The 144,179-nt window shown below is 32.9% G+C and overlaps 1 long non-coding RNA gene across 1 annotated transcript; it reads left to right on the forward strand.

Moving 5' to 3' along the window:
• The first annotated feature begins 7,462 nt into the window (after positions 1 to 7,462).
• LOC130441545 (uncharacterized) lies at positions 7,463 to 120,817 on the forward strand. The gene is made up of 3 exons (XR_008909625.1): positions 7,463 to 7,828; positions 83,100 to 83,237; positions 119,782 to 120,817. It is a non-coding gene; the product is annotated as an uncharacterized LOC130441545 (long non-coding RNA).
• Positions 120,818 to 144,179: the final 23,362 nt, after the last annotated feature.

The following is a 144,179-nucleotide window of genomic DNA, read 5'->3' on the forward strand; positions in this document are numbered from 1 at the left end:
ACGATAACTTGGTTATCGAAACGCATGTCAAATAGTGTGATTATGAGTGTTGATGTAGTGGTAGTATAAACAGTGTTTTCAGTGTGAGTATCGCCAACGTTTCCAGAAATTCCATCGCGAGTTGATTAAATGAAATGAAGATTTATACATTCTTCTTCATGATCAATCGAAATTACATCTTCTTTTAATACATCGTTAATAACATCTGCTACTTAAATAAACTGATGGAGATTGAAATCGAACCCCATCTTGTACATATCGTATTCTTCGGAACTATTCAATATTCAAATTTGGATTTATAGATCTGATAGTCGATAGATAATTTAAAATGACTGATCCAACTTGGTTATCATCAGTATTTTTATTTGTAGCCTATTAACTAGTTTCTGAGGAATTTTTGATTTCACAAGTAAACTTTTAGATGTCATCTTTGACAATTACTGTCACATATCGTACAATGTACCTTATTTATGGATAAATTTACAGTCTAAACAATTTCAATGCATTTATTAATATAGTTTGCTTACAAAGCACCTATTTTATAGAAGTATTTTGCACATTTTATTTATATTTTTTTCCAGCAGAATTCCAGATTAAACATAACTTGCTTCAACATTTCAAGTTTCTGAAAGCTTCGGTTACAAAATTCTCTTGTTTCTGAAAATAAAGCGTCACCTATTTATTCCAAAATAACGTTAACAGAAATTTGTGCAGTATTGATTTTAAGTTCCACATTTTGCCTAAATAGCCTCAAAAAACTGTCTTTATCATCAATTTTTGTCTAACTACTTGCAAGATCGTGTTTCCTGGCCGTTATTGGTCGTCACGAGCTTTAAGGGGCATCGGATTCGCTTTTTATACCATTTAATAATGTTTAATTTATTTTACATTGCTAAAAACAAGTCCCAGAATGTTCTAACAAGCAAAGTATTGAAAGGAATGAGCTCGAAATTTGTCAACTGTCGTAAGAGAGATGATAATATTGTAATAAGCTATATTTTGTTCAACCCTCGTGATATAAAGTTATTTTTTCATATAAAATATATTATAACAGTATATTAATGTAAAAATTGAAACTATTTCCGGGCTATAAGCAACAAAAAACAAAATATCGACTGATAAACTGCATACAGGAAACATTTCATTATTCCTCGACCCCTCATACCTTCAGATAATCTCCAATTTTAATTGAACGCTCAAACACCCTAGAAAAAGGGACCTAACTATCCTTTGATTAATCCTTTTATTATTCCCATTTCTCGTTATGGCCCCATGTAGGGCTGATATAGTCCTGTGACAAAGACTGGGCCCAAGGGCATTATTTCACAGTGCAGGTTTTAGATGGTGCGGTGATCGGAGAATATCAACTCAGCCCTTATTTTAAACTGCGTAGGTGATCTAGGCACTGTTACTTTAAGTTATCTTGACAGGGGAGAGTAAAAAATATTAAGGAAGTTAAGTGGTTTTATTGTTAGGGGATGTTAAATAAGACTGATTCAAGTTTAAATATTTGTTGCTGCATACAAAAAAAATAAGCCGTTAACCTTCACAGGATGTTAACAGAAAGGAAAATTTCTTCAAATTCCAATGTTTTATCTACGTATTTAATCATTTATATACGAGTAAATTCATATTTTAGACATATTTCGCGAAGTTTTCTATGACAGGACAGTGAGAGCAAAGATGGGTGACGAAATTATCAATAACGCAGATGATACTGCCATTATCGCGAAAAACATGGAAGATTTGCAAATACTGTTGGACAGAGTGTTGGTCAAAGCTAAGTTATTAACCCATTAATGCTCAAAACTAAATGGTCTTGAATAGATAAATAAGAGGTAATCGTCAATGGAGTTATTCCCAAGCAAGTTGCTTCTTATCACTTAAGAAGTAATTTCTACCAAGCAGTTCAGGATTTGAATTTGGATAATGACATAAAATTATTTTTATCAAACAAAATTAATGATCTACAATCTGAAATAAATAAATAATGGACACCAACTGTTCTTAATAGAATGGAGAATTTTTTTACGGATGTGAGACAGGGACGTGGCGCAGTCGTAGAATCCTCCAGATCCCGTGGAACTCCCCGGGAACTCCTGAACATCATAAAAATGTCAGTTATTTCGGGTATATAATGAGATCAATACCAAAAATCCCATCCCTTGCCTGATCATTTAAGAAAAGGTTGAGGGCAGAAGATGGATAGGTTGTGAAAAACTATGGTGGCTACGTAAAATTAGAAATTGGACCATACTATCAGTAGTATTCCGAGTAGCGACAAATAAAGACCAAAATGTTATGGGGATAGCCCACGCTTGAAGACAGTCACGGCACCAAAAGAAGAAGAAGAAGACAATATAAACAAGGAAAAATCTCAGTTGACCTTCTGACTAGGTTGTAATAAAATCTAACTTCAAAAAAAGATTAAATTCGCTTCATATCATGATGATTTAATATGTAAGAAATCATTAACATTAACTTCATAAAAAATCTTCCAAACAATCATCTTTTCTGTAGGAGTTAAGTATAAAATAAAGATTCAACTGTTGCTGTTGTTTTGCCGTAAAAATTATCGACTTTAAAATAGTAAAATTTCACATGAAAATTGGAAAAAACGCAACCGAAGAAACATGTTTATCTTGTCCACGTGTTTGGGAGTGTTTCCAAAATAACCGAGAATATGTTAAAAATGATCCTTTTTTGCATAGAATATTGATAAATAGCATACCTTTAAAACCATTACACCGTTCCAACAAATCAAGAAATATTACCATTAACTAAATGGAATGGTTTTCGAATTGCAACATTACTAATCAAAATTTATTAAATCAGTCATGTAAAAGGGTCGTTCTGGACCATAAAAAAACGAATCGCGGAAAAGAAATCCCGAATTTAAAGTTCATCTCAAGGGGATTTCATTTGGAGTAGTAGCGCTTCTAGAACTGAAATTGATACCGCTATTTTAACTTAATAGCCAAATACAAGATTGTCGTGATTAGCTTTTTCTATCTCGTTTCTTCTCTTCTATAATACAGATACGCCCTAAGCGATCTGGCATATGAAGTACTTTATTTTTTTATTTTTATGGTTTCTACTACCGAAAAATAGGGTCGCTAGAATTGATTCGATTGAATCAATGAAGCAATTTTCAATAAACGAAGTAATTGATAAATAATGCGCTGTAATATCTGTAATATCTTCAATGCAGATCTCTCCAATCCCCAAGCAGTATTAACAAAATTTTCTCTACAACCCAAAACTAAAAATGCTTGTTTTTTGAAAAATATCCAAACAACGATGTCTAGCAAATGAACGGGATATTTTCTCTGGTAGTTTCGACTATTAATTCCTGGATTACGTAAAACTGTACAGAAATTAATTATTAATTACTATAATTAATTTGTGTTTAGCGTGTGTTTTGGAGTGTAGTTTCTTCTTTATGCCTGTAGTTTGAGCAGAACATCACAGTACAATTATTGAATTAAGAAATAAATCTTGAACTGGTACCAATCAAATCGTCACACCACTTTAATAAACATTTCGTTTCAAAATAACACTTTACCATTGTCTTAAAACGGCAATAATCATAACTTTGCACAAAGAAGAAGATAAAGTCATGGAATTATCACCGAATGGTACCCACGTTATCTAAGATTGTTCTAAAGAAAGCTTCTACGATGATGCTAAATTCTCCATCCTAAATAATGTTTACTCCAGCCTAAACAACCATAACTCCACTGCAACTTTCTATGATTTTTCTGAAGCTTGCAGTTGTTTAAATCATAATAGTTGAATAAACAAATTGCAGAATACTTCACATACTTTACGAACGATCAGTTTGTGAAGGTAGTTTTTCTTGGAGCAGGACCAGAACCAGCAATCTAATCTCCCTTAAATCATGCTTGGTTCTAATCTGCTGCGTCTCGAAGCTTCTAAAATTGAAGTTTTGTTATATAAAAATAAGTTGCAGTCTTTTGTACTGAATAATAACATAATTGGCGTCGTCGAATCCGGGTTTGTTGCATCTCCGATATGCTATTTCGCTCTGGGGTACGTGGGGAAAAGTTGAAGAAAAAAACCAGTGGGTAAAACTCGCGAAAACACTAGTATCAAGATTATAACAGCGTTACTAATAGATTTTATTCATTTCTAGTTATAATTGAATATAAATTGAGACAAAAAATATTAATTGCATGGGTCTAATTAATTGGAGCTTCAAAAACTTTATGACATTCAACTGAGAGTGAATCCTCAGTGGGTCCATTGTTTTCAGTCTGCTCGAATTAAGTCAAATATAACTAATTCATGAGCTCTGATATATTATGAATCAAAATGGCATGTAACAAAAGCAGTATAAAATGATAATAAATATTTTTTAAAGCAGTCGAGCTCAGTCTAGAGAGTTGACAATTATAATTGCTAATCCACTGTCTATTAACGTAGGAGTTCTTTGTACCAGTCATAATTGCGAGTTTGACATTGTTAACAGTGAAAAATTGTTTTTTGTTCATTACATTTAATAATCTTTGGTAATCTTAAATTTCTCGTTATTAAAAAAATCGAAATCAATAAAAGGTTGAAAATGTATATCCTCTAACTTCTAGATGCTATGTTTGTAGAAGGATTTGTCTTTTGTGTCAGAATAGGCTTCAGTTTCAGCAATCGCTTCTTCATTTAAGCTGCATTTTTTACCTGCGAGAATTTTTTTTTGAGATACGCGTTTAGCCAGTAGTCATTAGAGGCCAGATGTGGACTATACGATGGATGAAGAAGCAAGTATAATCCGTCCAATTCAACCATCTTATGAATCGGTGTCTTGGTGAAACAGTGGTTTTTTCCGAGGCCGTTTTACCTTGATTTTTGCATTCAAACAATCCAACAACTCTATGTAGTATTCGCTATTGATGGTTCCTCCTTTCTGGAGATGGTCGATGAATGATATTCCATGTACATACCCAAAATACTGAAGCCATAACCTTTCCAGCTGACTGTTGTATCTTTGGACGCTTCGGACGTGGTTCACCGGCTGCAGTCCACTCAGATGATGATCGTTTTGATCATGGAATGAAGTAATGGATCCATGTTCTATCCATTATCACATAACGACGATATATTCTTCTAAAAGTTGGTACTTCATAAACGTCATATGTATTTGACAATCTGCGTGTCTTATTGAGTGATGTTATATATCAATAGAAATATGAGAGGAAGATTTTGTCAAGAAATATCCAATACACCAAGGGGTTGTATAAAGTCTGGAATCTTTAATTACTAGGAGAAAATGCTACCACACCTTCTTTCACTATAATTGGAGTATATACTGTTCATTAACATTCATGGACAATTGTATTCAAATCGTTTATTCTAATAGTCATGCACGTTTCGTGATTGAACCAGTCAGGTGAAGCTGGATTCTGAACATACTTTTCCACTAACGCTGCGATAATCAAGTAAATCAATCAAGTAAAATCAAAAATTTTGCCAAAAAACTATTTATTTTCCGACGTTATTCGCTTTTTTCCAGCGTTTGTATGATAAGAATCGTCAAGCTTTTCAAAACTGTCTTGGAACAGAAAATAATACTAGCGGGTTTGATCTGGTGAATAATTAGCAACTCGAACTTTAATTCATTAATTTTTGCCATTGCAATCACGGATGTGTGACCTAGTTCATTGTCTTAATAAAACAACACTTTCTTCTCAGGCAAAAGCGGCATTTTTGCATGATTTCTTCAGTCAAACGTTGGAATTAGTTCGCATAATAATCGCCGTTGATAGTTTTTAGTCTTCCAAGATAATCAAGGGAATAAGGGCATGTCAAAAAATCGTCGTCCCGACTTGCAGATGGAACGATCTTTGCTTTCTTTAGAGCTGGTTCTTCCTTTTCAGTCCATTGTTTTGACTATTCTTTTGTTCGGGGTGTGAACTGATGGACATCTTCACGACGGTGTTTTGTTCCATTGTGATCCAACGCGGCACCCATCTTGGGCACAGCTTTCTCATGTCCAAATTTTCAGTTAAGGAGATCATCCCATGTTATGGGCTCAAAAAATCGATTTTTTCTCATAAATTGCTTTCTCAACATGTTTAAAATACGGTAGTAAAGTGATTTTTGGAAATTCGAAGTCGTTTTAAAAATACAGCAGTTAGAAGAGAGAGCTGTTCGGAGCGATGAGTTAACAATTGGGGACGGGGCCTATAGTGTACCCTCGATTTTATACCTGGCCCCCCTTTTATACATATATACATTTAGATAAGTTTCTACAGGCTTAAACAGAAATTTCTGTAGTTATTTAATATTTTACCAAAAGAATACACTATGGACCAGGCATCGCCGATTGAGTGTTATAGTTTTGAATGGACTTGAAACTTTAAACGCGTTTTTCTCAAAACTGTGTTATTTAAACTTTTCTCCATCGTATCTCAAAAACGGCTTGACCGAATGACTTGAAATTTATAGAGCACACTCAACACATTCAAACGCATGGAATGAACTATTATCAATCGAAAGTTTCCAAAATTTCGATTTTTTTATAGCAAAATACGCAACTTTTACTTCTACCAGTATTCACTCGATAATAGTCCATTCCGTGCATTTAGGCTCACAGATTAGAACGTCGTTTTTTTTTTGTTTCAGATAAGCTAATCAGCCGGAATCGTGGAGCTCATTTTTTCGAGGCAATATTTTTATATTTATACTGTCGAAATATATGTAAATGAATGATAATAAACTTGAAGTTCTATCTATTTAATGGTCGTAGAAAAAAAATCCTGAAAAATCCTTAAAAAACAGGCCGTTACATGGGATGAAGCCCTTAATATGCGATGTACCGCACTTTTTGGAATGTCTTTGTGGATTTTTTTCGACTAGTTTATTGTTAAATTTGCTGTAATTCGGATGACGTTACATTAAACTGAATACTTGCACTTAAAAGTCTGCAACCGACGTTGTAAGGACTAAAATTTTGATCATGGATCGTACGTCGTTCGATTGCTATTTGTGGTGTCTTTTTTCAATACATAAAAGGATGACATCAATTTAGATGATGTAAAATCAAGTATTGGCAAAAAAAGATCATTTTTCAATCAATTAATTTTTGTTTGTATCTGTTATCTCTTTGACAAACACCTTTCTTCTAATTATTCTAATTATTCCGTCTCGTATCACCCTATACAGGACTTGTTACTTAGTAACCCACATTCTGTAATGTATAAATATTTAATTAGTATTAGTCCTCCACCCTGTAAGTGCTGTGCTATGTATATGTACCCCAAGCGCGTATCTCATTCATACTTTTGCATAGAAAGTAGTCATTTCGTATGTACGAAGGAGTTGGCATTACACCGTCGTCTCGTTGGTCAGACAAGAATAGAAGTATTGAGTTAGCATGCAAACGTTGTCCCATGTTCCAGAGAATTTGAGCGGGGAAAAGGGAGTCTTTTGTAGTTACCATATATCCAGTATTCTCAAGTCTGCCGAAGGGAAGACTTGCAGTGTCTCTAAAATCCCTCAAAAAAACAAAAAAAATATATATATATATACATATAGTGTCGAATATAATTAACAGCAATTCGGTTTCGATTTAAGACAGGCGCGTTGATTCGATCTAAACGTGAACACGAAGTCTGTTTCAGTGAATTTAACCAGGAATCTATGTTAATATTAGTGAGTTCGAATTGTTTTCATTCGAAACGCCTTCAAAAGTTGTTTTTATTGGAATTTAGATCAACTCGGAAATGTCACATGATAAAAGTGGATGCAAATAGAGGGGGAAATCACGTGTTTGACACATTCTAACCTCAATGTAGCAACTAGTTTTTATATGGTATGTTGTTGGTTTATTTTCTTTCAATTAGGATTATAGTTGAAGTAATAACAATAATTTCTTTGTTTTATACTACTCATTACTTTTATTTTATTGAAACAAATTCAATATTAATTGGAAATGAAAATATTGATGGGCTCGTAATTCGAAATTACGTTTTTACTGTTGTGTTATCACGTTTATATCTATGAACTGTTGAAGTGTTGGCATTTTAATGGTGTTAAGTGTCAACAAATTCCTTCCAAACATTCTGTAACTCTATTATATAGAAAAAAGTTTCACGCACGCTAATTTAATATAAGTGAAAAGATGTTTTTTTTATAAAACTGACGTTTTCAATTCAACCTAACCTGATTGTAAATTGAATTTTATAACAAATCGTGCGTATAAATAGTTTTATACTACCGTTAAAAATAATCATTTTATAAAAAATAAAAATCATTAATTGGAAAACATTTAACAGGGTTGATACAACGATGTCTTCTTGCAGGCCAATAGAATGTTGAGTGCTCCAAGGCTCAGTAGAAAGCCCTATTTTGTTTTATATGTTTATAAACAACATACTAGTTTCTTTTGGAGCAACCCTGATCTCACGGTACTTAATAGGACCATATCTAGTGACCTAATTACCCTTAAATCATGGTAGGATTTTAAGTTTCTCTGACTCAACGAATCTGTACAATTCTTAAGGGTTGTTATGGACAATTCCTTGAAATGGGAGTTACCAATTGCCGCCTTATCTAAAAAATTGTTTTGCGCTTACATCAGTTTCCGAATAACTGAACTTATCCACCTCCTCAATAATTTATTAGCTTTATAATCTACTATCAAACTACAAAAGATAGATACTAGATTAGATACTAGACTAATCAGCAGGGACTTCTTTAAAAGATTAAAAAATTAATCATCTTTGAAACCGTTTGTCTAATTTGTAAACATACATTTGTACCTACTGCACGTTCAGAATTAGTTAAGGGCTCAATATTTCACAATGCAAAAAAATGCACAATCACTTGCCAATTGAAATCAAATCGACATAATCTTTACCCGCATTCCGCAATAATTTGAGGTCATATTTGCTGGAAAGTGCCTTCTACTCTCTAAACGACTTCTAATAATAATATTTAATTTAATTAAAAATACGGATTGAAAACAGGAAGAATGCAGTCAGCAATTGTATTCTAATTTCCAATGGAGGCGACCGTTGAGGACTTCTGTGTCGTTTAATCATCGTCATATCTGTTCCTGAATTACTAAGACACTGATGATCTTCGAAAACAGTAACCAGTGAAGAGCTTCAGATCGGATCATTTCACCAAACATGTTTATACCAACTAGTTAGTGCATTTATTGTTAACTTCGTCGCTGAGAAGTGCTAGGTGGACGTATAGGGAGCCAGGTGCGACAACAATTTTGGAATGATTCAGGCAGTTGGGTCAAAAAGCTTCGCGCACTTCATCTGCGACACCAGCGAGACAATTGTAGACGCCAAATTACGTCAGTTGACGAATTTTCCCCCGGTACACAACCAGCTGATATATTTCTTTACTTCAAGTACTATGTCGACTATTACTTGACAATATTTCAACCTGGAGGAAATAAGTTAACTGAAGTTATTGGCACGTTGAATAAGACACTTAAATTACGGTTTTAATGAATATTCTAATTGATTTCAATTTATAAACGGAGAGATAAAACTAAAAAAAAATCATCATCCTCACATATCAAGTTTTTTGATGTATAATGCACCGCCTTCCAGATAGCTGACGTTTTTTTCTATGCTGCTTGAATCATTCCACAAATTATCAGTCGAGATAGAGACCGATCTCGATCTGCTACTGGCTCCTGGACTAGTGATGCATCATGATTGGTGATGTAATTTGAGGGATGAAAAATCTACGCTGAACGTTGGTTTTCCTATCCGAAATATGTATTAACAATTCTACTTTTTCATCAAACAAATTTGGCTTGTTTTGAACACCGCGCGCTTTAGATGACGTCAATTGACACATCCGGTATTTGATTACTTCAAGTTTGACAGTTACTTTATAGGTTATAACATCGATAAAAGTCACGGAAAAAGTTCTATAGGTAATGTATTGTCATATATGTAACACTCATATATGGATATTTCCTAGGTGTTCCGACTAAGTGAAACAAATACTGCATCGTTATTTCTCTCCTCCGAACGCTTCGGTCAGTTCTGCGCATCTTTTGCGTGCATGAAGCATGCGCAGTATAGATAAAGTGTCTCGAACGAGGGAAAAACGTATAACCCATACTATAGTGTTCAGAGAGATGAGAAACAAGAATGAAATGTTTGTATTGTTGCAAATTTTGAAAAGAATATATTAATGTTTTCACTCCTTTGTCCTAAACCAATATAAAATATCGATTAGATACAAAATATGCAGTCAACTTGTCAGAAGAATAACCAGAATCTAAAAACGCTGAGGAACACAAAAATAAACAGGATTTTTGTCCATCATGGACGACCAATGATGAGGTGTTTATTCAATATCAATTTCGCTAGCTTATTGGGGACATAATGATTAGGTACCAGCGAAATGGCCGAGGATAGGGAATAATGCAGCCGCCAAGAAGTTTCGTGTGTGATATTTTGGATAAGGGTAGAACAATAACTGGAGATTACAACTCGAAATTACTGACCACAGTAAGGGAAAAAATTAAAGAAAAAAGACGTCGAAAGCTATTCAAAGGTGTTTTGTCTTTGCAAGACAACAACCCTGTACACAAATCTCATGTTGACGTGATTTAGGGTTTGAATTACTAGATTGCCCCCCTTATCACCAGATTTGGGTACGTCCGACTATCATCTCATTTCTCAACTGAAAAAAAGTTCAAAAGGTCGTAAATTTTCTTCCAACGACGAGGTAATAAAAGAGGTGGAGGTTTGCAGAGCAAGAAGAAACATTTTTTTTGAAAGTTCTAGAGAAGTTGCAGGTTCGCTGTAATAAATGTATCCAATTAAGAGGAGAATATGTTGAGTAATAAAATATTTTGACATTGAAATTTTGTTTGGTTCTATAATCCATATAGTCCATAATTCCAATGGACTGAAATTTTTCCAAGTTTTTAATTTTTAAAAGCAATATTTCTAATTCAACTTTTAAATAAAATTTCTTATGAAACATTTCAATTAGTATTGAAATAACTTGCTATTTAGTCTTCTTAATTATCATATTCAGACGCTTCCAAAGTCGAAACAGACACGCTCGATCGCCTCAATTGGTTGATATATTAAAACCATTTTATATACTATGAAAAAAATTAAATATAAACGAGAAATGTTCGTAACATGGAAGTAAATGAGAACTACTATTTATTATAATAATTATCGATCATTATACTTGGATTCGTGTAGTTACTCAGTGATGATAAAGTTAATCACAATCATTAATCTCGAAGAGACATTTTCTCGTTAGGAAAACATTGGAAATAACCACGGCGAATATTAACTATTAGGAATCAGTTATTCGCATTATTTTAAATTGTACATATCACCGTGTGAAACGTACCTCAAGTATCCTAACAACATAATAATTACAATCAAATTAATGATTAACATATTAATATAAAATAGAATGTGGTATGGTATGAAACAAAACTTCGAAAATTGATTTGCAAATTTTACTACACATTCGAATGTTTCTAAAAGATTTTTAATCTTCCTAGTATGCTCTAAAGGCAATATTATAGATGAATAAATCGATAAGTTTTCCTTTCCGAACGAAATTCCTCTTATGATTATATAGATCAACAAAATAATTGTTGAAAGGATCAAAAATCAAAAATCTTGTGATTATTATTACCGAAGCTTGAAAAGCCATAATCAGATAGTACAAAAAACTTGATAAATCGATTATTAACATACTTTTGTCAGTTTCATCTGTAATTAATTTGTAATTAACTTTTCAACGACTACCGACTACAATAACGAATTAACAGTAGATGAAAAAGCTTTCCAAGTATTCCATTAATTACCTGATCCCTCTAAACACTTTCTCCGTAGAATTGCGCAAATTTGCACCAAATTAATAGACAAGTTCTGGGCAGGTAACTTTTCTCACACTATTTGCCTGCCTTCTTTAATGAAAATCTTACACACTTGAAGATGATCTTAATATATTGATTCTACTATTGCCGGTCCAACACCAAGAGTTGCCTCAAGCTTTTGTACTTCCTTCGATCATACATCTCACCCTTTCAATGTTTCTATAAAGTTAGGGATGATGGTACTTAGAAATGCAGTGCTACTATTTCTAATATCTCTAGTTTCGTGACATCTTATAACTTATAGAGTGGCTCTAGTATGCTATTTGATTCTCCATTTTTGTAACCAGAAATCGGCTGAGGCAAAATTTCGTGTTAGCTTCCAATGGAATAGAATATGTTGAAACTATAATGTGAAGATACAAGACCAGTGGAATGTCCTGGTGAGACAATATTAGGAAATATATGATACCGTTCTCAATGCTTTACAGGAAAGGATGGATCATTGGTAGTAGTAGTAATTGGATTAGTGGATTCTATCAAAGTTTATTAAAACCTTTAAAACATCTGGTTACTAATGAAGGTTTTATGACATTAGAAACGATGCGGTACATCTAGACATGATTTTATAGAGCTACAATTTGGTTTCCATTGTTACTTTGGTGAAAATGCGTTCTCTTTACATTTTTAAAGCACAGCAGATTGGTGAACCTTGTCTAATTGTTACTCTTCCCTGCAGTAATTTTAATAACTTTGTATTAGTTACTACCGATGTTTGTATTTACGGCTATGATGTTGACTATTTTCTTACTTTCAAATGAATCTGTCCGTGTAGCTAATAAAATTTTTCGGTAATATTAAATCTGTACGCCGATTTCTTATATCACCCGGTATACAAAAACCTGCATCAAGTCATGTTTAAATAAAAGTAATGAAAAATTTGTAGAAACGGCAGTCCGAAGACCGCCCCAAGGTGTCCAACTATAGACTAGTTAACCCGTAGTGGTGGTGGTAAATCTGTTTAGAATTCAGTGGACGTCTTCACCTTGTATTGATCCCCCCCTACTCCCATGATGATTCTCACTGCTGGTGGCTCACTAACAGATAAAAATATCTGTATATCGACAAAATTTGAACGCGTCCCTATTCCTTGTATGTTTCCAGAAAAGTAACCTCTTAAATCTGCGATAATAAATCAATATATTCATTATTTAGTTATTTTTGATATATTTATGATGTGTAATGGTTCTTAAATTCGGTCAAAGTACTAATTTTTTAGTATTGTTATTGTAATCTATTTATAAAAACAATAAGCAAATCTGAGGTACAAATGACATGTTTGGTTCGTTAGCAACGAACAATAAATTATTAGAAGTGTAAATGTAAAATCCACCGGAATTGTGAAAATCGAAAAATTGGAATATCGAGCCATCATCAAGTACCTGTATTTAAAAAGGTTAAAAGGTAAGCAGATTTACGAAGATATGCTTAATACCCTTGGTGATCAATGTCCTTCGTATGCGACCGTGAATATTGGACTACAAGCTTCAAAAGAGGTAAATGTTCCGTTGAAGATGATGACCGATCGGGAAGGCCAGTTTCTGTGTCAGTCTCCGAAAATATCGATGCAGTTCATGACATGATTTTATCAGACCGTCGAATTGGGCTAAAACGGATATCTGAAGCACTCAATATTTCATACGAACGCATTCATCATATAGTTCACGTCAATTTGGACATGAGAAAAATTGCTGCAAAATAAATCCCCAAATGTTTGAATATTGAACCAAAAGCGTGCAAGGGTAGAAGCGTCGCGTTCGATCTGTGCTCGATTTGAAAATGATCTAAGCTTCTTAAACCGAATTGTTACTATGGATGAGACTTGGGTACATTTCTACGATCCAGAAACAAAGCAACAATCGATGGAATGGCGACACTCTGGTTCTCCAAGATCTAAGAAGTTTCGTGACCAAAAATCAGCTGGAAAAGTTCTTGCTTCAGTTTGTTGGGATTGTCATGGAGTAATTATGATTGATTTTTTGGATAAGGCTAGAACAATAACTGGAGATTACTATTCGACATTACTGACCACTCTACGGGAAAAAATTAAAGAGAAAAGCCGCGGAAAGCTATCCAAAGGTGTTTTGTTTCTGCAGGACAACGCCCCTGCACACAAATCTCATGTTGCCTTGCAAAAAACTCGTGATTTAGGGTTTGAATTACTAGAACACCCTCCTTATCCACCAGATTTGACTTTACCCAACTATCACCTCTTTATATCGTATATATATCGTATATATATCGTATATTTACAAGACCTTTTATGATATATGAGTCAGGCAATGCTTTCGAAAAATCGGCAGTTATTTCTGCGAGAAATCTCGTAGGTCCTTATTTGTTTGATGGTCCAGTTATCTGGATGCTCGAAGACTTAGGTGCGGAAATGATGAGGATTCGTTGAGTGGTCCCATGATCATGTTACCTGGCACCCTGTACTTTCTTCCTATCCCTTTATCAAGGATCGCCTTTATGCAAAAGGACCACGCACACTTTCCGACCTCCAAACTGCAATTTAACAAGAATTTGACCTCTTCGCTTGAGATACCTTGCCGGACCAGCTTCTCCGTTGATAAACGTTAAATAAATGCATTGGTCAAGATGGGTATCAATTTGAACATATCTTCGAATCCCTTTCGTAATTTCCTTTAAGACAATTTGTAATATCAGTAGTCAGTTGAGTTCCGGTTAAGCAACCAATAAAAAGCTACAATTTTTTGGTAGGACTGAAGATAGTTTCACAGTGTCTTCCACTTCACGAAGCTTGTATGTGGACGTTGACCATTAGTCTACCATTCATCGAGTACATTATGTTTCAGGGTTGATTTGATATCGGAACTGGTAACAGCTTCCTTCACTACCAGGACTACTAAGATTATAAAAGACGGAAAAAAGGTTGTTAGTTGGTTCAAAAGTGAATAATAAAATCTGGAATATAAGTTGTTACCAAAGAATCCAAGCAGAGAGTTACGCAAAGGACGTTTTTCGTCTAATATGGTTTTTTTGTTGATAGGTATTTTAGTATACAGGGCAAATCGAAATATTGGAACAATACAAATAATATAATTACTTTTTTTTTCTTATTTTATATCGTCACAACATTTGTTCCTCCTTCATCTGAATTAATAGACGCCAGATGTTGTCGAAGATTACAAATTTGGCGCCCAACGTGGTGCCACGATCGTCGAGTTTAATTAGAGATTAATTACAAAAAAAAATAGTGTATTTTCTGTTGCATAAATGACGATATTTGAATAGTCATATTGTTCTACATATTAAAAGCTTCTAGTTATGGAAAGAGAAAATGTAATGAACCCGCAACAACATACAGAAATTTTAGAAGACGTCCATATTTTATACAGCATCAATTTAAAAAAAAAAAACTATGAGTGTTATTATCATTTTGAAAGTAATATCCACTATGCTGGATATTTGTTATTCGTATTCCTCTAATGTTTCTATCACTATCATCCCATACCTGTACTTTTGATAATGGCGTTTACAATCATTTGATAATCATTATCTTACGATACCGAATAGGAATGAGGAACATCTAAAATCAGATTATTGGGTGCGGCAATCCACAATGAAAGATAACTCGGGATGAGGCTCGGCTAAGACATTTTCAGACAGTAAATGATAGACCCCTTCAGAGGGTCTTAGAGAGTTTCAAATGCCTTTTAATCTCTCGGGTTTACGTTCACAATTACTGGGAATATTGTACCCTTTACTTGGAGAACTGAGTTGTCTTTATTAGGAAAACGGACTTTCCTCTAGTAATGTCAGCCACATCGCAAGGGTAATAACGAACTCTAACAGAGTTCAAATTGGCCTAATCTATAATTTGCGTGATAGAGTGTGATATAAATACAGAGAAAGTTTCATGGACCTTACGATGAAGGCAGTACGTCGTTAATTAAATAGATTCATTAGTCTGTTATTTTTTTAAGCAGAAATAAATCGCGTAAAAAAATTCTTATCTCCTCTTAGATTCCCTTAAATAATTTGTAAACTAATCTCTGTAACTTTGCAATGTTTGGATCAGTTGTCATCTCCAAAAGTTCTAAGAGAGTTCCAATGATTGGATTTAGGGAAAAATCAGCGACTTCCTAGCGAGGTAACCGCTTTATGGTCTCTACAAGTTTGAGAAAACGATTGAGGTGACTGTGATTGTTCTACGCCTTCATTTTGGTGCTTACGTTAATCAAAAACTCGCAGAAAACATGAACAACGATTTGTATGAATTTGTACTGAAACATGAATGGCTATTGGTGGAAATTTATGCCATGATGTCAGAAATCCCTAGAAAAAACTGGAACTTCTGGAAAATTTGTAAATAAAAAATTAATTAGGTCGTTAAAAACAGAATTAAAGCTGAACGTAGTGGCAATAAAAGGTATTGAATCGGTTGTGTGAGAATTTGACGGTCATCGGTGGGTTAAGTCTTGATATCGACGTTTCAACGACATGAAAGGTTAGCGTCTTCAGAAGCTGGCGCTAGCAATTGGACCGATCGCAGCTTCTGCAGAATCCGACCTCTCGTACAGAATTTCTTTTAAATAATTTGTACCATTTCATTGAAATTTCACACTCTAATTATACGGAAAACTTGAGATTCTATATTACATTAATAAACATGAGTAATTAGAGTGTAAAATTTTAATAATTGTACATAATGGTTGGAAAAAATTTCGGATGCGAGTTTTTTTCGTTTTTATTGCGTTTTCTGAGAAAATTTACAGCGGTGATGATAATATGTTTTCACACCATCAGAAAGTAGATATCTCAACAAACAAAAAACTTACAACTTTTCAAAAAAAGTTGATATTTTGACGGGAAATTAAAAATTATCGATATCAAAATAAAGTGGGAAAATAGATATTTAGAATCAAATTAATTATAGTTTGTTTGCGATATAAAAAGGTAAGTCTCGGACAAATTTCGTGAGGAAAAACTGTAAAAGATGAAACACTAAAAACCTGGTTATTCCAATTACTCACATAAATTTTGAGGTTATGTCAAAAAGTGTTAAGCAAAAAGTTGTTCGTCTTCATTTTTAACCCTCCGAAGCTGAATCTATGGGGGAAGAAATTATGTCACTCAACATAGGTTCCCATAAGAAAGTGATTACGCCACGCATCCCACAGTCGATTTCCCTGAAGCAGCCTTTTCAGAAACTGCAAGATCGTTGGTGTTTTCATGAGCAATAATATAAAAGGCAGTCTTAAACTCGCTTTCAGTTCAGTAACATTTATTTTTATTGTAATTGTTTCCATATTTTCTGTTAAATATAATAATTAATATTAAGTTATTTCATACTTTTGCAGTTCCCTCGTTTTTGGCTTCTAGAAAATCAAAAAATTATCGGAATTCGATGATTTTTTTTAAATCGTTTAAAAGATGTGGGAATAAAAAAATGAAAATTTATATTGACAGGGTTAGGTTAGGTTGAGTTAGGTTAGGTTAAGTTAGGTTAGGTTAAGTTGGGTTAGGTTAAGTTAGGTTAGGTTAAGTTAGGTTAAGGGGGGGTGTATTAAAAATTCCCAATTGTCTTCAACAGTCAATCTTAGTAAGATCATTTTTTTAAGGGTGAAAATTTTGAATTTTTCAGAGTTAACTTTTAATATTGTACATTTGATTACAATAAGTGATTTTAAGGATGTTTTTGTTCAATGATTACCTAATAAAAAAAGTACAAACGATTATATGTAAGGAAAGGTCAATTTTAAGAGAAATTGTTTTATTTTTAATAGTAAAAACATGATAAATCAACAGTTTTGTATAAATTTTTTTCAATTTGTTCGTTTTTTTGTGTAGATTATGGAAAAAAAATATAACAACTTCATTTGATTATTTGCAAAAAATATATAACAATTATACGTGAATTAGTGAATTTTCATGAACATTTAAAGCCCTTAAATCAATAGAAATTTTATCTTTTTTTTATTCTCATGATTTTTATTCATAAATCCGCCGTAAAAACGAAGATTAAAAAAAATTCATCGAAATCGGATGATTTTTCGGTTTTCTAGAGCCAAAAACCGTATAAATGTATATAAAGTATAAAATTACCAAATATTTTTAAAAAGGTACTTGGAGCTATCAAATTTATTATACGTGTTCGAAGAATTTCAGCCCCTGAAAACAGGGGTTCATATTGATCACTGTTAAAGTTACTAGCTAGGATATCCTTCAGTTCTTAGATTAGATATTTCTTTGCCATGATATAATTCATAAAACCACCCCAACGTGCATTAAAAATTTTTCAAGTGCGAATTCTTTTTGCAAGTATAGTACTCATCATCGAGAATATTCGTCTTGAGCGGTGGAAGGGTTAAACTACTATTTATATTCCCTTTGAAATCGATGTGTAGTTATTTTACAATTCCTAATTACATTTTTTTAGACATTTTGTTAATCAAACTAATTAATTTCAGTATAGCAGTCACCCGATTCGATTGAAACAATACGGTAAATAACGAATCGAAAAAGTTAAAGTACGAACATTATTATCGTATTTTGAAATTAAAGGACACGTTGTAGCATATAAAAGGCAGTTTAAAGCAAATTCCAGAATCGAATAACATTACAATCAATTGTCTTTTAAAATTTACGACCAAACCGAAAGAAAGCTCGCTAAGAATGTTATATAATCTACCTTCATCATGTTTAGACTGCGAAAAAAGTAAAAAGAATGCGAACGAGTCACAACGACAAAAAATAATTAAAAGACTTCCATTCATTAAAAACATGAACACGATTTTGAAAACGTATCCGGAGATCGTAATGGTCTTTATCTTCGATATTTTATTCATTCATTTTCTCGCAATCGAGTTTTTTTAAGTGCTCTTCTTAATACTGACATGACGACTGCTATTGTAGATGTTTAATTTTTATTCCAACGTTTACGGTATGGAAAAAATTTTCGGATTATAGAAATTTCACTTCACTTCGACCATCTACCACTGTGAACTATACAAAGACGTAATACATTATAATAAATTCCAATGTTTTAATAAAGAATTATCGGAATCATGTTGATTTCATTGAAGCCAATTTTATTTGTTTTCACTTTTGATAAAGTCGACTTATGGAACATCGTCGCTTTCGACACATCGCTGTTATTTCTTACCTGAAATTTTGTCTTTTTTGTCTTCGGATACCGTATAAAGTAAATCCCACTTCAGTGATGCTAGTACCTTCCTTTATCAAAAGACGGCACTACTAATCGCGCTTTGTGCGCGTGCGTACCTGTCATATGTGTCACAAATAAAGACGATTTCATTTAAATCGCTGTTATAATAATTTCCTAATGTATTCTCATTCAAACGGTCCATAAATTCCGACTCCTAATGGTAAGCAAAAGAATATCAGTGAACAGTACACTAAAATGAAAAGATACAGAACAAAAATAAGGCCAGCAGTAACCTAGAAGTAGCTGGCCTGACCTAGAGATGATCATTTGGACATTAGAAACCTGTGCGTCGTAAAGATATTTTCATCGAGTGTTTGGGACAAATTAAAGCCGAATTTTTGCACCGTTTCATAACTATGGATGAAACATGGGCCCATCACTTTATATCTGATACAAAAGGACAATCAAAACAATGGACTGAAAAGAGAAAACCAGCTCCGAAGATGGCAAAAGCCGTTCCATCTGCGGGCAAGGTCAGGGCGTCGGTTTTTTAGGGATAATTTTGATTGACTATCTTGGAAAAGGTAAAACTATCATTGACGAATATTATGCGAACTTTTTACAACGTTTGAGCGAGTAAATAAAGAAGTGTTGTGTCGACTAAAATGAAAAATCAGGCCAGCAGTAACCTAGAAGTACCTGGCCTGACCTAGAGATGATCATTTGGACATTAGAAACCTGTGCGTCGTAAAGATATTTCCATCGAGTGTTTGGGACAAATTAAAGCCGAATTTTTGCACCGTTTCATAACTATGGATGAAACATGGGCCCATCACTTTATATCTGATACAAAAGGACAATCAAAACAATGGACTGAAAAGAGAAAACCAGCTCCGAAGATGGCAAAAGCCGTTCCATCTGCGGGCAAGGTCAGGGCGTCGGTTTTTTAGGGATAATTTTGATTGACTATCTTGGAAAAGGTAAAACTATCATTGACGAATATTATGCGAACTTTTTACAACGTTTGAGCGAGTAAATAAAGAAGTGTTGTGTCGACTAAAATGAAAAATCAGGCCAGCAGTAACCTAGAAGTACCTGGCCTGACCTAGAGATGATCATTTGGACATTAGAAACCTGTGCGTCGTAAAGATATTTCTATCGAGTGTTTGGAACAAAAATAAAGCCGAATTTTTGCACCGTTTCATAGCTATGAATGAAACATGGGCCCATCACTTTATATCTGATACAAAAGGACAATCAAAACAATGGACTGAAAAGAGAAAACCAGCTCCGAAGATGGCAAAAGCCGTTCCATCTGCGGGCAAGGTCAGGGCGTCGGTTTTTTAGGGATAATTTTGATTGACTATCTTGGAAAAGGTAAAACTATCATTGACGAATATTATGCGAACTTTTTACAACGTTTGAGCGAGTAAATCAAGAAAAAACGACCACATTCAGCTAAGAAGAAAGTGTTGTTCCATCTAGACCATGCACCAGCTCACAAATCCGTTATTGTAATGAAATTAATGAATTAGAGTTTAAATTGCTGCCTCATTCACCAGCTTTATCCCTCATGGATCATATTCTGTTCATAGATTTGAAAAAATGTCTCGGTGGTTGAAGATTTTCCAACAATGGAGAGGCTATGTCGACATGGCTGTTTTGATGAGCTTGACGATTCTTATAATAAAAAGGGTATCGAACTTATTGACATCGCTGGAAAATTGTATGGAACTGAGAAGAGATAACGTAAAAAAATGAATATAGTTTTGTGTTTTCTTTGTTGGACCAGGTAGCTCTGGGAGAATCCTCGTTAAATCCTCGTGAACGGCGAAATTTTAATTAAAAATACTATGACCAGATTTATAAAATCGCAACTAATGAAAATAATAGTAGAGTTAGAGAAATAACAGAATGGAAGCCTATAGGAAATCGGTCCAAAGGAAGGCCAAAAAGCCAACGGAAGAAGTGCTTAATCGAAAGCTCATTTATTAAAAGATTTGAATCAAAATGTATGTAGATTTCACAATACAGCCTTATTTAAAAAATTAATTATCATCATCGTAATTAAGCTGTCTGGTCCACTTCAATGTATAAGCCTTCAGATTCAGAAGAGATTTCGAAAATGCAATGCGAGAATTATTTGAATTATAGTCCAAATACCTCAAAATATTAATATAAAGGCTTTCTTTTTGTATGATTATTTAATAAACATGTGAAAAGAAAGTGGGAACTGACATTATTTTTGAGATAACTTCTATAATTTTCCTACAACCTCTTTCTTCTAATTTTATTATTTCAACGTTTTTACTAGGAATTGTATATGAATAATATCAATATTTTTCAAATTTCTATATTCAAATTAAGGTACATATCGCATTACATCCCTTCTATTTCATATAAAATGAAAGAGGTGTGCTTTATCTGCTTATAATGCCCACATCTGACTATCAACTAATAGATTAAAATTTGTCAAAACGTATAATTGGAGGATGACGGTTTGTTTTATCTTGATCGCGTCCTTTTTTTTCCACACCGTGAAGTTATCGACAAGGGGGTGAGAATACGTCATCGACGGGCCGCAGGCGAAGCCTTTGCATCCCCACAATGGGGAATTATAAATTGGTAGGGGATTTTTGACTTCAGCCACTACATTGTGGCTGACAGCTGCCACGACGATGATAAAACCTTAACGAAGTTGAATTTTTTAAATTGAACGAGACATAAATAAACTTTATTACTACGTTTCTCGGTTTTTCTTTCGAAAATTAAGGGTGGAAAACATATCGAGAAAACAAATATGTGATTCCTGATATATTATTTCTACGTGAACAATGTAGTGAGGAACGTTGGTAAATTATATACGAGGTATGTGAGTTTCCAATCAATAGTGGAAGTAACGGAAACGAATAACTACTTACATATTTGAACTTTGACAACAGTTAATACAAGACATATCTATTTTAAGATAGAAGATCAAGTTAGTTTTGAGATCACAATACTCCAAATATCGGAGAAATACGATATTGATCCGTGAAGTACCTGGTTCAACAAAGAAATCGTCAATTTCCTCAACATAACCATCAACTGCTGACATCACCTTTGACCATTGATCAATTTTCTCAAATCTGTGAACAGGAAATGCGAGAGGGCTAGATCTGGCGAATAGGGTGCATGAGGTAGCAAATCAAACTTGAATTCATTAATTTTGGTCATTGCAATAACTGATGTGTAAGCTAGTGCATTGTATTGGTGAAACAACACCTTCTTCTTACCCAAATGTGGCCATTTTTGCTTGATTTCGTGGCTCAAACATTGCAATAAATTCGCATAATACTCAACGTTGGTAGTTTTTATTTTATCAAGTTATTCAATGGAAATTATCCCAGGTATATCCAAAAAAATCCGACGCCATGATCTTGTCTGCAGATTGAACGGTCTTTGCCATCTTTAGAACCGGTTCTCCCTTTTCAGGATTGTTTTTTTGTTTCAGATGTGAAGTGATAAGCCCACGGTTATGTAACGACGCAATAATTCGGCTTTATTTCTATGACACTCGATAAACATCTTCAAGATGCTGTTTTTCTTACATTGGGAGCAAACGCGGCACCCATATTGTGCACACTTTTCTCATGTCCAAGTTTTCAGTTGATAAGCTCGTTAGAATGTCCACTATGTCTACTAACTCTCACCCTTTCAGTGGACGACCATCCAGTATTGCTTTGTGGATTTTCTTCAACATTTGTGAAGTCGTCACCTCATTTGATCGACCACTGATATGCTGGTCTTCGGAGGTCGTTCGGCCTCGTTTAAACGCTGCTACCCAATATTTTACTGTCGTTAACGAAGTAGCAGTCTCACCCAGAGTAGAGTCTAGTTCAACTTTTATATAGTATGGGTAAAGGCCTTTCAAATGAAAGTATTGTATCCATATTTACAAATTCACAAAAAAACAACGTGGCGTCTTCAAACTTTAACAAATGCTGTGTAGATTGTGTACATTTTAATACAGTGATATTTTTCACGCAACTACCACCATCTCTAGGTCATGCTAGGTACTTCTGGGACCATTCCCGTGCAATAAAATTAATTTAAATTGACTTCTTGTAATATGTGTTAATCAACAACAGCGACACAAAAAGTAAAACTAGTTCTCCACTGTAAAAATTCGACACAAGGCCACAACATTTCCTGAAACAACGGCACTTAATGGACAAACAAAGTCTTATTTCCTTGCTATTTCTTTTTATTTTTGTAAATAACACTTATTACGCACAGTAATAACCATTTCTGTTAAGTGTTGTACGATGACAAAGTGTTGTTAATTACAGAATTCCATTGTCACGTTTTACCTTGTTTGCAACATTCACCTTGTAAACTACCCACACAAGCTTATCCTTAATGTGTACCTTACTTTCTGCGCAATTGTTTCAACAATAGGCGAAATGTTGTTGGATTAAATCAATAAAGGGGCCAACACTTTTTTCGAAAATCTTAATTATTACAAGTGAAATTCCAAAAGTCTTTTATCATTATTACTTCAATAGACCAATCAAATTTACACTTTATTCTATTGTGATAATCTAAGTCTAGTAATTTTGAAGTTTAATTCATTTAGTGAATATCGTTTACGGTCAGTATTGAGGTTATGTTCATATATAAGGAAATTTTTTTCGATATGTCTTAATAACTAAACAAACTGTAAACTTATGATATTCTTTTTATATAGATTCAGAATTTTCCGCAGCTTTTCCAGTGAATTATTGTTGACTACGAAAAAAAACATCTTTTAAATTACAATAGCTCAAATTTTGACGATAGAATTTCAAGATTTCGATATCGAGGAGCGTCACAACATTATAACATTTACTCACAAAGAATATGTATCACCAAGCTTACAACATTCATATATCATCCTTATAAGATGAAGAAATCAAAGAATTAAAATTGAAGATAGAGAGACCGAGATGAAGAAACTTGTTATAGAGAGCCCGAGCCTGTATAGCACTCTATATCTCTTTCTAACGTATTCTGATTGGATCGCTATGACGTCGTAGTTTCGGTTTCAATAGCGAGTAAAGAGAAATGAAGAGTGGTATACATCCATGCTCTTACTCTCTTTTCTAATAGTACATACAGCTCTATCTATATTAAATTCTAATTCTATGGAAGATATTCCGAGAAATAATAAAAAGCGATTAAGCACAGTTACAGCAATAATTGTTACTGGTTTTCGATATCTCAACATGATAATACACTTTAATAATGCTAAATGGAAATGGAAAGTTTCAATTAAAGTGTACGTATGTGTCAAAACCCTATTTACAATTCAATGAAATATAACTTCTTCTCTGTCTTCTTCATCGTGATTTTTCCTTAAGCCTCTTAAAGACGTTGAATTGGGACTTATAGTGCTTTTCCACAGAATTTTCCATGTGTTTCTTTCCCTGTTAAGTATTATCTTTAACCTCCAGGGGTTTTGCTTCATATCATCTTGTACTGGTTTATATTCGTTGTATGTCAATACCAATTCCACTGTTTTTTCTCCATTTTATTGACCATTGATGTTTGCTCCTTGGTTTACTTTTTTTATTTACTTAACTTCTCTTTATTTCACTTTTATTCCATTGTTTCAATCTCTTTTGTTGAACTCTGAAACATATCAGTTTGTGGTTTTGGCTATTTGTTTGATTTCATTCTGTCTATGAAATGTTCCGGAATATTTCATGTTTTACATTCTACATCCATTTCTTTCCGTCATTATAAATCTATTGTATCATTTTGTGTTTTATTTTTTAGCATCTGCGAGCTGTTCGCGTTTATCATTTGTATATTACAATCTATAGATTGGAAAAAAATAGTTATTTGATTTTGTTAAATCCATCAGTCGCTTAAGTTTTGAGATATGGCAACACTGATATGAATATGTCAAATCTGTCACTGTCATTATAAAGTTTGAGAATACAGATAGTTGAAACATTCATCTTGATCGAAAATGGAACTAAATCAATCCGAAACTAAACAACATTTGACTTTATGGATCTTTCAAATCGAACCAAATCCAACAAAAGTTGTTCGCGCACGAAGCAAATAGTCGCTTGTTTTTTTCGGAAAAACTGGACATGTCGCCATCGTTCTATTAGAGCAAAGTATAACGGATTTTGATTGCCAGAAGTGCTCGAAAAAATCAAGGAAACTAAACGCAGAGGACGAATCATTTTCCTAACCTAACCTAACCTAACCTAACAAAACATCGAATTGATGGGTCATTAATCCTCGTTTGGCACTCAATGGCTTCGGCAGATCAAAAATAAATTGCGAGGTTACCGTTTTTCTACACCTAAAGAACCGGTTGACACGCTCAATTCACATGTTTTGGAGGTACCTCAATCGGAATGGAAAAAATGCCTTGACAATTCGAACGCATGCAAAAATATATCGATCTCAATGTAGAATGTTTTGAAAAATAATAAAGCTATATCCTAGTCCATGAAGACCCATCCTGATTAATACCTGGCCTTGTTTTTCCAATTTTCCACTTTCCTTTTCTCTATTTCTCGCTCTAGCTCATACCAAGAGTTTTTTGAAGCGTCTAATTCATCTTAATTTTTCTACTTTTCCTTTATAGATTCAGGAAATGTAGACACTGTATTCATTCAGCTCTTACAACGTTCATTAAGTATATCTAATTCTTTGTGATGGTTACTTAACTCTAAATTACTTTCAAGTCTCCAAATATTTCCATCCTTCATTGGCCCACATATATTTTACTTTCAAAAGTGAAAATTTTTTCCGATTTTGAGTAGTAGTCTCAATATGAAATGATAAGACTCTTGATTGTCTTATATTTTCTTATCTACAACTCTATTACGTTTCAACTGTCTATGAAAATGTATTTAGTTCTGTTCCTTGTTAATTGAAAGTTCGGCTTTCGACTAGGCTAACATAGCGATGTTTTATGTAGAATTCTCTGTGAAAAATTTTGATTATTTCACGTTTCCAGGTTAAAATCTGAACTGACACAGAATTTTCATTTGCTCGTTGCATGTGAACCGTTGGAATTCTCATCTAACCCATATGTTTAAACGTTGAAGGAAAAGTTCATTCACTTTCCCCCTATTGAATAATTCATATATCGATCTACCTCAGTCTGACCTTTCTGCTTTCCTCATATTAAGTAGCTTTTCAGTTTTCGGCCTACGAACCAAGGTCAAAATAACATTTTCCGAATACGACGCTTTCGAAAAGACAACTACGGAAACTATATTTATAACGTAGGTGGTGTTTCTTCATTTGTCATCCATTAGAGTGGTATGGAAGGGGCGGGGGAGAATATCAGGACGAATAACGATCCGAGAGACAACCCGGACTTCCCGGAATGGGCGAGAAAATTCCGAAGCGCGCGCTCTCTTTCAGGTAACGGGCCAGGTGGCGAGCGCGTGCGCGTACTCGGGAAAACCGTATCGGCCTTGGTATGAAACGGGTGCATCGCCCGATCTGCCTTGCAAATTAACCAGCCTCTGCTTATTTATGAGATTTATGAACTTCTAACTCCTGCACTACTCCACTAGCGTATAGATCGAATCTTGTTTTAATAAACACTTTCGATTTTGATTATATTTCATTCGGAGAACTTTTCAAATTAACAAATGGTAATAATGTTGAACTAATTTGAATTGAAAAAAAAAATAATTAAAGAAGATAACGTTCAATGTTAAATAAATACGAGAAAAATCCTTAAATATCCAACAATAGCTCGTAATCACTACGCTACTAATTAGATATACGCATGCTTGGGTCGATCTCTAACTAGTCCTGACCGTTTCATATTCAATTAGATTAGGTAAATATATTTTCCAAAAATAACAGGGCATATCTCTTGTAGTTTTTTAAATAACTTCATAAATCATTTATAAACAACCAATAGACAAGAATATTGAAGATCAACGACCGTCTGATATGATAAACAAATCAAATTTCGTCTTAATGTATATCGCTGAGTATTATAAACTTGTTCAAGTTTTAATAAAAATTTCAAATTTAAATTCGGGCATTTCTCCGAATTTTTTATTACCCACAAATACTTAAATTGTTTGTTCAAATTCAAAAGTTACAGAATATATTTTTGTAACTATTTTTGGTTTTGGTATTTGGTAGTCTAATCGGTATTTTCGATTCAAGAGATCTATTTTGATAGGTAGAAATTGTGGTGATAAATCTATAGCATCCATCTTGAAAGAAGTTGCGTTCGTGGCGGCATTGTGTGAGGTTAGAGCTAAAAGCTTTTGAGCAGAGCGCGTAATTTGGATAACAATTATTGATAGATAAGAATATAAAGCTGTCGCAAGACAAGTGAAACGTTAATCTATTTCTAGATAATTCTGGAGATGGGATAGAAAAGTACAAAATTTTTGGTTTATATGGGAAGCTGATTCTTCCACTTAGACCTAGAAGAACAAATTAGACACGTCATGAAACAACAATTTTCTCTCTGATAAAGAAATATTCAAAAATAACAAAACAGTTTGTCGATTATTCTGAACCATTATAGGATCAACAAACAAGATTAAACATTTAAACCAAAATTTTCATACACAATGTATAAGACGGTGAGATGAAATATTTGGTATATTGTTTATGAACTCAGAGAATGGATCAAACAATGGATATTAGCAAAAAAATGTAGATGTTATTGACGAAATCAACAAATGGAATATCATCGTTACAAAATTTTGGTACTGAGGAGCCATTTTTGATAATCGATTTATGGAATTCCATTCGTGATTTACCAATTGATAAATGATTGGATCCATTCTTCCAGTAGGTGCTCAATTCATTATACCAGCTGTGAGGTATGAGTAAATATAATCCAAACTAAACGAATAGGTAGTTCATTGATAGATTGGCCACCCAGTTTTCCAGATCTAGCCATCTTTCTCTGAATTATAATCAGAGATGCGTCCGTTTAAAGTGGAATGTGATTGTGTGAAACATAATTCCAATTGTCATCTTTCGAGACGAGGTATTCTTTCCAGAAATTCCGATTATCGTTTTATGAGATGTCATTCATGATTTGGCAATTGAAAGAAGATTAATTTCCATTGGATGCTTAATTTAATATACCAGAGCTGTGAGGTGATACATGAATACACTAATGGATAGGTCCTGGTAGTCCATTGCTAGATTGGCCTTTCAAATCTCCAGATTTAACAATTTTGGACTACATTCAATAAGAAATAATTTAAAAAAAGATAGAAAGTACAATTAGTATACAAATTTCGTTTTAACATAACATTTGTTGATACGGGGTATCTGTTTCTGTTTATAAACAAATCGATTAAACCATCTAAATAAGTTTTTAGTATATTTGATCTCTTTAAATAAATAGCGTGTATTTTGCGAAGGTTTTTCGTTCAAGATTTTGGCTTCGATCGCAATATTTCAGTTACTAACATATCCCCATTATATAAATATTCGTTGAAAGAAAATTAATGTCGTCTATTTGTGCCGCCATTTCGTAAAAACACTCGACGCAACAAAATTTACTTCATTAAACAATAAACTGATCCATAATGGCCTTATAAAAATATAAAGCACTCAAGAAATCATTCACAATCGCGCTGGGCTTTGTAGGCGGAGTCGAACCAATCGGAACCCTTTTTTCAAATGAAAATCGACCGGTACCTCTATATGTAGAAACAATATTTTTCGACATTTGAAGCAGCAAAAAAAAATAGGAGAGCACAAAACGCACCATAGAACGTGTAACAAGATTCCACTTAAGTGGGTTTGTGCCTTGAAGGCATCATTTCCATCACAAAGCCCTCGAATTCGGATAGTCCCAGGGCGAATCGAAAATTCTTAAAGCTAAATTGAACGAGAACTATTTGATTTTAGTGGAAAAGCACCCTCATTGATTTTGCACCTACCCTAATGAAACTGAGTCATCTACTAATTTGCATGAACATGCTAGTTGGAAATGTATGTGTGTTGATTGAAGCCATTTGAAATGAAAGTTTGACAGTTTCTAGACTCGATTCATATTTTTTAACGCCGTTTCGTGTTTGGTATACACTTTTTTATGACGAAATAAAACGCATCTCAATTTATTTGGAACCTAAGCTTACTTTTCTCAAAATAGCGTCATTAGTTACCCCAAATTTATGGCACTCGCTTTCCAGCAGCTTCATTCGCAAACTAAAATCAGCATAATCAAAATATATTGACAATTGTCTCAATTGATTCAATTTATGTCTATTCTATCATTGAAAATGCTAGAAAATTTCTTGCATTTTTATTGATAACATTAACTGTGTTATACTGACGTTTTTCGTGTAAACTTTTCATTATTGAACATAATTTCAATTACAATATACAGGGTGTTCCAAAATTATAAGTATAAGTATACTTCAACATGCGCACCAGTGGTGACCCTAAGCACTTCCAGTCTGTAATCCATTTCAAGGACATGTCGCCTGTGATTGTACTAAAAGCTTGTGTAATGCATCAATGTCATTAACCAGTGTCCGGTAAACAATGTCCTTTAGATAACCCCCAAGAAGAAGTCGAGGGGTGTTATATCCAGAGATCTTGTTGGCCATGGAATTGGGCCATCCCGTCCAATCCATCGGTTGGGAAAAGTTTCGTTGAGGTGTTCCCGAACTGCAGTCAATCAGTGTGGTGTTGCAACATCCTCTTGGAAGTAAATAATCGTCTGTAATTCTTAGTTATACCCAAGTACACGCAGCCAGTAACTGTGGTTTCTATGAAGAAGAAAAGACCAATGATTTTGTTGTGCATAAGCCCACACCACACATCAACTTTTGGGCTGTTTCGTTGAAACTCGACTACTGCATGTGGGGTTCCAGAATCCCAAATCCGTACGTTGTGGCGGTTCACAGGTTGCGATTCTGTATTTTCGAGCTCCAGTTTGGTTCTATGTTTCTAATATTCTGCAAAACTGCATCCTCTTCTATTTTTCTTCGGTCAGCCTTCCTTCTTGTACCTCTTTACGTTGTTGATGGGTATTTATACAAATCCCTGATTTCTTTGTTAATTTTTCAAACTACAAAAGGGAGCTGTTAGATATTTACTAGGACTAAACATCAGGAATCACTGCAGGGACTTAAAAGATTAAAAATTCTGACATCTTCTTCCTTATTTATCTTTGGATCCGTTTGTCTAATTTGTAAACACGCTTCTCCAATTTCACAAAGGTCACTTAGGAACACCACAAAGTTTAATAAGAAGAGTGGCTAGAGCAAGAAGACATAAGAGAAGAAGGAAAGAAAGACCGAGGCTACAGCAAGGAAGGAGAAAGAGAGGGGGAAACAGTACAGGAAACTAATGAAATAGCAAAGGATCAGAAACAGTAAAAAAAATAGAAAAAAGGAGAATGAAATCCCAGAGCCCTAGACGCTAAATAAATGGTTTTCCTGGGTATTGATACTTTGAATCATATTATGTATGTTACTTATTAGAGGTTAGAATTCATTCTAAATTACGTTATTCAAACACAAGTGTCATTTTTTTTCCACAAAATATATCGTTTACTCTAAAATTTGTTGAGATTTTGAGAAAAATTTTTTAAAGTGATAGATTGGCCAAGATTGGCTATTCACTTAGGAACGCGGAGCACGACCTTTACCTACCTACTCCACGTTCAAGTTAAGGGTTCAATATTATACAATGCAAAAAATGCACAATCACTTGCCAATTGAAATCAAATCGATATCATCCGCATTAGTTTAATTTTTGCTATGGACTTATATACGATTTGTACACTGATTATTACTTATACAGGGTGTCCCACGACGAGTTCAAACTATCTGTATATGGCAAAATACTTATAGTAAAATCATGAAAATTTCTTCGTTTGGGTTTTCGGATCTTTTTAATTAAAATATTTTCCAAAATGACCGACTTCCAGTTCTACGGAATACATTTTTGAAATCTATGTGAAATTTTAGTACAGTTTTATCAAAAAACATTTTTCGATAAATGCGTACTTTTTGAGTTATTAATTTTTTTGTAAAAATTTGACCGCTGCAGTCCTTTATAAATTATTTTTTTACGAGGATACCCTTAAAGATATGGAAATAATTTCTGTTCGGTTGGTTTTCGCAAGGTCAGATGTATTTGAATATATGTTGAAAAACTTTCCATTTTATACAGGGTGTGTATGAAAAGTGTTCAAATTTCAACTTCATAAATATCAAATTTCTCAATTTTTTCAAATAGAACCATCCGGTTTTTTCTATTTTAATGCATTCAGGGGTGGAAAATAAGGCAAATTCATGTATACCTATACCTTATTATTATCCATTTATTAAATGTTTTCTGTAAATTTTTAGAGATGCAGGTGTAGCCTAAATTTTATTGCGGTTTTCTTTTGTATATCGAAATTGTATTTGTATCTTGATTTAGTTTATTTTTATGTTTGTTATTAGTTTTTACAAGCTTTTGTTTACAAATTGTAACAATTTTATGTCAATAAAGCATTTTTTCTCTGTCTCACTTCTACAATGTTATCAACTTACTTGATCATCCCAAGGATTCACTTCCTGTTGCTGTTCTCTAATTTGTTTCAGTCCGTTCTCCATTTTTATGTGACAGTGTTGGTTCCAGGTATTCGAAATCAAATTATTTATCCTTATTTAGCATTAATTTAGAATACCATCTAAAGTCTCCTCAACAAACAATTTTTTTGAATAATTTTAAACTTTGATTTGTACGTTGTCGAAATCACACCGTATGACGTTTTGTTATCAAGTTCCTCGAGACACGTCCACATTTTTCTTGGCGTCATTGAAAAACATTTATGTGTGAATAACAATAAAATTTATTCAAATTAGTAAACCCGATACATAAATATTTCAGAAATCAGATCAGATTGAATAATGTTTCTTTAATTATATTTTCGAGACTGCTTGGACTTCCGTTTTATATTCAGAAAGATCGGGTGATTTTTCAATGAAACCCCTTCGCTGCGGCGGTGGAACCACCCTCAACATGAATTAATTCAAGAATTAATTCAAATGGAAAACCTAGTCTTTTGTTTTTAAATCGTTTTTTTATTCAATTCCGAAGTAAACAAGTTATAGTTTATGGAACATAACACAGACGAAAAAGACGTTCACGGTTTTGGTGTACATCGTTTTAGCTTGTCCACTTTGTATCTTCATGTACATTTCCGGTTCAATATGTGGAAGTAGGAAAGTACAGAACTAGCGATTCAAACGTATAAAGGAATTATGGTTAACTTATGGCAAGAAATAACAAAGGGTATTAGTCCTGGTCAAGTGTTTGTAGAGATTCCTTCAACGTTCAGTTTTCAACTGTTGTTTGGTTGTTGTATGGTGTTTCATACAGAAGTTTTGACAAAAAATTGTAGACACAAGAAAAGAATTAGGTACATCACTTAAAGAAATAATAAAATTTATGAGAAAAGAAAAAATGTTTAATTATACAAAATATTTGCATACGCAGACGAAATACCTTTAAATATGAAAGTCAAAAAAGCGAAAAATGATAAATCGATAGCAATATTCATAATTTTCACGTACTTTTCCTATTACTCTACATTTTCATTCATGTAAACCGTCCAGGAATAATACCAGAACTATAATTCTAAATCGGGAATAACTTCGTTGGACATATTGACAAAAGAATAAGTACAGATAACGATGATATTAAAACTGCGAAATATGATGGTGTTGATTATTCAATTGATTGCATGTATTACCAAGTTAGAGTTTATTTTTTTACTGAATTTTAAGAAGAAACTAACATCTTTTCAAAGTACATATAGAATCATTACGTATACCTATATTCATGAAGTAGTCCAGTTAACTGACAGCGAAGTTATGTTCTGGTTTGAGAAGTGATGAATATTCCTGAAAGTTTTTTATTGAAGCACTTGATTTTAGTAAAACACTCGGCTTTGAGGGGCAAAAGTTCAGCGCAAAATAAAATTTTCACCTAAAATAACACGAGGAGATGTTCATTCCATACTACCCTCTGTAATATACACTGACAGAGGTTATTAGATCACAATTTAAAAAAAAACAACATGGAATTACCGCTGACAACTTGGATGAAGAGCAACTAAGACCGCATCAAAATGACACCTCAGAAATTGATGTATGTTCAAAAATAAAGCATTATCAGACCAAATTGTGTCCAAATTTAGTTTCTCAATTCATATATGAGAATGTATTTCTCAGTTTGTGTCTATTGGAACGTCAAAACGATCTTTGAGTGTCATGAAACGCATCGAAAAACATTTAAGAAATTCTATGTTCCAGCAACGTTTATCAAATTTAGCTGTAGTAGCCGCTGAAAATGATGCGGTTAAAAACATCGATTGGAATTCGTGGAAATTTATGTCAGGAGGAAATCAAGACATCTAACGTTGTTTTAAAGCAATGACACTTTTTATCTCATTTTCTAGTAAAGACCTGTAGGTACAAGATTCAAATTATAAAATGAAAAAATCTCTCAAAATGCCATTTTTAGGTTTAAATTTTACTTTGACCCACCCACTTCTAACGTCCAATAACCGCCACTAATAAAGACTTAATGTTTGCACTGAAGACATTTGATAACTGTCAAATTTCAAGAAAAAATTGACGCTAAGACGTCTAAAACTGTACGAATTTTTTGTCTCAGAACCTTTGGATGATACAGCAGTTTCTCATTGCCATTGTTTCTCAAAATTCCTCACAAGGCTTTGTCTTATGTTCTTTAACTAGATCAGTTACTTTATACCTCTGTTTCCTGTATATTTTATATTTTCAATCCTTTTTGTTATTGCTGAGTTATCTATTTTTATCTTTACTATCTCCATTTGCATTTCTTTTTGCTCAAATTAGGCTCAAATCAGGCTCTTCAGTTTCAGCAATTGCTTCTTCATTTGAGATGAATTTCTGAAGTGATGGATCAAAGTTTCATCCATTGTCACATATCGACGAACAAAATCTGATTTATTACGTGTAAACCTGGCAAAATACTGGTCTGAATCATCACGTTGTTGTTTTTAATCGACTGTGTGTAAAGGCGGCACCCACTTTAAAAAAAAAGCTTTATCATGGTCAAATTTTTATACATAATTGTAAACACACTGCTTTCTGATGTTTACGGCCTCAGTTATCTCACGCAATTTCAATTTACGATTAGATATAACAAATTTGTGGAATTTTTTGATGTTTTCTGGAGTAATCACCACAATGGGACGTCCAGAACTTCCATCATCATCGGTGTCTATACAACCGCGTTTAAATTCAGCAAACAAATAAAAAAATGTTCTTTTCGATGGGGCAAAGTCAGGATAACACTTTTAAAGCCATTTCTGAGCTTGTACAGTATTTTTTTTTCATCAAGAAACGATGATAAATTAATACACGAAATTGTTTTAAATCCATTGCTTTGAAAATAACAAAAGTAGCTTCACTTAAATAGCTATCACATTTTTCTGACTAATCCAAATGTTAAGAAATTTTACACGTGGTCTTTTGACAGTTAGTACTTCATAAACGCCATATGGATTTGACAATGGTAGCGCCATCTGTGTGTCAGTCACACGACTTATTAAATGATGTGTTATTTGTTCCACATAATGAAAATGTTTAATAAAGGATAATAAACAGAAACTTCAATTTGTACTTTCGAAAATAAGTTCATGACGTTAATTTTCATTTGATTTACGTATAAAAAATGCATTTTCTCATAGTATCATGAATAAATGCCGAAGTTAAATAAATGAAAATTGAATGAGGCTATTTAATATCGGTGATGATTTTGTAGAAAAAGTATTATGTTCGTCTAACGGGAGAATAGGACTCGAAACGGACGAAAGGAGGTCTGTTGCTATAGTGAATCCACGAACAGTGTCACCGGAGTCGAGAACGGGACGTGCTCGGACTTTTAATTAGATGCGCCGTTGAATCGATATCCACCACCTCCAAATTCTACCACCCCACGACGACGACAGCCGCACGGCGAATTCAAGATACACACATACTCACTATCGACCCGTTCCTTGACATTACTCGAATTATAAAATTAGAAATGTGGAAATACAAAACATAAATTTATCTAAAATAATACGAAATATTTTGAAAAATAATTTTATATTCACGAAACAAGCTCGTGTCGATTAATGCAAACAAATTCGGTTGTTGTATTTCGAAAAACGTCTGCAAGATCATGGATCTGTGCATATGAACCAAAACTGAACAACTATCGATGTATGGGTATTTCATTCGCAGAAGACAAATTACACAACCACGATAATTCAAGCTTTCACACATCTGTTCAAACAAAAACGTTTTTGAATAGTCACAACATCGAAATACATCCACAGTACAATCTTTGTTTAGCATCAAATGATGTCTTCTTATTGCTGCAGATCAAAGATAAATTGCGGTTGATGCATTCAAATCACATGTTTTGGAGGTATCTCAAAACTATATTAAACTTAAAGCAGAATGTTTTCAAAAACAATAAAGCCACATCCAATTATAAATTTTTGTTTTTATTTATATTATCTTTTAAGTAAAGAGAATCAATCTTTCCCTTTATGGAATAGAATGCTGACTACACCATGAGTATTGAGACAGATATTTCATATTGATATACCCAACATATCAAAGTTGTCTATTATTTTATAAAAAGATTGATGGGTGGGAATATTTTTTTGTAATACGGCTGATACAGACGATATTTCGATCCATTCGATTTGTTACTTCGTTTCATTCATATAAAGAACTTACATCCGATTTATTAATGGAAATTTCTGGATTCTCACTTCGTTTAATCGCGCATTTTTCCCGTGGGCCTTGTTAAAATTAGTCGATAAGAATGATTCAAGCAATAGGTGCTTATGATACCAAAACGTATACGAGTAGAAACAAAAAAGTAAAGTTGTTCATGCTTAGAAAATTTAATATGTCGGTTCGGAAAGGATTTTCCTGCCGTTTTATGACGGATATTTCATTTTAATTGTGCCAGGGAAGTTCCCATAAACTATCCCACGGGTTAAAGTGCATAGGTGCTTTATCGAAACTGCGTGGAGGCCATTTTATGTCGATCAATCAATTTTTCCCAGGAAAAATTTCACGAACTCGTGGTAAAAATATATTGGACGTTTGTGAAGCTGCTGGAACCAGGTTCTTTGGTTATAACCATTGAAATTTATCAGTACAGGCATGAAGAAGTCGCCTCATAACACTCTGTATTCGCTGTAACTGTACAAACCCTTTCATATTCAAAAAAGTAAACGCCTTCAATTACTCGTAGTTACATCGCAGTCCATGAGGCAGTTCAGGTGAATGTAGGGGTTTCTTTGGATTATATTACTTGTTGACGTGTCTATTAAAATAAAAATGGGCTTCGACCGAAAATAAAATGATGTTAAGAGCTAGAAAACGTACAATAAATAATAATAAAGATCTAAGTTTAAAGCAACAACATGCTAGAAAAGTCAGACTTGTCGCGATCAGACTGAGTACCACTCTCTAAGTTTTCGACTACTGCAGTGGCCAAATTATCCTTTTTATAAATTAATGCACGGAAAACGCACGGTCCGTTTACGAAAAACGCCCGAAAGCGACTAAATTATCAAGAACTAGGCTACCTTCAGCGCCCCTAAAAATAACTGCGTTCACGCAATAAACAATACAAATGTGAACTTTCTTTTGAGACACCTTGTACAATAAAGTATACAGAGATGTACATAGTAAGTTCTGAAGCAGTGGCATCAAATTTTCCATGCCCACATTTTATTATACGAGGGCTGCTACTTTATTTTGAGATATGGCAAGACTGTTATGGATATGTAAAATTTTCTATGACTTTCGACGTGGGTTAAACCAATGTCAGTGTGTCGAACAACTCGCTTCGACTTTTGGTCATGAAGCATCAACTGTACCCATGGTGTTTGCATAATATTCCGATTTCAATCGTGGTCGCACAGGGCTACAGGATGAATTTCGTAAATGTCGTCCAAAATCGATTGTTGTGTTAGAAAACATTGATCCTGTGGGTAAACAACATTATCATGTGACATACCGGGAAATTGAGGCATTAGAGAATCACTTCCAATACGAGCCAAATCCAACAAAAAAGCACCAAGCACTTCGAAGCAAATGGTCGCCTGTTTTTGCGAAATAACTCGACATGTCGTTTCATTATAGTAACGTAGAACGATCAACTTTGAATGGTACACCAGCATTTTTTGGCCAGAAGTGTTTAAAAACAATCATGAAAACTAATCGCAGAAGACTATTGGAATGCGAGCTCTAACACATCAGTTCAAACAAAACCAGTCAAGACATCAAATTTATTCGGTTCATCCATCGTACAGTCCTTGTTTGGCACCCAATGATTTCTTCTTATTCTCGTAGATCAGAAATAAATTGCGAAGTCAACAGAGGAAGCGGTCGATGCGTTCAAATCATATGTTTTGGAAGTACCTCAATCGAAATGGAAAAAAAGCTTCGATAATTGGTTCAAATGCATGCAAAACTTGATTAGCAACCGTCGTATTTAATCTTTTCTAAGATATTGCAGCCATTTTTATAATTATAATTAGAATATTTTATCCTAAATTATTAATTATTGTTTATTCAGGTAATAGTAGAAAATTACGGTTGAAAGTCTGGTAAATATGAAATTATATCCCTGCAAATAGATTTTTATGCAGATTAGCAGATTAGTCGAAGGAAGTGGGTTATTTGCGTCCTTATTGGAATAAGACTTTGTTTCATATTTCTTTCGTCTTATTTTGAAATTTTAAGCAAAAAATGTGAAAAAAAGTACGATTAAGCAATCATGTGAATTGTTTTCAACGTCTCATCCCGAGAAACCAAAAAAAATTCATATTCTTATCACCATATCCTTAGAAATATATCCTCATATCCTTATATCCTCAAAGAAATAAGGAAAGTGTAAACTTTTCATGTTATAAAATTTTTTAGACGTTTGGTATTCGATAATTAATAAAAGTTGATGTCTTAATTCCAACGAGCGATTTCTTTCTTAACATCTGGTCGACTGTATCGACTAAACCGTATTCAAATCCAATCAGCGAAGTGTCGCAAAAAGCGAAGGGAACAAAAGGGTGTAAAATGGGCCAGTACACTTATTGCTGGCTACCCGCGGTTCAAATTAGCTCTATATAGGCCCTATCGTAGGGCCAGCCGCCCTGACCCCTATGGCGAGCCTTGGGGCATACGACACCTCGTCTATTAACTGTTATTTATTGTAACGTTTCAATCCCCCTTCTGCATAGGGTGACAATCGTTCGAGATATATTTTTTCGTAATGACGTTATATATGTTATTGTTGCATTTCCTATTTTTATGGGAAATATGAGAGATTTCTACTGGTAATGAGATATTTTCGCATGCTGGCCGGATATCGGGAAGTGCGGGTCGTTGTTCGCGGCTTTTGTTGGGGATGAAATTATGAGAAATTAGGAAAGGGCGTCATAAAGAATATTTTTATTGTGATCGTAATGACCCGTGTGCTTGCCTCATATCATTCAATATATTTATTTTTCGTAAAACGTACAATCGGTAAACATTAAAGTTCACACCCTCTAGTTTCAGTCGTAATCTATCCAAAAAAATGAAGATAATATATTAACACGTGACATATACATCTCTCTTTGGTATATGAAAAGTTAAAACGCTGATTTTTATTCATTATAAGAAGCAATTTACGTTTATGTGTACCTAAAATTGAATCTTGATGATAAATCTTGACCACCGGTATTTTTTTGCCCAAATCGAAAAGTCAAATTTCTTCGGAACAAAATAAATTACTTATTTTAGTCCTTGTTTCAAATTGTTTTTAGGAAGGGACACTAAAATCTGGCACAGGGATGGAGAGAGATTCAATATAAATATTATTCATAGATCCCAATCGAAAATACTCCGTCAATTAGTAGATGCTCGATGGTATGTACCAAATCACACCATTCACGTGGACTTGGGACTGCCCACTGGACAAGAAGTTAACCAAGAATCCATCAAACATCATAAAACCGTACTACGAAACTAGTAATCTGAAGAAAAGTGCAATGTTTTTATTTACAAAGAATATAACTATTTTAAATAAACTTTTAGTAGACATTAATAGAAACGGAACTCTACTAAACATTCAAAGAAAGAACTTGTGGAAAACAACATGATTTAGAACGATAGAACGAAAAAAAATCTGCATTTCTACAAGAAGATGTAGTTATTTGTTGGAGGAACATTTTGTAGAGAATTAACAAAAGATAAACTGGTTACAAATAGTTTATCAGACATTTTTAGAAGGTTGTTCTACTGGCTTCAAATTTCCAAATCCAATCTTCAAAAATTTTGTTAATAGACGCTTGTTAGAATTCGAGATAACCACGAAAAAATAAGCTGTGTTTTCAAAAAATATTTTAACCAAATTTTAAATTAATTACCGACTAACTGTCACAAAAATATTATTAAAAAGTAAAGGATCCGCGAGATGGAAACCCAAACCTACTACTAGAGGAATTATTAACACCAAAAAAGCAAAAATACTGAAAATAAGTTGGCCAATAGACCTAGTATGAGGTATAATGTAAAGAATGTAAATAAATATTATGAATGTTAATAAAAACTTGTTATAATTGGCAGGATCCCATGATCTAAATTTTTCACTAGGCGTGAAACTGTTGACAAAGAATTCTTGCCTTCAGAGTTGTTCAGGGTAGATTCTCTGGTTTTTTCTTGTTTTTGTATTTATGTAAAAACCGGCAATAAATATTATTATCAATCAATCAATATTATCTTTGAAACAAGCTATCAAAAAACTAGGCTCAGTTCACATAATAAGTTATGTGCTTTAATAAATTTAATTCTAGCCGTACAAGCACAGAAGGTGTTTTGGACATAGAAAGAAGATATTGGAAGCCATAAACATTTCACACAGTTCACTAAGAAATGATAAATTGAGCATGAGGAAGCTTCTTGCAAGATGGATACTCAATCAACCACAAACTTAATCGTATAACTTCGCAGGGGGTATGGTGTTGTTCAATAGACGAATTTCACCATTTCGTAACCAAATTATCAAAATCGCCAAACCATACAAGTAGATTTTGTCGGACAATGAAGTAAAGTAGCGACAACTTTTTTAGTTAGCAAATGTTATGCCTTAGATCGATTTAATGGAAAAATTCTTACATTACGCCACTCTAGCCTAACCTATTGTCCTGATCCAGCTCCTATTGACCATATCTTGGTTTTTAATCTGAAAGAATATCAATTGGGGAATCAGAATTTGGCAATATAGATATAATTATCTCTTAAACAAACCCTATTTTGATGAACTTTTATATTTAAAAGCCATAAATAATTGCAGAAATATTTGGAGAGGTGTATACGAGGTGTGGCTATTAAGTAACGAGACTAGCGTTGTTACTAAAAGAGATTTAGCCTGAGGTCGACTCTTCCGAATGCGATGTCTACTGTGTCTATAGACAAACCAGTGAAGCCGTTGACTTTGCTTTTTGTTTTGCCGTAAAAATGATGGACATTAATAAAAAGCAAGGGATTGTTTGGAAAACTGCAACTGAAACTTATAATTTATTGAAACAAGTAAAAGTAATAAATGTTTATCACGTCCATGGGTTTTTTAGTGGTTTAAGGATTATCAAAAAGATATTGGAGATTCGATTCGTGTTTATATGCCAAAAAACGGATTAAAACATCGAAAAAGTTCTAATCTTGTTCGATCTGGTCGTCGACTAAGTATACCTGTGATTGCTGAATCTATAGTAATTGACAAAGAATGTGTACGGCAAGTACAACATCCCACTACTAAACCACCCACCTTATTCGCCGGATTTTGTACCGTGCGACTTCCATCTCTTTCCTAAGGTAGAATCTAAATTAAAAAGCACAAGAGTCCAGTCAAACTGTAAAAGAAAAAGTGGTACGAGTCCCTAAGGACCGACAGAAAATTCTACAGTGTTTAAAGCAATGAATGATTCGCTTGGAGCGATGTAAAGACAGAGCGAGGGTACATATTGAGGGTGATAATAACTAAATACACATAATATCGAAATGAAATATTTCATATTACCAGTCCAGTTATTTAATAGCTACACCTGGCAGATTTTAAACAACAAAATCATGTGAAAATAAAATTCTTTTGTATCAAAAAAGTTTTATTCGATTTCCAAAACTAACGGAATTATTGCTTTGCTTTGTTACTCTGGTTACTCTTTTTTTTAACAAAAATATTGATTTAGTCACATATTTAACCAACCATGTACAGTTCAATCACAAAAATATCTAGTGAATATCAAACTCTGGTGAAATATAGGGATGTATGTTAGTTAGCAAATTCTAATAAATGGAAGTGGAGTCTAGCTCTTCATCCCCACAGACAAAAGTAAAAAAACCAGTCGCACCCTAGTAATCCGCTTATAGCAAGTCCTTTTGTGAGACACCATCACGCGGTTTAATATCAAATACGATTTATCTGATCCAATCATTTAGTCCGAACACATTATGTCCATCTGCTCCTACCAGCTTTACGGTAAATGACGTTGGAAAAAATGAAAAACTTCACTTATATAATATTTACAAAGCTTCAAATTTCGTAAGCAAAACATTGATTTCTTATTCTCATATTGATAAAATCGTTCAAAATTGTTTATAGAATCTATAAAATATCCGTATATTCCTAAAATGTCGTTAGCAAAATACATTTTTGTTTCAAATGTATCTGTAGTTTTTCCAATATCAATTGCAGAATATCAATTGCAGAAGATAGTTATGCATGGAACAATCAATATTTCATTAAAACCGAATTAAGACATAAAAAATTCACTCAGCGTATAAAATTCGGTAAAAATATAATAAACCGTCAGTCCACGTGGACTCATCATCTCCACTGTTTACCAATGATCAATCAATCAATCGTCAACGATAGTTGGATGGCGACAAGATTTTTTACGTCAGATAAAAAAATATCAAAATTCTAATAGACAAACAATTCATCTAGATGAAGCATTGTTTGACAGTCACGATGTAGTAAATTTCGGTTTGGTTGACAATAGTAAAAATTTCAGTTTGAATAAGCCATGTTCTAAAAGAAAAAACTTATAATAGTACACTCTGGAAGCAAAGATGGTTTCGTACCTAATACTTTATTAATATCTGCTAAAAAAACTGTGCGGATGATTATTATGAAGATACGACATCAGAATTATTTGTAAAGTTGTTTAATAAACAGTAATCGTTCTGGACAAGGCATCCTACAACTCGCGCAACTTCTTACGATATTAACTAGTAGTACAAAACTCAAATTTTAGCATTTATGTCTGAAAAAAATATTCCTTTTCATGTCAGCGATCGGAAAGAAGGCCCAACAAACAAAGAATTGTTTACTGTTATTAAAGGTAAAGTTATAGAAAATTTATGACATTGACAAGCTTTGCGAAGAACTCTCCTCAGACAACCTCCTTACTATAATATGGGCAAAAATGTAATCAGTCTCCAGAATAGAGTAAAGAGGTTGTAGAGCTCGTAGAACTAGAAAGTTCTAGTTGCAGACCGCCAAGAGCTTTGGAAAAACATGTTACCTAAGAAGATTTAATCAAAAGATGACTCTAGTTTAGACGATTCGGACTACCATGATTATTTATAAAGATTTCTTGCGTTTTTTTTTGCAATTAATTCATTTTCCTTCATGGTTTTTGCTTTGAAATATCTTTTTCCAGAAAAAAAAACGAATGGAGTACAAAAAAGCTCAGTTCACGTCTGGTAGCCTGCTTAAACCAAACGCCCTTACGGGTAGGTACATTTCAATCGTCTTTTCACGTTTTATAATTTAATATTCAGTTGTAGCAAGTTAACGAGGTATAATAATGATTTTCCAAGCTCCAAGTATGACTACAATTGAGTGCGTCTGTGTAAATAACAACGTGTAATGCCGTCCAAGTTATAATGATTCTATTGCCTATGGTATTTTATATGGGTTTTTATGATATGGAATTGATATTGGAAGAATTATACTAACGTCAATTTTATTCATTTTCATTATGAGTTGTTCAAACAAGAGCGTCTTCATAAAATAAATGAGACGAAAAGAAAGCAAAAGGGGCGGATTAAATACGTGCATTTAAGCAATGCAATGATACGATCTGAATTTTATTTTGAAAATCTGGTATGATATATTGCCGACAGGAGTCACACCGTATTAAATGGCTTGGCAAATAAAAAAAGATATAAAAATATTACGAGTGGACTGAAACGGGTTTAGGGCCTAAAAAGGGACTTAATGAGTGAACGGTGCACGTGCTTCACGATACAATTAAGAAGAATTTATTGACTTGCCAGGACTATTTATTTGCAGGAACGTATTAGCATCATTTTTTCATTGGTTAATTCAATCTTAAACGATCGGAACAAATTTAATGGGAAAACTAGATGTGATAAGAAAATGTCACCGAAAGGTTCTATAGTAGATCTATTTCAATTTATGAACAGGTCATAAACAGTATTTATATAAGTTTTTCTTCAAACTGAAGGAAAAAAAAGAAATAAGAAATTTTTGGAATAGAATCAAGGGTGATAATATAGTTAATTTGATCGTTTACAAATGATATAACTGATTTAAATGAGAGAATAAGACAATTAAAGACGATTGCAATTGATGGTTGAGACATTATAAATGTTTAATTGCAAAAAGTAATGAAAATTGCGTTTGTAGACGCTGGCGCTGGCGCTGGCAATATCTTTCTGGTACTTTCTATCTCCATTGGACAACCGCAAAACATTTGACATCTTCTGTGCTTCCAAGACCACAACTAAGTTCAGTAGAGCAAATACCTACCATTGCAACTGATAGTTAAAGACGAAAAGCGCTTTTTGGACCTGAATAATGATGGAAAATGATGAAGAGTCAACAAATCTTTGGAGTTATATAATTACGTTTGTAAATAATGTGAATAGAGTATTTTCGTGCTCAATTAATCTTCTGTTACTGGCATAAAGTTTTCTCAACTTCTCGTTCGTTCTTTCTCCGTTGGCCATCACCATAACGAGTGTAAAAACCTATATGTGTCATCCAAAGCGTTCAGAATGTTTCATGTTTGTAGGGCAACAACTAAATCCAGTAAAATACTATATCTGACATTGTAAATGATAGTTGAAGACGAAGAGCGCTGCTTAGAGCTCAAAAATCGTTTTTGTTTTAATATCCACTTCGAGATTTCACCGCCACAATTATTACTGTAGATTAAAATGCAAAGTTCTGAAATTGAAAACCAGTGACGCCCTTCGATAGTGGACATCAAAGTCATTGTGGTTTTCTTTGATTGTTATTTTTGTTCAAATAGGAATAGCTCTAGAACGAATTTAACAAGAAGTAGTGGGTTTACCAAACGATATGCCAAAAAAGTGACAAACGACTTTTCTTTTTATCATGACACTAGTACAACTATTATTTTCTTCTAGCTAACCAGATTTAGCTTCCTTGAAACTGATTCTTCCTGTAAATAGAATTTGTGCTAAATGGGAAACGTTATGACAACTCACGTGACTTTGGGAAGGCCAGCAGTAGATGGAAGTCGCTTCGGAAGAGGACTTCCAGTGGTGGATACAACGTTGGAATTAATACATCGCTTCCTTTATCTATCCTTATAAAATTATTTTTTTCTTTATGCTAACTCGTTTCTAGGTTAGTTTATCCCCATTTTCCTCTAATTTCAGTGGTGTTTTATAAATATTTATATATTCATATTGATTTTCACGATTATTTTCCCGAATTTTCCGATTTTTTTGAAGCAAAAAATTCATTCGCATTTAAAAACCGACTAAAAAAGAAAATGTTTCATCTGAACTATTGTCCTGAATACGACACTGATAAAATCAGTGTAAAAAACGAATCAACTCCTACAATCTCTATCACAGGATGTCCTCGCGTCATTCTTGGACTTCAACTGGTTATTTATATAGTTTAACGCCGTCGTCGTTAGGCCATTATGACGCCTTAATGGCCGGATTTGTCCCTGCTGCATGCGCTGCGCAACGTCACTGTTTGCAAACATTTGATAAATAGAGCAAAGTTTTTTTTTGTTCCGAACATTGATAAAAATACTATGAAAGAAAACTTGCCATCGTCCCTATTCGAATCGACGACAGAATTAATGATTTGAGATAAATCTTTTTAGTAAAGGCATCATTGAAAAGAAATATTATGTCTTTTTTGTCATATTTTTTTGGTTATTAAAACGTTATGTATGTTTATAAATCCATCAATTTGTATCAAAGAAAATCTAGATTTTCACAAAAATGAATATACAGTGTACGTCTCAACTGCTACTTGATTTTTGTACCCTGTATATTTATTTAATGAGCCAGCTACGTTTATTGCGATGTTTATGCATATTTAGTAGAGTATGGACCGCATTCGATCGAATGAAGCTTGGAAAAATTATGGAGATACTTGAAGAAACAGGAATTAAGACTAAGAACTTTAGAATAATTGAAACCCTCTAATGGAATCGATACGCAACTTTAGAATCGAAAGAGAACACAAAAAAAATCAAAAATAATGAGAGTAGTTCTTCAAGGTTGTATATTATCACCATTCATCTTCAATTTGTACTTCATGAGACGAAAAAATGCATACTACTAAATGGATATGCATATGACAACATATACGGCTTGAATATCAGTGTCAAGAAGACAAAACTCATGATTATAAGTAATAATAACATCAAAAGACGCCATCTCTTTATCAGTGGAGTTCCAATAGTAGAAAAAGTCAAAAAACATAAATACATTGGCTGAAGAACTGAAGAATTCAAATCTTTGCCATGATGATCCCCAATATTCGTCATGGAGAAAAAGAAGAATATACGTTAATTTCTGAACTCCCCTTCCTTTATAAATACTTCTCTGTCTTGGAACATGTTATTATTGGGATCATTTTCACGGAAAATGATAATGGAGAGTTTGCTAGATAACCATAGAAGTTGCCGAGAGTTCTGGACGCCCAATTAACCTCTCCCCCTCATAAATTTTCAAAAATTGTATGATATAATATTCAGATAGTTAGAATGAAAGATATTACGAAAGCCCTAGGCATCTAATAGTGATCAAAAACTGCAAAAACATTTGATAGAGTCTGATGACTACTTGAAAATATATAAAGATTTTCTCTCTAACTGTTATGCTTCTTGTCCAGTATCGAAGGACCAAATAGCCAGTAGAAGCAGTGTTACTATGTATAAATAAAGAAAAACTATTGGAGAAAATGGAAGAGAAAATCTAGAGATCAAAATATAGGACCAGAAAATTTAACAGACCAAATGTTACAAGCTGGAGAAAATTTCTCAATGAGAGTAAGAAATTGAAGAAACTTCTCACCTTAATAATAAAGATATAATGACTGGCGGTTCCGTGGTGTGACCAAAAAATCAAGTTGTGAATTTTATCTTACTTATTTTCCAGAACCAAAAGTTAAAGAGTGAGCAGCATATGAGTGAGATCGTACCACTGAAAGACAGAGAAAAAGCTTCCGTTTCCTATTCTCTCTAGATTCATTACAACCCACCAAAGAACCGTTTTTAGTACCGTGATGATTCTGCGCGTTATACGAATTATTCTGTTTTGTATTCCAACCTATCTTTTTTGAACCGTTTTAGAGACGGTTTTTTCAATACTTGGTTGATAGCAAGTAGCTGGTGGTTGCGCGAAAATATCATTTAAACGTTCCCAAGACCTGTCCAGATTCGTTTATAAAAATCTTGCCGTTCTTACCAGTTGAAACTTTGACCTCGTGGCGATTCAATCAGAATAGATGAGACGAGAAATATACGGAGAGGTATTTTGGTGTTTTTTCTTTGATTATTAGCAGTTAGGGCTCTTTTAAACCAGCTACCATACCTCGCTCATTATCTATCTTCAGAAATAATTCTATAGGTTAAACGCAATCTATTGATCAAGTCTCACTCACATGTTCTAACATATTAACACGAAATGGAAATCCCAGTAACCAATTGAAAGTTTTTATTGCTTCCATTTCAAACAAAATAAACTACGTCGTGTTATTGACAAGATTTATTAAAATGAAAAACTTTTAATGGATTTTTTTCCAGAATACGTGACAGTAATAACGATTATCGACAAAAATTTTTCGTTGGTACAATTCAATTATTTCCGCATTATTCTTCTTCAATTTTCGAATACTGTAAACCAACATCTGTTTGTTAATAACAATAGAAAAACTTCATTTACAACATAAGTTGTTACAAACACTTCTATAGCTAAAAGCGTTTCGTAATATTCCGTTGAAAAACATGCATACTAAATCAGTTTTGTGGTTTCCGCTGGGTATTATGACTTCAAAACAACCCCCAAAAGAGATATGACTCCTGTTTGAAGTAACCAAAATCGATATGAGTATTTTGAATCTCTCTTTTTAATTACAACTTACTTTTGGTTCAAATCCAAACACAAAAATGTTGATTTGGATTCACTTTACTTTAGATAAACACCGAAACATAATTTATGTTCTATAAGACATTACTTGTGGCAAGGTAAAACGAAGCGATAATTTTGATAAATTTGGAGATCTTCAAGATAGTTTTGCGTATCGTACTGGATACATTGGTACCAGAGAAGAAAAATATCGATTTTCCAAAACGCTGATTTCGACTTTCTACTTTGTGATTCTTAGACTATATAAGCTACGAGAACTGGATACAGTATCATTTTTTTCCTGTTTTTCCTGTTTTAATATCATCATAATCAAATTAACAAATTTTCTCCTTGCTCTGCGATGGTCAATTAAGCCACACATCAGTCACACTAGGTAACAAATAACTTTACGTTGAAAGTTTAGAATTTCAAATAAGCATTGAGAACAGCTATGGTTACCAAAAAAGCTCGGGCTGCCTTCGAGATGTAGAAAGTCACTTTTTAGACGTGTTGGAGCAAATATTAGAACAGAAATCATCTGCTTTTATTTGCTTTACTCCGGAGAAACAGCAATGGAGAAGTATACATGCTATCCACGGTGCTTAACATTTTGTTGCATGGATCTGAATTAGTGCAGAAGTTGATTCTCTAGGTCGGAATATTGTCGAAAGAGGCATAAGAAAGTAGGAATATGGATTACAAGATTCAGAAACTCGCGGAAAATATCTCGTAAATCTACCAACGAAGACGTGTTCCACAAGATACTGGAGACTTTTACTACGATGGGACCTGAACCAAAGATAAAGTACCTGGAAATTAGTGGTGCAGCTAAGGAACTGTTAATCTAATTTCATTGAATTTGAAATCGTTTCTTTTTAAATTGAACAATTTTTCACTTTGAATTCCTAGTTTGAATATCTACAAAATTCTTCGGGTATTAAGCTTATTGAATTTTTAATTGTAATCATTATTTTATTTGAATATGAATTCCAAAAACTTGTTAACAACAAATTATTACAAAAATTCCAGACATTTTTATTTTGCTAATAGTCAATCACTGCCTCATTAGTTCTTCAATTTTCTTCTACATTCCAATAAAAGCAGCTTAACTTAATATTTTTTTCTGAGTCAAATGAGAAATCAGTAAATATTAGCAATAATCTTAATTTATTAAAGTAAAATTCATGTCATTTGAGGTCATTTGGTCAATGGGATCAACATGATCTCATTCTGGTTAATTTAATCAATTTTTTCTCAGTAACGACCAAAATTTCTTTCGTTTCAGCATATCTAAAGCTATACAAGAATTGAATGCAAAAACTGACTGACAAAACCCTAGTTTAATAACGATTTTTTTTGTAAAAAAAACGCATTATTTTGAGTGAAATTTTATGTGAGGAAACATCTTCAAACAGGTATAATATCACAGGAAATAGTAGATTGTCAAGCAGATTATCGAGATTATCAAAACTTCACCATATTAAATATTCATACCCTCAAGTACTAAAACATAGATTATTTTGAAAGTGGAAATGTTCAAAGCTGTAACTCAGCGCACTATCGTTCCACAAATCTGAATATGTTATAACTTAAACATCACAAACTAAGCGGGGATCGCTGAATACACATTCCGCGGCCCCTCAGGTCCCCATCAAAAGACTGCTCATTCCGGTCGGACGCCTTGAGGCCCTTTGAAGTGCCGTTTCGGTCTCCAGGCGCTCAGTTTCCCTCAAAGCTAATGTTGACTGAAAGATGACACCTTTTTAATTCCCAATGAAAATTGCTTTTGAATTTTGATAGATGACGAGATAACGTTTGCGACTAGGGACATTGGCGAGATGTGTGTGTATGTGTGTGTGTGTTTGTGTGCGAATAGAGGGTGAGTGTGAAAGCAACCAATGAGGCTTGGTTATTATCTCGAAATGAAGTGACAGTCTCTTTAAACAATTCGAATTAAATCCATTACAAATAGATACATGTTGTGGAAGTATTAAACATTATTAACTGGTTTCTTGCGCTTTCTTCACATAACCAAGAATAATTTCAGTTTTTTATTGAAAATTAAATTGATAAATGTCCAATTTTCAATGTCGAAAATGATAAATATCTTAATAGAGAGCTTTTTGCTCATGTACGAGGGATATATGAAAAGTCTCCCACCTAACAGAGGAACAAGTCATTTTTTTTTCATAGTTTTTCCATTTTTCAACAGAATCGATATGTAAGCTGTCGTCTGATGAAAATGCCGCTCCCCTAAGTGAATATTGAAAATTAGGAACCAAGAAATAGTCTCTGAGAACAAGATCTTGTGATTAAAAAAGTGCAATCCGTAAGTTTAGGTCATCACGATCACCAAAGTGTGATAAGGAGCGTTGCCCTGATGGAAAATCAAATGTGGTCACTATTTCACCATTTTTCCAACGAGCAGCTGATCCATATGAAGTGAATATGAAAGAATTCTACCGGATAATAGATACAACAATCCATAAAACTACTCAAGCGGTTACCCTACTGAGACAAGACTATAATTAGCGAGATGTGGTCAGTGCGGCAAATAAGAGATAGTCTGCTGTTTCCAGAGCTCACCATCGTTACCAAGAGACATGTAAATTCCATCGAATACGCGGTTCCGGAAGAAAATGACCTCATTGGGGTTCAAATCCAACAAAACCTCGGAGAAAAGCGAGGAGTGGCTGGACAGTCAGAAGAAAGCCTAGGGCAGCTAACCTTAAGCCATATACTGAACTCAAGGACACCCAAATCTACGATTTGCCAGGAAACACGTGAATTGAACTTCGTTTTCTTTTAAAAAAAATACAGTGGCTTTTGGATAAGGTTTTTATTGAAAATGCAGGAGATATTAACGGTGGACTGATACAAGAAATTTTTAAAGACGACGTTTCCTACGCTAATTTCATCGGCGGAAACTTCATCCTAATGCAGGACAATCCGATCCATATACTGCAGGTGCCGCTATGAATTGGCCAGCGCCTAGACCATGGAAGAGCAATTGGAACCTGTTATTAGGACCATAGGAGGGAAAATTAAATATTATTGGGTTAATTTCAAATAAATTGTTCTGAGGAATTTAAACTTGCATTTTCTGTACCATTAATCATAACCCTTTTCATTGAGAGGACGGAACCTGCAGATTTCGACTTGAGTCGATTTTTTTCATCATAAGCGTAGTTGTTATCATTATTAAGAATATCTTTATAGATAAAAAAAACTTTTTCTAATTCCGATTGTTTCAAATGCTCGAATGAAAATATTTATTTTTTTTTCAAAAAAGCTGTTAATAAACAGGAAAATTTAGCGAAGTTCGATCGCTTCAAATACCGAATTAAAAAGTTATTGAAAAACGCCACTCTCCTAAAACAAACAACAATGATACATGAATTAGCAATGGTAACGATTCGTTTCCCATGATTCAATTATTCAAGTCACACCGCATGATATGAAGTCCAGAACGCATCGAAAAGTCGATTGTCGTTAAAAGTTAAGAAGTCAAAAAAAGTGGTCTGCGATCCGCGTTGGATGTGGTCCTCGTAAAACAATCTTCGAACCGCTATCTTAAGTCAGACATCTGCATCTGTTAAGGCCCACAAATCGAGAGAGACGATTCCGAAAAAAAAGAGACCCGAGTTACAGATGCAGATACCTATGTTTGTACCGTTAAATAGTTTTCTCTTTTCTTCAATTTCTTCTTTTTTGTTTTTTATTAGTGGTTCGACGATAGTCGAGGTTTGTTCCATTGTTTTTACTTCTGCAAGGGCTTTATTGGACGCGGACTATTGTTCTTCTGGCGTACGTACGGACTATAAATGAACCTTGCCATTTTTATTTTTATTTTATAAAAATCATCTTCAAAAATTGTGAAGTTACATAAATTATACAAGTGTAGAAAGAAAACATCTAGCTGGAAATACAAATAATTTGATAAAAACATTGGAGAAATTGTCAACGAAAGTACAAAGAACCACGGATTGGATTTTTAGTAAATATTAGAAAATGAGGAAACGAAGAGTCATGGTATTAATTGGATTAACTATGCCCAAAACCAAAACGATAAGAATAATTTTAATAGATATAAATTTATACACGAAATACACACAACGTTTTCTGTACAACTGTGAACTTTAGACGTGGATTAAACCAACTGCAGTGTGCTTCGACTTTTGGTGATGAAGCACCATCTCGAGCTACCAAATTTCGCTGGTTCTTCAAATTCATACTTCGCTACAAGATAAATTTCACGAAGATCGTTCAGAATCAGCTGTTGCGCCAGAAAACTTCGATAAATTGATATTCCAAGATTGTCATATGACAAATCGTGAGATTGTGATATACTTGAATATTAATTCCACTCGTAAACATTCGATGTTGAAAAAATTCAAACGAGGTACTTAGAAATAGGCGACGAATCGTGAATATATGCGTATGGGCCTAAACCTAAACAACAATCGACTGTATGGGTCTTTTAGAACAACGTAGACCAGTTAATTTGTTTGGAGGTACCCCAAATGGAATGGAAAAATCTTTCGACAATTGGTTCAAACGCATGCAAAAGTATATTCATCTTAATGGAGAATATTCTAAACGATAAAGCCATATCCAATTATAAAGATCTTCTTTGATTTGTCCATCTCAAAACTTAAGTAATAACCTTTGACTGACTGTTGTATGTGAAAAATAGTTCTAAAACAAACTCTTTAACATATTATTGTTGACAATGTTATCAATACTTCTAATATAAATTGAAATGGTTTGTTGGCACGTCGCCTATTTGACTGCGTTTGCTCGTAGTTGCTTGAATTCCAAGTCATTTTCCAGAATATAGATCTTGATTATGATAGTTATATCTGAGGAAGCAAATGCAGATGGGTCTAAAACAGTTAGTGTGTGCGAAATTTTATGACCATTTCCATGAATTGCGTGACAAAAAACATGTAGAAAAGTTTTCTTAAACTATGCTTATATGCTATTTTAAGAAAAAATCAAAAATCATAAAACTTCCTACGTTATGAACAGTTTTTTCAATGTTAAAAAAAGCGACGGTTGTCGAGGAAATTTGTTTATGTCTTCCTTCAGGTTTTCATCCACTAATACCTATATTTTTCTTCTTGGAAATATAAACAAAGTTTGATCGAATAGAAGTTATTGATAGGACCAAAATTTGTTTAAAAAATTATACTAATATCCTCCAGTACGAACGTGAAAGAGAATGAAATATAAAACAAAAATCGTTTCATATTTCAATTAAAGATTTATCGTGAAAAATCTGTGTAGCAATTTCCACATCGACTGACGCTACAATATCTGGATACGGAAAGGGAAAGTATCGTATTAAGCTGTACTTTGGATACTAACGTGGAATGCACGACATAGAAATAGACCTCATGAATATGTATCTGCAATACATCGCTCCAATGATGACTCAGCCCCATCTGAATCCTGCAAATAGGCCAGTTAGAAATTTTTTCACACCAAATAACGAAACATATTTTACGTAATTTGAATAATGTTTTATCAAAAAAATTCGCTCCAAATTAATCACTTTACGGAATAAACAAACCTCGTAAATATGAATCTGCTAATAATGTTTTATTTCAAATGCTGCTTAATTAATTGCAACTAAGTTTATTATCTCTAAACCTACATTGATATTTGCAATGTCGCTCGTTTTCATAAATAAATTATCCACTACAAAGACAGAAATTAAACAGTATGTTCATTATAAGTTCATTTCAGCTTTTTTTTTTCTTACAACTTTCATGCATAACCCACTCATTTATGCTTTTATTTAGTAGTGCCGCAATCCTAGGTCAAATCTTGCTATTTTTTTAGCGACATCGCATTTTGCTTTTATTAATTTTCCCTTTAATAGTACCCTATGTTTTTCAATTTCGAATATTCACGCGCAGCTCTTCTTGAGACATAGAGCTCCGGCTCTTATCAACTTTTTGGTATTCTGTCTCATGGTTTCAGGGAATAATGCAGCTGCAGCTGTACCCGCTCACCCCAAATTAAATTTAAAATAAACGAAATAAAAACGAGAAGAGCCGTTTTTGTTTACAAGCTTCACTTCGTTTTCATTCGGCCAAAATCTTCACAACACAACGAAACCACCACAACCCTAGCCCTGCAGAGGAGCTATTCCTATATCAGGGCCTACTAAAATAAACCACATTCCTTACAAAAATCCTCCTTATCCTACCAAACTTTGACTAACGAATCTCTCTATTTCTCTCATTGTTTCAGCGTGTTTGGTTTCCAATTTTGCTGTCTCACTCGTATCATGAATTCCTAGTTTTTTTCGAATATCTTCTTTTTTTTACCCTTATAGTCCCTTCCTAGATTATTTATAACGTTTTCATTTAGTCCAACTCTTATTTTTTTGTTGATATTTCGGCTTTTGTATACGCATGTTATTCAGTTTCTTATCTTTATGCACTTCTTTTCCATATTATTTCTCTCAAATATCCTTCATCCTTGATGCATTTACCGCTGTTTTTTCCTCTATGAAATCCCTCTCTTCATTCTGTTCAGTATGCGATGTTGGTTATCATCTTTGTCTGCCACAAATTCACCATCATCCGTTTGATAATATTGAAGACTGTATAGTTAAGGCCTGTTTCATCACGATCATAATCTGTATTTCTTTAGAGAGTCCCTATTAAGTTTTCATCCTCCAGTATGTACCTCAATCGAACTTTATCAAAGACTTAAGTGAGATCAACAGATTTTTTTATTGCGTCCGCCGTCAATCTCTTCTATCTGACCTTCTGTTCTTCTACCAACGTTGGAAGTATCATCCTTAAGACAAGTCATGTTACTAAATATTGTCGGGACTTATTTTACCCTTTTATCATGTATTTTCATTCATTATCAACCAATAATTCTAATTAAATGATTCCATATTTCATAAAACCACTAAACGAGTTTGTATATTGACTGGCCTATTCGATATCCATACGTGGACTATTGATATGATAGATTGGGGTGAGATTTCCCTGATTTCTACGTCGATCCTCCAAAACAACGACAACAGATTCGCTTTTACTAAAATGCGTATTTTGCGGGATGCGGTATGATGCGGAGGATTTGGTTTTCTGTATGAAATGGAAGAGTCGTGACTGATTACAGCATGTCGAGATTTTCTTTGTATACAAATGTTTAAATGAAGTTAATATTGTTAGAAGGGTAGATGTGAAAATGTAGTTGATTTGAATAGTTTCTGAGAGAGTTGACTTTTTCAGAATAATATTGTTTTTCTGATTGGAGAATTTGCTTAAAATGAAATATATTTGATATTATAAAAGCCGTCATGAAACTTTCTGTGACAATATGCCAACATTTGATCGTGGTTGTTATGAAGATTATACAACTCGTAACGAAAGGTTATGCAAATCGAGAGTTTAAATGTGAAATTGAAAACAAATTCTGTTATTTTATTTAACTAACTTAACCCAACCTAACCAAACTTAATTTTATGAATTACGACTTTTAAAAACTCATTCCTCTATTCTCTAATCCTGGTTCTAGTTTTTTTTTATAGAATGAAGGGCTTGAAGAATCTGGGTTCCAATTTTTTGATATTCCAAGTTTACAAAATGGATTAGGTAGTAAATTCCAGATAATATCTTAATGAATCCATCATAAGTTGTATTATGTAGTCGGACTACCTTTTCGTTTACCTGGAATACTTCCATCTCGAGTGGGCGCATCAATCAATGGATTATAAATCGTCACGAGTTGTACCGCATCCCTTTGTAGTGTGATTCTTCAATTACACATTTCTATTTATTAATTTCGTTCTTGATTTATGTCAACTGTTGGAACATAACTATTCTTTTCAAGTTCTCTAATCCTCGTTCTACTTTTTTTTTCATAGAATGAAGGACTTGAAGAATGTATAAACAATATTTGATAACGTTTTTTCCAATCATTCTTGTTTCGCAAGGAAATATCAATTCAGCAATAAATCTATCAAAAATAGTTATTTTTCTCCAATTATCGTTTATAACTCGTGTACTAATTACTACAATAAATTTATGATTCTAATTTGTAATCAGGGTCATAACAATGTACACTTAAAAGGTAATTTCAAAGTATTTTAAAATTTATGAGAATAACATTAATCAAACACGTGCAGTTGCAGTACAAAAAAATGTCGAGGCTGGCTATACGGTTTATCCATGAAAAATTGTGTTTTATTAAAATGCCACCAAAATTACGATAGCTAACTGATGAAGAACCATCTTCCATAGCTGTCAAACATTGTTCTCATCACCTCCATTTCTTTGTCAATTTTTTCTGAAGAAATAAGATAGTTATAAATGTTTAGTTTTAAAATTAATAATATAGGCTGATCAATTTCTTTTATACGATACTAAATTTTATTTCAAATATTTCAGGAAATGTGCATTATTAAAAGAGAAGAAGGAAGAAGACATAAAATTTCATTTCGGTCAATTATCATCATTTATGTTGCATTTTTAATATTCTTTCTTGTCAACTGTATTCCCTTCCATCAATTATTCTCTTTGCTATTTCTTCTTCGATTTTCTTACATTGTTTATATCTTTCCTTATTTTTCTGTTACATTTTGTTTATTATTGTCATTTCTCACATTTAATACCTTTTTTTATTCTATCCTTCCTTGACAATTATTGTCATTTCTGTTGCATTTTTCATATTATTTCTTGTCCATTCTTTCTTGTCAATAATTGTCATTTCTATTCATTATTGACATCATTTTCAGTTAATTCTTTTCATTTTAGTCAATAATCATTATATCTGTTGCATTTTTAATATTCTTTCTTGTCAACTGTATTACCTTTCATCAATTATTCTTTTTTTCGTTTCTTCTTCGATCTTCTTACATTGTTAATATCTTTCCTTATTTTTATGTTACATTTTGTTTATTATTGTCATTTCTCATGTTTAATATTCTTTTTTTTATTCTATCCATCCTTGACAATTATTGTCATTTCTGTTGCATTTTTCATATTATTTCTTGTCAATAATTGTCATTTCTATTCATTATTGAACATCATTTTCAGTTAATTCTTTTCATTTTAGTCAATAATCATTATATCTGTTACATTTTGTTTATTATTGTCATTTCTCATGTTTAATATTCTTTTGTTTATTCTATCCCTCCTTGACAATTATTGTCATTTCTGTTGCATTTTTCATATTATTTCTTGTCCATTCTTTCTTGTCAATAATTGTCATTTCTATTCATTATTGACATCATTTTCAGTTAATTCTTTTCATTTTAGTCAATAATCATTATATCTGTTGCATTTTTAATATTCTTTCTTGTCAACTGTATTACCTTTCATCAATTATTCTTTTTTTCGTTTCTTCTTCGATCTTCTTACATTGTTAATATCTTTCCTTATTTTTATGTTACATTTTGTTTATTATTGTCATTTCTCATGTTTAATATTCTTTTTTTTATTCTATCCATCCTTGACAATTATTGTCATTTCTGTTGCATTTTTCATATTATTTCTTGTCAATAATTGTCATTTCTATTCATTATTGAACATCATTTTCAGTTAATTCTTTTCATTTTAGTCAATAATCATTATATCTGTTACATTTTGTTTATTATTGTCATTTCTCATGTTTAATATTCTTTTGTTTATTCTATCCCTCCTTGACAATTATTGTCATTTCTGTTGCATTTTTCATATTATTTCTTGTCCATTCTTTCTTGTCAATAATTGTCATTTCTATTCATTATTGACATCATTTTCAGTTAATTCTTTTCATTTTAGTCAATAATCATTATATCTGTTACATTTTGTTTATTATTGTCATTTCTCATGTTTAATATTCTTTTGTTTATTCTATCCCTCCTTGACAATTATTGTCATTTCTGTTGCATTTTTCATATTATTTCTTGTCCATTCTTTCTTGTCAATAATTGTCATTTCTATTCATTATTGACATCATTTTCAGTTAATTCTTTTCATTTTAGTCAATAATCATTATATCTGTTACATTTTGTTTATTATTGTCATTTCTCATGTTTAATATTCTTTTGTTTATTCTATCCCTCCTTGACAATTATTGTCATTTCTGTTGCATTTTTCATATTATTTCTTGTCCATTCTTTCTTGTCAATAATTGTCATTTCTATTCATTATTGACATCATTTTCAGTTAATTCTTTTCATTTTAGTCAATAATCATTATATCTGTTACATTTTGTTTATTATTGTCATTTCTCATGTTTAATATTCTTTTGTTTATTCTATCCCTCCTTGACAATTATTGTCATTTCTGTTGCATTTTTCATATTATTTCTTGTCCATTCTTTCTTGTCAATAATTGTCATTTCTATTCATTATTGACATCATTTTCAGTTAATTCTTTTCATTTTAGTCAATAATCATTATATCTGTTGCATCTTTAATATTCATTTTTGTTAACTCTATTCCCTTTTGTCAATTATTATAATCGCCTCACATTTTTATTATCCTTTCTTATTTTTCTGTTACACTTTGTCAATTATTGTCATTTCTTATACATATTTAATATTTTTTCTTGTCTTTTTTATTCCTTTCGCAATAAAATTTTGAATACATACTTTTTGTTAAGTATTTTCGCATCTTTGCAGCCTTGCTTATTTCGTTCTTCCTTTTTGTGATTTACTTTCATTTCTGATGCATATTTAATTTTTTTTATTGTTATTCCATTTTGTAAATTGTGGTTTCAATATAATATCAATACGCTTCTTAGTTCGTCATATTTGTCAATTTTTGGTTTTACCATTTCATCTCCAATATTATTACTATTGTGATTTCGATTTAATTTATTCATATTTTTTTCTCTATATCGTTTTTAGTTTATTCTTTTTCATTTATTGTCATATTTTGTGAATTACTGGTATCTCCACGTCTTCTTCAATACCATTTTTGGTCAATTATTTTTATTCCCATTCAATCTTCAATATCCTTTATTGTTTATTCTATTCCCTCTTGTCAATTATTGTCTTATCCACTTAAATATCATTTTTAGTGTATTTTTTTCTTTTAGTCAATTATTGGTATTTCTGTTGCATCTTTAGTATCCTTTTCAGTTAATTCTTCTTACTTCTGATGATAATTGTCATTTCTATTTCTTTTTCGATATCATTTTGAGTTTTTTTTTTCTAAACAGAATGAAGAATAACCTACAGCCTATTGTGAAACAATGGTACCATTGAAACAGACGAGAAGAAAGTAAATAACAGAAAGGTGAAAAAATTAATTATTTCAAACCTTTACTATGTACAAATTTGCGAAACCTTTACAAGTGAAACTATATAAAGAATGTCGTCCAGCATACGAAGAGGAGAAAGCAACAGGATAAGATGGAATTGTAGAGATTCGATAATTACCTCAGGATAAAGGAAGTATATCAAAACAAAATTAGTTACATTGAAGCTAGAAAAGCAAATGATTGTTGGTAATTGGATAACTGTTTGAAATAATACCATTCGTACATTAACTTTCTTAGTACGTAGAGTAAACAGTTACCACAATTAAGGAACTAGAAATAGCTACAAAGTATTGCCATGCTGAGGAGTTAAAGTTAAAATAGACAAATGGGCCAAAGAAGAACGATTTTAATAAGAGTTCTACGTTTATGTACATAAAATGACAATATTTTCAAACTGGTGGAATTATAAAAAAAATTGAAAGTAAAGAAATACTTTTTGGTTGTCAATGAGACTAAAACAAAATAAATGAAATTACCACCATCTAAACAAAGAAAATAAACTGAAGATGAGAAGAGAGATAATAAAACATTCAACGAAGTGATAAGGTTGAAATATTTCGTTTACATCCTGGAAATAATTTACCAGTTTACCAAAATTTTTTTAAAATCAAATTGGTTGCAAAGAAATCTATGGAACAGTCATCAAACCAACAATATAGCAGTAGACCAATGAAAGTTGGATTTTATGCAAGTAGACTACGAAAAAAATTAGAGTATTTGAAAGAAAAGTGAGAGGAAATATAATGAAATTGATAAAGTCGCGAATGACAATGTGCAATGGATGATGGAATATAGAATACCCTTGAAAGGTTGATATGGATGGACCAAATGATGATAGACAGAAAGATGATGGAAGCAAAAGTATGGAGAGGTGTTATCAACACCAGAATATCGTGGAGACCAAGGGTACACCTCGGACTGTAGTTTTGCTATCCGGTAAGTATATTTTCACTTTTTATTAGGATATTTTTCTACATTGTCCTTATTTCTTAGTTTATTATGAAAAGTAATGTGGCGTAAACGAGGTAAGCGCGTAAATGGTTGCTTTTCTCGTAAACTTGATTATAAAATTTATGGGAAATATATCAGTAAGAATCATTTTGCATAGATGTCACCTATGTTGCATGCAACAATGAAACATTTGAAGAAAAGACGTGGAATTAAATCAAAATCGTATGGTAGAAATAGTGCGATTTCAAATTGAAAAACGTCTTGTCGAAATGGAAAAGTATGGATTTGGATTATCTAGAAAAGGAGAATGAAGAATTGGTTGGGTAGTTCGTGAAGAGTAGGAACTCCTTTCAAAGACTGTATCTCTGGTAAATATCGATTCTTAAGGTTTTGTAAACACAATTTGTCTTTGGAAAATCCGTATAATGTTGAAGTATCTAGTAAACAAATTCGCAATCCGTTTACTACGAAGGACTACAAAACAAACCTAAAACTATATTGAACTTGGACGAGATTAGTTTCTGTACTGATCCGTTGAACACAAACATAGATGGTGGTATAAATTTGTCGTGAGGTGGGTGGATGGTATACGTAATAAGAGATCAAGAATAAAACAGTTTAAGAATGTGAAAACGTCCGGTGAAAAATGGTCTGCACTCACCCGACAGCACTTTAATATAACTTAAGTCACAACCCAATAAGGGCTATTGTTCAAATGATACATTCAACAGCGTTGTATTTGTGGTGTAAGAGAGATAATTATCTGTAGTTTTTGCATTTTGAAAAATCGTGTATTTCGTTACCATAGTATAGACAATAATAAATCTTTTGGGTCGCGGTGTATACGAGACCCCAAATCCATAGTATTTTTGAATAGAATATGTTGACATATGATTTATTTCAAGGAGACAAATGATGAAATCATTCTTATATAATTGATACGAACTTTCTAGATGATGAAATAAATGATCCAGTAATTGTGAGATCATTTCATTTCGATGCATGAGGCTCTAATAAAATGAACACGAGGTGATGACGAGGAAGGGTTAACGAGGATTAAACGATTATAGAGCGATACGGACCATTTGTCATGCTGTCTGCATTTCTCCCAATAACTCGGGGAAGTATTTTGAAGTCCTTCCTATCGCAACTCGAATGCGTCACATCTAAATTAAATACGGAAATAGATTGAACGAACTAATATACAGAAGAGCTTCGAAAAATTCTTAATAAAGAAAGTAGAGGCTTTACTGTAATAAACAGATAATTAATAGAATAGCAACTGAATCAATTTTGAAAGAAATGGATGGAACATACGAAAAACTAATGGTCGAATAGAATTTTACTTATTTTCCTTTTATGTAGGAACTTCTTTGAAATGTACAGAATTATTTGGAGTTGTAAACATTATAGAAAAGAGAAAATTATTTCGGACCAGGTGCTAACTCATAACTTATGACCAATTTCTGTTAGATACAATCCAATCTAATATTCGCGAGTTCAATTTGGGAATGATTTAGGAGCAGAATAATTATTATCACATCTACCTAGTAGACATTCTAATTCAACATTAAAAAGTTTACTGGACCTGTAAATGGTGATATTATATACACTGGCAAGCTAAAAATTGAGGTCACCTTTTCATGTTCTTTGAAATTTTACGTTTTCAGACAGTATTTGCAAAGTGTACATAATTGAATGTGTTTTTGTAAGTTGAATGTGATACTCTATACTAAAGAAAAATGCATTTTTTGGAGTTTACTCCTTAAGAATCGATTTGCATATATAAGGGGCCCGGTATGAGAAAAATGTGAGGAGTAAAATCTATCGATGAATGACCTCGTTACGTTTTTGGTGCACACCCTATGATGCGCAACTTTCTAATTTGCCAGTGTCAACATACTTAAATTGCTGTTTTTATTATAAATATCAATAATTAATATTGTTATTGTGAAGTTTTAATTTTTATCATTGTGTTCCGCTAAAGTGAACTGAAAGTATTTTCAAATAACTATGGCAGAAAGATGTGTAGATGATATTGCCGGAACATCTAACAAACACGTGGTTGCAAGGTACGTTATAATTCATGTATTATATGTATGAGCATGTGCAATTTGTATTTATCAAATATTTTAATAATTATCGATGTAGTTCATATAAATATATATTTGAAAACAACACAAAAAATTAGATAAATAACCCATTATGAATTATCGAGCGCATCCACATAAAATAGAAAATTTCCAACCTAACCAAAAATTAATTTTTTTGTCGATGTCTATAAATTCTTCCACGTTATTATGATTTATTTTATAAATAATTTTTAAATATTAACAACTGTAGTCAATAATTCGATAATATTATCAGAAAAATCGACAATATTTTTTCATTATAATAATGTTTTTATATAATTTTCTTTGGAAAAGTTATTTTTTAGCTTATTTAAATAATTTTCATGTACTATTTATTATTGTATGTAAAAGATTTAGTGACATAATTATCTTTTTATAACCATTTTTGTTAATTATTAAGATAATATTATATTTTAAATAAAAAATTAATTATAATAATTTAAAAAAAATTTTATAAAAACCTTTTTTTATCAATTTTCTTAAAGTCGGTTAAAATTTTTATAATTATGCATTTATAAATTTTCTAATTTTTTTTATATTTTTTGACTAGGAAAAAATCTAAACCTCCAAAAACTCCAGCCGAGAGACAGCGAGCTTACAGATTAAAAAAAAATGAATGAAGGAAGCCCAAAATATTCTGGCAATCAACCAATTTTTTTAAGTTGAATAAACTCTTTTTGCGTCTGGTTAGACTATCGAAATTAAGGAGTAAACTCCAGTCGTGTGTCGGAGCTGACACACACAATTTTTTTTCCTTGGATTTAATGATTTATTCTAAAAAAGTAACAAATTAACATTTTGGGCGAAATTTAACATGGAACACTCAAAACGCAACAGTATGTAAATGAATACAGAACGAACAAATTTGAGATGGCGCCGTTTAAAAAGAAATTTTGACGGTAGATGTGTCAAAAATAAGTCATAACCATAAAATTCGTGTCAACACATAAAAGGCTGAATAATTTTGTAGACTCGTATCTATAAACCCAAACTATAACCAAAACTTACTTCTAAACATTGAAATCATTGTAGTCCTACGAAAAGTAAGGCTAGATTTTTTTGCTACAACGATGATTTAATTTTGTAATAATATATGTCGATGCTTATTACTGAATTTTCCCAAAAATCAGTGTCTACCCATTCTCTCATTAATTTCATCCGTATCCGTATCTAATCCCACTGATGACGCAGCTGAAACGTAACCAGTGAAAGAGAACTCTGCTTGGTGATTGGCAGAGTAATGATAGGCTCTGAACAAAAGCATGTCGACAGACAACCGAGAAAGCCTATTCGTTTACTGCAAACTCAAACAATTGATTAACTGTTTCCGGAACAAAAAGGCATTAATCACTAATGTCGCGGTGTGTCTTGAATGGAGCGCTGATGTCGAGTCTTGTGCTGTCTCTCGATTATTTATATCATGATACTCAGAAGTGTTGTTTGGTTTCCAATGAGCTTTTGTTATTGTTCAATTTTAGAATTTTTTTTTTCATTGTTTGTATACATAATGCCATATAAAATATTGAAAGAAAACGTCATTTTCTTCAGAAAAACCTTGAATTTCTATCATTTTTTATTAAATTATGAAACGTAAAAAGTTTTAATTTGAAAATATACCATCTACTATTATCAAATTGGAAAATATGCAATTCCGCTTCATAATTAAAACTGAAATATTAAAAGGTCCAAAATGTAATCCCACCACATTACTTTCTTCCTCTTAGGCAGTGGCTAAGAACAACATTTCAATGTTGAATAATGTCAGTTTGCACTGTCCACTTTGATTATTAAATAATCTTACAAAATATGAAGAGAAAGCAATTAAGCCAAGTTTTAACATTACTATATTTAATCAATTCAAAATCTAATGAAATAATTGTTAAAAATGATGATAATCAAACCAGCAACTCAAAAAAGAAAATCTAACACAAGAAATAAAATCCATAAGCTCCGCTATATGCTATTTTATAGAAATTTTCCCATCTTTGGTTTCCAATTTTTTCATCGAAACACAGTATTTGAAGTACAGTGCATCGTATTTCATGGTTTCAATCCAATGTCCAGTAAGACCTTGGTAAAACCATTTTTTAGACTTGGCTGAATATTTGTAATTATATATTTGAAAATACCATATTATATGCATAATAAAAGCTCCCAGTAGTACTTAGAAACTGTAGAGGACACAACTTCTCTGGATTCAACCCAACGTTCAGCAAGCTCTTTGGATTTGATGCATTTTCAACATCTTTGGAGTCACATTTTTACCCAAACAAGAATTTCGCCATGGATCTGAATAAATAGTAATCTGACGGTACAAGGTCCGTGTTAAATGGTGGATGTGGTAAGATCTCAAAACTAAGTTTTTGAGACGTAGAAATTTTCACATATGACAACCGATATTACTTGTGACACCCCCTATGTACTATGGAAAAGAAAAAATTACAAACAGAGGAAGATACATGGGAATTAAATTGAGACTGAGTATTCGCAATTATATATTTGTAGATACTAGATTATATTCATAAAATGTAGAGAAAACAACTTCTCTGGGTGCAATACAACGTTTGGCAATCTCTTTGAGACCTTAGTAACTTTGGATTTGATGCATTTTCAACATCTCTGGAGTACATTTTTACCCAAACAAGAATTTCGCCATGGATCCAAATAAATAGACAATCTGATGGTACGAGGTCCGTGCTAAATGGTGGATGTGGTAAAAGCTCAATACCGACATTACTCATGCAACACTTTATGTACTATGGAAAAGAAAAAATGGCAGACAAAGAAAAATACATGGGAATTAAATTGAGGCTGAGTATTTGCAATCATATATTTGAAGATACTAGTAAACAACTTCTCTGGATTCAACCCAACGTTCGGCAAGCTCTTTGAGACCTTGGTAAAACCATTTTATTTATTTAATTATATAGAATTAAAATAGAAGATCAGTATTTGTAGTTATATATTTGAAGATACCATATTATATGCATAATAAAAGGTCTCAGTAATATTGAGATGAAATTAAACCAAGAAAAAATGCTTCAGAGCGTAATGATTGAATTGAAAAGCATTTACATCATATCAAATTGACATATTCAAAGATCCAGTATAAGCAAGTTGGTTCTGAAATTACAATTTAATATAGCAATCAAGTAAATTAAAAAAAAAAAAACTATAATTCATCACCGTATAAAGTACATCAAAGTCATGAGGATTTTAAAACCAAGCGATTTGTGCTATTTTGAAAATACTTGTTAAAACTTCGTATACATTAATAATGCTAAAACGAACGAAAGCAATTCAATTATCTTCAAATACGTACGACCAGCTCGTAATGCGATAGTCCAGTGAATAATACGAAATATGCTTGTACAAACCACAGCATTCGAGCTGCGTCGTTTTCGGATTCAAATTTAAAGGTCAAAGAGTAATCACAAAATCAAAAAAGTTGGTTCAAAAATTGATAAACTGAGAGGAATTAAGTGGTTGGTATATGGTATGTGAAATTAAATTATGGTTTGAAATTTTATTAAAGAGAGAATGAAGTTGATAAATTTATCTATTACTCTTGATAAAACGGAAGCTTAGGTGGACATTTTTTCTAGTATATGATAAAACTACCTGTTTAATAAGTAGTATTAAAACATGAGACTTGAGCAGATTAGATCTGTAAATTTGTATGTACAATCAAACTAAAAAATATCTTCTGTACTGGATGTCGTTTCCATCATCAAAATCCTTATAAAGATGATCTAGAAGAAAATATTTTATAATGTTTATAATGCTATGCGGAATAATTTGGAAAATCAATAATTGTTTTGTAAAGAAAATTTTTATCTTTATCGTCTTATTATGACACAAGTTTTTCCTTGAGATTTCCATTTGCTTTTATATCTTGCAAGCGGAGAAATAAAAAATGGACACAAATGTTATCAAAAGGAAAACGAGAAGTGATGAATGACATTATACATAAAAATGTTTCGAATACCATGTCAAATAACATACCAATATCACACGATGATATGCCTATTAGAAAGCAAATGAAAAAAGTTTTCATTCACTCCACAGAATCTTCTTGAAAGACTAGTCTACATATTATAAGAAAGTTGGCAGAGCAAATCTTAGGATAACAGATTCAATATAACTGGCAACTATAAATCAAGCCAAGAACTGTTAGGAGCTAACCTTTCCACCTCATTCTACCAGGTTTTGTACTAACTAACATGAATTTTTTGTCTGATCCATTACTTTAGAAGAAATAAGAAAGTAGCCGCGATATTATCTTCCAAATTTATTTCAAATTTGCGTGTTTTGTCGCTTTAACGGATGGTCTTCCATTATAATCGACCTTTATCGACAGGTCTATGAATGTATGCAAACAAAATGAAAATCGAAATAACAATAAAATAACACAGACTGTGTGTAGCCTGAATTGAGATATTAAATTAATTTCGCAAGCATAACTTTATGTTTAGAATGATCAGTTCCCCCCAGCATTTGTCTATAAAAGCACTTTTAATTGCGGTAACGATATGTTACTCCTCAGTGTCGGCCGTCGTTTATTACACACGACAAATCATTTCAATTGAGAATTATAATATACAGTCTTCCATGGGGCACTTTCTATTTTTAAATTCAAATGAAAATTGTGTGTGTTACCATCTAAAAGTTCTACGGGTGACGCGTATCTCTAGCGCATGAATCAGGATTAATTTGACCATTGCCATGGGTTATGTAGTATGAAAAAAAAACCCTTCAAGAAAAATTACAACAAGTTCAAATCACTGAATCTAGATGGTCATTTCCCATAGACGCGACTATAACCTCGAACCGATCGTGAATTAGATTCAATGTGACATTTTATGAGTGTCCATAGTAGCCAATCCATGTCAAAACAACTTATTAATCATCAACATTTTGAAAGAAATATGAACGGCAAGCCGAATGCGTTATACACGATTTTGTTCACCAATACAACTTCGACAATTTTTTTTGTTGACTCGCCCATGGACTCAAATGAACAAGGTTTAGTTACCAACTCCTCCAGGTGCTATTCGGCGAAAACACGTCGCACGCCGACTGGCCAAATAGTGGAAAAAATTCATTCATTCATATTGGATAAACATAAAAACCTGGGTTTGGTCTCTTTCAAAGAAATACATCAAGTTAAATTAATTTTATAGATAAAAATTTTCGCGATAGATTCCGAAGCAAGTTACAACAAGTTTCTGGATCTTAATACATGGAGAATTTTGTAGATAATCAAACTAGATATTCAAAGTAAAAATTTGTTCTATTTGAAAATATACATGACGATTTCCAATTCAAAGGAATTAGATTGACAGTTCCTTAGCTGCATTACTGATTTCCAGGTGCTTTTTGTTTGATCCAGGTCTCATGTTCGTAATAAAAGGATCCAAAGTTTCAAGTAGCTTATGGAACACGTTTTCGTTGGTAAAATATACCAGACATTTACCGCGAGTTTCTGATCTTTGTGAGAATTAGCTTCTGAACTATTTCAGCATCATGCACCGTGGATGGCACGTCCTACCATGGATAGTTCTCAATAGCCATCTCTGTTGTTTCATTTTTGTTCAACCTCCTAGTATTTTCCTACATAATCTCAGAATGGGTAGCCATAGTTTTCACTTGTACAAGTTTCAAGATCGATTCAATTTCTTTTAATTTCTTTTCATTGAGTAAAGTATGGAAATGTAGATGGTTTGAACGTGTTGAGTCAAGGTGACCATATGGGCAATGAAAAGAAAAATGATATGGTCGAACAAGCTGTTTCAATAACATTCGCTGGACCGTCAACAGAAGAGGTTATATTAGAAAGATTGGAAGGTAATTAAAATTGTTCACAGAGCTTAATAGACATCGAGGTCAATAAAGATGTGGCACCCATTGGTACAAGAGTATAAGAAATTTTTTAGTCTCAAAGCTGAGAAACTTTTTGAAAATTAGGCTGGAGAATGTAAGCTAGGACCACAATATACTTGAAAATGTTGTAGAAATCTATCTATAAATTGAATTTCGAGTGATTTGTATATTATTTTCGAACAAAAGAACTTGGGAAACTATAACAAGAGGAAATCTGCTGAATGTATTAACCTCTAAGTAAGAACAGGAATTCTCTCGGGGTACTATCAACTCAACAAACACCTGAAGACCTAGCTAGACCTAGCAGATAATGCGGCATGCAGGTTTTGTTGCACCTCTAATCTTTCGAAGTGTGAAATATTAAGGAACTCCAGAGTAATACATCTGGGAGCGTATGAAATAGAAGACGAAGATATCTGGTAATTAAAGTTATCCCACCTTTTAAAATGAATGGGATTGATGGATCAGCTGTAAACACTGGGTTCCAGAGTATTACAGCAAGAAAGGGAGACACAAATTCAATCCCAATTATATCAAATTCTATGAAAAATATAACGAATAATAGAGGAATCATACTGATATCATTGTAGTACAAAAGTTAGAGGTATTAGGGGACATTATGAGACTGAGACTCTATTGATTCATATATTAAGGTAAAAGTCTGTTAAAAACACATTTTTTTGTACTAAAAAACTTTTTCAGGTGAATTAAAGCACTCTCGAAACCATATAAATGGCACACAAAATTTCAATATTCATTATTCAATTTAAATGTTCCTCTTTGTACTTACATTCCGCCATATTTCTCTTATTGGCGTTATGGTTATTCGATGGCTTTTTTTTATGTTAGTGAGAAATATTATGTATGGTAAAACGTTAATTAATAATATACAAAAAGGCAGTCGGTTCCAACTTTTTGATAAAGCTTTGGTTAATTATTAAAATTAACAAAAAATGAATTTAGTGAAATTAAAATAAAGAGAAAAACTTTGATATGCGTTCAAATAACATTACACTAGGAATGTAAACTGAAATGCCATTATTGAGTTTAGCATAACGTTCATTTAGTAACGGAATCAGTTCCGGCTGTAAATGAAATTGGTCACACAGTGCCTAACAGAGTCGGACTATAAACAAATATCTAATCTTAACACAATCAATGTTGTCTGTAATTATCGCTTATAATGCTGAAAGGAAAGAACTGAGAACGTCAGAAGATTGTGCAAAATAGAAGACGTCAACGAATGGGTTCTATCAAAAAAGAAATTGAGCACATATCCTTGAAGCAGGATAAGAGGCAAGGATGTCGAAGATAAAACAGGCAACTACGCCTAATACACGAAAAACAAAAAGACTGGGAAGTAGCATTGTCATTTTTAGCATTTTTTACGTCGTTGAAAGTTTATGAGAAAATACTAGATAAAAAATTTAGATAAAAAGTGATGATGATGCACAAAATGGATTCTTCAAAGGTAAAATTGTACAAGATTTCTTATTAACCATCAAACAACTTATAAATGAAGCTGTCCGCTGAGATACAGATACATTATTTGGATTTATCAATATGGAGATAGCTTTTGAGAGAGTAGGTCCAGAGGACAAAAATATGGAAAAGTCTAGAAATGAAAAAAATAAATGCTGACTTACGAAATGCAGCCATGAACTCATATAAACAAAATACCAACCATATTATTAGTGAAAACGTAATTTCAGAGGCTTTTCTGATCACAGAAAAAATAAGACAAAGTGGTGGTTTAAGGCTATTACTGCTCAACATGTTTTTAGATAAATATCTGCTCAAACAACTCAAAGGAAATGTGTGTTTGATACAAAAAACTGCGTGAAATTATCTGGAAGAACATTGCAGAAAACAACAAAGATCCACATAAAAAATTTGACTGAAGCAAACTAAAGCTGCTTGATATGAGAATAAATGTAGAAAATAGTGTAGTAATTTCACTCAGAAATAGAAAATACAGGCAATGAATATGCAAAGATTGTCAAGAAAATTGAAAATGCTTCAAACAACTGCAAAAGCAATTAACAGACAAATATTAACTAACAACAATTCTTACTAATAGATAAAAAAATAATTCTACGAAAGCTGCACAGATGGAATATTTAAGACTTGTGAAAGTTGTGGAATTCATGGAGCAAAAACAGTTGAGTTGAGTTGCAAATTAATAATATATTCAACAACGAATATAAAATGATGGTTATTATTCACTAGAATGAAAAATACCGAGCGAATAATATCCATTATTTGCAAGTAGAACACTATACTTTTTCCACAACTACACAAAGAAAGAATCGCATGCAATCTAATGTTTTAATTCAACTACATAGAGATTTTTATCATTTTCATCATGAACACGATTTTTCATGTATCACCTTCTCTCACATGTTTATGTATTGGTCCTTCTTTTAAGCCCATTGATGTTTATCTTTGGTTAGTCTTAGGGCCTAAGTTATTCCTGCTAGCTGCTTTATATCATGGTCCCATCTTACTTTAGGTCTTCTTCTGGGTCTTGTTAGTTACACTATTTATAACTCAAGAAGATTGCTTTTCAATCACAAGAACAACAGCTCCGTTTGCAATCCGAAATCTTCGATCACATTTCAGAAATCAAAAAGTAGATAGTTTTGGATGGATTATGTAAAAAAGGACTGATTTGAATCGAACAGCGTTTCGATACAATTACTAACTTCGAGTTGGAGGCCCGTGGAGGCTGTTTGCGAATATTGTAGCGCATTGAAGTTTTCCGGAGTCACTTTTGGCAAGATAATTTAATAAAAATAAAGAAATTTTCTTAACCATAACCCAAAGAATTTGATGGTTTTTATGATGATAATTCTTATTGTTGTCCGAGTCCCATCCTGCAAAGGCATCCTTTAAAAATACGCGGTATCGCTTTATTTAGTCACAACCCAACTTTAAAAAATTAAAATTCATTTGGGATTTTAAATGAGGAACTTCTATACCACATTATTAATTTTCTTTATGGGTTTCTTTCTAATTGCGGATATATAAAAAAGCTATTGAACGTTAATAATAATTTATCGGCATTTGCATTTCATTACTTGATATATAAATAGAAGTTTTTAACCACGTTCCTACTTTTATTTCTATAAAATATAATTGAAACAGTGTTGAAACAAATTTATTTAGATTTCTAAGGAAGATTAAATCAATTTTAATTCGATAAATCATACAAAAATAAACGATCGTTACCCAATATTTTAATTTAGTATTTGAAATTGGTTATAGCTTCGGTAAACGTGTTAAATTTGAAATTTTCTACAGGAAACCTATAGAAATATTAAAATATTTTGTTGGAAGGATGGAGAAGTGGGTTAGATTTGAGAATTTCATGATATTAAAAATTTTATTTTCATATACAAACATCTGAAAATGTATCAAGAGAACAAATCTCATTTATTGATAGTCGTTTCTCAATTAAAACTGTTTTATAACATGAAATGAAGCACGTCAGTTAACGTGTTAAGTAGAGAATTTTTAGTTTCCAAAAGAAATCTAAGGACATATTACAATATTTTGTTGGAGAAATGTATGAGTGATGTGAATTTGAGGATTTCACAATATTTTAAATTTTATTTTCATAAACTAGCATCTGAAAATGTGCTAAAACTAATGAAATTTATTTATTGATCACAAAAAGACAACGAATGTTGACAGTTTCATCAATAATTAATTAATATACTACTGAACTTGTGTTACCAATATTTCATTTAAGTATTTGTAATGGTTATAGCTTCAGTTAACGTGTTAAACTTGAAGTTTTAAATTTCCAAAGGAAACCTATAGAAATATCACAATATTTTGTTAAAGGGATGGATAAGTTAGTTAAATTTGAGGATTTCATAAAATTTTTAATTTCAGTTTAATATACAAACATCTGAAAATATTTTTAAAGAAAATTCATTCATTGATTACGAAAACTCAAATAATGCCGTTTTTCCACTTTTAAACTGTATTATAATATGAAAATGGTTGAAGCACGTCAGTTAACATGTTAAATAGAGAATTTTTAGTTTCCAAAAAAAATCTAAGGATATATTACAATATTATGTTGGAGAAATGTATGAGTGATGTGAATTTGAGGATTTCACAATATTTTAAATTTTATTTTCATAAACTAGTACCTGAAAATGTGCTAAAACTAATGTAATTTATTTATTGGTTACAAAAAGGCAAATAATATTGTCGTTTTTTCAATAATAAGTGAATATACTACTGAGTCTTGTCTTATATGTTCATTGAATTTGATTTGTCGTCATTTTAAAATAAAATTTACGAGTTAATATCTATAGAAAAACTTTTTTGTACAACCGCAACTACAATTACACACAACCGCGTTGAAAATATTAATAAAACAAGTGAAATAATTTTTTTTACAATGATTACTCTTGAACATTGATATTAACTGTTAACAATAACAGATTTTGGAAGAACCAAAGACAAAATTTGGACCGGATCGCAATTTAAATGACAGTGTCTTTTTTATTATATTATATATTATAACAAGCATTTGTTAGTACCCAATGTTTGTCTTTCAAAACAACCTTATGATTAATTGTATGATGCCATTCCAAATTTGCCTATTTTGTTATCAAAATAGGGCAATTATACAAAAACCACTGTATGACATTTGTGTTAAAAGTTCATATTTTTCGTTAAAATGTTCAATTCGCTCCACAAACTTTTTCATTCCAAATATAAAACATCCCCTTGTCGCGAATCAAAGAAACCAATCAAAAATTGCTTGAATCGTGCTACGAGTTTCTTCCTAATCCAGCGTATTCTACAGATCTGTCCCCAAGCAACTTTTATCTATTCTAAAATCTCAAACAGATGCTCACTGGATAGACATTTCGCGCTGATGTACAAGTTTTCCCCGAAACTGAACTGAACTTCAACGTAGAATACATTTCATACGATTTTTCCGTCTTATTGATTTTTTTATTATCAAATCTCATTGAACGTAAACATAACTCCAACAAAATTTATTATCATGTCAATCGTTGAACAATTTGTGACATATCAACCCCGACTAACATCCCGATCTACGGAAACAATGCGAGGTTTGTAATAGAACAATGAAGTGCCCATCGCAAACATAACTTTGTGTATTCAGGCCACTCATCAAGTTCATGGTGTGGTCTTGTACATTTATCTGTCTTTCTTTTATCATTGGCGGATAGAATCAGCCTCTAAAGGGTTGAAATTAATTGTTTCCCTCACATAGCAACTTTTTCAATCGTTAGATGAACAAATTAGTAACTTTGAGGTTGAGACATTTTTTATAAAGGGTTTTTTCCTATCTTCTGCAAATAAATATACCGCTGATATGCTCAGTTTGATCCTCAAAGGGTCCTTGCATCAAAAATTGGTATTCCTAACTCGGACTGTCTTTCTCCCTTCCGTTCCTATTCGTATAACACCCCCTATCTTTACAAAACTTTGGGCCTTTTGTTCCCTATGCTTTTGTTTATAGTTTTCCCTTCTTTCTTGCTAAGTTCTCAAAGTTCATCCACTATATCTATTTGTGTTATGCCCTACAGTGCCAATGCTGAGGTTTTTCGGAAGACTGATGCCTCCGCAGAAGCTACAAAAATATTTAGGAACATTTATTCCACCTGCAGTGACCAGAATCCAATGAACCGGTCCATTCTGGTCGTTATCGATGTACACACCTCGGAAAAGTTTGATATCAACACTGGTGATCCCTCGGGATGTTACCTACCCTCTTTCTCCTGTACATCAACGATCTACTCGGCAAAACTATCATCAATACCGATTTTGAAAGCATTTTGGAATTTGGTGGAAGCAATCTGATCGAGTTTAATGCATCAAAGATCCGGACTGCTATTTTTACAAATAAAACTGGCACTGCAGCTCAGAATTTGATCCTGTCTGGTCATAAAACATCATCACAACCGCAAGTTGGCTTGTTGGGTGTTGAAGTTAGAAGTAATATGTCCTGGCATAGTCACGTGGCCGATTTGGCCAAAGTAGCTTTACAAAAAATTGTAGTTCTTTGATAGATCAGAATATTGTCTAGAGTTGACCAGAAATTTGGACAGGTTACAGCATAGAAGACAATGCGTCGACCTGACTCTGTTCTACCGATATACACACGGCAAATTCTCTTCGGAGCTAAAATAATCCCAGAGCAAGACCTACTTCACAGTAGGTGAAGTGATCACCTGGAGATGTCCAAATCTTCAATTTATCGGAATTCATTTCTTTGGAGAAGTGCAAGCCTGCAGCTACCAAGACAGGTCTTTCTCGAGCACTACAGCCTACAGATGTTCAAGATCAAGCATCTCCAGATGGCATGCACAACTCGAATAACTACAGTGTGAAAGGGTTTACCCTCCGGTGCTTGGTTAACATAAAAAAAATTAGATTTTGTCATTATTTAGTTTGGATCTACAATTTTTATGTAAAGATTTTATCGTCTCCGTATTTTAGTACTAGCCATATATGGAATCAAGACGATCTATCTTGTGGCGAACCTACATTACTTCTTCTGTTATTGAATTTGAAAATGAGCGGAATTATCTCCTTCTTATATAGTATGTGACATCCTAATAATCAAATCTACTTCTTTATTCCCTTATACATGGAACGAGATTTTATTGATGGAAAAAAGAATGAGATTTGTTTTGAAGCCCTCTCGTTCTCCCCTTGTTCGTCGGCTCTGTTAGCAGCTTGAAGAACGAGCATGCGTAAATGTAAATTCCAATTAAGCTTGTCCGTTCTTCTGGAATCTAGTATGCGGGGGGCTCGGACAACTGATTGATTCCGACGAGCACTTGTCCACCATTCGACAGAATCGTAAATTACATCATTTTTATTTTTTGTAGTATTTTTAGTCTTATTTTTTCGGCCATACCGATGAGGGGTTTCAATGAAAGTGCATGTGGTTATATAATTTTACAAAAAATAAACTAATTTTTTATACGAGGGGTAATTGATAGAATAGTTCCATTAAATGTTACAGAAGTTTAATAGTTTACGTAAAGGCTCTAAATTCGAATTATTCGTGTAATGGAATCGTAGTTAATTGTTTTATAAGTTGATGCAACTAAATATTGAATAAAGAAATTCGTCTGAAAAGTTCCCGACCTCAAACTGAAGATGTCAGCATTTATCAATATAAGTTGTGATTCTCAATGAAATGTCATCGATTTTAAACGCTTAGTGTCTCTATAACTATCGTCTAAATGCGTCATTATGAAGATTCATCTCAAAATGCGAAAAATTTAGTATAGAGCCGTCAATAAATTGATGTTTTGGATGAAAATACACCTCCGTCAATAAAATAAAATTTATACACTGTAGGTGACACTTCTCAGTTTAAGGAGCAACATTTGATAAGAATCCGGGGTCACTCTCTGTATAGTCCATACAAAGCAATTGCTTTGGTCTCATGTTTGATTTCCTGCAGCAAAGCTCAAGATTCTGTTAATAAAGACAAAATGACTTCATACGCTAATCGGACGCAGCACGTTAACCCAATTTACTATCATCAGATGTATTCCTTGTTAAGCATTCTCAGACTAACATTTTTTAAAAGCATTGACGGCATGATGGGGATGATATTGGGAGCAGAAATGGTTGAAGATGAAAGCGCATCGTCAACCGAGCTCCCTGAAAGAAATGACGTAAATCCACTCACCCTTAATCTGCAGTCCTTCTTTTTGAAACCCCTGCAGTTGCTTCACGACCTTCGACGTGTATGAAGCTTCTGAATTGATTGGAAGGATGTATTGACGACATTGCTTAGTTGATTATATTTATGTCAACTTCATTTCTTGATTAATTTGGTCACTTCGTAATGCGTATTGTACATCCATCGAATCTAGAGGCACTGCTTTATCAATTATGATCGTAAATTTTTGGGTAGCTGAATTAAAACGTGACCATATCAGCGACGTGCTTTTGGGAATGCGACATCATCGAAAAAGTTAACCAAGAGGTACTGGTCGACCGTTGGATTATGGTTATAGAGATAAAAGATGATGTAAAGAGAGAAATTGCAATGAAGCGACTGCTTTTCCATAAGAACAACCCGCTTTTGGTGATTGCCACGACTAAAATTGCACTACGAATTTGTTGAGACGACTTTATCACATACGAAAAAGTATATTTAAGAAAGAAGCATTGTAACTCATATTTGGACTAGATGTATGAAGACTTAAAAGGAGATTATGTTGAAAAATAAAGATGAATATAGGAAAAAACGTCTTGTTCCATTCTAAAGTTAGAAACTTCCGAGCATACCTTCATAAAGACTATGAAAAAGTAAGAAAATAATCCAAAATTCTGTTACATGCTTTCGACGTGATCTTTGCAAGGATTATCGTACAAATTTATGAAATTATTGTACAGACGGCACTCATGCTGCTCACAGCTTTCTCAATTCTTCATGTCTGGAGTCGTCACCTCATTTGATCGAACACTGCATTGCTGGTCTCAAATTTCTCGCTATGAATTGTTGCAAAAGGCCTATAAGGACAATTATCTATCTCGTGCGCGAATTTTTGAGAAGTGTAATCGCTTTAGTGAGGGCCGAGAGACCACTGAAGATGAACCTGCGCCCAGGTTGCCCTGTGACTGTTTCAACTCTGGAAACAGTGACCAAAATCAACCAAATTGAACATCCGGATAGAAAAATTTTACACAAGACAAAAGACTGTGCGAAGTTGATGCCAAAAAATCCGATTCCTGACCAAAAGCTCTTGCGTCATCGGGTCCGCTCGGTTTCCTTAAAAGGTTAGGGAAAGATCCTCTTTGAAAAGGACCCAATTTGAGATGGAAAGGTGTGTGACGAGGGGAAGGGAGAATATTGAAGGGAAGCATTCGATTATAGAAAAAATTTTTGTAACCGCCATCTCTAGGTCATGCCAAGTACTTCTGGAAGCATCCTCATATTATGACTATTAGGAAAACAATCCACTAAATTGTTAATTTCTCGTCCACTGATATTACGATTACATATAAATCATCAAAAAAACAACTTTGAGCTTCAAAGTTTTATCGTGACTCAGTTCATCCTAAGATTTATAATCAAAATGTGTTTTGAATTTAGATTCTGTATGAACTTGTTACTATTTCTTCAGCATTAATAAATATTTGACGAGAAAATCCGTTGCTTCGCCTCAAAGAAAAAAAATAAAATGATAAACAATTACTTAATAGCTAGAAATTCTTTACTGTTCTTTATTATTAATAATTCCTTTTTTTTGTCTTTCAAGTTTTGAGGCTTTTCACACTACTTCGCCCAACTACAGCGCTGAGTTATTAACAATAATTTTTTCAAATATTGTTTCCAAACAAACGTTATATAATAGACGTTTTCACTAAATTTTAATTTGTACAAAGTTTATACTCGACACGTATTTATCGTTTTTCATGTAATAAGTATAACTTGTCAGGTCGTATCCAAATTGTACCAAGACCACAGACAAGTGAATATCAAAATCCCATCTTGATTTCATACCCATCTTTCGTAGTTATCGCCAATGGCTACCGAACCAACCGGACCGGTAACCCAACACCGACCGGCATCTTGATCTAACAAGACCGCCACCACAATACATCTACCGCCTCTAGGGCTCGTATATATATAGAGTGGTCATAATTTGATTAAAATTCGAATCGGTGTATAACGAAAAAAAAAAAAAAAAAATTGTTTCCAAAAAGGAGCTTGGAATAGAAAATAGAATCGGTACTGTATACATTGAATCATACCGGATGAGTTTATTACGAGTTAAAAGGTTGATGCTCTTTAATATTGGTTATATCGTTAATATATTGTCGCCTTCGATGAAATTTATAATTCTACAGGGTGTAACAACTAAAACTGAAGGTTATATCTATTATTAAACACGTTTTTGTACGATAAACTACAAAGTATTTTCCGTTTTTTATCATTTCACTAATTTCAATAAATACTAGTTTGGAACCGTTGGTTTTATTTATATTGAACACACTGTTTACACCACTACACCAACTGTTATAATTACACTGTCTGACGAACGTTTCAGTAACGAAATTATCGTCTTCAGAGACTAAACTTGACTTATCTGTTTTTTATTAAATTTTTCATAATAAAATAAATATTCTATAGTTTACTTTAGGTTTTCCCGTTGGAATTGTTATGCGCGGGAGGAAAATAGTAAAATTTGGTATAAAATAGTTAAAAAAAAGTTAATAGGTTTTAGTTTACCCTTAGTCTCTGAAGACGATAGCTTGTTTATTGAAATACGTATTCGGTATGTGATTTAATTAGTTAGTTGTTCTGAAAATATTTAGTTTGATGTTTAAAAAGTCAAAGAATGTCTTCAAATTGCGTCGAAGTGGATTATTGTTCAGAAGTTTATGTATATACAGTTTTCTTTGCCACATCCCTCATCTCGTACGCCACATTTTTCTATCTAATTCGTTTTCCTGGATAGCTCTGTCTTCCATATTTCGTTCAATTCCTTTCTTCCTTGCTCTTGAGGGTCTTCCTTGTCTCCTTCTATTCTGTTAATTGCCAGCACTCAAATCCATACGTTAAAATAGATGACTTTTGTGTTTAGGTTAATCTTTTCTAACCACAGTGATGAGTTTTGAACTTGTATAACTTTTTTGCCTTTTTGCATTCTATTTCTGATATCGTATTAGCGAAGTACTTGGATTTTCAAACGCTTTCAAAAATGCGATTAGAAATACTTTGAAAATAAGACAATTATGAAAAAATAGATGATATCAATTTAATTGTATTTGTAGTGTGACACCTTGTATAAACTCTCTGAGGTTCGAAGCACACGAAATTTTTAATGGAACAACCTAGGGGATTTCATGCGAATCAACACCATGAAATAAATCAAAGACCAAAAACGGTATACGTGGTTATGCTCGATTTAAGGTAAAAAGGAAAATTTATTTTATACATTCAAAGAAAGAAATAATTTTAAGTTGAATGCTGCGTGTATTATTAGTAGAAATGATTCTACGATTGATTAAAAAAATACGCATTTTCTTGAAAAGAATTATTTATTAGGGTAAATCATTTTTTTTTCTAGTTTAAGTTTCAGTTTCTGATTAAAAACATATTAGTCAGATTCAGTATCAATTTATGAAAAAGCAGTACTTAATCAGAATAATGCACCGTGTCATAATCAAATTACAATTATTAACAAGTATATACGAGGGCTTATCAACAGTATCGTTCGGCATCCAAACCCATTTTCAAAATTTCCATAAAACCACTCTCTGGATGACTCAGAGTTGATGATTTAATCACAAGAGTTGTTTCAACTGACAAGGCCACGAAAGATCTATTTCATCAATTTCAATAATATATAAAATAATGGTAATTATACTTTTAAACATCTACATTCCTAAGGGTGATAATCTCTGCCTACTTGGATATTTTTACGGGAAAAAACTTCATTTATGCACAGAAGAATAAATATAATAAATCGCATTTATTTTGCAAGCTTTCACTGTAAATAGTCATCAAATATGAAGGATTTTTAATTTTCCTCACATTACAACATATTTGCTTTGTTGATAATTTCACGTTCCAGATCAGTGCTGAGGAAACGAATGAATGTGCAGAATTCCGCAATAATTTTGTACAAATATTTTTATGTTGTGTTACGTAGCAAAATTTTTGCAAGAAAATAGAATAAAAAACTAATTTTCAACTTACAGTGAGTTCTAAATGTTTTGGTTCAAGTATAATAACATATATTCCAAAAAAGACTCTAAATGAAATGATTTTGTGAGTCCGATTAGAGTAAATACCCGCTTTACATTAACATTAAGTTCTGGTAAGTTAATCCTCGTAATTGGTCACCAATTTTAGCTTTGTAAGGGCACGTTAATGCCAAAAAAGTACCATTACCGCAATAGGGTGCAGAAGCAGTATTCTGTTCGTTATAAAATAGTTGATATAAGATTTGGATAAACACAGCAACAAGGAATAATCACCTCTGATACCTCCAAAGAACGGATCCTGCTAGAATTTTTTAATCTGCCAATAACTGTCTCTATTAAGATCAATAAAGTGGTAATGGAAAGGTAAAAACCAAAACGGCGTTGAAGAAAATGTTTCTCGGTGAAGGAAGCGTTCCTAAAAAAGTTTTAACTACTCCTATAAGAAAATTTAAACGGCGTTAATCGGTATAGAAATTTTTTGGTCTATTCTAATGCACACATGTGTAATTTATATGGCAAAAAACAACGGATCAAGCTCTTCGATCCACTTTTTTCTTTGTATCTGACTTCAAAATTAGGAGGAAAGAAATTTTGATGATCTCAGTCTTATTCTTCGAAGAGAATGGAAAATTTTGAAGACGTTCAACGAAGGGCTTGAATCTCAAAGACTTGGAAATAATATTTCATTCCAAATAACAAAAACTCTCGATCTCACACTTTATATTTTCCGATTAAGTAAATTAAATTTAACATGAAGTTTTCTAAAAATCAATACAATCCATATTTTTACCTTTGCTAACATTTATTTTATCTGAGTTCGAATTATATCTGCTGGTTTTTCAAAAGAATAATCACTAACCGGAAACTAATTGGGTCATTGTGCGTCGTGTCAAGAAATTTCAGTTATTGTGACACTTCTAAATAATTAAATTAGATTAGTGGTGTGACAGCCAACCAAATACGAGAAAAGTATATTTGAGTTTTGTAAAAATATTTGTGATAAATGCCAAAGGTGGTTGTCGAACTTCATATCTAGTAATTTCAATCTTTCTGACTTCTATCTATCAGAAAGATAAAAAATGACACAACTCTTTGCAATGGGTAAACGTGGAATCAAATCCATGTCAGAATATCAAAGAATTCTCAAATTGTAGCAGATTAAAACAATAAGGAGAGTGGGTTGTTGGGTTCCCTATAATCTGTCGGAAAGGAACAAGTCAACTGATCCTTCAAATGCAACGTATTGCAGTTTTTTTATTGCTGGAATACTGGGGATGAAAAATAGTCTCTATATGATGAGCTAAAATACAAAAAGTCGTGAAACACTACAAATGAATTAACACAAAGTACTGCGAAATCGAAATAGTATACGCGGGATTGAAATCTGTCAAAGCTGATCTTTATTGTGAATATTTTTGTATCGAACCTCGTAGAAATGAATAAGGATGTAAGGTACTGTCATCCACCATTCACACACTCTACAAAATGTCCTTAAAACCATTCCAAGATATGTTATTCAAAAACCAATTAATATTTATGAATTATTAACAAATGATTACATTTTTTGATAAAAATAGAAAATATATTCGTTCGAATTTACTTCAAGTAAGGGACATTAATTTTCTGATCTCCTTTGTACAAATATTTCAACCTCGATTAATCAGATTAACTTTTTGATTTCGATATAATCAAATATCGTTTTTACAATTTGAAAAACTTTGTAGAAAATTACAAAATTATGAATCAAAATTTTTATTATTCCTTCACGACATTAAGAATTTTTGATGACGAAAGAATGCAAGAACGCTCGTTTGTCAAGTACCAGAAACTTGTTGTAACGACAGGAAGTTTTCCGAGGAGCAAAAACTCCAATGCGGAGATATTAAAAATGATCATCAGTGGCAAGAATTCCTCTTCAGTATGAAAGTTTTTATGGAAGTTTTCTGCGAATGACGAACGACCCGCATAACGTATGCTGTCTGCCGCTGATTTATTACTGCCAGTGCTTTAAGACGACCTGAAATAGTCCACTAAGAAAAATAAAGAAGCTCCAAATAGAAAACCGACTCGTCCCCATGCTCGCAAATCATTCTCGAGAATATTTAAACTGGACGTATACTGTCACTCAATTCACAATAAAGTGAAGTGTCATTTATAAACAATTATCCGTTATTGCGGTACTTATACATCTTGAAATTTTAAACGAATCTCTGCAGACACAAATAAAACAATGATTATACGGATTATTTAAAGAAAAAAACATTCGTGCATAGAAATAGACACACTGTAAACTTTTGACTTTAAATTATTCATCAGATCAAAAAAATGCAGTTTGGACAACAATTTGTTACATTTTAATGTACAAATTTATTAAAATATATTTCGAAGTTTTATATTTAACATAGTAAAATTAAAGTAAATAAAGTTTTTTTGTTATTAACATAAATAGGAATACTTAATACTTAATTTGTTGATAATGAGTTTGACCTCCTCTTACCCCAATAACAACTCTCATATAATTAGTCACAGATTTAATCTATTTACTCCACATTCATTAGTTAAGGGCTCAATATTTTACATTGCAAAAATACGCACAATAATTTGCCAATTGAAATCAAATCGATGTCATTTTTTCCCGCATTCCGCAATAATTTACTAGAAAGTACCTTGTGTGTCGGATTTAGATCATGACTGTATGCTGGCCACTCCACAACTCGAAAACCGACTTCTGCAATGTAATCTTGCGCGATTCTGGCGGTATGAAGCCTTGCATTGTCAATTATAAAGGTAAATCTTGAACCTTTTCTTCCCTACATTTCATATATATAAATTGCACCCCAAATAATGCAAGAATCTCACATCTATAAGCACCCCGCTCTTCAAATCAGCAATCTGCAAATCGTTTTCTTGGTCTTCGGTACAGTTTCCTTCTTCGGTTGCTACCATGGAGGCAAATTCTGGTCTCATCTGAGAACAGAACAGATCCCATTGGTCCAGATGATCCTGTGCAAAACGCAGACGTGCTTGCAGAAGAGCTGGAGAAGTTTTAGACCGATTCGAGGTGTTTTGGGAGTCAGGTTATTTTCCTGGCGTTTTACTGTCCACTGACTAATAGCCTCGCCACATCACGGAGCTGATTTAAGCATTGAGGAATGTCTGAAACATATGAAGATCACTTGACATAGAAAATCGTACAAATGAAGTGAAATATAAATCCAAAAACAAATTTGAAGATAAAGTTTTGATCTGGTGTGTCATATCCGAATCAGGCGTTTCACGTTTCACATTTATATACAGGGGGATGTTGGATGATACGGGGTGGGAAGCTAAAAATGAGCGACTTATGATATTTCAAAAATTCTCGAAATTGTTTATCACATACCGTCCATCATAGGATGTAATGCGTTAAGCAAAATTTGAAGAATTACCTGTAATTTTTTCCATCAATTCTGATAATAGATTTTAGAGTAATTATTAATTTTAAGTTTATGATGAATTTTCGAAATTAAACCGTTTGGTTTCCACCATTAATTGTATATTCAAACGTTATATGAGAATAAAGGAAAATTTATTTTCCACCTTTCGAGTATTTTTTCTTATTTCTGTTATTTCTTACAGGAAAATCCTTGAAAATCTGTGAACCATAGTATAATATCGATTAGTTTCTCCGTCGACGGCGTTCCGTAGGATAAAAAGCAGCAACAGGGCAGTGGCGTGAACTTAACATTTCTTCCACTTTTCCATGATACAATTTAGGTGAGTAGGAACGTTGCTATACATTGAAAAGTGATGATTTTCCCTTAACTTTGCTTCAAGTGACAATTTATATATATATAGTCCGGGAGCCGGCAATCTCAAAAGACCCGTGATCGCGGAATTACAAAATTTTTATATAAATCGACAGCTATCAATTCGAGGAACAAAAATGTTTTTCCCTCTCGCGGATTTCGATAAAAAACGGTCTATTCGATAGGAAATTTTGTTACCTATTTAAAGGGTGTGATTGGGGGATAAAATTGTTCCATTATTCCGGAAAACTTCTTCAATTTCCTTATTTTTATGTAAATTTTAAAAATATCGGGCAAACCACTTTTATTGTTTATATATTGTCTGCAAAAATATTATTATTAATATTGTGTAATTATTACAATTAATCTTTTTTTTAATTCAAAATATTTTCGAACATTCAACGGATCCACAAGTCATTAATAATGAAGAAAATACAGATATAATACAAAGATTTACTAATGAAATGTACAATGTACAAAATAGTGATGTAAATGTTGCAAAAATTGAATTATTTTTGTAGTTCTTTGCAAGTACAAGTGACAAAGAAGAATTTTTCAAACGCATGATGAATTTTATTTCTAGTAACATTCATAAACTAGAACCATTGTGGTATAACGCTGAAGAAGCTGAAGAAATTCTGAATCAACATGAAAATAATGAAGAATGTGACAAATCAGATGATGGAAAACATTATAATTGTGATGATGATAGTTTAAATGAATGATAATAATTATGTTCTGCTTTAGTATAAACAATTGTTTATTGTATTATCTCAAATTAATAAATTGATTGCGAATATTTTAATCAACTAAAATAAAAATGAAATCGAAAAAAAATTTGTAATGTAATGATGTAATAAAACTAATTTGCGCGATATTTCTGGCCGTTTTTAGACATAAGTAAATTAGAGAGAAAAAAAGTATTCCGGAATGATGGGGAAATTTCATCCCCCAATCACACCCTTTAAATAGGTAAGCCGGTTATTTTTTTTCATTAATTTACAAAATTTCCTATCGAATAGACAGTTTTTTATCGAAATCCGCGATGAAGGGAAAACATTTTTGCTTTTTTTTCAATAATTATTTTGAGATTGCCGGCTCCCGGACTAATAATAGTTATAGTCACTAGGTACTGTAAGGATGATTTCCTCTTTGATCGTCTACTAATGAATTATTTTTTCTTCACTCGTGTATCTTGGCTAAAATAAAAAAATGTTATGGACGCTTCTGATTTGGCGTCGTATGCAAATCAGAATGGCGGCGGGGCAGAGTAGTGGCGACGCGACGCGTTACTACGCGGTTTGCATGACAAGGACCAAACGACCGACGCCGACGACGCTTGCTGGGCTGCTTTTCCATACGCATATACTCCAAACTTGGAAGTGGAGGTGGGCCGTATTACAACTGACACGTATATTATGCGCTGTGCGCTGTATACGTTTATAAAAAAAAAATTGAGCGACAGGTTAGTAAATAAACGACAAAATGGAGAATCTACGGAAGTTTTCGTAAAATAATCAATTCAGACTAGGTACTTTCTATTTTTTTGCGAAAATTTATGATAGTTAAAAAATAGAACCGCCACAAATTATTGGTCGAAATTTTTGTTTTGAGTCCTTGCATATTTCCATCTCAGCGTCACAAATATACATAATTGGAGGAAATGATAACTTTAACCATGTACTAAGAAAGTCATCTTTTACTTCCATTAAATCTTTGGTCGATGAATTTGAGGACTATTCTTATCAAAAATTAAAATCTCTTTTTCATTTAATTGGGTGAATAAAAAATGTACAGATTCCTAATGATGAAAGAAAAGATGAAGCAGAAACATTTAAAAACAAATCATATACATTTTGAATCCAGTATGAAGCCGAACTAGATGATAACCTGTACCTCAAGTTATTCAACAAATCAATCATTTCTAAAAAGAATTTTTGAACTGGCCGAACCACGTAAAGTTTCAAGCTTCAGATGCAGAACTTTTTACATCAGCTGTTGAACTATTCACAGATTATGCTTATTATTGGTTTAGACCAGGGGTCTCCAAACTACGGCTCGCGGGCCAGATCCGGCCCGCCAGTTCCATTAATCCGGCCCGCGACTGCTTAAGAGAGAAAGAAAAACAAAAAAACACTAATGAGATTTATGGAATCGTGATTTTTCACCGACTATTGTTTAGGTCCTTGGGGTGTACCGAAAAAAATTATCCTGGCCCGAAGGCTTCAAAGTTTGGACGCGTGAAAAGTAGAGTAAACGATTGGAAATATTTAATTGACAAACTGAAAGAAGATTTAATTTGGGAACAAATGAGGAACCGCCTTCAAAAGAAAAATGAACCGGTTGCAGTTAATTTAGTCGCTTATCACATCCGGCTACAGAAATCAAGAGATTTACAGGTCTTTGTAATTGGTATGAACGTTTTATTCCTGATTATTCAAATTTAATGTCGCCTATTACCGATTTGTTAAGGGGTAAAAAGAAGAGTCAACGTGTTCAGTGCGGAATGATGCAGCAGAGGAATCAGCACCAATATTGTCTCATCCGGATTTTACAAAGAAATTCATCGTTCAGTCAGACGCTTGCGTTACTTTTAGTGTTATAGACATTATACGATATAAACTTATGGTAGCCGTCTTTGGCCAGGGATAATTAACCATAGCTGACACTTTTTCCGGATTTGTTTTTAAAGAATTATTACCAACGATATAACCAAGAAGTTTTTTATAGAATTCACATTTTTTTTAATTGATTGTGAGACCAGCGTCCTTTAAAAGATTTCCGACTTCAGTGAGTAGGTTAAAATGATGTTCCAAATCATGGCTACAAATTAAAATATCATCCAATACTTGGAACATTTTAAACTACTCACTGAAGTCGGAAATATTTTAAAGGACGCTGGTCTCACAATCAATTAAAAAAAAATGTGAATTCTATAAAAAACTTTTTAAGAACAGATCCGGAAAGAGTGTCAGCTATGGTTAGTTATCCCAGGCCAAAAACGGCTACCATAAGTTTATATTGTATAATGTTTATAACGGAAGCTGTGGGCAGTGAAAACGTTACAACACTTATTTCGAAAAGTATCCTGCAAATATCTCAAAGATTGTCAATTGAAAATGGAGTTTGCTGCTCCAAAAAAGGTAGACCTTCCTAGAGACCTAACCAAAAGAGCGTCAGAAAGCATTAGCACAAGAATGAAATATAATATGTCTTTTGTGTTTCTAATTTGGATGAGCACAGGATTGATATAGAAATTCAAAGGACTATCTACTTCGTATTGATCTTCTAGACGAAGTTTATCAATATTTTACATCAAGGCTTTTTCTATTTATGAAAAATGAGCTGAAATTACATATAAACCGACACCAAACCTTATAGAAAGTTGACACTTTTTAGTTAGCCCAAATAACTTTCTTTCTATTAAGGGACAGAAAAAAATTTTCATTTTTAGACACTAATTTCACTAATATTAGAAATTTTGGTGTGTATTTTAATCTTTATAACCTCTTTTATGAGTTATAAGTGTAGGTTAGACCACAATTACAATAATATATCATCGTTTTAATCAACAAATAACTAAATACTAAGTTTTAGTAACTTTGGGGTTCGATTCTAGAAATATTATTCAAATATTTGAATAAAAAAATAATGAGAAAAAACCTCAGCACTATAAAACTGTTCCATACCAAGTCTTGGTTATGCCAAAGACCTGCAATAATAGGTCAAGGTTCGGCAGAAGTCTTAGCCTTGTTCTTGCAGGTATAAAAATCTCGTCTTGGTATTGATTTTTCTGCAAAACCAAGACCAAGATTAGTTTTATTCATCAGTAGGCACTTATACTGACAGAATTCCTTTGGTAAAATCTTCTATGGGTTAGTAAATTGTCAATTGTTAAAAAGCTTGCTGACTTCATGATGTCGGAGTCTGTATGTTTAACTAATTTTCTTTGTGAATATATTCCATATTATCCAGACACGCCTGTTTATATTACTCATTTCAATATTATTGTAAACGCCTCCTATTAAATTAATAGATTAATCAAAACCATTATTATTGTATAACCGTTAATAAATATCATTTATTGTTATCAAATTAATATGAAAATCTGGATTTTTTGTTACCAATGATTACAACTTCGGATTGACGTTCACTAACAAATGGTGAAAACAAGTTGACAACAAAAAAACAAATGATTTATAAATGTTAGTTGTATTAACATAATAGCAGACATAGAGACACGCACATTTGTACTTAATTTTGAGTTGTTTATAACTAACATACCTACCTGTTTCCTTTTCGTTCATTGATCTCTGTTTTTGTTGAATTTAACATTTAGTTTCACGGTTATTTTTACCATTAAGACAATAAATTGCCACTTCGTGCGATAACTGATCATTCATATTCCAATGTTCTCATTAATTGATAATTAGAAAAGATTTCTTGACATTTTGAAACAATACTACGAGGTTGACTTCCAAGTTTTTACATTCGAACAATTGGTGGCTATCATAAGTTGTGGCACCACTGTTTTTGACGTTTATAATGGCGAAGCTAACCTAACCTAACCAAATTTCTATAGAAGATGTTTCGGTACTTGATGCAAGTAATTCGAGAGTGGGTAGATAACATGAAAGTCTGCTATACTCAGAATTTCTCCAAAATGATTTCCCACCCATTTTATGTAATATTCCCCTAAACGTTTGCAAAGACATGTGGTTGATGCACGATAAAACTTCTCTCCACTACCTAAATGATATAAAAAATCATTTTAATAACATTTTTTCTGATAGGTGGATTGGTGAGGAAGGTCCATTTGAATGGCCACCACGTTTCCCTGAATTAAATACATTGGATTCGTTTTTTCGGAGATATCTTGAAAGATTGGTATATGCAACACACAAAGAACCAAATGATCAGTGGAATAATCTTTCACTGTGACGCTATAAGGCAGATAAGACAATCGTAATCATCCTATACCTCAGAAAAAAAGGGGCGTTATCTTTACGTCATCTTCTTACTTCCTAATTTTTTCGCATCAAGTGCGGAAACACTCTGTATAGTAGCTTCGTTGTACTGTCCGAATTTCAAGTGCTTGAAATAGCCATGATGCGGCGCTGCTAACTAAAAATGGACGTGGGTAGGACAGAGATCAAAATTTTGATATAAAGCATATAACCTAAAATCGGCAATTCCGTTATACAGTGTCCCTCTGGTGTTATAATCAAATTATTTCGGGTTTTTCATATTTATTGCAATTCATTTGTGGTCTTAAAAAAATCAAAAGGTTAAGCCGTGTGGTACTGCGAGGTAAAACCAGGAAAACTACAGTGACATAAAAGTATATATACTGAGAAAATGGTTAAAACACGACTCGAATGGCATTCATTCATTTCAGAAAGTATGTGACGTATATTCCAGAAAATGAAAGTGAATAAAATTTATTAGAGAGACTCTATTGTGGAAATTTATATTTCAATTAATGTATTATTTTGCAGCAAATACAAATTGATGAATTGGGAAAAAACAAAACAAGATTTGGTGAGAATTCGGGAGGAATGTATTTCGGAAGAATCAAGGCTGTACTATCTCCTGGGAAAATAATGAAACTATTGTCTAATCAGCAGCAGTAGATTTTGTAAAATTATGACTATTGATATACCATAAAGTCGTTTAAAGAAAGTGAGGTTAATTGTAGGCTATGATAAATAAAAAACGTGTAATTCGCTTCGATTAACAATCACGTACCGCTAAATAAGCGACATTTAAATTATAACACACCTTATATCTATAACATTCACCTTGTAACTCAAAACATCAATATAGAGAGACAGTGACTTTGTTGAAGATTTGTTTTTATCAAGTTCCCACTGATTGGAGGCCTCTCACTTTCAATTAACCCAAAACGTAGTAAACAAAGAGTATTTTTCAGCTATTCTTTTTATATATGATATATAATTCTTCTTTTCTTCTTCTTTCTTTTCCACTTTTAACAACCGCAGTCAATGACTTCTTCTTTAATAAGTAAAAATGATGTAGAAGTTATTTGTTAACAATAACAATAATTAATCGATGACTGAACAATATTTATGAAAACCGTTCGTATTAATACGAAACGTTTGTGTTTCGAGGCGGTCGCGATCCTTCACCTTTTTACCGTATCCATCCAGAAATGGTGGCGTATTAGCATAAACGATACATATTTCATGGTGTATTTGCTACTGATAGTAATTACTCACGTAACAATTTATCATATAACTCCGAACATGCTCCTGACGTAATTAGATAACGATGTGTGTCGGAAGTCTATATATCATCTTTGTCTAATTACCGAGTCAATGATTGAATAATATACTGAGTGATGGGAAACATCGGAGATTCATTCTTAGGCTTAATGAGAATTTCGTCAAAACATTATTGCCATTCAGGAATACATTAAAGGAAAGTAGAGTATGTACTTAGTGCTTAACGGCTACCATGAAGTATAAATCGACGAAAATCCACGATCAACGCTCATTCCAGACATCAGAAGCCATCAGCACTGTTTAAATACAATTTAAATGAGTTTCGTTACTTTCAACGAAAGATGGAGCCACTGGTACACACCAGAGACGAAGGAAGACTATCACATTGACTGGAAAGTTGATAAACACCGTTTTCTGATGTGTGCATTATATGATTTATATCAACTACCTGGAGAAAAGCAAATTAGCCACAGGACTGTATCTTGTCGGTGTATTATTGGGCATAATCGAGTTGAATGGAAGAAAAAATAACCCCAACATTACAAAACTCTGCCATCTATCAAATAGGTTGAGAACTTTGGTAACAGTTTCTCTAGATTCGACACCTTGCAATTTCTTTTTGTTTCTGAACTTGAAAAGAAACTCAGCGGATAAAACTTGTATAACGGACCACCTGTTCGAGATGGATGAGACAATCGAAATCGGTCATCACACTATCTAAACGCAAAATTTGGAAGAGTTTCGTTACTTTCAACGGAAGATGGATCGACTGGTACACACCAAAGCCCCAACATATCAAAGCTCTGTCTTCTGTCAAATGGGATTAGAACTGACGCCTTGGTAACAGTTTTTCTAATTTTCTTTCAGTCTAATTATCGCCATTGAAGTCGACTTCAAACCTCGAGGAAACGTATTTTTGGTACATGTTTAAGAACTTGGGACATCACTGGGCAGTTTTCCATCATTTCTAGTACTTTTCTGACTATTTTGATATGAAAAACAAGAAACTAATATAATAGATGGGCTGACAAGTTCGTAGGCAGACAGAATATTGAATATTTGGGTAATCGAAAGCTCTGTTTGAATTTAGTGCTGCGTCAGCGTAAAATCAGTCAAAATAACAACGAATTTATAATTCTGAAGAGTATTTGAAGCTGTTCGATCGTTTTAAGACCGAATTTTGTGTCTATATATGACAAAAAAGTGAACATAGATCTATCATTTCACACCAGATATCAATTAAAGATCAATCGAGTGTACTGTCTGACAAATCAATGAAAATCATGATACAATTGTATGAATTGGGCTTAGAATTGCGTCGACATCCACTGTATTTTGCATATTTGACCCCCACAGAGCTGTTTCTGTTCTCAGACCCCAAGATGAAGCTAGCTTGACAGAAACTTTGAGCCGATGATCATATAATCGACAAAACTGAAGCTCACTATTAGAGCTACAGACAAATCGAAGTATAGAAATATCTAAAAATTGTCTTGGATGGCAACTATATTGAATAATAAAAACAAATTCTATCAACAAAATAGGTTTTCATGCAACAAGTAAGTAAAGTAATACTTTTTTCACGAGAAGGACGGTTTGACCTACGATTAAAAAAAAAGTGAAAAAAACTCCAGAACTTTCTAAAAATTAAAGCACATAAGGATCAAATTACATAAACAACTGCCAGCATTTATTTTATTATAGATTGTGGCGAATAGTAAAATGATGAATCTTGTTAATTCAATCGTGAAATTAATTCGCTTGTGAAAGTATAAAATTGTAAATTGTGATTTTTGTAACAACAAGTTTTTTTAAATTAAAAGGATTTTCAAAAGTATAATCTTTAACTGGCGCAGTCACAGTAGGATTCGTGCGGTCGCGAATTTTACGCATAGTGCGGTAAAAAAAACTCGACAAAGTATCTTGATGCAGTAGTGGAAATAGCTGCGTTTCTACGAGGAACAAGATTTCTGAACATTGAAGATTTTTGAGAAACCAGAGAAGTAAGGAAATGAGGAAAGAGGAATATGAATTTGAATAAAGAAGAGGACAAGACATGAAAAATACTCCGTTATTTTTGAATCTTAAGGACCGAGGAGTTACGTGAAAGACAATTCCAGAACTTTCTAAAAATTAAAGCGCATAACAACTGTCAGCATTTATTTTATCATAAATAAGATTGTGGTGAATAATCAGATGATGAATCTTGTTAATTCAATCGTGAAATTAATTGAGATTAACCGCTTGTAAGATTATAAAATTGTAAATTGTAAGTTTTTTTATATTAAAAGGATTTTCAAAAGTAAAATCTTTAACTCTGGTAAATTTTTAGACTTTTTGTATATGTCTATGTCGTTATTTACCAAGAGGGTGCCTAACAATTTTGAATAAGTCGACTATAGTGGAATTAGTTTCAAAATAAGCCAGTAACACTCTTCCTATGAAGGTATTTATGCCTTTTTTAGTACGCCACTCCATAAAAGAATTATATTCCTTTAAATCTTCCCTGGATATCTCAGGGAGAAGATTCATAGTCGCTGCAGTTGACGATTCATCAACACCTTCTGGTGTGCAGTTTAAATTTTCTTCACTATTACTCTCCATCACTAATAATAGTACTACACTAATTTATTTAGACATAAAACGGATTTAATTGAACGAATATCAAGGAATAAAAGTGTCACAGCTTATTGGAGAAACGAATGGACATGAGAAAAAAAAGAGTACACTATTTTAATAAAACAATTTCATAATGAGATGAACTAATGAACCACTACAGTACTTTTTTTCACACTTTTTGGCCGATTCGTAAATTACATTCTTTGTAAATTCAAATTAATGAAAAAAAAAACGTGAATATTATAACGGATATAGAAAAAAAAAGATATTAGTAATGGAATAATAATACAAAAGATAGGAAAAAGAAATCATGTCCAAGCTATGGTCCTTAAAGTGATGTAATTAAATATTATAACGACCTTGTTCATGAAAATAATATTTGTCACGTAACCTCAGGTTAGATATCAATTCCTCTAACGTCGAATAGGTGTATTGAAATTGATAAATTAATTCAAACAAAAATTAAACTTCCTCCATGGAATTATAATTGAATTTTATTATATATATATTCGTTTTCTCATTATTATGCATAGCAAGAAAATCCATAGTATATAATTTATATATCAATGTGTATGCAATCACGGTAAATTTACGGACAACCAGTAGCAGGTTCTCTATCAAACCACTTATTAACAATGATTAAATATGATTGCCAAGTATATTTATATGAGTCGTTTTCGTATTTTATTTAGTTTACTTTGAAATTACCTGCTATCTTGGCAATGTTGCCTATATTTATCAAATTTTCTCATCATCTAAATACTCATTTTAAGGATCTGTCGGTTTCTTGTAAATCGTATACAGTGCAGCTCTATTATTCATAAAGTACATACAACAAATAATCCATTAGAGACATGATTAGAAGAAAATGTATCAAATAACGATAAACCCACAAAAAAATCCATTTATTTAACGTATTAACGTAAGGCTGTGAAATTTGGATGATAGAAGAATATGGAAAGAGGTTGCTGACGATAAAAATGTGGATATGGTGAAAAATTACGAGAACAGAAGTAGAACGTGGGTATAAGAAAACAAACAATCAAGTTGTGATAGAAATTTGAAGACGAAATCATCTTGAAAAGAGAAAACAATGATTTTAGTGCATCAAAATTGCAACCAACTAACCAGTGACTATAACGAAAAGGCGTAGTGCTCTATATTATAATAAAGATTCCAAAAAGTAAAATTAAGAGAAAGCGTACCAACAAAACATTCGCAGATGATGTAATTGTTCTCAAAAAACTGTTTTTATAAGAAGTTTCATCAATTAACCTTTGAATGTCACTGTGGTAGAAAGGTTATTCAATATGAATCCTAAAAAGTATTTAAATAACTGGTACTCAAATGGGGTGAACAATTTATATTAAATTGGACCGCCACCAACTCTTTAACAAACCACGTTAAACTTGAATGAAAAAAATGGAAAAGCTGGAAACACCTTGTGAATTAAATCAATAAAAACTTCGGCAACAAAGGATTTTATTGCAAAAATAAAAAATTCTCTTCAACCGAGTATCCAAAAGAGCATAACGAATAAAAAGCAGTTATAAATCAAAAACAACTCAGGTTTATATATATTAGAGATAAGACTGAAGCTTATCTATGGAAATCTGGGATAGTTGCAGCCCTCAATTGGAATCCCAGATACTGTTATGTTGTACCAGTTGAATCGTTTGGTTGTAGTTGAGCTCCCAGCCTGACAGCTGTAGAACTGCGGGAAAAAAAAATAAAATGATGAATGAAACGGGAGCACAGACGGAAATTACTGAAGAAGGAACGAGTAGGTAGAATAGATTTGATTAAAAAGGAGCTTACATATAAAAACGTGGATATATATATTTATTTTAAATAAAATTAAACAAGAATATGTTCTAGTTAATTCATAATTTTCCGCGAATAAATACGAATTTACAAAATTTGCATAAAACAAAAGGAGATTAATAAAGATAACTGGAGTTCTATGAGCACTTAGATATGAAAAACAAAGTTTAAAAGATCACAAGAATATAACAACACTATGTCTTCCAGATGAAGATGTTTACAAGTCATAATAGCCGACAAAAAAATAATTACGGAAATATAGTTAGAAATATAGTAGTATGCTCAATAGCGAGTCACGTCCAAAAAATGCCAAAGCTCAGGTGGTCGAAAGGAATATTAGAAATAGAGCCTCAAAGGAAGAGCGAAGTTTTCTGCTATTGTTGTTATATATACGAATGCTTACAAGAGCTGAACAGTGATTAATACATCATATTCTGAAGGAACTCGCTTTGTAGATACAATTATAGTTTATTTCAGAAAGGTATATAGTAATAAAACCTTATTAGGTATGCAAAGGGACCTCAGAGTGACCCGATTTAAGATACTTTCATAGTTTGGCATTGGTTTCATTGTAAAATTCTTTTTCTTTTTATCAAGTGCAGGTAGTACCACCCGGGTTGGGGTCAATTTATGGGTTTAGCCTATTGTTATCACAAACACTGAAAATAGTGTGCTAAAGGCGTACCGATAAGATACTCGTAAAAAGGAAAGCTGAATCTGAAATAGGATTGGAATTAGGCAGAGGCACTAATAGAAGGTTAAGCGGTACCCGTTCAACACAAAACGTAACTGTAAAATATACTACCTAAAGCCGACGCCGAAATTGAGCCGAACTGGATGGAATTTCCCATTTTATTACTCTGTACCTTTCTGAAATAGACAATAAACATCAAGACACGAACATGAGGATGAAATTTCTCATTTTTGTATTTTGTTTAGAGATGTATTCCTAAGACATATTTTACTTTGTGCGACTTGGACCCGATCAAGTGAACCCTCCAACGTGGTAGCATACTTCGGTTCGTCATCTCGGATCTCTTAATCGGATCCAATGGACAAACCACCTAAGATGTGATACATAGAGAAGAGCGGCGAACTTATCAAAGAAAATAACGAAGAAGAAAGAAAAAAAACCTAAGTAGTCATAGTATGTTCTTGATCCAAGTAATCCTCTATAGATCTGACAACAATGTAGATCTTCAGCTAAGTATACCTCGGCGATTAAAATACAAGTCTTGAGCTTGCAAGCATATTTATATTAATTTGAATATGTTGTTAGTACCTGTATATATATATTTGTATTAAGATTAAAATACTTATATTCCACTTTTATTAGACTTTAATTAGTCTCATAAAAGCTGATTTCGATTATTATATTTCAAAATCACATTATTCGCAATTTAAATACTGATTGAACCGTTTTACGTAATTTGACTTGAAAAAAAACCTTTGGAATCACTAAAAATAAAACGTCATCGAAAGCAACATCTTCTGGAAAGCTTATTGAATCGTGGGTTGACAAAGAGATCAACAGTTGGTCTATTTTTTCGTAGTGGCTTCATCTTATTCATAGCTCCATTTATAACCTCATAAGGGTCTAACATTGTGTTCAATTCCAAAAGAATTGTTTGGTTTTCTTCACTATCATACCTTTTTTTCTATGTGTACCTGTGCTTGTGTGTGGGACTCCAGTGATTACACTGATTTTCCAAAGTTTTTTTTGAACTATTGCTCGCATTTCATACCAATTCGACAAAAATACTAGATTTTATCAAAATTCACAGAATTCATCTATGTCTTTGATAAAAAACAAACTCGAAATTATTATGGAGAAGCTGCTAATATCTTGATCTAGATTATAAGCAATGCTGGGAAGAATATGAACAACCATTGAAATCTGGAGATACAGGAGAGTGTGAAAGCCACGAACACGACGTATTACAGTGCCCAGAAGATGCTGAAATCCCGCCAACTCAGCAGATACACAAAAGAAAGGATCTATCGTACAGTACTAAAGCAAGTTGTCACGTATGCTCCTGAAACCTGGGCAATTACTGCTAGAGTCGAACTGAAACTCAACTCGTAGGAAAGTAAAGAACTTCGGTACATCTATGGCCCAATCCAAGACCAAGGAGAATTCTGCATTCGTACTAACGCTGAGATTTACGCCCTGTATGGAGATCTCAGTCTGGTAACAGAGATCAACAGTGGCGGGACTAAAACAGCTTGGTCAAACTTGCATACCAGTAAAAGCCGCAGACTACCAGGCGTCCGCAACTAGCGGAGAAAAGTACAACATGGAAAATGATAAAGGACAGTTGTCCGGGTAACCAAGATTCATCAAGGACCTGGAGCATCTGCTAATGATGAATACTCCACTGAATTTTGCGTAATTCGTTCATGATCAATGCTCAGGGAATCTACATTAAACTTAGATAGTCATAAAGAGAATAGTTCGTAGGGAAAAATACATTTCCTCATAAAAATGTCTTCTATTTTTATCATAGAAGTAATAATTTCATGTGGTAGATTTTCTCGTTCATTAGGAGAGAGCTTCTGAAATCATATGGTTCAAATTGCAATCCATTCAGTTCAGGTTAACATGACTATTTGTTTTTCTTTTTTATAACTAATTCTTACGTTACTTGTTTCATTTTTCAAGTAAAGCCTAATAATGCCGTGGCAATCGATTCTATCATAAAAAGAATTGAAAACCTCAACTGTATACCATCCCTTACATATGCTACTGACTTTCGTTGACCCGCGCAAGTAAATCTTTACTGGTTACCTCTCCGGTAGACCGACTAATTTATTATAACATCCATCTAATTCGCCAGATTTGGCTCTCTATTAACTTTGGCTGCTCTCTCTTCTTAAAAAATTGATATGAAAAAGTTCTTTCAAATCTAGAGGTATTTAGAATAATGAACTCGGAGTACTATTTCATTATTTTGGTCCGTTGAATCAACTGGTTGCTAAAAATCTAAGAAAAAAAAAGTTGATATTAAAAAAGGAATAACTTTTCATCATATTTTGAAAACAGCTCAAAAGCAAAAAGTAAAAACTGTTAATTTGGCTTCAGAGATGCAAGTAAGGACAAATATATTTAAGAATAAAATGTCTTTCAAAATAAAACATCGTGTTTTGCTTATCGACAAAACTTACCAAAACAACCAAGTACATACAAGAAGCTGATAAAAGTGTGGTAACCAGGAAACAGTGAAGCTGGGCCCAGTCTTGCCAATGAACATGGTAATCAGTTCTTTTTTATAAAGACAAATATCAAAGTGTGGAACTTTTTAAATGTTTAAACTTTGAGTTGACAATATTCGTGAATGAAAAATTGGTTAACAAGTGGAAAGTTTACTTGATAATAATTATTTTTCTCTAATGAAGTATTTCGATAAAGTGATCGACTACTGACAAAACTGCCGCCGAGACTACAACGTTTGAATGTTTACAAACAGAACGCAGTCAGCTGTGAGTGCCGAGTTTTGAATTAATGCTGCATATATTTGAATATATTTACGCGTTACACAGCAGAGTATATACGTTGCCTATCATCTCGCCAGTTGAACCTTCCCACTGTGTACTACGACGGCTTGGAATTTCGGTATTTCATTGTGGAAAATCGATACCGGAAAATGCGAAAAATATCTGTCTCGCGGGAGAATCACCAGCGGCAATCGCGTACTGATAATATACGTCATCATTATGTATCCTTGTTTCACGTAATCGTTTTTCCTGTACGTTCCCATAAAAAATTGATAATTGAAAGCAATTAAAATCCCAATTAACTTTGATGAAACGTTCATTATTGATAACTGCCAATCAAATACCAAAAAAAAACGTGACGTCTTCAAACTTTAAACATATACTGTATAGTTTGTGTACTATTTAATACAGTGGTATTACTCAAGCAACTACCGCCATCTCTAGATCGGGCCAGGTACTTCTGGGATCATACTTTATCAATAAATCAGATTCAAATGTAAAAAATTGTTTGAAACACTACAATTCTACTGGAAAACTGTAGTACGTACAAGCGTTTTTACGTGAATTAAAAATATAAACATGAAACGTCATCTTGGGGTAATAGAATATTTATAATACGAGCCAATACCAAACTTCTTGTTTGGGTTAAGAAGAAGTCCATAGAGCAGGGTTCAAGTTTGTTTGTCACTAGTTTAACTAGCCTGTTTTGTTTCCTTCCGCTCCGGTGTGTCCTGGTGTTCATTGCAGAGTAACTTTCTTGACTAGCTCCTTCAACTTGTTCAGGTATTTCCAAACTAGTTTTGATTTTATGGTATTGAAATATGTTTGTTGGGGTTTGCTTCTGGATCCGTACACTCCTATTCCAGTTCTATCTGCTACTTTAAAGTCTTAAAGATGGATACTACATAAGCTATATATTATGTTAACTTATCTGGATTATTTACCTGCATAAGGATCAATATTAGGACCGCTTCTATTTCTTGTTTACCTTTCCATATAACACCCGTATGTAGAAGTGAGGATCTGATAATGGTGGGCATTGAGGATCTATCAACTTTAGGACTGAATTAATGGTTTGTTTCTAATAAATTATGTTTACAGGCAAGAAAACTTGGTTTACTATACCAAAGAAAACTTCAGGAAGAAACAACGTTGGAGAAATCACACAAAATGCTTCACTTCAGTTTTCTAAATTCTCCTAAGTGGTTTTTACAATAGCATAATGGTGCTTGAACGTTTTTAGGAAGAGTCTAGAAGTCGTATAGTAAAAAAACTGACGATTCAAAAGCGATTTTTTGCACGAGTTGTTTTCATAATGAAGAAAGAAGTCTTTGGACTATTTTCCAGGTGTCGTTGCTTACCTACTCGGAATTTCTAGTTGTTCCCAATGGCACGGAATCTGATCTCACCCTGTGTCTTCGTAATCGCATAAAAAAACGACCGTTATCTTTGATTGACTAACCTATTTTATTTATGACGAAGTGAAACAATGATTTCTTATTAAGATCTCAGTCTTGAAGACGCAATCAATTCAATCAAAGTCCCATCTAAATAGAGATGGTTTTTCTTGTTGTTATTTTCAATGAATTTGGGTTCTTTGTTGAGAAATGATGAAGAAATGATAATTGTTTTGATTAACGAAACTCTTGCTGAACAATCGTCGGATTGTTCCTCAATACTTAAAAATTCTTAAAATTACAAATTGGAACACGTTTGCTTGTCACAATTTTTGTGACATAGTATCACTGTCACTTGAACATGGTTACCAACTTTGACTCTATATACAACAAAATAGTGTGAGATAGAGATAGGTCGGGTTAGCTGTCAATTTGATCAAAATTTTGTTTTTATTTATACAGTCAAAAGTCTTGGAAAAAAATTTAAGTACTCCATTAATAGTCTTGAATAATCAGTAGTATGTCTGAAATTTTTTGACACCTTTATCTGTTCATAAGTAGTTTTTAACTAGCTCAAATCCTGACACCGCTTATTCTGATAATCACTGCATTATTATCAAATACATATCTTAAAATTTAGCGAGCTCCTTCGCTACTTTCTCTCAACTAGAAACAAAAGTTAATGTGCTGTTCAAAATTCATGGTGATCTTCTATTTCTTCTACATCTCTCTATCCAATTCACTATCTCCAACATCTTTCGTCAGTATGCAACGATCTCTTCAATTATTTTAGAGCCCTCTAGTTTCTAAAATTGAAAGTCCCGTTTATTAATAACAACGTTTGGTAGGTGAAGGCTAAGATTAACGATCTCGTAAAGACTTACTGTTTATCCTCATATCCACTAGAAGTAGCCGCGAAGTTTAGACGCAAATATATAAAAATTTCTTTTTTTTAATATTGTTTGTAGTTGTAGTTGGGAAATTTTGCGATATTTATTTTTATTGATGACTTATCAATCTATTTTCCAAATATTGTGATGTTTGCCCCATGTAATCATCTCGATTTGGTTTTACGAGTTACAAGAATGGAATCGGTCCCTTTTCCCCAACATCCACGACATCATTTTTTAACAAGTCATCACACAATGAAGTTATTCGAGAACGGAGAGCAACTATTGTAATTGACCACTTGTTCAGATGTATCTACAGTGGATGTCTCGTTAGTTGTAGAGACCCTTTCGTCTTTATGTAAATTTCGGAGTCAAAATTGAATTATAAATTTGAATAATAATAACCTATGACGCAATGCTAGATTTAGGGGTTTTACGGTTTTACTTGATATCGAGTCGGAGTTATTGATGCATATATGAAATATATGAACAAACTCAAAAACTTCACATATTTAAAACTTCTTTTAGGTTACATAACTTGATATAATTTTGATATAATAGTATTATACGTTCAAAATATGTCTACAATCGATGTAATTTGGATAACGAGTTTCTCAAGAATACTGATATTCTGGAAGGATATTACCGTGACATTGTCTGGATGTACACGTTTTCTGGATTTTACGTCACGCTGCTTATTATGCCCCCGGTGGCTGTTACTGTTTGTTTAGATGTAATTCCTATTCTGAAACCGTGCGTTTCTGTCATCATATGCATTTTACATGAGCTGTGCCTAACCTAACCTAAGTTCAATTCCAACCCTATTTTGTGCGTTTGATCGAAGGAATGTCGGTAACGAATCGAAATTTTTATCTATTGATATCGCTAAATATTAGAAATTAGAAACATTTTTCTTTTGAAATATAGATCGATTTAAAAATTTTTGTATCAGTTTCAGGAAGATTTTTATAAGGAGAAAGGTTTGTTGGAGTGCGCCCTGATATAGGAATTGCTCCTCTGCAGGGCTGGATTTATGGTGGTTGTGTGAAGTTGTACTTTCTAATTTTCCTGGAGGGGAAAAAGCGAGATCTAGGATTTTTTGCTAGAAGATATCCCAAAGGATACCGGTTTACCAGGTTGAAGGAGAGCCGCAGAAAACCTTTTATCTGATGGATAAGGGAGAGCCGACGAGGAGTCTGCAGGCAAGGTTGGTTTTAGTATCACCAAACAAAGTTATTCCTGGAAGTGAACTTCAGAACGAGGTACTTAGCTTTTGTTTAAATGCAAAATAAGGATTTTGGGGGATGATTGGGGCAGTTTCCTGGGAGATTTTGGGGTTTCCGTCCTCAGGGATGCGAAGTGAGAACCGTTGCCATTTTTACAGATAGGGGTAATTGATTTAGGACATTCATCGGGTTTGTGGTCCCACCACAAGAGGGACAGATGGGTTTGACCTTGCAAGAATTTGCGGGGTAGCTATTTGAGGAGTAGTGAATGCGATAATTGGGAAACATTGCAAAATAAAAAAGGCATTTTTGGGAATTACGCGGAATCACGCGGAATTTTATATTTTAGTCACATTAAACCGAGTAAACATTTTAGAAAATCGCCTTATCCAATCTTTATTTTTTGTTGTAACTAGTATAAACGACATCGAAATCGACATGTTTAGATTTAACATGAAAAATGTCAGCCGCATTCTCACAAATATATGGAAATGTACACTAAAAAAAAACTGATGTGAAATAAAAAACAGTCTGAGCGTAAACCCTTTTACATTCGCCGACTGGAGATGCTTGATCTTGAACATCTGAAGGGAAAGATGTGCCTTGGTAGTTGATTCTACAGGCTTGCATTTCTCCAAAGAAATTATTTCTAATAAATTAACGTTCTGGGCATCCGCAGTCAAACTCCTGAGCCACGTCTGCCCGTCGAGTGGATCTTGCAAGAACTCCTCTTGGGGGGATTATTTTAGACAGCTCGGAAGAGAATTTGCCATAGTAGTATAGATAAAGCAGAGTAAAACTCTGGATCGTCAATAAGAGCGTGTGCGGGATATTAATGAGAGATCCGAAATGGATCCAAGATCAGTGAGTAATGATAAAATTTGTTTGAATCGATTTTTTTCTTATTTAGAGATCGATCTGCCGACTTTTATAAAGGAAAACGAGAACGTGAGTGATTCGATTATATCGATACGAATGTACGGAGCGAAATCGATTTTCATTTTTTCTTGGGTACTATCAATCTGTCAATATTCCAAGAATCGATTGCTTCTTTTCGATACGATGATAATAGATGATCGATTCTAATTTGCGGGAATATTAGTACGTCGATTATATCGCTAAAAATGTACGTCGAATTAATAATCGATTGTCATTTTTTGTTATAAATCGATACAAATGTTTGGGAAACTAATAATAGATTTTTAGATTTTTATTTTTTCGCGGGTACTGTCAATCTATCATTATTCCAAGAATCGATTGTTTCTTTTCGATATGATGATAATAGATGATCGATTCTAGTTTGCGGGAATATTAGTACGTCGATTATATCGCTAAAAATGTACGTCGAATTAATAATCGATTGTCATTTTTTGTTATAAATCGATACAAATGTTTGGGAAACTAATAATAGATTTTTAGATTTTTATTTTTTCGCGGGTACTGTCAATCTATCATTATTCCAAGAATCGATTGTTTCTTTTCGATATGATGATAATAGATGATCGATTCTAGTTTGCGGGAATATTAGTACGTCGATTATATCGCTAAAAATGTACGTCGAATTAATAATCGATTGTCATTTTTTGTTATAAATCGATACAAATGTTTGGGAAACTAATAATAGATTTTTAGATTTTTATTTTTTCGCGGGTACTGTCAATCTGTCATTATTCCAAGAATCGATTGTTTCTTTTCGATATGATGATAATAGATAATCGATTCTAGTTTGCGGGAATATTAGTACGTCGATTATATCGATAAAAATGTACGTCGAATTAATAATCGATTGTCATTTTTGATTATAAATCGATACAAATATTTGGGAAACTAATAATAGATTTTCATTTTTTCGCGGGTACTGTCAATATTCCAGGAATCGATTGCTTCTTTTCGATACGATGATAATAGATGATCGATTCTAGTTTGCGGGAATATTACCGATTGTCATTTTTTGTTATAAATCGATACAAATGTTCGAGAAACTAATAATAGATTTTCATCTTCAGAAATTAGTCGATAATATTGATATAAATTTGCGGGGAATTAATAAAGTTGATAAAATAATTTCGACTAGGGATTAAACAATTTGTATTGATAGAATCTGATAAAAAACTTGATTGAATAATGTATGAATCAACCAATAAATAATTGAGCTATATCATGTTGTTATTAACAAATTTCAAATAACCAACAAATGAAACGGATAGATACTCTAGAAATGAATATTCTTCTTTAAAAACCAAGCATCATCATATTCACAAACATGTCTACCTATTTTTCTAAATCGCTCACTCTTTTTATACGTAATTCGTCTCTGATAGCTCTGTATATTCATAACAAATCAAAATTTGAACTATTTTAAGCAATAATATGTAGATTTTTCAATTTTATCATCATGATCCACCATTTATGGTGAACGCTGACCAATTTTCCCAGTGTAGATTTACCATTCCAGCCATATCGACGCTTCCGATTGAAGCCCCGTTCCCATGACGACCGCACCGCCACGGCGCTTGCGTCTCGTCGTCGACACATGTACTTCTCGTTAACGTCGATTTTTGATATACGCCATCTTATACAAAATGCGATAGAGACGCGAAATACGCGACGAAATCTCGGATGTAATTGGTCGGCTTTGAAGGACCGTTTTCTCGTCGTTTCTCCAATTTTCGATTTCATCAACTCTAACCCGCCGCTTCGATCCGATAGAACGGCAGTTAAATTGTTTATTGAGTTTACAGGAAATTAAAGGGTAATTCAAACTATAAAATGGTATTGATCGCAAGTCGGGTTGAAACTATTGAAACTATCATAATTTTCAGAACAGATTTTCATATTTATTTTTGCTACTGGTTTGCTACTATTTCATTCAATAGTTGGTCAAAATTCTAGATCAGGGATCGGCAACCTTTTGAGTAAGAATGCAGATTTCGTTACTATCTGTGTTGAGATGGAAGCTAGAGTAGTTTTGTTGGTTTTGAATAGCTCAAATTCAGTAATTCTGTAAACTCACCCATTATATCTTCTGAAAAAGAGTTGATATTTCTTCAAATTAAATCTTCTAGCAAAACATAGTCTGGGTTTCCCTTAGCTTCCAATTTTACTTTCAGTTCGTTTAATTCCGCTGTGTTCAGTTCTTAAGATAGATAGAATCGATGTCCGATCCTCGTTAATAGATTCAGAATCCTAATCGGCCAATTAACAAACCATTCAAGGGCACAGGATTGCTGGGTCCTTTTTCAAGTTGAGCTAAGAGAAAATTACATCTATCTGAATTATCTGTTACCACGTTGCACTTTGGAGATATTGTTGGTCTGTGGTGTTTGTCTATATGGAATGGAGTTAATCATTTATAACAGTTCCACGTTTGGCAAAGATAAATCAATAGTTAGGAGCATTACGAATAGCAAAAACTTTCAAACTATCAATGTATATGCTCAAATTAGAGTTTGTTAGAGTTTTTAAGTTTTATAATCACAACCAATTGGCCCAAACCGATTTAGTTCCTCCCAAGGTACCTTCGAGTACTTTAGGGGTAGTCTTGACGAAGTTTGGGGGGTTTTGGGGTTTCGTTTCAGCTGAGACTTTTAATGAACTTGCTTCAAACTATCATTGTGTCAATTTCTGATGGCTGAGCGGGGTTTTTTCTAATTTTAATTAGGATTAATTTGGATGATTTCAAAACCTAAATAGGTACAAAAAATATTTAATCAAAAGTTGTTTGAAATCAACAAATTTGTTTCAATATGATTATATCGACAAGACGTCATTATTTAGCTAATGAATGAAAATTTTTTTGAAAAACTCACTCTCTCATCATTATCATCAACTGATGAATTGAAGTGTTTTTTTTTTGAAAAACTCTTTCGTCTTTTTGACGTGAATACAGATGAATTTTTGCTCCGTGAAGTTTTTTATTGGTATGTAATTACTCTACTTTTGATTTTGAAGGATTGACAACCACACTTAACAGAAAAGAATCTTGTATGATGGTAAATAACGTACAATATTTTCACTTTCCAATAACTTGGATGCGGTTGATTCCACTATGTCAAATCGGCATCAGTGCATTTTGTATTCTGTCTATTATCTAGTTTTACTTATTTCTTCATTTTTTCCTCAATAAATGTTTTCAAATCATCTTTCAATTGCCGAAACGTTCGATTTTTGACACGAATTCTTGAATAACCTTTCTTCGAAATCCAGTCAGTTCTACACTTTGTTTTGTGATCTACCCCCTCATTTATTTGCTTGGAAATTATTAGCTCCAGTAGAAATCAATTAATTTGAAGTCATTTGATTATAGACAACCAATCAGTACAACATTTTACTGACTACAAATTCAATGAGAAAAGGCCAGAATTCTGTGGACAGAACGGACTTAAACGGAGAACAAAACTCTGAGTTTGGAACAGAGAAAATTCTCACTGGATGTATGAGGCTCACACTCTTAAAACAATGAACGTTTAGGCTGGTTCCATTAACAATAAAATTATTTGTTCGAGTGCACATTGTTGATGAGATTTTTTGACATTGACATTACAAAAACTATTTCTTCTTGCTAATCATCCAGATGAGATAGATCTATCCACTTACTACCAACAAAACGGAGCTCCTCCACATTGGAAGACGTGGAATGTTCGAATGGCCGGCTAGATTCCCCGATTTGACTCATCTCGATTACTTTTACAATATTGCTGATTTAAAAGTTGGGATAACGGAAAAAAATTAACAAAATAACCCATGAGGTCATACAAAATGTTGTATAAGAATTCCAAAATCGCCTCGGCTATTGTCAAGTGACATTTCTACGTTATGTGATGTAATTACCAAAATTTTACAGCTTAAAAATGAATTTTCTCATTTATAATTACACAAAATCAAAAAAAAACTTTACATTTCTATTCAGAGGATTAAAATCTCTTTTCAACAAAGTGCCGCTCGACCCCCTTTTTTATTTAAAATTTTCGCGGGGGTGCATATGATTCAGAGGAGGTGCTGGTGATGGTATGACCTCTATATTCTTAATTATGAGATTATACGTTAATGAATTCACTTTTTACTAGAGACTAACAAAATTATAATCCATATAATGTTGAATAAATCCTCCGTACATTTGTATAAAATACAAACTTCGAAGTAAAAGATAGGGGAAACTCGTATAATAAACCTAAATCCATTTACCCGGAAGTGTACCTAAAGTGAAGACCCTGTCCCTTTCTGACCCTAAAACCTAGGCGTTAATGCTCTTGATAATATCGTTCGGTGGTTGGAAACAGAAAATTTTCTGCGGTGCGTGCCGAAAGAGAAAGACCCTTTTCTCGCGTTACGGTAATTATAGGTATGTGCATGTCAGTATATTATTCAATTTTCATAAGTCTGCTAGTTTGATGATATAATCATAGCTGGAACGTTACATTCTTTTCGACCGTAACGCCAATTCCACAACAATAAACATATATAATTGCAAGGTGTTTACTTAGACTAATGTTGACATTATTTTTTAATTTAAATATTGTACAAATGAATGGAAATGGTAATTAGGTAATTGGAAGAAAGCGTTTAACTGTTTTATATGATCCCATATTGAAAAAAACAACCACTAAAATTCTATTTCATCTCAATATTGTTCTTTCTAGAGCAGTGGTCGCCAGCCTCTCAATGTGTTGAGCTACTTTGTTAATTCAAACGAAGGTGTTTGAAAAATAAACACAAACCTCCATCCAGAAGATTCACACAAATAGGTTACTTCCACTTTCCACTGAATATTTGTCTTTACTTACAAAAGGCCAGATACATTTGGTACTTGAGACTAACGATTTTAAGGCTAAATCATTTTGAAACTCAATTACTTCAATCCACTTTCACAGTCTGCGAAGAATGTCTTCAACATGTTTATGCATATTCAATAAACTACCTAATCCGTTCGTGCTCACCAACTTTAGTTTACTAACTGAACATCTCTTCTTTGGTAGTATAGTTTCTGCCATTTAGGCATTTAGGAAAAAATCGATTCACGTTTCTCAACAATGGGAACTTTAACAATCTGCGAACTCTTGATCAAATATCTTTCGAATATCTATCACTTTCTTCGTGGAGGTTGTCGATCCGTTATGCTGTGAAAACTCCAACATAATATAGTGATATTTGGTATAATTGTGGTTACAATTTTAACTATCCATGGGTTTTCTTATACTTTTCTTATATATGTGGCTACAACTTTAACTATCCATTGGTTTTATTATAGTTTTCTCATATATGTGGCTATAATTTTAACTATCCATGGGTTTTCTCATAGTTTTCTCATATATGTGGCTACAATTTTAACTATCCTTGGGTTTTCGTACACTTTTCTTATATATTTGGCTACAACTTTAACTATCCATGGGTTTTATTATAGTTTTCTTATATATGTGGCTACAACTTTAACTATCCATGGGTTTTATTATAGTTTTCATATATATGTGGCTACAACTTTAACTATCCATGGGTTTTCTTATAGTTTTCTCATATATGTGGCTACAACTTTAACTATCAATGGGTTTTCTTCTAGTTTTCTCATATATGTGGCTACAACTTTAACTATCCATGGGTTTTATTATCCATGGGTTTTATTATAGTTTTCATATATATGTGGCTACAACTTTAACTATCCATGGGTTTTCTTATAGTTTTCTCATATATGTGGCTACAACTTTAACTATCAATGGGTTTTCTTCTAGTTTTCTCATATATGTGGCTACAACTTTATCCATGGGTTTTCTTATATTTTTTTATATATGTGGCTACAACTTTAACTACCCATGGGTTTTCTTATAGTTTTCTTATATATGTGGCCACAATTTTAACTATCCATGGGTTTTCTTATAGTTTTCTCATATATGTGGCTACAATTTTAACTATCCATGGGTTTTCTTATACTTTTCTTATATATGTGGCTACAACTTTAACTATCCATGGGTTTTATTATAGTTTTCTCATATATGTGGCTATAATTTTAACTATCCATGGGTTTTCTCATAGTTTTCTCATATATGTGGCTACAATTTTAACTATCCTTGGGTTTTCGTACACTTTTCTTATATATTTGGCTACAACTTTAACTATCCATGGGTTTTATTATAGTTTTCTTATATATGTGGCTACAACTTTAACTATCCATGGGTTTTATTATAGTTTTCATATATATGTGGCTACAACTTTAACTATCCATGGGTTTTCTTATAGTTTTCTCATATATGTGGCTACAACTTTAACTATCAATGGGTTTTCTTCTAGTTTTCTCATATATGTGGCTACAACTTTAACTATCCATGGGTTTTATTATCCATGGGTTTTATTATAGTTTTCATATATATGTGGCTACAACTTTAACTATCCATGGGTTTTCTTATAGTTTTCTCATATATGTGGCTACAACTTTAACTATCAATGGGTTTTCTTCTAGTTTTCTCATATATGTGGCTACAACTTTATCCATGGGTTTTCTTATATTTTTTTATATATGTGGCTACAACTTTAACTACCCATGGGTTTTCTTATAGTTTTCTTATATATGTGGCCACAATTTTAACTATCCATGGGTTTTCTTATAGTTTTCTCATATATGTGGCTACAATTTTAACTATCCATGGGTTTTCTTATACTTTTCTTATATATGTGGCTACAACTTTAACTATCCATGGGTTTTATTATAGTTTTCTCATATATGTGGCTATAATTTTAACTATCCATGGGTTTTCTTATCGTTTTCTCATATATGTGGCTACAATTTTAACTATCCTTGGGCTTTCGTATACTTTTCTTATATATTTGGCTACAACTTTAACTATCCATGGGTTTTATTATAGTTTTCTTATATATGTGGCTACAATTTTAACTATCCATGGGTTTTATTATAGTTTTCATATATATGTGGCTACAACTTTAACTATCCATGGGTTTTCTTATAGTTTTCTCATATATGTGGCTACAACTTTAACTATCAATGGGTTTTCTTCTAGTTTTCTCATATATGTGGCTACAACTTTAACTATCCATGGGTTTTCTTCTAGTTTTCTCATATATGTGGCTACAACTTTATCCATGGGTTTTCTTATATTTTTTTATATATGTGGCTACAACTTTAACTATCCTTGGGTTTTCGTATACTTTTCTTATATATTTGGCTACAACTTTAACTATCCATGGGTTTTATTATCCATGGGTTTTATTATAGTTTTCATATATATGTGGCTACAACTTTAACTATCCATGGGTTTTCTTATAGTTTTCTCATATATGTGGCTACAACTTTAACTATCAATGGGTTTTCTTCTAGTTTTCTCATATATGTGGCTACAACTTTATCCATGGGTTTTCTTATATTTTTTTATATATGTGGCTACAACTTTAACTACCCATGGGTTTTCTTATAGTTTTCTTATATATGTGGCCACAATTTTAACTATCCATGGGTTTTCTTATAGTTTTCTCATATATGTGGCTACAATTTTAACTATCCATGAGTTTTCTTATACTTTTCTTATATATGTGGCTACAACTTTAACTATCCATGGGTTTTATTATAGTTTTCATATATATATGGCTACAACTTTAACTATCCATGGGTTTTCTTATAGTTTTCTCATATATGTGGCTACAACTTCAACTATCCATGGGTTTTCTTATATTTTTTTATATATGTGGCTACAACTTTAACTACCCATGGGTTTTCTTATAGTTTTCTTATATATGTGGCTACACCTACAACTATCCATGGGTTTTCTCATATTTTTTGTATATTTGAGTCTATAATTCGATAATTGTGGTGATGTGTAATTGATGTGTGTAACTTTGGGTTTACAAGTTTACAAGATAGAAACTTGGTTATTTCGGGTTTAATTAATTTCGGTTTTGTTCTACTTGAAGTGGGATCGGCTCTTGGTAGAGACGTAATAGCCGATAAATAAATATGATTTTATCAAAAATAATTGGAAGATAAAGTCACATCGCTTCGAATATTATCAAAACGCTCGGTAATCATATAGTTTCTAGGCAAGGTGTTGAGTAGATCTATGCCTTTGGTGATGCTAGGAAATCAGAGTTGTATAATCGAATTTATCGATTATCTTGTGCAAGTACAAGCTCAAATAGCCGATCAATTACCTACTAGATGCTTTAATTCTATTGGTGAAAGTATCGCCGAACATTAGGGATCATTTAATAATTTATTCGAGAAAAGCTCTTTATTCCAGGTAGGTTCCACTTTAATTATTATCGAAGCTTAACATAACCTCTAATTTAACATTTCCTCAATCTCCTTCATATATCAGAAATCTGGCATCGCTGTTCAAATAATTATTATAACGTGTAAACATTATAATGACAAACATTAATCAAGATTTAGGTCAGTAGTGGGGATTTTCGATTAACTTTCTTTCGATTTTTCGAAAATCGATTCCAATTCGAGTATTTTTTCTTCCAAATGTTCGAAAGAAAATAGAAAATAGGGTCTAAAACACAAAATTTGTGATCTTTAGATTTTCTTTTTATGAAGCTTCCTGTTTGTCTTATTCAACTTATAAATTAACAATGTACGTGTATTTTCTTGGATTAGGGTAAATTCTCTAGCCCCACCCACCACAAAAGTGATAATTATGGAAAACATGTCAACGAAAACAAATTCCTGGACGAATGAAACTTACAACGTTATAATTTTTCCCGTAATCAAGATGTTGTAAAATTGAATAAAAAAAATTTGTAAGTGTCCTGGTCTATCAATAATTCACTCCACAGGGTGTTTTGAATAATAGCGTTCTTTCTACAGTTTCAGAACGGCCTATTATATGAAAATACTGCGAACCATCAAGGGAATTACCCTTAGGGACCGAATAACGAGTGATGACATAAGAGAAGAATTGAGCGTACAGGATATGGTGAGATGGGTCAAAAAGATTCACGTAGAAAGAATGCCAGAAGACAGAACACACGCAGACATGTAGGCAGACCATCAAAGAGGTAGTACGAAATCTGGAGTTCAGCTTCTCACGAAGATCCAAGAAGAGGGCCAAACGTACAGGATTGAACTGGACCTGGTCCTATTGAAAGAGGAAGATGAAGAAGAAGAAGCGTATTATCCAACGAACTCCATGATTGTGGCTAGCACTTTGTTTTTTTTTGTTGGTCCTGACGTTGTTCGTCAGTTTTGCCTATTATTTTCGGTTTCTGCGTTTTGCAGTCTACTATTTCTAGGATTCTGGTATCTTCTTCAATTTTCTTTCTCCGGGTATTTCTTGATCTGTCTCTACCTCTTTGTCATAGAGATATCCATTGTGTTGTCGTCCTTACCATTTCTGTAGGCTTGCTCAATTTAGTCTTTGTGTTTGTATATACCTCATTATATTTTATCCTCTCAGTTCTTCTTCTTTTTTCTTCAATTATCTTCAGATCTTCTTCCTTCTTTTTACTTATGACTGTTGTTTTGCTATTGAGTATTATTCTTTCTTTGGATGTGTATCCTATTTCAATTCCTAGATAGAGTTTTTGTTTTATCTTGATATTTTTTTCTTGGTTTATTTCTAGACCGACTTTTTCTGCTTCTGTTTCCAGTTTGTTTATTTCCTTTATCAGTTCTTCTCTTGTTACATCGTCTGCGTTTGCTCTAGTTTTGATTCATTATAATATTTTTTAATTTTATTTTTCTAATTACGTATTTATAAATGATATTAAACAGGAATCGCCTTGTTTGAATCCTCTGCTAATTTTTATTTCTTCTGTTAGTGTTCTAACTGGACTTTCTTATTAAGTAATATAATTTCTACTTTTTGTGTTTCTAAATCGTCTATCATTTTCTGTTTATTAATTGAGTCAAACGCTCATTTAAAATCTATAAAAACTATGTGTAACTCTCTATTGAGTTCTCATGTTTCATGGTCTGTTTGGTCTATTGGATGTAGATCTGGTCTGAGCCCATTTTGGTACTCTCCCAGTATAATTTCTGCGTATGATTTGAGTTAAGTTGGAATATCTGGAATCGTTAGTTTTACCTTCAGTCTCTGAAGATGATAACGTTATCGAAACGCGCGTTAGACAGTTAATTGTGAGTTTCGGTGCAGTTCTAATGTGTTCAGTAAGATCTGTGTTTTCGAATTAATCAGTATTTCATTCCTCTGGAATCTTGTTTTGTTTCCAGATTGTCTCGATGAGTTGATGAATTTGTTTTTTGGTTTGTTCTTCAACGTATTTTATGATTTCTATTCCATCTTCTCCAGTAGTGACTTTTCCATTACAAAGTTTTTTTTTCCTTCTTCTACTATCTCAGTTTTCGTTGGACATTATTAATTGAAATTAATAGAAAGAAAAGTTGTAATTTTAGCTCATTCGATCCTCAAAATCATTTCAGTTAATTTCCGAAATCTCAATCACACCTTAACTTTTAGTAAGAAAATTAATACTAGTTTGTAGATTTCGATAGCAGACTTTGATCCAGACATTTGCATATATGATATACTTAGTTGTCGAGTAGCTGAGTGAGACCGTTTCGGGGTAACTTAATACCTCGCGTTAGGGTTAACGACGGTGTTTGCGACTTCACGCTACCAACATTCCCTTGCTACAAGAATGGGGTTGACGTGAGCGTGGGGATGCGATGTGTTTGTGATGCAAGAATCGTCGTTCCGAGGATTCCCGTTATTTGAGATTCTCTTGTCTAAAATCTTAATTTTTCCCGTTTGTTTATTAGTTTTTGTGTATTTGTAGCATTAGCTCTTGAAATATGTAACTCCAATTAGAGTTGTAAATATTCTTGATATTTTATTTTTGGAAACTATTATTATAAAAAGAAGAAAGTTTGAGATCTATTCCAGTTCATTTGTCAATACGAAAGTGATAGAAAAGCATCGGAACGTCGTATTTCATCTTCGATCTTGCTCTACGGCGAATCTCTTTATGAGACTTTTATGTCGGCATCCAGATATTCTTGTTGTTGAAGTACGAGAGTAATGGACCATGATATTTTTACGAAAATTGAAACGTAAATAAACTTTTACGACTGTTGGAAAAACTTTTCGCTGCCGAGGAAAAATCTCTTTCTGTAATATACGAGCTTGTCGAAAGGTATATAAAAATGTGACGCGACGATGATATATGAGAAAATCTTTTTGTTATATACAAAAAAAAAACACTCTGTCTATAAATTTGATAGTATACTATTGAAAGACGTACTTTGAATAGAAACACACAATAATGAAAAATCGTTATCTGCATTTCATTGTTTAGGTTTCTAAATCTTCTTGATTTAAGGTAAATAATTTTAAAAAAAAACTAATTTCAAAACAGAAGAAATATAAAATCAAAAAGATTTAGAAACATAAACGTATCAAAAGTCAAAAGGTCTAAGAAATGAGATATTGAAGAAATTTATATCATTGTTTATATAATGAATTGTGAAATTCGTTTCATTTTACCAAAATTATAAATTTAGTTTACAAGAATGTCATTTTCGACCTTTTGTGTCTATTCTTCAAAAATCACTGAAATGGAAAGACAGAAAGCTGAAATTCTGCATCAAATAATTGACTCCCCAAAAAATCCATCCTAAAGGTTGACCACGCGGGGATGGAAATTACCCCTAAGTGGTATAAATTCATATTTTTTTTCTGTAATCTGGAAAATGGAGGTTTTTGGGTAGTGACTACTTTAAAGTGGATTTTTGAAAATCAAAGACATCATTTCTTATGTAGATTTTGCCGTTCTTCCATTTGACATGGTTATTTTTTTACAATAATCTGCCCCTCTAGTCATAAAAATTGATTCTCAAGTTTTGGAGTAGGTTTCCCCCCATGCGGTCAGTCCTCAAGAAGGATTTTTGTTTCGTTTCAGGACAATCGAATCTGCTTGTACGCCAAATTTTTTTCCGCGCATTTTTAGGAAAGTAATCTCTTTGGTCTTCTAATAAAAGAATAAAATTTCAACTGGATATCAAAGTGGAAATGTTTAGAAATATAATTTATCTTTTCATACAGCTCAGGAACAATCACGATCATCTGAGGAATGAATATTCTATTGCGTTCCATTAATCAGACTTAGCTACCTCCAAAGAATGATTCAAGACCCACGAGAGTGTATAGGAAGCAAAAATAGGCACCAACACAAAAAGAGAAAGACCTAAAACAACATAATTGGTACTACAATTGAGAAAAGAGTTACTACAGGGAGAAAAACCAAAATTACAGCACTTAATAGAAGAGAATGGACTAGGACATGGCACTAAGATAGATTATAATAGTAGTTATCAATTAACTTATATTTCTCAGAGAATCTGTTTTTTCAAAATTTAAAATATACGAATAAATAATTTTAAGGATATTTTGATCAGTTTTTCATTGATCCACTGATTATTTTGAACTATATATATATATATATATATATATATATATATATATATATATATATATATATATATATATATATATTGTTGCTAAAGTCGTTTTTTAAAATTTTTTCCAGTAGTCAAATTGGCATATTACATAGAATGACCTTCATAGAAAACATGTTCGGCAAAAGAGCATCAGTCGGGTATTTTTTGCCCTCACTTTCATGAGAGGTGATAGGAATGACTTCTTAGATTGATCAATATATTTTTTATCATCTATTTTCAAATTAATCATCGATTTTTTCCAATTTTGACCGGATATTGACACCAAACTTCTAATTCAGCATATTATTTATAACCAAAGTCTCATAAATCATTCATTAAACCCAATAATAATGAGAAAAATAAGTTTTTAAGTACAAATTTTGTTCAATTTTCATATTTACCATCAAATTTTTTATATAGAAATCAATTTAGGTAATTTCTAATATGAAAAATTACGTTTCCTTAATGAAATTTTGATTTATTTTGAACAGGCTTCTAACTTTGACAGGATGTTGACTTAAGCTTATATAAATTCAGTTTAGTTTAGTTGGTTACTGTTTTCGTCAAATTTTTCATATATTCAAAATTTGAAAGATCTTATATCTTATATCTAAAAACAGTCCGTTTTCGAAAGTTTTTTTCAGTAGTCAAAACTTTGGCATATTACATAAAATCACCTTCATAGAAAACATGTTCGGCAAAGAGCAACAGTCAGGGTATTTTTTGCCCTCACCTTCATGAGAGGTGATCAGAATGACTTCTTAGATTGATCAATGTATATTTCATCGCAATTAAAACATAGTATAACAAAAAATTCAAACAACTATGGTACTCAATTTATAAAAAAGTCCTATTTAGCTCCAAATTATTCATCGATTTTTTCCAATTTTGACCGAATATTTTGAATTAAGCATATTATTTCTAACCAAAGTCTCATAAATTATTCATTAAACCCAATAATAATGTGAAAAATAAGTTTTTAAGTACTAATTATGTTCAATTTTCATATTTACCATCAAATTTTTTATATAGAAATCAATTTAGGTCATTTCTAATATGAAAAATTACGTTTCCTTAATGAAATTTCGATTTATTTTGAACAGGTTTTTTAACTTTGACAGAGTATTGACTAAAATTCGGTTTAGTTTCGTTGCTTGCTGTTTTCTTCAAATTTTTCATATATTCAAAATTTTAAAGATACAAATAGATAATTTTTTGGGCATTTTAATCAGTTTTTCCATTGATCGACTGATTATCATATCTTATATTAATCCTAAAAACAGTCGTTTTTTAAAGTTTTTTCCAGTAGTCAAAACTTTGGCATCTTACATAAAATGACCTTCATAAAAAACATGTTCGGCAAATGAGAATCTGTCAGGGTATTATTTGCTCTCACATTCATAATAAATGATCGGAATGACTTCTTAGATTGATCAATATATTTTTTATCATAATTTTATCATCTATTTTCAAATTAATCATCGGTTTTTCCCAATTTTGACCGGATATTGACACTAAACTTCAAATTCAGCATATTATTTCTAAACAATGTCATAAATCAATCATTAAACTCAATAATAATATCAAAAATATGTTTTTATGTACAAATTTTGTTCAATTTTTATATCTACCATCAAATTTTTTATATAGAAATCAATTTAGGTCATTTCTAATATGAAAAATTACGTTTTCTTAATCAAATTTCATATCATATATCTTATATTAATCCTAAAAACAGTCGTTTTTTAAAGTTTTTTCCAGTAGTCAAAACTTTGGCATCTTACATAAAATGACCTTCATAAAAAACATGTTCGGCAAATGAGCATCTGTCAGGGTATTATTTGCTCTCACATTCATAATAAATGATCGGAATGACTTCTTAGATTGATCAATATATTTTTTATCATCTATTTTCAAATTAATCATCGGTTTTTCCCAATTTTGACCGGATATTGACACTAAACTTCAAATTCAGCATATTATTTCTAAAGAATGTCATAAATCAATCATTAAACTCAATAATAATATCAAAAATATGTTTTTATGTACAAATTTTGTTCAATTTTTATATCTACCATCAAATTTTTTATATAGAAATCAATTTAGGTCATTTCTAATATGAAAAATTACGTTTTCTTAATCAAATTTCATATCATATATCTTATATTAATCCTAAAAACAGTCGTTTTTTAAAGTTTTTTCCAGTAGTCAAAACTTTGGCATATTACATAGAATGACCTTCATAGAAAACATGTTCGGCAAATGAGCATCTGTCAGGGTATTATTTGCTCTCACATTCATAATAAATGATCGGAATGACTTCTTAGATTGATCAATATATTTTTTATCATAATTACAACATAGCATAACAAAAATTTCAAAAAACTATGAAAAAGTCCCCTTAATTGTTATAAATTCATCTTTGGAGCATTTGCTGTTTCGTGGACCATTTATTTTCAAATTATTCCGCGAGTTTTCCAAGTTTGACCGGATATTAACACCAATTAAGTTTCAAATTCACCATATTCTTTATTAACAAAGTCTTATAAATCATTCATTACACTCAATAATAATAACAAAAAATAAGCATTTATAATTTTCAATTTTCGTAATAACAATCAAATATTTTATATATAAATCAATTTAGGTCATTTCTAATAAGAAAAATCACGTTTCCTTAATGAAATTTTGATTTATTTTAAACAGGTTTTTCAACTTTGGCCGGGTGTTGACTCAAGTTTATATCAATTCAGTTCGTAAACTACACCCTTATAAATTATTAAATCGAATGATTATATCAACAATAAATATTTACGAAAACGATGCTATGTTAATTTCAAACCATTTCAACGGCAACATTTCCATTGACGTAAAATTTCTCATAAAACACGCCAATAAGTCATTACCACAAGTTCGACAAAACGTTTTCATTAGAAAAAACCTTTCCCCGCATAAAACACAGATACCACAGCTTTTTATACATATATCTGTGGCTGAATGTGATATGTAATGTTTCGCTGTGTAAGAGATTCTCTCGGTTCGGTTTGTATCCAGCGTAGAATGTACTGCATAAAATACAGAGCACGCCACGAGTTGATTTGCATAGCTCAGCTGGGGAAACAATCGATTGGAATGGGCCGACTCTTCCATGCCTTCCAGTATTCAGATTCCGAAAAAGACGAATATTTTTTCATCTACTTATACTTATATAAATAAATATTGTTACGAAATATTCATATTTTCAAAATATCTGGTTGTTTGTTTGCAAATAAACTATTTTTAATAAGCACTTGCCCAATTTATATTTGACTTTCCATGTACAGTCAATTCTGACATTTGACATTGACATTGACATAAAATTGTACACCAATTTTGACATCTATTCTGATATCAATATCAACGCAAGATTTGAATTGAATGGAAAACACAATTTCTAGTCTTTTGATTGTAATTTTTCATAGAAAATGTGGCTGAATGTCGTTGAATGCAACAATGAATCTCCTCTAATGCATAATGCCATAAAAAGGAATCTAATGGCCGAAACCAAAGAGACCTGGAAATGTTTCATGCAATAATTGAAACCACATATCAGGCACATTAATATCATCAAATTTCGGCAAAAAGAATAAAATAACTGTGGCACATTTTCGAAACAGTTAGATCCAATTATGTCTCCAACTCAATGGATGCATTTGTTTTTCGACAATCACATATGGGTTCTCAGAATCCCAAAAGCGGTAATTTTGACGATTAAAAAAACCCATCAGGCTTCAGATGTTGTCTTAATTCAATTTTCCAAGTATTAAGACGCAGATCTAAAGTCTGTATATGCTGTAGAAAGCTTCTTGAAGTTCGCAATAAGCCACGGTCTCGACTCTATATGATAATGATAATAATTTGAAATTTGAAATTATTGGATGACGAAAAACGCTTTTCCTTATTCACTGCTCCTAAAAACTTTATTTTTCTTTCATTGGTTTTACTTGATAATATGATAATAATCTAACCACCGTCATTCCAAGGTTGTCTGCAACTTCATGATTTTTCCAACCACTTCTAATGAATAGAATATGCAAAAAAAAACAGTTCTTTCATCACAAAACTGAATTGGAAATTGATTTTTCCGAATTGAGGCAATTCTATAAATCTTTTTTTAACCACTTGGTTACGGCCAATTTTTCTAAAAGTCTTGAGTGATCCAATACTGTTTTACAGTTCTGAAGAAGAAGATTTATCATTTTTTCGAACCATTTAAAGACATTATCATTCATTTTATCATGGTGGTCTCCCGTACAACTGGATTCAAAAGTCCACAAACCTTTATCATCAACATACGCTTCTTTCTATTAAAATAGATTTTTCGGGTGCTTTCTCATTTCTTTCGAAGTTCATCTAGAACCGTGAACAGTCGAAAACTCTTTTTTAAATAAGAACTTCGAAGTTGTTGTGTCTAAATCGTAGTTTTCCCAATACTAACTAATTTAACGGTGTCGTCGACACTTTTACATAAATGTTTGTCCGTAAATGATTTGAAACCATTAAATAAGAATGTTTCTTCATCAACTGCTGAAAGACCGAATTGCAATTGAACTAAACTATCAAGAATAAACAACTTCAATCCCTTTATTATATAGAAACACCTTAAATCGTATTTTATATACAATTTGTCAGGAAGACATTCTTAGAATTGAAATAAAGCAAAATTTAAAAGCAAAAACGTAGTTAAACGGTTATGAAATCTTTTTTGGCCTATGAAACTTTTATACTATGAAACTTTTGGCCTATACAAACATTTTTCTATTGGTCTGTACAGTTTATGGTTATAAAAGAACGAAAACTTGTATTAACTCAAGTACATTTATGAAAATTCCAAAATATGAGTTTTATGTAATTAAATCAAAAAGTCCTCACTAAGTTTGCGATATTTCGAATATAGAAATATCTATAACAATTTTCAAAATGAACGATTTTAATAAGTAGTTATAGGTACTGTAATTATCAATTATTAAATATACATAAATACATTTATAATAATAGTAATAGTTTTTAATTAGTTAAAGCTGATAGGTTTTTAACTGTATATGATTAAAATGTGAAAAAAGCAGTACCTAAGTAAACTATATATTTATTTAAAACTATTCTTTTAATTCTTCATGTATATTTACTCAAAAATTAGGTGAAAAACTACTAAAATTTTTTTAGATTAAAAAAGTATGCGTAATCACTACCTATAAAAACAAATAAACATCTGTTAGTAAAATCATATTATTCTATAAATGTAAATTATGTTTATAATGCAAATATTAAGACAAAATAAACAAATTTTCTATATAAATTTTCAATTCATTTCACATACCGACCTTTCCGCGCCATCTGTCAACAATACTAAACATACTATTCAACCATTTTGTTTGCAGTCTTCGAAACCGCCGCTAGGGAGCTCCGAACGCAGCGCATGACCATTGGTTTACGCATGAATGCCGCCCCTGCTGTTAGAACCGCCCCAATCCCTTCTAGACTATCCCCACTTGTCGACGAGCTTCTCCTCCGACGGCGTTCGGTGGGGGACCGTAAAGTTATGAAGGGGAGACAATAAACACATCGTTATGGTAAAACTGTATTGAGAGTTGTTTTATTTCACATAAAATTGTTAACTGTATCTCAATATTGATTTATGTTTGTATTTATAATTTTAAATGTCCATACCACAAGGTCGAACATGGAGAGTTTTTTTATTAGGGTAGAAATTAATTTTCTCTACACATGTCATTGATATAGGATGAATTTTATTACATACACATTATTTTGACGCAAACCGTTTTCGATACTTCGCTCAGATTTAAGAATTAGTGGCTTTCTTCAAACCTAAAATAAATTGGGAAAAAAATTTATCAAGAAGACAATATTTGTAAATTAATTACAAGATAGAATAGAAAAAATTTCTTAGAGTGAATTGAAAGCCGAAAAAACAAATCAAAAAATCTTTTTATTATATTTTGAAATACCGAAAACTGAATGAAATGTTAATATAGGGTGATAAAACAAAAGAATTCATCGAGAAATTGAGTGGAAAAGGATTTTTAAGCAATACGTTATGGAAAAATATTTTAACTGTGGTCGTAAATAACAGATACAAAGGTGAAAAAAGTAGATAATAAAAAGCTTGATTTTCATCACTAGATTGCTATTTATACCATTTTCAGATTGCTTCCAATTGTCCCTTCTTTTGGATCCTGAATTAACATTCTTCTTTATATCGTTAAGATATTACCAGGAATTCTACGTAAATACCAGGTAACAATCATCAATGGTACTTCTTCCAGCTCTTCATCTTTATGCAACAGTTCCAGTTTCCTGGAAGCACCATCGGAATCGTACTTTGGGAAACATTCAGTCGATTTGGAATTGGAATTGGAAACTTTTGGTTTTGAATAACATCAAAGGAAAAAAAAAGATAAATTTAGGCTTGACCCAATAGCAAGACGTTAAGAAATTAATCTTTTATTCACTATTGGTCGAAAATATAGTTTTTCGGTTCATTTTCAACTGTCGTATCATCCGTAAGTTGGTTATTGAAGACAAAGATTGATTTTTATTATGTATTTCAAAGTCGTGTCAAAGATATGTTAAATTATGTGTGATTGGCATTTTTGCTTTCTTCTAGACTAAGTTAGAATCAGCCAGAGTATAAATCTACCTTTGAAGATGTCAATCACACAAGTCTGTAAAACTTTCCGAGGATAACATTCAAATCTTTATCTGGACGTATCTTTCTCAAAATGATTTCTTGAGAGGTACAGATCAAGTTTATTATTAGCATCATCTGGTGACATTCAATTGCAGATACTCCTAATGACACTGACCAAGGCGAACAATACATGATAATAGTTAATTTCTTGAAAATTCAGTAGCAGAATTGGTAGAGAATTTCCGAAAGTCTGGAATAGTTGCAGGTCCTCAAATACTGCAATTTATGGAAAATTAGATTTTAGTTTCGGAATGCAAAGCTTGGATAATTATGAAAATTATAGTGAGGAATCACCTGGATTCAAAAATGATGCTGGAAAAGTCTTTAAAAAGGGATTTTCCCCTTAAAAATTATTAGAGAAAAGCTAGTAGACGGCGTTTTAATGAAATGTGATATTTTTAAAACAAAAATAACATATCCGTTATTGTATTTAATGTATTTCTAAAAGGTATTAAATGAAAAGAAAGGTTGGAAAAAAAAATTTCATAATTTGAGACCATTAATACATTTAACATTAATCCTATACCAACGGTAACAAAACTTTTGTTGACTAGTATACTTCACAAATTTTTTATTGAATCATGTGTGTAGGGAAATATATTTACCAATTTATCATTCTAGTTTTGTTTTTTCTCCACTTAGTAATCGTTCTCTCCCATCTCTATTCTCCTAACTTTAACTAAGTACCTAGACAAGTAAGTTTTTGTGTCAACCGACAACATCGCGAAGAACCCATTCTTATATGTGATTATGGAAAAAACGAAACAAATGGGTCGAATATCTCGCTCGTTCTATTCGACTCGTGTAAACGCAGCTTAAAGCCGAGATGGTTGATTAGCTGTTCGATAGACGTCGGTGTGTTGTAGACTTGAGAAGAATTAAAGACCTAAAATCAACTAACAACCAATAAGAAAACTAAAAAGTCGAAAAATCTTAATTATATGTGTCCATAATGGGAATGTTTCAATTTTTTCGATACACCATCGAAAATGGATCTTATTTTAATCCAAATTTTATGTTCTTTGTGAGTTTCTTCTTCTAGAACTTTATTTATTTCTTCTAATACAACATCATAGGCCAAATGATGTGTGTAGATATCTGATTATGGAAAAATCAAAACAAATGAGTCGAATAATTCGCTCGTTCTATTCGCCTCGTGTAAACGCAGCTTAAAGCTGAGGTGGTTGATTAGCTGTTCGATAGACGTCGGTGTGTTGTAGACTTGAAAAGAATCAAAGACCTAAAACCAACTAACAACCAATAAGAAAACCAGAAAGTCGAAAAGTCTTCATTTGAACTAATTATATGAGTCCATAATGGGAAATGGTTCAATTTTTTCGATACACCATCAAAAATGAATCTTATTTCAACCTAAATTTATGTTCTTTGTTAATTTCTTCTTCTAGAATACAACACCATAGGCCAAATGATGTGTGTAGATATCTGATTATGGAAAAATCAAATGGATCGAGTAGCTCGCTCGTTCTATTCGACTCGTGTAAACGCAGCTCAAAGCCGAGGTGGTCGATTAGCTTTTAGAGGGGTCATATAATATAAAAATTAGACGAAAAGTGCGCGAGAGTTAGTTAAGGAGTTGCTTAGAAGACGTGAAAAGTAACTAAGATATTCTGTGAATCCGAAAGACGTACCGTTCCCAGAGAAGACGTATTATTTTATATAAACCCTTAAAAGTTAGTTAAGAAGTTGTTTAGAAGATGTAAGCACCGACTGTGAATCCGAAAGACGGACGGTTTCGAAAGAAAGACGTAAAGACGACGGATCGCTTAAACCTCAGACCTAGACGTATGGAGAAGTCATCATTTTATTTTATTAACTTCAAATATCGATACAAACTTTATATCGTCACCGTTTTTGTTGATATAAGCTTTTTAATCTAACCTACTGGTTGTTTCATTTCCTAGACAATACAAACTAAATTCAACCCTTCATATATTGCCAACAAAAGTAAGAAATTTGAGTCAATCAGTCGATTGAAAGTTATACCAAATTCGATTAGAAAATTCTTGCTAAAAAAACGCGCCAACAAAGAAAAATGCGGTAATAAAAATCATGTCATATCTTAAACACGTACACAATAAAAAAACTTCTACGCCACATAAACTCATTGACGTTATAATATAATGTAATTCCTATATGTAAGTAATTTTTTCTTTGAAAACAAACGTGGCATAAGTTTTTATATCTTTATAAAGCATACCTACTATACCCATTATAAAAGCCGATTGTGTTGTACGAGACAAACATTACAAATAATGTTAGTGCTGGACGTTGAAATTTAACGATCTAATTATATTTCTATCTACTATGTTTTCGTTGAATATTGTTAGATGTTAATTTGAAATCAGTTTACTCTTTTAATTAATATTTGTATTGATTGAAATACTAGCTTTTACCCGCGGCTTCGCTCGCATCGAATCCATTAAATAAGTATCAGAAATCATTATAATAGAAAAGAACGAACCTGGAGCTATGTTAGAACCTGAGATATAGATCTTTGAATGTAGAAAAATTGCCAAAAACCTACAAAAATCCATAACTCCACATTGAATATCCGAGCCTAGCTCCTCTCCAACTCAACCGATTTAAGTGTTCAAAAACTCAAAAGAAATAAGGTGTTTCAGCGAGTGTTCTTGAACCAAAACAAACTCTGTAACTATATTAGAACCTGGGATATAGATCTTTGAATGTAGAAAAATTGCCAAAAACCTACAAAAATCCATAACTCCACATTGAATATCCGAGCCTAGCACCTTTTCAACTCAACCGATTTAAATGTTCGGAAACTCAAAAGAAAGAAGGTTTTTCAGCGAGTGTTCTTAAACCAAAACGAACTCTGTACCTATATTAGAACCTGAGATATACATCTTTGAATGTAGAAAAATTGCCAAAAACCTACAAAAATCCATAACTCCACATCGAATGTCCGAGTCTAGCTCCTCTCCAACTCAACCAATGTAAGTGTTCAAAAACTCAAAAGAAAGAAGGTGTTTCAGCGAGTGTTCTTAAAAACCAAAACAAACTCTGTAGCTATATTAGAACCTGGGATATAGATCTTTGAATATAGAAAAATTACCAAAAACCTAAAAAAATCCATAACTCCACATTGAATATCCGAGCCTAGCACCTTTTCATCTCAACCGATTTAAATGTTCGGAAACTCAAAAGAAAGAAGGTTTTTCAGTGAATATTCTTGAACCAAAACGAACTTTGTAACTATATTAGAACCTGGGATATAGATCTTTGAATGTAGAAAAATTGCCAAAAACCTACAAAAATCCATAACTCCACATTGAATATCCGAGCCTAGCTCCTCTCCAACTCAACCGATTTAAGTGTTCAAAAACTCAAAAGAAATAAGGTGTTTCAGCGAGTGTTCTTGAACCAAAACAAACTCTGTAACTATATTAGAACCTGGGATATAGATCTTTGAATGTAGAAAAATTGCCAAAAACCTACAAAAATCCATAACTCCACATTGAATATCCGAGCCTAGCACCTTTTCAACTCAACCGATTTAAATGTTCGGAAACTCAAAAGAAAGAAGGTTTTTCAGCGAGTGTTCTTAAACCAAACCAAACTCTGTAGCTATATTAGAACCTGAGATATACATCTTTGAATGTAGAAAAATTGCCAAAAACCTACAAAAATCCATAACTCCACATCGAATGTCCGCGCTTAGCTCCTCTCCAACTCAACCGATGTAAGTGTTCAAAAACTCAAAAGAAAGAAGGTTTTTCAGTGAATATTCTTGAACCAAAACGAACTCTGTAGCTATATTAGAACCTGAGATATAGGTCTTTGAAATCGCATTTGAATATAACTTGAGAATGGTGAAAATTAGATAAAATCCGATGGTTGATGGCTCATCTCATCTCATCTCATCTGATCCGCATCTTTCGTTGAAAAAAAAATTAAGCAAATCGGTTGGGTAGAACGCCTGAACGGACTGGAATGGAAATCATAAATTTTTTTAATATATAGGATACGTAATCCTGCGACTTATCCTGCTAAAACTGTTTATACTATTGCGTATTGAATCCTATAAAGGTTAAGTGGATTTTAAAGCAAAAAATATGGTATAAAGTTATTTGAAAATATTAGGTTATGTTATTATAAAGGAAGATGTGTATGTGGTTTTATATAATGTCCAATCCACCATAATATCCACCATAGTATAGTTTATGGCTGTATAACTATAGAAGTAGCCAGAATCAGCAGCTGTAGTCCACTACTAAAGGCACGCAGAAACAGCGTTAAAAACAATGAGGAGAAATCATCAAAATTTTCAACAATCATTACAGTTTTAATAGACCTAACTAAATAGGAAAAATAACACTGGTTTCAGGTTTTTATAGCATAAGGGTGTAACAGGACGTCGAGGGAATGAAATTGCTTCATGTGTATTGAAAGCAATCACTAATATCATACTGACACATAAGGAAAGAAATGTGACAATCTTTTTTGGATTTATTTAGTCTTTTAATGAGATCGGTCATAAGTAGGTACCTAGTGTCAGGTCATTCATTTATGAGCTGTGGCAAAGAGATGCAAGTGAAAATGATAAACCGTGACGACTCTTTTGATTTTAAACATGCTTTTGAAAGTTGAATCAATACATCCAAGCTTCAAATTTCAAAAGCACAAAGTACTAATATTAACTGATAAAAACGTTAACAAAATCTGTTGCCAATGATTCCTTCCTTGAAAGAAGATAATAGACACGTTCATGAAGCTCTATTTAATCCTTTATAACTTACTTAACCTTACTAATATTATAAATGTGGAAGCGTGAATGTTTGTTACATTTTCACGCAAAACTACTTGACGAATTACCATGAAACGTATTCTGGGAGGTACTAAAAGTACCATCGCCATGTAGCATACAGTAATGAAGTTCAAATCCCCAATTCAATTGACTATAGTTTCTCAGCTTTTTGGAATTTTTGAGGTTAAGTATCATTGTTATTTTAAACAGTCATTGAAAGCGTAAAAAATGCCTCGGAAGCGTAAATCTACATTATCACGGGCCCGTGCAGCAAAATCAAGAATCTTCGATTCATGCAGAGCTGAAAAGACAACAAAGTAATTTGAGAGCTGCTGAAACACCTCTTCAGACCCAACAATCACAGACTAGGAGTAGAAATAGATACCACGTGCCGTCGAAATTTCATGTGTAAGGAGTGGTCCGTATTTAAAGATACAGGATTTCAGTATGACCCTAAAATCCGGAATATCGCAATCATCCTCTAATTGTTATTGGCTCAATGAATGAAAAATAGAAAGATGAAACTCCTGAAATGTTATCATATTGATATATTTCTATTATAACGATTTCTGATACTTATTTAATGGATTCGATGCGAGCGAAGCCGCGGGTAAAAGATAGTTATTTGCAGTTTTATAATGACACTTGGTACATTCAATTATTTTGTAATTTCCCCAAAATAGTAAGTCTAGTAAAAAATATTTACCTACATTGTTCGATTTTGAGAAAGTTCATTCTTATACATTATTTTAAAACCAAAACATTTCAACTCTTTATTTGTTCTATATCTAAAACTTTTGATTCTTTGTGTAGATCTTATGGGTACTGTGGTTTCGAAGTGCATTATTTTCAGTAATTCAGCATTATTTTGTGAACAATATTGAGTGAGTATCGTCCCTATTGAAGCAAAAAGTCCTTGAGGTGTGGTAGAAGAATATACAAAAAAAACGTATCAGATTTTTCGTTATTAATCATTCGTACTTTTTGATATATTACAAAATTTCCCTGTAACCTGGCGAAACAATTCTCCAACCAAATAGATAGGGAATAACGCATGAAAAACAAAAAATTTTTCAAAGTCTCTTGAAAAAACGGAGCGTTCTCGCTTGCAACGTCTCTTTTCGATTTCTTTTAGCCAAAAATCTTAAATCGTTGCTTTTTCTTTTCCCGAAAAGTTAGCAAACACAACCCCACGCAACCACCACAACTCCGGCAATGCAGAGGAAAAAATCCTATATCAGGACCTACTCTAACAAACCCTCCTTCTTATAAAAATCCTTTTTGTCCTACCCAAACTTTAACCAACGAATCTTTCTCTTACAAATTCTTCGAATCCATATTCCTATCATATCATAGTTCCGCAAAATATTATGAGATGTAGCTCACTCTGTACATATATTTTTTTAACCTCGACACCCGTATGCAAGTACAATACAGGAAGTCAGGTAGAAAGAAAGTCCTCATAATCGACGCAAAGATAGAAACGATACTGTTTCCATACTAATTTAGTATGACTCAGGAGCAGTCGACAAATACGTACAAAAATTCAAAGTTTCAACCTCGAAATGTTTGCAAATATATGGCTGCACGCCATCTGAGATGCCGTGTATCCAGTCACTAACAAAACAGAATCAATTAATCAATTTGTTTAACCCACAAATAATATTTCTTCTAATTTCTCCCACGTAATTATGAATCAACCCTGTAGATACAAGATAAGCACTCAGTGCTGCACAGTACCAAAAAAATAAGAATTGGATGATGTGGCCTTATAGTAATTAGATAAAAAACGCGCCCCACGCGCTCTTTCAATGACCTACATTATAATTCAGCGGTCTGAAACAATGCGTATTCAACTAGAGACGTTTGCATTCAGTCAGACACAAAATTAGATATACTAGGTTAAGTTTTGAGTAAAAAGATTTGTTTTTGCTATTTTTCCAACTGTCTAGCGCTTTAGAATATAATTTGTAAATATAAAACTCAATAAATACCAAAATATCAGTCTGCCGTTGATGACTTTCAACTTGAACGAATTTTATCTTTTTCCGTCGGCCATTCGAAGCAATAGAAAAGAACCAATCACATCCGTTTGCGTTTGTCACGTGATTTTGACGTATGACGTTAAAGCTTGAAGTTGGGATTTTTGCTTTCTTTCTTATTTTTCATAATATCGTCCAGAAATACCGGATTATAAAATAAATATCACGAAAACAAAAAGTAGTACACAGATAAAAGGAATAACTAAATTTTTAGGTTAACGACAGCAACGTTGAGTTTATGAATAGGATGTAGAATTTGCAACGAACTGAAAACGTCATCCACGAACGGCAACGTTAAACGGAAATCGGCCTTTAGTATCTTTATTTGGTTTGTTTTTCCTTGAAAACACTAAAAAGTTTGGAACTGTGGGGTTATAAATCGCCAGCAATTCGCCACGGAACTGACAAACTGTCAAGCGCTACAAAAATTCACGTTCCATGGCATCGAAGTGAAGTTGCAGTTTTGTCTATGGCACTAACCCTACGAGACATCCTCTGCTGTGTAACGAAGTTGCAGGGTTCAACTAATTGATTCATAATTCAGCCCCTTGACTATATCAATTTTCGACAAAATGGTACCTTCAAATGTGGGTTTGTGCACTAACATATAAGTATATATGTTTCGTTATCTGAACAGTTTATCATTGGCTTGTAAACATCGTTTTACAATAACAATTAAAATTATCAATGGAGTGCTGTTATTGGTTGGAATTATCATGAAAAAAAAACATGGATACGATATTTCTCGTTAAATTATAATCAATTCTTCGATGACGTCGCAAAGTCAACTATAAAAACTAGAAAATTCAGTATTGGCCATCAAAAACGTGTGTTTTTTTTCTATGGAACATGCCAAATAGATTATTGTTAACATGGAATTGTACTTTCTTACTTACTAATTCAATTTGTGTAATTGATTTCACTTTTCAGGATTGTGGAAAAGGTCAAATATCATGTATAGGGTTAACAATATTGGTGATTAATCAAAAAACACAATTAATGAGAAGACTGTTTGACTACAATGTTGATTGAGAGATTTCAAAATAAAAAAAAATATATTTTTTCACCTCTCCTTTTAGCTCTACATACATTTAAATTCTTTTGATCTTACCAGATCTAGTGAGCTCAAAATCATCCAAAATACATTTCACCAACACTTTCTAGTCTATTTGACCAAGTTATCGTCTTCAAAAAGCAGTTCACCCTGAATATCTATCTCTAGATGGTATTTGCCAATTTTTTGCCACTTCCTCGAATACTTTTCTAAAGATTTCAGCACTTCAAAATGAACAATTCCGCACTGAACATACAAAAACCCTTTTTTGCGATACAAACCCGGATTTGTAGTACTTCGTCGTAAGTTATTTGAAAGGAGACACTGCCTTTTGCGTTTTGGATTACCAAATAGAACCGGTTTCTGTTTTCCAGTGATCAAACGATTAAAAAACGATTCTTCATAGTACCGGTGAAACAATAAGTTTGATGTGATGGATCAAACACATCCTCTGCTTATTTTTCTAAACTTTCTTGAATAATCCACCGAAATTGGTTGAGATTATTGGAGTTTCTCGATTTTTTGCATGGTTAGTAGCCAGAGAAATCAAAATCGTAACGTTACTACCCCTGTGAAACTCAAAAAGCTCACAATCCCGTATATTATTCTCATCCAGTATTTGGTTATTTCACCCCAAACTGTAAAAAAGTTATTTAGAAAGGAATAAATAAATAAATAACCTCAAAATGCCTTTCAGAATCTAATATAAACATGCACAGAAACAACTTTCCGCCCCCTTTGATGGTTTTTTTTAACCGAAGAGGGGGGAAATGCGCATCCGCATCATTAGTGGTAACCTGAGACCGAGCTGTCGTACTCTTATACGTCTCACTAAAATCCTCTCTCTTTAAGCTAAGCCTCTACGAGGTCTCTATACTGTACCCATGTTAGCATTCCACAGAATTTTACATTTGATCTATTTTCTTTGGCTGATGCTTCTCGTAGTTTACTCATCGATCAGATTGTCCCTTTTTGTCTGTAGCGACCAAGACAAATTAAGCTTTCTACTTCCGCCCATTTGAATATGTAGGATCAAAAGTACCAGTGTCCTGCCAATGGTTGGATCTAGTGACTATGGCTTGTATTCTTTTGTATATTCTTGTGCTAAAGTGCCAGCAGATCAACTGGTATGGTTCCCGCAATGGTCAATACTACTGGTTCTAATACATAGCGTACTGCATACTCTAAGTGCAGCTCTACGGTGCACCCTGGCTATTCTTTTTACGGCGAATCTCTTCCCATACCTCCTACAGAAGTACAGGATCTTTTTGGTAGCAAACTGACCTCGATATTTCTCATTAGTCGATTCAGTGTGCTCTCCAAAACTCATTTTTAAATCTGGAGTAAATACTGAATATTCTTTCGTTTCGATAAGCTTGAATATTCTCAAATTTTGGCTTATTCTTCTTGCTCTACCACTAGCGATATTCCTTGGTAATCATGCCATCTTCTAAAATCCACATGGAGCTAGTTAGCTTATCCTGGATCTGCTCTATGTTCCTTCCAGCTATGTCATCGACGTAGCCTATGGAGCAACTTTATTCTGAGAATATCCTCATGGGATATATTCCAAATCTTCGATCGTATATTGCTTTTTATTCTCAGATCATCCCCCAAGGAGCTGCATCGGTAGTATTTAACCCCTTCGGAAACCATGATGCTTTTCAGATAAGTAGCTTTCACTGCTGCTTGAAGGTTTGATCTTATAAGTTCCCGATAATCGTTAACTAAATTAATAATAACAACAAAACAAATGTTAAAACAAATCTTTTCGTCATTTATACATTGTAGTATAAAATAAGCATCCACTTGTTTAAAAATGTTAGTTTTCGCTTGAATGTTGTTAAAATTATTAATCACCGTGACGGGATATTGTTTCACATCCATCTTGTTTGGCCATGAGAAGATACCGTATTTTTTATCATTGCGTTTTTCAGACAAATGACCACTTGCTGCGATATCATTACTACGGATGAAGAATCAAATTTAATCACTACTCATTATAAAAGATTTATTAGTTATACGTTCAATCCTTGCATTTTGTTCATTTGTTGTTATCATGAGTAACGCAGACTTAACCTCAAAATCCCCGGCTGGAGACTCTTCCTCAGGAAGTAGTTTTCGGTCTCAATTAAGTAAATAACTAACTCAAATGGGGTGCACTATTGTTATTAAATTAACCGACACTAGCTTTCTACTGAAACTTAATTTACAAATCGAGAAAAAATCGCTTAAACATTAACATTCAAATAAAACAATTCACAACAAAAATTTCTTTATAAAAAAATCCTTTCAATTTTTCTAGACAACTGAATGAATACAAGATATTTAGAAAGTGAAAACAATGTCGTGGAAACGAAGCTCAAAACTTTCTGAGCAGTAAAAGACGAATCAAGATGCAGCAAAGTGCATTGGATTCGAGAGAGCTTCAGAAAACTTCGGGAACGAAAATTATTAATAAGAAAATTGCATATCAGTAACGATCTACTAGATACCTGGTGTCCAGAGATACCGACACCTACGTCGTCTTCTGGAGCCCCGTAGAAATTCGTTATCAAAGTGACCGATATATAAATTCTATGAATTTTCCAGGCTGCTGAACACAAATATCAAGACAGAAAATGTGTACGAGGCACCTGGCGTCCAAGGATGCTGACACCTATTGAAGTCTCGTGGAAATTCGTTTATAAGTAAGAAATATCCCGACGACGATGACTGCGAGGTACCTGGTGCCTGAGGTGAATGGTTTATAAGTCGTCTTCTGGAGCCCTGCTGAAATTCGTTGAGAAATTGGCCAAATATATAAATTCTTCAGATTTTCGATGTCGCTAAGCATGAATATCATAATAGTAAAAATCTACGAGGTACGTGGTGTCCAAAGATGCTGACATCGATATCATATGCTGGAGTCTCGTGGAAATTCGTTAATAAGTAAGAAATATCCCGACGACGAAGTACCTGGTGCCTGAGGTGGATGGTTTATAAGTCGTCTTCTAGAGCCCTGCTGAAATTCGTCGAGAAATTGGCCAAATATATAAACCTGGAGATTTTTGAGATCGTTGAGCACGAATATCATAAAAGAAAATGTCCACGAAGTACCTAGTGTCCAAAGATGTTGACATCGATATCATATGCTGGAGTCTCGTGGAAATTCGTTAATAAGTAAGAAATATCCCGACGACGAAGTACCTGGTGCCTGAGGTGGATGGTTTATAAGTCGTCTTCTAGAGCCCTGCTGAAATTCGTCGAGAAATTGGCCAAATATATAAATCCTGGAGATTTTCGAGGCCGCTAAACACGAATATCAAGACATAAAATGTCTACGAGGTACCTGGTGCCTGAGGTGAATGGTTTATAAGTCGTCTTCTGGAGCCCTGCTGAAATTCGTTGAGAAATTGGCCAAATATATAAATTCTTCAGATTTTCGATGTCGCTAAGCATGAATATCATAATAGTAAAAATCTACGAGGTACCTGGTGTCCAAAGATGCTGACATCGATATCATATGCTGGAGTCTCGTGGAAATTCGTTAATAAGTAAGAAATATCCCGACGACGAAGTACCTGGTGCCTAAGGTGGATGGTTTATAAGTCGTCTTCTAGAGCCCTGCTGAAATTCGTCGAGAAATTGGCCAAATATATAAATTCTTCAGATTTTCGATGTCGCTAAGCATGAATATCATAATAGTAAAAATCTACGAGGTACCTGGTGTCCAAAGATGCTGACATCGATATCATATGCTGGAGTCTCGTGGAAATTCGTTAATAAGTAAGAAATATCCCGACGACGAAGTACCTGGTGCCTAAGGTGGATGGTTTATAAGTCGTCTTCTAGAGCCCTGCTGAAATTCGTCGAGAAATTGGCCAAATATATAAATTCTTCAGATTTTCGATGTCGCTAAGCATGAATATCATAATAGTAAAAATCTACGAGGTACCTGGTGTCCAAAGATGCTGACATCGATATCATATGCTGGAGTCTCGTGGAAATTCGTTAATAAGTAAGAAATATCCCGACGACGAAGTACCTGGTGCCTGAGGTGGATGGTTTATAAGTCGTCTTCTAGAGCCCTGCTGAAATTCGTCGAGAAATTGGCCAAATATATAAACCTGGAGATTTTTGAGATCGTTGAGCACGAATATCATAAAAGAAAATGTCCACGAAGTACCTAGTGTCCAAAGATGTTGACATCGATATCATATGCTGGAGTCTCGTGGAAATTCGTTAATAAGTAAGAAATATCCCGACGACGAAGTACCTGGTGCCTGAAGTGGATGGTTTATAAGTCGTCTCCTAGAGCCCTGCTGAAATTCGTCGAGAAATTGGCCAAATATATAAATCCTGGAGATTTTCGATGTCGCTAAACACGAATATCAAGACAGAAAATGTCTACGAGGTGCCTGGTGTCCAAGGATGCTAACATCTACGTCACAGGCTGGAGTCCTGTGGAAATTCGTTGAGAAATTGGCCAATTATTTACATCCTGGGGATTTTAGAGGTCGCTGAACATCAATATCATGACAGAAAAGTTCTAGTGGTACTTCTTCAACAATTTTAAGGGGGATGGCCGCCTCTGTCCAACGAACTATGATACAGATACTCTTGTTTAAACAACTATCTACCTACCAACGTTATGATAATCTTGTGGATGTTTTATTGATGTTCAGATAACAAAAAAAATGAAACTAGTGTTACAAATTCAATCAAATTAGTTTTATTAAGTCGATAATGAAAAAAAAAACCTTAAACAGTCGCAGTCTGATACATAACAATAGAAAATATATAAACGTAGTACGCAATAGACAAAAAAAGACAGTCAAGCATTATTACATGACTGATTAATCCATACAAGGTTTGACACATTAGCATTTAAACGTTATATCGTTGACTTTCTTAGAAACCCAACGAAACGGCTGCATTTTTTTTTCAGAAGTAGTAATTCATTAGATTAAATAATTAGCGTCCCGTATTGTTTCTTACACTGTAAAAAACTATAGAAAATAAGTTACTACACCAATAGTACTATTCAATATATTTCAGCAGGTGTATCAAATTATGTTTACCCTTAAACGTAGTCATATTTTAGTATGATTTATGTTTAACCTCAAAATAGATTCCAGTTTCTGCGATTACCTTTTCATCGGTACAAAATTGATGCCCAGCGAGCATTCACTTGAGATCTGAAAACTGGAAAAAGTTACTGATGCCAGATCTGGAGAAAACGGTTTTCATTGATTTTAACATTCCTTTAAATGAGGCGATTTATTGACGATTTGGTCTCACAAATGCTTCAATAGCGCTACGTAATAGTCGATCCTCATGGTTTCTCTTTTTCTAAGATAGTCGTTGATTTTTATACCAGGTGCATTCAAAAATACTGATGTCATAACCTTGTCAGACGACTTTTGAGTCCTTCGACGTTTTAGAGTCTGTTTATCAGATGCAGTCAACTCTGGTGACTGTCGATTGTACGATTGAAAAATTCGAAATAAGGCTCAGAATCATTCGTTTATGTTTTTTGAATACCCTTATAATTATTCGAGATATCTTTATGACTGCAACTTAACTAGTATTTTCTTATTTTCACTGGCAATACAGAGCAATTTGGACATAAAAAGTAAATTTATCTCTGACTGTATTACATAAAGAAAGCTACAAAGAGATAAGTTCTCTTTAAGGCGGATTCACACCAACGGGCACGTCAGATCAGATCACGGTCAGAGACAGTCAAGTCAAAGTCGCAGCGACTGTCCATAGCGTTTACCGTTTTGCATATTTCTCACATTCAATCTGAAGCTTAAGTTTTCCAAACTTTCATGATGAATTCAAGTCTTTTTTCTTCTATCTCCTCCATGGTTCAGGTGTGCTGATTTGCATATTGTAAACTAATATAAAACTTATAAGGAAAAGCTAAGGTCTTACGGATCAAATCTCCCTCATTTGCTAAGATTTTAAAACATGCAGTTACATGTAGTATTCCTATCCCTTAAAAATTTCTTAACACTACTTTTGGAGTCAATAAAAGCAGTTAAGGAAATTAAAAAATTGTGCAAAAACTTTAGACGTTAGTCCTTCACGTGTTTTACAGCTTTCTTCAAAGTTTTACCTCCCCAAAGTAGCAGTTAATGTAATTGTATGGTTTGATGCTAAAGCCCATACACATTTGTAACAATTAAGATGTAAAACAACTTTTTTTTGATTTAAAATTGACCATGTAAATTATACATAATGAATAATTTATAAACAAATTAAACTTAATAATTGTGACAAATTTTGAATGTAAAAAAAGTGATTTTGCAGCATGAATTGTCATCGAAAGGAATTATTATTTTTTTGTTATAAACCAATATTTTAATAGTGTACTTGTGTAGTGTAGAATGGAGTCCAAAGGGCAGCATGCGGCGACAGCGGCGGGAAAACAACACGACTTGTCCTACCGGAACTGTAATTCCGGTTGAGCTGCGACCGCGGCGGCATCTGTTGTTCAAATGAATATTTATAACTTTCAAGATTTACATATTATCGGTGTTCCACCATCGCTTACCGGTCTCACAATTTATTTCGCAGGTTGTGGTGGTGTGTCGTTTCTATAACTGACAAGGTATGCGTGAAAGGGGGTCGAATACGAAAAAATAAAACTTATTTTAGGACGATACGGGCATTTATTACTATAATATAAATCTTTATTCAACTGGAAATGTCGTTACGATCAAAACGAACAGAATCGTAGAGATAAATCAATTATTTAAACAATTATTTCAAGAGATTCACCTAAAAATATCGGATAATGTCATAAAAACTCATATTAACTTTAGTTGTTTAGTCACTTATAGAATCGCGCGTCCGTGTCTTAAGATATTCAAGTCTGATGTTGCAAATTTTTAGATTTGTAAGTAAATAAAAATTCCAGGAATCAAACAAAACTCGATAGTGAAACTTGAGGATTAACTATCCCTAGACTACCTAATTACAACGCCTGGTACTAATTTTATAACTAAACTATGATTTCGGAATCTATCTTCACAAAAACTCGTACTGAATTAAACTACCCCTACCTGAATACACGCGTATACGTGGGAGGTTAAAATATAAGCCAGAATTTTGTTTTGAACAAAAACAGTTCACCAAAAACCTCTTTAAACGGACCAAATGAATAATAATCGCATAGGGACAAATCGGAACTGTAAGGTGGGTGTTTCTATATTTCCCAGCATGAATAACTATATCGAGTCCGTCTATTAACAACACCTGGTACTAATTTTATAACTAAACTATGATTTCGGAATCTATCTTCACAAAAACTCGTACTGAATTAAACTACCCCTACCTGAATACACGCGTATACGTGGGAGGTTGAAATATAAGCCAGAATTTTGTTATGAACAAAAACAGTTCACCAAAAACCTCTTTAAACGGACCAAATGAATAATAATCGCATAGGGACAAATCGGAACTGTAAGGTGGGTGTTTCTATATTTCCCAGCATGAATAACTATATCGAGTCCGTCTATTAACAACACCTGGTACTAATTTTATAACTAAACTATGATTTCGGAATCTATCTTCACAAAAACTCGTACTGAATTAAACTACCCCTACCTGAATACACGCGTATACGTGGGAGGTTAAAATATAAGCCAGAATTTTGTTATGGACAAAAACAGTTCACCAAAAACCTCTTTAAACGGACCAAATGAATAATAATCGCATAGGGACAAATCGGAACTGTAAGGTGGGTGTTTCTATATTTCCCAGCATGAATAACTATATCGAGTCCGTCTATTAACAACACCTGGTACTAATTTTATAACTAAACTATGATTTCGGAATCTATCTTCACAAAAGCTCGTACTGAATTAAACTACCCCTACCTGAATACACGCGTATACGTGGGAGGTTGAAATATAAGCCAGAATTTTGTTATGAACAAAAACAGTTCACCAAAAACCTCTTTAAACGGACCAAATGAATAATAATCGCATAGGGACAAATCGGAACTGTAAGGTGGGTGTTTCTATATTTCCCAGCATGAATAACTATATCGAGTCCGTCTATTAACAACACCTGGTACTAATTTTATAACTAAACTATGATTTCGAAATCTATCTTCACAAAAACTCGTACTGAATTAAACTACCCCTACCTGAATACACGCGTATACGTGGGAGGTTAAAATATAAGCCAGAATTTTGTTATGAACAAAAACAGTTCACCAAAAACCTCTTTAAACGGACCAAATGAATAATAATCGCATAGGGACAAATCGGAACTGTAAGGTGGGTGTTTCTATATTTCCCAGCATGAATAACTATATCGAGTCCGTCTATTAACAACACCTGGTACTAATTTTATAACTAAACTATGATTTCGAAATCTATCTTCACAAAAACTCGTACTGAATTAAACTACCCCTACCTGAATACACGCGTATACGTGGGAGGTTAAAATATAAGCCAGAATTTTGTTATGAACAAAAACAGTTCACCAAAAACCTCTTTAAACGGACCAAATGAATAATAATCGCATAGGGACAAATCGGAACTGTAAGGTGGGTGTTTCTATATTTCCCAGCATGAATAACTATATCGAGTCCGTCTATTAACAACACCTGGTACTAATTTTATAACTAAACTATGATTTCGGAATCTATCTTCACAAAAGCTCGTACTGAATTAAACTACCCCTACCTGAATACACGCGTATACGTGGGAGGTTGAAATATAAGCCAGAATTTTGTTATGAACAAAAACAGTTCACCAAAAACCTCTTTAAACGGACCAAATGAATAATAATCGCATAGGGACAAATCGGAACTGTAAGGTGGGTGTTTCTATATTTCCCAGCATGAATAACTATATCGAGTCCGTCTATTAACAACACCTGGTACTAATTTTATAACTAAACTATGATTTCGGAATCTATCTTCACAAAAGCTCGTACTGAATTAAACTACCCCTACCTGAATACACGCGTATACGTGGGAGGTTGAAATATAAGCCAGAATTTTGTTTTGAACAAAAACAGTTCACCAAAAACCTCTTTAAACGGACCAAATGAATAATAATCGCATGGGGACAAATCGGAACTGTAAGGTGGGTGTTTCTATATTTCCCAGCATGAATAACTATATCGAGTCCGTCTATTAACAACACCTGGTACTAATTTTATAACTAAACTATGATTTCGGAATCTATCTTCACAAAAGCTCGTACTGAATTGAACTATCCCTACCTGGATACACGCGTATACGTGGGAGGTTGAAATATAAGCCAGAATTTTGTTATGAACAAAAACAGTCCACCAAAAACCTCTTTAAACGGACCAAATGAATAATAATCGCATGTGGACAAATCGGAATTGTAAGGTGGGTGTTTCTATATTTCCCAGCATAATTCGTTGAATGTTTCCATCGTCAGCCGAGCTGTATGCGATCAGGAGTTATCTTGCAGCAATATCGCACTAACGATTGTAATCTCGCGTCGTTTTGACATGTTTCACCGTGTTTTTAAGGAATTAAACCTGTCATGTCCCTAATACACACGATACACAACACCTTTCTCTTTATTTTTCGATTATATCTGCAGAAGATATTTGCAATCATCCCAGAGTGTGAATTTATGATCAAACGAAGTCTGATGTCCAATTTTTCAATCATACCGCGTCTGTCTCCCATTTTTGAGCATAAAATTTAAGCAGCGTTGCCGGATTTACAACTGGTATGAAGATTGAGTAAAAATAAATGTGTTTTTCCATAAAATCGAGTTGCGTTAATGATATTTTCGAAACAGAATAAAGAAAACAATTATTGTAATGACCCTGAAGTTACCAATTATTGTTAACATTATAAATCAGGAGTTCCCTGATAAAAACACGACTTAAAACAATAGACAATCGGTATATGACGCGACAAAAAAGTGAATTGTTCGGTAGAAAACAATTGTGTTTATGGGTCAATAAGATCCATTGAATTCGGTAGGTGGGTAGAGGTCAAAATATTCGTAAAAACCTACACACAAACGATTTTTGAGAAAGTACGTTAAATTTTTGATTCAACAAATTATAACGTTCATACATATTTTCAATATTTTTGCCCTGATTTTGATTGATCGGATTCAATTTAAATTTTGCACACTTGTCATAGAACGACGACAATGCAATGACTCGATCAACATATTTGATTATCCTGATCAGATACACCAGGATTCATAAATTTCTTACTGTATCCTTTGTAAACTAGGTAAGCACGCAGTTTCATAGTTATAAAATCGAGATGCAACCATCAAAACATCTGAATACAGTGAGGACTTATTCACCATAGAAAATTGATTCAAAATGCAAAAATTGGTAAACAGTTTAGAGATACATACATACAATTCCTAATGAGACAATTAATGTCTCTAATGTAAGAGCATGGGGTGGTTTCTCGGAAATTTTCAAACCATTTTGAACGCACCTACTTATTGAGTGATTTAAGGTGACGAAAAAGTAATTGGGACTCCAGATCTATTAGCTCCACGCTAGAGTCTTTACCAGTTAAGTTATCCTAGAGACAAGTACCTCATTTATATTTCAGTTTCTTGATAAAAGACAAACCGAGAAGCACTACCGTCCATCTTACCAACTTAGAGAGTTTAAGAACAATTTATCCTGTCAAAAGTGACAAGCGTGCAATTTACTAGCTTCTTGGATAAGTTACAGACATTGAGTAACAATGAAATAATACTTTAAAAAAGTTAGAAGCATTTTATGATAGGAAACCTAAGTAAAGAAAGTATGTTTCTAAGATAATTTTAGGTAATTATCTAGATAAGTTACACCCCTTCGATTTCGTTAAAATTTTAGTAGGTTATAGAGAAAATTATGCTGAAAATTTTGATGTATATATGTAAATCCATTCCGGTACCTTTTTGCGTTTAAACAATCAAATAATTGTAATGATTTTTCAGTGATTGTGATATTTAAATTAATCGTTGAAACCTAACCTAACCTAACTTTCTCTACAAAATGAAATCCAATCACGAGCAGGGGCTGCTGTTATCGAAAACTCTTCCATGGTTTTTTCTTGATGAGGTGGTCGACAATAAATAAAATAGATTTACGAACTGTATGTAGAATCATCGCTTATTTTATTCATTGTTGACCACTTCAACAAGAAAAAATCATGGAAGAGTTTTCGATAACAGTAAACCCCGCTTGTAATTGGATTTCATTTTGTAGAGAAAGTTAGGTTAGGTTAGGTTTCAACGATTAATTTAAATATCAAAATCACTGAAAAATCATTACGATTACAATAGTACAAAAAAGTATCTGAAGGGATGATTTCCGCGCCCTATATATATTGTTCAGCGTGATTTTCTTTATAACATACTAAAATTTCAACCAAATCAGAGGGGTGAAACCTAATCTAGATAATTACCCAATTTTATAATGATTTTAATGAGGATTACAACTAAAACTAAAAAATATTTAGATTTCGATTTTGTTCAACAACCTTGAAACATGGCGATTTTCTAGTATAGATTCTAATTTAAGTACAGGATGAATTGAAATATTGATATACACCCTTCTTCCTGATGCCCTGAAGTTTAGGGTTTATTCAAACACTATCTTTCTGTCTTATAGGTAGTGATGACATTTTCTGGTTTGCCTGAAAATGGGGTAAATTATTTATGAAAACACTTCGAGATATCATGAGAGATTGGGAATTTAATCTGAAAATACTATATAGAATGATTTTTAGCTTAAATCAAGTCATGATTCTCAAATTATCAAGATGAAACAACTGCAGCAGTAATCTAAAAAGCTTAGTTTTCCGAAAACGATGAAACCGTCTTTATTTTTGTGGAGCAGGTTCGTCCTTCCTCGATTTCGCGTTTTAGGTGATGGATTCAAGTTTTATTAACAATTATGAATCAACGCGAAATAATCCTACTTATTTTACTTAATCCACGTCCTGGAAAATGATAAATCCAAGGCAATTTTTGTAAAAACTTATCAAACGAAGCGTCCAACTACAGAATTCTTCAGATAAATTTGGTAAATTCGTTTTTTTACGATATTTTATAACTTCTATCTTCACAACTATTCACGTATACCATTTTCAATCAGAAAGTAAGCTTGCAAAATGGCTGAAATATCACGCAAAAACGTCTAATAAACATATTTTAATCGAGACATGATTGCTAAAACTATTATTAAATGATTTACGACTAGGTACTGTTTATTGATACATTTTCACATAGGACATGTCCATACCTAACCTAACCTAACCTAACCTAACCTAACCTAACCTAACTTAACCTAACCTAACCTAACCTTGACGGTTAAACGATATTTTCTTGAACTTTATCAAATCGTTTTGGCAACATTGAAATAATTGTTATAAGAAATTAGTTCACGATGTACTTTAGTGTTAATATATTATTAGGTGTAGTAGATTCCATATCAGTTGATGACGTCGGTTTATCAATTTTGTTGTTATGTTTATAAAACGGCCAATAAAATCTGTAACTGTAGGAAATCCACTATAATCATTTTTAACTTGATGGATATAACGGAGAAACCTCCAATTATTCGTCTTTAGACACAACACTCCACCTTTTGGCGAGAAGAATAACGTCAAACTAGAATCGATATACCTCTAGAAAATATATCGACTATAATACGAACAGGTAGGTTCCTTATATTAGTTTAACTTTAATTACTGGGTGTAAAATTGAAAGTAATCAATTCAACACAATTCAAAAATCTCTCTTCGGTTTCCTTGATCTTGATTTTATCAAATTTCCGACACATTTCCGTCCCTAGTAGTTTTCGAATTCGTTTGTTGATAGGTTGTTAAACTTGAGAGACCTTATGCAAAGTTCAGCATCTGCTTTTGGAAACGTCAAATGATATTATATGACAGTTTTAACTAAGAAGTCACTTCATTTAAGTATATTACACTCACAAGTCGACAACATCAACCTAGCCGATAATCATTTCTGTGAAATAACTGCGCATGTGCTTCATGTTGTCATAATCATTTCATTAATCAAACAAATCAAGTTTCATACCAAATTTTAACACCGGTCTCCACAATGGTCTGCACACAACGCGGACACAACGATTCCAAATCATTTCCAAAGCAACCTTGGTTATTGTCTGAAGTTAACCTGTTTAGAACCAAGGTTACATCTTACTTGACTTCCTCTACGGCACTAGACTGAATGCTGAGTTTTTTTCAATGGCGTATACTTGCGAAAAAGTCGGCTGAGGACAACTGTATAAAAACAAAATTTTGTTTACTAAAAACTCTTGTTCAATCAATATCTGTCTTAGCTCACTCTTCAGGACGCTCTTATTGAATTCAATCACTTTTTGATTCTGTGATATGGAAAGGCAACGATCAACATTGTCTTAAGTTGGGACTTTGCTTACGGTTCTTGTGGTCATACTCAAATATCCAGGTCTCATCTGTAATGATTATCTGAGTCTTGCAGGTTCTATAGTGACAATTTTTGCACAGCAAATCCTCCGAAATGGTTTTTTTGAGACCTTTATTGCGCACCATATCTTCCGGATGATCACACCTACATGTAACATCTTGCGGACATTTTGTTGATCTATAACTTTTCGGGTAACGTAAAATTTGTGTACAATTTGTAGACAAAAGCTAAAAAATAACTGAAAGAGACAAATAAAATGTAAGCTCTTTCATCTGGACTGTCTTCTACTGATTGATGCCCCTCTTCCAATCATTCAAGTATTTTCATATATAAACTACAATTTCCGAAATATTTCTGGAGGTTTTCCACCAGATAAAAATTGAATCATGTTGTTTGTAATACTATTAAATATTGTGATAATCGATTTTTTTAGAAGAGGCAAATTCTTGTCGATTAATTATGACCAAAAACTGGATGCATTAGCTCAAGCTATTCCTACTCTGGATCCTGTCTTTTCTTCACCTCTGGTGGTATTTGACATGGATGCCTGTGGTCTTTGCTGGTGTAGTCTGTCATCTATCTTAGTTGGATGTTGAGGTGAGTCATCAGCACTTTAAATCTCATTCTGTCTGTTTCTTTCATAATATCTGCTTTTGTTACATCTGGTGGGCGTTTTTGTATGAAGGGGAGTACACTGCTTGTCTCTACAGCAATTTGAAAATGTATCAATGCCTTAAATATGTAAATCATCATCAATCTTGATACTTTGTACTACTGGCAACGCTATACAAATTCAATATGACGTTTATCATATTTTATAACGTATTTTTTGTGTTATTATGAAGATTGAAGAAAAATTCAATAGCAAATGAAGATATGTTTGATGTTTCCAGCGAATAAAATAAAAATGTACCGTTAATTTCAGTATATAATTAATAAACGAGGAAACTAAAAAAATTTAATTGAATAGCCGCAAATGGAAACGCTTCAAAATGTTTATCAAGAAGATCTCTAAAGTAGAACAAGACACTCTGTCACGGTAATGAAGAACCTTCAGATGTTTTATAATTATAGTGGCATTAGTCCACGGTTTGTGACTACGACGCTCATTTCTATAATTTTAAACCATATCCAGTTCTTTAATTAACTATTTCTTAAATTAAAATCAACTAATTCATTTGGAACTGCCATTGAATGGCGTTTCGTATGAAACTAAGATGACAGTGATGATAGTTTAGTAATTACCTTATGTAAAATCGAATAATGGTCAACCTTTAAATTCCGATGAAAATAATCGAGAAAAAACAACAACCTCAAGTACCCAGCGTATTTTTTTACGGCTTTAAAACCATCGCGACATAATAACAGTTCTGGTTGTACAGAAGCCGTGTCAAGATCCCGCGGTACGCACTGACCGTTGTTGAATTATGCAAAATTATTATAATAAATGTATCGGAGATGAATCTCCGGCCAGTTTTTACTCGTGTTTCCTTCCGGTCTCTAATTATCCACGCTATAAATTATCTCATTATCTGTCGGTAATAATACAGTGTACACACTGCTAACATAACCAATATCAACTTAATGATGAACTGTTCGAAAAAAAAAAAAAAAATAGTAAATTTATTATTGTGATAGGGTAGTAGGAACGATTATTTTGATTACCTTAACTGTTCTGGTTATAAACTGAGGCAGGTACATTAATAAGGGCTCAAATGAAAGTAACCGTTCACTTAAAATTACTATTATTGATGCAAG

This window comes from Diorhabda sublineata, chromosome 3 (assembly GCF_026230105.1).
Source record: "Diorhabda sublineata isolate icDioSubl1.1 chromosome 3, icDioSubl1.1, whole genome shotgun sequence".
Taxonomy (NCBI): Eukaryota; Metazoa; Arthropoda; class Insecta; order Coleoptera; family Chrysomelidae; genus Diorhabda; species Diorhabda sublineata.